The sequence below is a fragment of the Pinus tabuliformis genome, chromosome 4_1 (genome assembly GCF_031772625.1).
Source record: "Pinus tabuliformis cultivar Carrire ecotype Pingquan chromosome 4_1, CPIR1, whole genome shotgun sequence".
Taxonomy (NCBI): Eukaryota; Viridiplantae; Streptophyta; class Pinopsida; order Pinales; family Pinaceae; genus Pinus; species Pinus tabuliformis.
In genome coordinates this window covers 301,515,536-301,659,714 of record NC_142303.1, presented here as the reverse complement: position 1 = coordinate 301,659,714, position 144,179 = coordinate 301,515,536, and the positions used below count along the sequence as shown (strand labels likewise).

At 37.3% G+C, this 144,179-nt stretch overlaps 2 protein-coding genes and 1 pseudogene across 3 annotated transcripts; 2 read left to right on the top strand and 1 right to left on the bottom strand.

Moving 5' to 3' along the window:
• The first annotated feature begins 33,466 nt into the window (after positions 1 to 33,466).
• LOC149175486 (uncharacterized) lies at positions 33,467 to 119,223 on the top strand. Of its 2 annotated transcripts, XM_089419689.1 has the most exons (7): positions 33,467 to 33,693; positions 33,842 to 33,903; positions 34,043 to 34,122; positions 81,108 to 81,188; positions 81,381 to 81,491; positions 84,379 to 84,556; positions 119,098 to 119,223. In XM_089419689.1, exons 1-7 carry the CDS (start codon positions 33,479 to 33,481, stop codon positions 119,163 to 119,165), a joined length of 795 nt encoding a protein of 264 aa, XP_089275815.1. In that variant the 5' UTR covers positions 33,467 to 33,478; the 3' UTR covers positions 119,166 to 119,223. The 2 variants fall into 2 exon arrangements, with proteins under 2 accessions (XP_089275815.1, XP_089275814.1); XM_089419688.1 differs by lacking the exon at positions 119,098 to 119,223 and having other exon boundaries at positions 84,379 to 84,724.
• On the bottom strand, positions 118,316 to 122,349 carry LOC149175485 (uncharacterized protein At1g01500-like). The gene is made up of 2 exons (XM_089419687.1): positions 121,310 to 122,349; positions 118,316 to 118,910 (listed from the first exon to the last, which is right to left on the bottom strand). The coding sequence occupies exons 1-2, from the start codon at positions 121,928 to 121,930 to the stop codon at positions 118,653 to 118,655; spliced, it is 879 nt and encodes a 292-aa protein (XP_089275813.1). The 5' UTR covers positions 121,931 to 122,349; the 3' UTR covers positions 118,316 to 118,652.
• A 295-nt stretch (positions 122,350 to 122,644) lies between these two features.
• On the top strand, positions 122,645 to 128,114 carry LOC149175484 (RNA polymerase II C-terminal domain phosphatase-like 1; annotated as a pseudogene).
• The last annotated feature ends 16,065 nt before the right edge of the window (positions 128,115 to 144,179 follow it).

Here is a 144,179-nt window from a genome sequence, read left to right as displayed (position 1 = left end):
AATTTTGCAATAGGTGAGGAATGTTATTTCGAGTTTTTGGAAAAAAAAATGCAGTAGAATGCGTACCTGTACCAGTAATCTTTTGTATTCAAGTGTTTCTCTAAGATAATCTCATGAAATGCTGTGAATCTATGGTGCATATATAGTGATGTTAAATGTGGGTTAGAGATAATGTTATCATTTCTCCACTTTTGTTGTTTTGCAATATCAGAAGGAAGACATCCGGGCATGATTGCATGAAGATCAGGCCATTTTGTATTAGCTGCACTTAATGTGAAGAAGAACGTCGGCAACCGAGTTGAGATATCATGTCCGTTAGTTCATTTTTAGCTTTGTGCCAAAATGATCTTGTTCCACGTAAAGAGCTACCGAATCGCATGACTTGCTCTGCCAATTGCTCATCTGGAAATTGTTCTAATCGGATGTTCAGATCTTGAATAGATATTGGGAAGTTATCTGTGATGTTCTTTTTCACAAAAATCGATGTTGTTGCTTGACTGCGACGTCGCATCATGAGATTATATATGTAATAACGAAAGCGTGGGTGCTTTCCAAATCTATTATCGTAGTAACGTATGAGATGAAGTGCATATTCATGTAACTGCACTGCTTTCATTCTTGGCTGATTTGGCATTGCAGCTCCTGTCGGGAAAAGGGTGGGGAAAGCCATAGAGAGTAGACCTTATGTGTTGTATTCATTGACTAGCGACAAACTAATTGTTGGCCACTCAATTGTAGTATCAGATTGGTGGTTGTAAGCATGTAAATAATGGCGGATTTCTTGGATTTCTGTATTTGTATTAGGTATGATGGGTACAAATGATGATGTTTGGTTTACAGATGGGTCTGTGGAATCTTCGGTGAGCTCATGTGGTGGTTCAAGTGAAAGGTGGACAGTGGTTTCTGTAGCATTGGAACGGTGAAGGGAGGAGGAGACATCGGCGGGGATTGCTGGTAAGGATGCCAGTGCGTTGGTATCAATACGAACATTCTTATAGTATGGGTCATTTTCCAATTTGTATTCTAATGCAGCGAGAATGCGATGTCTACTGACAATGAAATCATAAGCCTTATGGTCATTACTATGACGTGTGACAATTAGGATGTCCAAGTGTTCAACACGTCGTGGCAACATGTTTGCGATTTTTGTAATGTCTTGAGGAAAACAAATTGTGTGGCCACTGTATTTATATTGGCCACCATGTGCATGTGTTACTTGCAGTATAGGGTTAACCCTAGCAATGAGCATTTCTTCTATTTACGAAAGAGATGTAAGGATAGCTGGTTGAGGACCAGGGTCCATGTTGTTTGATAATGAGAAGCGATGACCCTTTGTTTCAGAGACGCATCTGGAGCAACAATACATGTGGTTGGAATTGCGGATATGTATTCCAGGATATGATTCAAGACAAATGGAGCATGGGAATTTAGGTGGAAGTTTATCAATCTTTGCATGGAAATCTCGATGTGCTTGATTAGTATAAACATTGTTGAAAGCATGTGCGAAGGAGGGGTTAGGGCAACGAGGCATGGATGTATTTGTTTGAGAGGTTTGCTGAGAAGATAAAGAGTTTGATAATTGCAAGGGAGGATTGTTTTCCGAGTGGGCCATTTCAGACGAGGAATGTTGGTTTTCCTTCTGTTTTTTGTGTTTTTGACATTCTCTGATGTCTTTGTTTGCGTGATAAAGCTCACGGCGACGTGCATTTATTCGTTCTTTATTTGTTGCATAGTATCTTCGAGCACGTTCATTATTAGAAGAAGAAGCCATTCGCAAAATTTATGGTACCTATAAGCAAGAGAGGGGAAAAGAAGAATGTTATTTGGAGACAACAACCATGTTATTGTATGAAAGCGAAAGAAGGGTAAAAAATTCAAGCGAAAGTGAAAGAAGGGAAAAAAATCTAAGTTTTGAATAGTTTTATGTGAATTTTTTTATTTGAATAATCTGTTTGAAAGAACATAGTAGTATTTTTTCTTTATACATGTAGATAGTTTCATGTGTAATGTAGCAAGTCACGTCATTTTTTAAAAGAAGATGATAAAAGAAAAAAAGAATGTGAATTTGTTTACTCACATAATGCTAGATACAATGGAGGACGAATACTTATTTCAATGCCATATAAGAAAATTTGATAAGAAGGCATGCAACAGTATATCTTGTAAAGTTGTATTTATAAAATTGGACAATAGGAATTGTCAAAAAGCAAGGAATACATTTTACAATATTTATCTACAATGTCGAGATGTTCTGAATTTCTCGAAGGATGTTGTTGCATTCTGTCGTGAAATGCAACTTTTCTTCTTTTATGATAACGCATTTCAATCGTGGCACTTCTTTAAAAGTTTCTGTCTTCACTGATAGCGTGAAGATATGATCTGTCCATAGAGCTTTAGAGACAATTTCCTTGATCAGTTCTAGATCTGAAGACAATAAATAGAAGTCTTTGGCATTATTTCCAAGAATTGTGGATCCTGCGTCTTCGAAAGCAACAATTGAAGCTAATTCACCAGTGTGATCTTGTATGTCGATTTTCAATAAGTATCTGTAATCACAGTCACTTACTTCAGCGTTGCATTTTGGGCAGAACCACATCCCTGTATTTTGTGGAATAAGTTTTTTCATGCATTTTTTCCCACCAACGATCGACGGGCAAGAAATGTAGTAAAAACTATCCATCCCAATTTTTGTTATTGTGCCCTTTAATTGAAAAAATGTTGGTTTCTCTAAGGAATCCATACTGTAAATGTCAGCAATTGTTATTTTTTTTTGTTGATGGCCAAAAGGAGATCTTGTTGTCAAAGATGTAGAAGCTGCAGTCGAACCTTCTTTTTTAAACCACGACTTTAGCGTATGGGCCTCTTCAATGTCAGGATCTACAAGAACAATGGATCTCGTTGTAGTGCTGATATTTTTTCCATTAAATTCTCCAACACGCGCAGATTTGATTGCAATGATGGGGTTATTTCCTGTAGCACATAGGGAGGAGATTTCCTGTGACACGGCATTAAAATTATCTCCCCAAAAGATTGCATCTATGTTATACCCTGACATGTCTTGAAGTTGTACTGTTTGTTTATTAACTTCAGAGCCGTCTTTTCTACGTATAGTGCATACACTGGAAATGGTTGTGACAACACCAAGAATATCAACAATGGAGTTGACGTTTGTTGTTCTGATATCATTAATTGATTTTATATTGAATTGCACTGTTGGATTATGTTTTTTTTCGTTGGCAACATGTTCTATGGTAGATGTTGCATTCAACAAAATTTCCCAGTCATTGTTCAAGTGGTTGTATTGCTTATTAGCCATTTTTACATTCCCTTTAGAGACAATGTAGACATTTTCATTTTGGATTTTGTCGAAAAAATAATCTGCGACATTATTGAAACATGTAATATGTATTTCTCCACCCTCTGTATCGAACAGGTCAAAACCAAACACTTTACCGGGTCCATATTGATTCTGAAACTGTCGAAGAGCTGTTTTCCTTTGGACGTATCCTTTTATGCACCAATTTGAGTGGTAAGGGTTTAACGATTTGATGGGAATTTGAACTGGCAGAACGGATGGAGTTGGAGTAGTTGGAAGAGGGCAGTGTCTTTTTGATAAAGGATTTGGGTCCGATGAGGATGGAGTGTTTTCATCAGATGTGATCGGGATACTCATAGTTTTTGGATTGCCAATTAAGGGTGCAGATGAAGTAGATATTTCAAAGTCCATTAGCTTTATAGACCTACACGACAATGAGAGTCATAGGAATAACTGTTAGAAGCGGTTGTGTTATAAATAAAAAATGTTAAATTTGAAATAAGAAATTTATAACAAACTTACGTTGATGGACCGATAGCTGAGGTAGCCCAACTTTTAACATTTATAACAGAACCCTTTTGTAGCAAGCCTGTTGCTATGAGATCATTGAAATCTTTTGGAAGCATGATGTGTTTCTTATGTGTTCCATCTGAAATTGCAGTACGATATCGTGGAGTTGAATTTCGCATTGATTGTATTGGTTCAAGTTCAACAATTTGTAGGTATGGTTGAATATGAGTTGATCCAGATAACATCGAGGAAATTACATTCTGAGTAAGGTTTGTTGCCATTTTCTGGTACAAAACAAAACACAAATGTTGTTTTCTTCGCGTAAGATGTTTAATATTCATTACATTCCTACAGCATTACTTGAAAATATATGAATTATAGGGCAAAGGGCAAGAAGCATGTTCAATTTGTTTCTAAATGAGTGGATATCTAAGCTTGGAAACATAATGAAGAAAGATATTAATAACAACAACTTTTATACGCTCATTTTTTTTGAAACATAGTTTCACCAAGCGAAGAGGAAGAAGGAGAGGGAGAAACAGACGAAGTAGAAGGTTGGAGGGTAACTCTAGTATCATCTGGTTGCTGATTTGATTGCTCAAGAATCATGGTGTTTTGAACGACAGAGGTCAAGAATCCGGCAGGCCAATTGCAAGCCTTGGAAGGGACAATGTAGCCATATGAGGTGCACCAACATCTCCCCTAGAGGAAAAGGGAGTAGGATTCCCCAAGGGGAAATCCTTGATTGGTGGAGTCCATTTTTTCTAGGTGAGACCAATGAGGGAACAATGATGTTATTCCGATTTAAATAAATTTTACGACGCTTTGACACAACTTGCTGTTTGAATTTTTAAGAGTCGAGAAAAAGCTAAAGATGACTCTAGTCGCCTTCGATTTGGGTAACTCGAGTATCATCTAGTTGCTGATTTGATTGCTCAAGAATCACGGTGATTTGAACGAGAGAGGCGAGAAAAGCCATATTGGTGGGCCAACTGCAAGCCCTGGAAGGGATAATGTAGCCATATGAGGTGCACCAACATCTCCCCTAGAGGAAAAGGGAGTAGGATTCCCCCAAGGGGAAATCCTTGATTGGTGGACTCCATTTTCTCACCCTAAGACCAACGAGGGAACAACGATGTTATTCCGATTGAAATAAATTTTATGACGCTTTGACACAATTTGCTTTTTCAATTTTTAAGAGTCGAGAAAAAGCTAAAGATGACTCTAGTCGCCTTCAATTTTTAATGAGCCTGAAGTGACAAGTGCTCAGATGGACCTTTTCTTTTAAGGAGTCTGAAAAGGAACGAAAGTGACTACTCTGGATATCTAGACAGGGGGATTACCAAACCAATCGCAAAACTGCAGAATACTTTTTATGGTACGGCAGTCAATCTTCCCGAATGCTGTGTTCAGTGCATTGCGATCGATAGGGCGACAGACACGGCTTCCTAAGGATAAAGGGTATAGCCTACTGTGGTCTCCCAATATATACTCGACGGTACGTGGGAGCACAAGTCCGTACTGGCACTTGTCGTTTCAAAGAGGAGGAATCACCCAACCTACGATGAAAGCGATAGTTACCAGGCTTTACGACGCCGGAACATGTCTCTAGCCTAGACTTCTAAATGTTGTGCGTTAGGTTCCAAAGCGTTTTTATGTTTATTGAAATTTATTTTACAGTTGATCTTTCTTAAGAAGTTTGCCTTTAAGGTTGATCGCGTGATGTACATATACAATTCCTAAATATGCAATCTAAGATGATAAACAGTCGTTTACTTTCTTTTTGCAGTGAAAATCCTAGCTACTAAGGAAAGAGAAGTGAAATTGTTTCAACATAGAGTAGAGAGCACACACTAAGTCATAAATCAATTTCCGCATGCATTCTAAATGCAAATGCACATGCATGTATTTGTTTTCCGCTTTCTTAATGTGTGGATGACAAAAAAAATGCCAAGTGGAATATAATATCAATACAGGGATATGACTATTCCAGAATTCTGATAGACATGAGCAAAGCTATTAAAGTTGGTATCTAAGATTTCTAGAGTCTATTCACTAGAAACAAGACAGTCACGATGGCACCACTTTGCATTAGTTTAACACAAAGGAATAAAGTTTAAATTATCAAGAAAGCATATATATAATTGAATCAATTCAATTGGGAAATAATTTTGAATCAAATTTATAAGACTCTGTATCTGCTCTGTGGCTAATGTACAATTGATGGCAGAGGATTTTCTATCATGGTCCATGGATGAAATAGAAATTAAACAAAAATTCAGAAAGGAGATTGAGGTTGTTACCAAAGATGAAGTAATACAGAAACGTCCAGAAATGTCCTTGAAAGCTGAACCTGAAAAAGACGAGGGTTATGATCCTTGATCTCAAACATAGACTTATCACATTGAACCTTAACAAGACTAAGGTTACAATCTTCAATACCAAAAATAGATTATGACAATGAACCCTAACAAGACTAAGGTTATGATCTTCAATACCAAACATAGACTTATCATTGTAAACATTAACAAGACTAAGGTTATGATCTTCAGTACTTCTAAGAACAACCATACTTCCATTCCATATCTACAGGGGATGAAGTAGAGAATCGAGATCGCTACAGCACATACCTATGTGGGGTTCCAATTCACTGGCAAGGAAGAGGCCTCAAAAAGATACAAGCCTTGACCTAAGTGATAGAAACTCAAGGGACAGAAAAGTTAAAAGTAAAGGGGCCAAGTCTTGTTCAAGACAAGCATTCCATGAAAATGGTATATGGATTCCTTGAAACCCTACTAAATGCCAATGAAGATGAACATGGTGATCATAAATTCACAATAGAACAAATATATGCAAAAACAATACATTCTTTCATAAAGGCTTACAGGTACCTACATTAACAATGGGCAAGAGAAATTTTGATGCAGTAGTAGACACAAGCAGAGATGAGCATCATCTCTAATCTTTGTTGGGAAGAGGTATTCAGAAAACCACCTCTAAAACCAAGAAAGATGATAAGATCCCTACAAGAGTGACTGAGCTTGGGAGTTTAGTGAAGCTGAAGAATGTTCCCTTATGGGCAATTTTTCTGGCAGTCATTCCTGGATCATTGCTTGCATCCATGATTTTTGTAGACCACAATGCTGCTTCCATTTTGATACAAGTAATCCTTCTGGCATCCCCAATTTACTTTTTAGTTTCATCGAGCAGAGGTTACTATTATTGCTTTTAACTTTCTAGAATTTATTAGGGTGCCATTTATTGTCATCTCTTTCTCTACTCTTAGTCCATATTGACTAGAATACAGGACAGGGTCACTATTAGACTGAATCAGACCCAAGTTTAGCCTAAATGAAATCAATAATTCCCTTTCGCTGCAGAATAAAGTTGGCCCCAATGCAAGAAGGACCATGTCAAGAAACTGGGATATATCAATTATAGCCATCCTTGTATTTATGTGTGGCATATTTGGGTTTCCTTTCTGCTACGGTCTTTTCTTTCAGGTAAAAGTGTGTTGAACATATCAGAGATGAAACCTGCTTCTACTGCAATCAACAACTTGACAGTCAAAATTATTGGTAGACTTCAATTATTTCAAATATAATTCAAGTATCTCAAATATTCCTCTTGTCATGTACACTTAACAGAGCCTGAAGCATGTCCAAGCTCTTACACATGAGAAACATTCGGATCTGGAGAGCCAGGAGTCCCAGAATGATATTAGAGTCCAGCGCATTTCAGGCCTGATTGCTTCCTTGCTGTCAGGCCTAAGCAATCAGGCCTTCCGCTTGCTCCAGGATTAAGTTGGGTCACTGCAAAAATTCCTCTTGCTGTGGTTGTTGGCTTATTCATAGAGGTAAGTTGAGATCATGACCTAAAAACCTGTTTGCAGAGTTCCATTTAAATCATTTTCACTAACTACAGGAAATTGCAATACCATGTTGGCTCATCTACAGAACTTGGACAACTACAGAATTTGCTCTCACTGTAAGTTCCTTGGAGTGATCCCTAAATTACAATTTATTAATACCCTCACAATTATTCTGAAAATAACTCTGTAAGTGGATAATATACAGGATACTGAATAACAACAGTTTATCAGAGGAGATGCCATGGCAGTTGACCAACTGCTTTAGCCTTACTACTCTGTAAGAATTTGCCTGAATTGGTGCTATTTTTTGTTCATTTCATCGTGAAATTACAGAGGAAATAATCCTCGTATATCAACACGTAGTTATTCATACTGGAAACGATCAATTTGTTTTACAGAAACCTCTGCCACAACAATTTGTCTGGGATATCATTGGTATATGTCTAGAATGATATAAATCATCGCTAGAATTCAGTCAATATCTGGTGTTCTGAAAAAAATGCGTTTATAATAATCTTCTAAGACGTAACAGAGATATATACTGGTTTGGAATACAGTTTTGCGGCATCTCCTTAGGTCAACGTTGTTGGGCAGTGGGTAAAGAACGGGTTATACAAACATAGCTGGTTCATCAACAATGGATGAAATGGAATAAGAAAATTCAGTGACACAGAAGTTCTTGGTTGGTTCACGATCAAAGAAGGATATGGGTTACAAAAATTTGATGCCATAAAATTTCCTTTGCACTTTGACAATGGCAGAAATCTCCTTTCCATTTATGTGCAAATTCATGTTACTGGATATATATATATATATATTAAAAAACATTATTGCATCAAAATGCCTTCAAATCTAGAGTACAATGATGTTCTTATTATTTGGGGGATTTGGGTTTCTTTTGGGGAAATTAGAGGAGTAGAAAGTAAAAAAAACTACACATTTTGGTTAATCAGTACAAAACATAAGAAAAACCATATATGCCAGTAGATTTGTAGACTATTAAGAGTTAAAGGAAATTTTCACTCAAATGGGGAGAGAAAAATATCAAAGTCACATTGAAGATGACCTTCTACATCGGCTAGAATGGGAAGGCACAGAAGTATCAAAGTCACATTCTCTACATGGGTTAGCCTTGTATCCATCCTATGCATGAAAATATGTTGATTCTTCAACATTCCTTTAATATTCTCCAACAAAGCAAAAACATTGTATCTCTCCACTTGTTTATCATTCATCATCATACCAAGCTGGGTCTTTATCTTCTAGTGTAATGAAATTGAGTTGGGGTCTTTGTCTTCGAGTGTAGTGAAATTGAGTTGAGGTATTTGTTTCTCCATCCACTAATATGGCTATGATCGGGAGCCCAACAAGAAATCTCCTCCATTATCTTAGAGTCAGAATAAGATTGCCTCTCATCATCCACCATGGTTTCCAAATTTCTAATTTCTCAAGGGACAACAATGGAATAAGTTTTGACTGAGTCTTGGACCAATGTCTAGGCCTTGCCTTGACCCTGTGAGTTGCTTCCGCTGCCACCCCTCCTACTGGGTTTCAAATTACATATTATAGATCTGATCAAACAAAACATGTACCTACAACAAGAAACAAAATAGGCTCTAAGTTCAACATCATGTAGACCTGTTAGGAAATAATGTTCAGTTTTCTTCTTGATATTGTCAAGTCTGTACATTTTATCTGATGGGAATGATTTTTGCCTCAGTTTTTTTGGAAATCCATGTCTCTGTGGTTATTGGATTGGATGACTTTGTGGGATATCTGCCAGACAACCAAAAGGTGAAAACAGAACTAGATATTACAAATCAGATTCCATAGATTTGTATTAAATATCCTTTAGATTATATTGATAGTGTTATCTATTGATTGTGTAAATGGACAGCTTCTGTGTGAAGAACAGCTATTGTTTGCATCTCATTGGGTTCAGTGATATTAGTGTGTGTAATCACCATCGCTCTCTACCTTTCAAATCAACATAAACCATTCACTAAAGGGTCATCAAGCAAAACGGGTCAAGGTGTTATGCCTCATTTCAAATTTGTTATTTCTCAGAGTAAAGCTATCATCTTACCATCAATATCTATGCCTCTTGTTAAAAGATTCTTGCATGTCCTGACCAGGTTCTCCAAGGCTTGTAATATTGCACATGGATATGGCCCTATACATGTATGATGATATAATGAGAATGATCGAAAATTTGAATGAGAAATTCATAATTGGCAATGGTGCTACAAGCACAGCTTACAGATGTGATCGTAAGAACTATAAGTCAGTTGCTATTAAAATACTATACACACCCTATCCACAAAGCTTGCGGGAATTCGAAACTGAGTTAGAGACTGTTGGAAGTATCAAACATCGATCTGTCCTCCAACAATACCACGAGAACAATTCCTGTAGCGCTGGGGCATATTATAAATTTAGACAGATTGTGAGTTTTAGTTATTCTAATGTCTTGGTTAAAGCTTCTAAGGTTCCCTTTTAGAACTATATCTAAAAAACATAATAGCTGCAAGGGTAGTCCTTACATTTATATTGCCCTGTGATGTGATGTGAATTTTTAGGGACATTTCTAACAATAATATATCTGGATCTATCCCGAGATCTATTGGGAGCGCTCTTATTTAACAAAGGAGAACTTTCAAACAAATGGCAATCCTGGTGTTGAGACAATGCCTAGTCAACCCAATGGCAAACTGATTAGGTTCTGATGGATGTGCAGCAATAACAAGCGGATAGACATTGCCACTGCACATATAAATCAACATGAATTTCTCTACAACAATATAAAATAAACAATAGGACCAGCTGGGATCCCTGCTATTTAGATGAGGATAATTTACCAACATTGATTTACACAGCAGATCTTAGAATGACGACAATTTAAAATAAAATTGTTTCTCAACATCCTCACAACTTTCTGAGAATAAACCATGATAGCATGAACCTGAAAAAGACGAGGGTTATGATCCTTGATCTCAAACATAGACTTATCACATTGAACCTTAACAAGACTAAGGTTACAATATTCAATACCAAAAACAGATTATGACAGTGAACCCTAACAAGACTAAGGTTATAATCTTCAATACCAAACATAGACTTATCATTCTAAACATTAACAAGACTAAGGTTATGATCTTCAGTACTTCTAAGAACAATCATACTTCCATTTCATATCTACAGGTGATCTTCAGTACTTCTAAGAACAATCATACTTCCATTTCATATCTACAGGGGATGAAGTAGAGAATCGAGATCGCTTCAGCATATACCTATGTGGGGTTCCAATTCACTGGCAAGGAAGAGGCCTCAAAAAGATACAAGCCTTGACCTAAGTGATAGAAACTCAAGGGACAGAAAAGTTAAAAGTAAAGGGGCCAAGTCTTGCTCAAGACAAGCATCCCGTGAAAATGGTATATGGATTCCTTGAACCCCTACTAAATGCCAATGAAGATGAACATGGTGATCATAAATTCACAATAGAACAAATATATGCAAAAACAATACATTCTTTCATAAAGGCTTACAGGTACCTACATTAACAATGGGCAAGAGAAATTTTGATGCAGTAGTAGACACAAGCAGAGATGAGCATCATCTCTAATCTCTGTTGGGAAGAGTTATTCAGAAAACCACCTCTAAAACCAAGAAAGATGATAAGATCCCTATAAGGGTGGCCAATCACATTATTTGCAAGACCATAGGTAAATTGATGGCAGTAAGAACACAGTGTTATGAGATCACTCCTCATAAAACATTTGAAGTCACGATGGCACCACTTTGCATTAGTTTAACACAAAGGAATAAAGTTTAAATTATCAAGAAAGCATATATATAACTGAATCAATTCAATTGGGAAATAATTTTGAATCAAATTTATAAGACTCTGTATCTGCTCTGTGGCTAATGTACAATGGATGGCAGAGGATTTTCTATCATGGTCCATGGATGAAATAGAAATTAAACAAAAACTCAGAAAGGAGATTAAGGTTGTTACCGGAGATGAAGCAATACAGAAATGTCCAGAAATGTCCTTGAACGCTGAACCTGAAAAAGACGAGGGTTATGATCCTCGATCTCAAACATAGACTTATCACATTGAACCTTAACAAGACTAAGGTTACAATCTTCAATACCAAAAATAGATTATGACAGTGAACCCTAACAAGACTAAGGTTATGATCTTCAATACCAAACATAGACTTATCATTGTAAACATTAACAAGACTAAGGTTATGATCTTCAGTACTTCTAAGAACAACCATACTTCCATTCCATATCTACAGGGAATGAAGTAGAGAATCGAGATCGCTACAGCACATACCTATGTGGGGTTCCAATTCACTGGCAAGGAAGAGGCCTAAAAAAGATACAAGCCTTGACCTAAGTGATAGAAACTCAAGGGACAGAAAAGTTAAAAGTAAAGGGGCCAAGTCTCGTTCAAGACAAGCATTCCATGAAAATGGTATATGGATTCCTTGAAACCCAACTAAATGCCAATGAAGATGAACATGGTGATCATAAATTCACAATAGAACAAATATATGCAAAAACAATACATTCTTTCATAAAGGCTTACAGGTACCTACATTAACAATGGGCAAGAGAAATTTTGATGCAGTAGTAGACACAAGCAGAGATGAGCATCATCTCTAATCTCTGTTGGGAAGAGGTATTTAGAAACCCACTTCTAAAACCAAGGAAGATGATAAGATCCCTATAAGAGTGACTGAGCTTGGGAGTTTAGTGAAGCTGAAGAATGTTCCCTTATGGGCATGTGAACTTGAAAAAGACGAGGGTTATGATCCTCGATCTCAAACATAGGCTTATCACATTGAACCTTAACAAGACTAAGGTTACAATATTCAATACCAAAAATAGATTATGACAGTGAACCCTAACAAGACTAAGGTTATGATCTTCAATACCAAACATAGACTTATCATTCTAAACATTAACAAGACCAAGGTTATGATCTTCAGTACTTCTAAGAACAATCATACTTCCATTTCATATCTACAGGTGATCTTCAGTACTTCTAAGAACAATCATACTTCCATTTCATATCTACAGGGGATGAAGTAGAGAATCAAGATCGCTATAGCATATACCTATGTGGGGTTCCAATTCACTGGCAAGGAAGAGGCCTCAAAAAGATACAAGCCTTGACCTAAGTGATAGAAACTCAAGGGACAGAAAAGTTAAAAGTAAAGGGGCCAAGTCTTGCTCAAGACAAGCATTCCGTGAAAATGGTATATGGATTCCATGGCTCATGTTTTTAATATGTTTAGCCTACCGCCTTATACTTGGAAGTTGGTACCGAATGTATAGTGTTGAATAACTAATTGTTTTAGCTCCATGTTGTACACTTTAGAATTAATGCATGCATTTTACTTGCTTAGTTTCTATCTGACCATTTATCATTTGTTATAAACTATAATGCAATCATGTGACCAAGATGCTTACTTTTTGGAGGGGAATAATCAATAGACATTGTGCAAAGACCCTTTCAAAAGATGAAAGATTCCCCAACTATGTATATATAACTGTTATCCATTCATATTTACTTGTTATGTTTATTTTATTTGTAGCTCACTCCCATGTTTACCAAGAGGAAACTTGCAGGAAAAATGGTTTCCAATAGAGGCTACTTCTTTCTTCTTTCTGTAACTATCTCCATCCTTGCTGAAGAAGCCATCACTCCATTTGAATAGATTCATAGAATGGGTGGCTATAACTTCTTCCTTAACATCCATTTAAGCTCAAATTACTAAACAAATGTTATCAACAGGCTTTCTAGTCCGTTCCACATATTATGATCTATTTGTAGGTGTAAAACTATGTCCGTTGAAAGATAATTGTTAATCAACTAAGAACCACTTTGTAGGAGATGTATTTGTTTAAGACCTGAAATTATTATTATCATATACCCTATGGCATATATATTAAGAAAAAGATGAAGTAAAGAGACATCATTGCAACAGTATTCCTTCCTTCAAAAACATCAACATGAAAACATGCAACTCCATTCTGTCCAAGCCTTGGAGAAGTACATCACTAACAAGATATTTTGATCTGTTCTTGAAGCTCAGTCCATAATTTCCTACGAGTTAACTATATTCTCTGACAAGTATCTTCCCATCCTAAAGCCAGTTTGCTATTTACTTACAGTAGCATCTTGCATTTTAGACTTGGCCCATAATTCATAGGTATTAGGGACACTGAGTTGTGTCATAGGCCTCTAGTTAGAAACAACTCCCATGTCTTCTGCTCTAAGAATGAACTTGGAATCCCTTTAAAATAAAGTTTCTTAATTTAATTTGTTATTTAAAATAATCTGTGAACTTCTATTATCATACTGTTCTCTTGTTTTACAAAAAAACACTATGATGTGGGGGCTGCACAGATGATGTTTGGGAACAAACCCCTTGACAAAGATGGAGATGGAAAAAGACTAGGAAGAATAATATTTGATAGTGGTAGCTCCTACACATACTTCACAAATCAAGCTTATAGTGCTTTCCTTTCAGCTGTAAGTATCACAAATTACCCTTCCCTTGTACTATAAGGATGGTTGATTTCATTTTATTACGCAAAATTTGTTTTTGAATCGAGACATGCCAACTTTGTGTCGTTTAATACAAACATATTTACCGAGAATACATATATATATAAATTATAAATATAAAATACATGGCACAGATAACCCGTGTTACTAGATTCCCAGTGAAAACTATCTACTTATTTAATTTTTTGTTTGTTAGTAAAGTACAATTTCTCAATGAGATTTGAATTTCGGTCTTCCAGCTTCGCCAAGTGACTTGCCGTCAAACCACACATCACTGTACACTGACCAGCTGTGGTGGAAGCTAAAGGGGTGGATTCCCCAATCCCGTCTTGGCGGCACATGAGTCTGCTCTTGCTAAAATCATAGGATCTTAGTATATCCGACTTACAGGTGGTTGGATGTGCTCCTGGTGTTATAGAGGCAGCTACTAGGATTGATCCTGGGTCTCCCATAGATTAGGACTGACAGTTACCAATTCACCATGTGATTAAAAAAAATACAACCTCTCAATTTCTCTTCCCTCTTTGATCTTAGAGTATAAGGTAGTTCTGGAGTGGCTCTGAGTTTCTATGTGCATAATTCTTTATTCACAGACCAAAAATTTACAAACCAGGTTACATTTCTGGAGGTTCTATGTGCATAATTCTTTATTCACAGACCAAAAATTTACAAACCAGGTTACATTTCTGGAGGTTCTGTGTGCAGAATTCTTTATTCACGGACCAAAAAATTACAAACCAGCGATCATATTTGAGCTGCCAGCAGGATCCCTTTCTCGGAAAATGTTCCATTTTATTAAAAGAGAACTCGATTGTTGAATTTTCAATCGATAACAGTAGGGAACCTGTGAAGAAACTCCTCGTAGCTAAGCTGGTCAGATGGTCAGAGGGGTATATTAAATATCCTCTTATCGATAACTTTGACGGAAGCAGGGCAAATTGCTCATGGCAGACGCCTTCTATAAGATACCACAGTTGCCTGAGAGGTCCTGATAATCAAGCCGGCTCCAATGCCGATTCCAAGACACATCCACAGACCTATTCCCATGCCAACCCCATACCTTCCTTGAACCATGATAGCTCCTCCCCTGCTTCTCCGCCTCCTTCAACATAAAAAGCTTTGTCGCAGTAAAGCGATTCAATATCATGGCAGCTGCTGAATCCTTCGATTTCTGAACAGAATCTATTTTCTAATTTTTCCTGTTGAACATACAGATATTATGATTGTACAGTCATTTACTAAAGGGCCACTGCAGTGATTGTACTGTCATTACTGTTAAATACTGTTGGGTGGTCGCCTCAAAGTGTAAAGTGTCCCACATTTTAATAGTGTTTGATAAATGGTAAAGACTCTTTCAGGTTTGATTTTTCTAAAAAGTAGCCTCCATGAACCTATGTAGTGATTGAAGATCATTGAACCATTGCAACTGTTAAATTCTGCTGAGTATAAGTAGGTAGTTGTTTAAAGAGGTAAACTTGACTGTTAGTCCAGCCTGCTAGTTATTGATTTCTGGAGAAAGTGGCCTCAAGTAGTGATTGAACTATCATGACTGTAAATCCAGATAGTTAGCTGTAAAAAAATGTAATCTCAAGTCAAATTTGATATTTTCTAAAATAATTTTCTGTAAAGTGTAAACGGTATCCTAGGTCATGTTGATATATGTCAAAATTCACTTTAAAAACATCTTAATATCTTTACGGGAGGGATGAAAGCAAGGCCGGAAAAAATTGGTGAAAATATTCTAAAGGCATTATCAGGGAGGATATTGCAGAGGTATATTTTATGGTTTATATTTTGTTTTTTTGGAGACATTACTCATATGTCTGTCGTATAAAAGGATACAAGTAATATGAAAGCAAGTCTCATCATCAACTCTGGCTTATGGAGTTTTGGTGTTTGGAATTGATTTGCAGTAGTTTTACCAGTGTTCAAATCTCTGGAGGAGTCACCCATACGCCCCTAGTATAGGAGGATACAAGCAATATGAAAGCAAGTCTCATCACCAACTCTTGCCTCCCATCACCAACTTTGGCCTTTAGAGTTTTTGGTGTTTGGAATCTATTTGCACTAGTCCCACCCGTGTTCTACCCTTGGGATTTTCAAAGCCAATCTCTCAAAATTCCTTTGTGTTTGGAATCGATTTGTAGCAGTCCTACCCGTGTTCTAGTCTTGGGATTTTCAAAGCCAATCTCTCAAAATTCCTTGTAACGATTCCTTGGCAGTAGTCCCACCCGTGTTCTAGCCTTGGGATTTTCAAAGCCAATCTCTCAAAATTCCTTGGTGTTTGGAATCGATTTGCAGTAGTCCCACCCGTGTTCTAGCCTTGGGATTTTCAAAGCCACTCTCTCAAAATTCCTTGTAACAATTAGGAGCCCGCCTCTATGATGGAGCTCAAAGGGCAAGTCCTCATTAATGCGTAGATTATCGGAACTGTTACATAAGCTTGACCCTATGGTGGAGTTGAGGTTGTGTTTGGAATCGATTTGAGTAATCCCACCCTAGCCTTGGGATTTTTCAAAGCCAATCTCTCAAAATTCCTAGTAACAATTAGGAGCTCGCCTCTATGATGGAGCTCAAAGGGCAAGCCTCTTGTAACAATTAGGAGCTCGCCTCTATGATGGAGCTCAAAGGGCAAACCCTCATTAATGCGCAGGTTATCCGAACTGTTACATAAGCTTGACCCTATGTTGGAGTTGAGGTTGTGTCAACAATTATGGTTAACAATTGTGGTTTTGGGCACCTAGTATTGGTGACTCATGGTATCGAGTTCATAGTATTACATGTAGTTAAAGCCATTAAAAGGATTTTGTATTCTCCATTGTATTAGGCCATGGTTGAGTGGTGAAAGCTTAGGTTGTTGGCCCACTTGGTTATGTTTTAGCCAAAGACAATAATAGATCTATTATTGGCTAGTCTTTCACCAGTAGGGGTTTTGGCTAGTCTTTCACCAGTAGGGGTTTTGGCTAGTTTTTCCTCAGTAGGAGTTTTCCAGATAAATCATGGTGTATATAATTTGAATACATTGTTGCTATGTGTATTATTATTATATTTATTTCTCTCATATTCTCTCTAAAAGAATAACAAATAGTATGAAAGCATGCAAAGACTCACTGTTCCGTCTCATAGAATTGTTCCAATAGATTTTTTTTTTTCCCAAAAATGGACTTCGTTGCACAAACTAGAAGTGCTGGTTGAAACAATGGCTCGTTGCACAAACCGGCAGTGCCAGTTGAGCAATGGTTCCATGAGGAGCATGATGTGAGTGCATGGGATTGGTATGATCCCATTCATTGTTTTCTGGTGCCAACAACAATAAGGGATTTTTGATGAAGTCCCCGAAGCCACGATGTTGTTTTAGAGCCAAAGGTTGTTGAAGCCCTAGGACAATGGTTGGGTTGTTATGGCAGTTGAAGAAGAGTACGAAGTGGAACCTTAGTGCTCTGCAACGTTCCAAGAAGCGATGAGGGACCTAGATCTGGATATTAAATATGATCTTTGTGAGTTCGAAGGAGATTGAAGAAATTGGAGATATCATTTATGATAGAAAGTGATATACTTGACAAACTCTGTCAAGATAGATGCAACCATCGTCTGACTCAAGAGAAACAAATTCGTTGCTTGTAGAACGGTCTTTGCAAGATTTGATCCCAAGAACTTGTCGCCACAATGTCTTCTGTTAAAAACGTTGGTATTTCAAATGATGTAGGGCTTCATACCAAAATCTCAAGGCTACATGCACTACTACACCAAGGGCACTTTTTATTTTAGTTATTTTACATTAAAATTTATTATCAATTGAATTGTCTTAAATATAAACTTTAAGACAAAAACAGTTTCAAACAAAAATATTTTAAGACAAAAATAGTTTAAGACAAGAATATTTTAAGACAAAAGCAGTGTGAGACAAAAATATTTTAAGACAAAACTTTATATTTAAGACAAAAATAATTTAAGACGAAAATATTTTGAGACAAAACTTTATATTTAAGACAAAATTAGTTTGAGACAAACATTTAAAGACAAAACTTTATATTTAAGACAAAAACAATTTAAGACAAAATTATTTTGAGGCAAAAACAATTTAAGACAAAATTATTTTAAGACAAAACTTTATATTTAAGACAAAAATAGTTTGAGACAAAAATATTTTAAGACAAAACTTTATATTTAAGACAATGGCCACTTTAGATGAAACCTATTTAATACAATTAACAATTAAGACACAAACATATCAATTTAAGACAATATTATCTAACAACTATAAAATTGACTTTGATAGTGCACCCTAAGTCCGCCAACTTGCAGGCAACTACTGTCTTGCGCCTATACCAAGGTTGTTATTTTACTTACCATTCATGTTATCTTATATAAAGACAACGATTTGTTGGGCTCTTTGTTTTGTGGGGGTAGTCGACTAAGAAGAATGTGACAACTTTTACTGACAAGATTTCTCGGACATCAATTCCTCTTCTGTCCCTTTCATATCTACTAATGCGATTAGAGATAACTTGTTTATCGTTGCATTTGGCACTGCTACACGGAGGGGGATTTTAAGACAATTTTTTAAGAGAAAAGAAATATTTTGTCTTCAAATTTTCAATACGAGGCGCTAGTAAAAAAGGTAAAGGTAAAGGATTAGGGGTCCGTCTACTAACATTCACCAAGTGGTTGGTTTACCATGGTTGTGAAGTGATATTCAACAAAGGAAAAGCGTTCCTGAGACACATAGCCACGAGATAGGTGAATCAAAACGGGGTTCATGTGAAGAACCTGTATAAGCTAGATGTGGAAGACTGTGCTGCATTAAGCACTAAGGCGAAGAAAGTGCAGGTCGTGATGTCGATGAACTTTGGCACAAAATAATTGGTCATTTGCATCATGGTACCTCGAATATTATGTTGAAAATGCAACAAGATGATGGAGTTTAGTGAAAAGAAGTCGCCTTCACTAAGTGAGCCCGCAGGCTATTTTTGGCGCAAAGTCTATTTTTAGACATATGGATCATGGTCTATGAGTTGCAGGATGCTATTTATGGATGATTGGTCATGTTGGTAAAAATAGATGGACCTCTATTTTTAGACATATGGGCAGAGTCTATTTTTAGACTGCTAGTCTAAAAATAGAATAGTCGAATATTATTAGCTCTTAATAATATTTGGATTATAAACATTATCTTTTCCTCTTGCAGCACTTCAGTTCGAGCTACGGATGTGGCACATGCAACTGCCAGAAGGAAATACGCTTTTCCTATGGGTTAGTTGAGCTATTGCATGATGGACTTCAGTTAGAACTCAAGTGTTTGAGTTTGGTGGAGTTGATTGAGGAGTTGATGGAGTTGTGTTCAGTTTGACTTAGTTGAACTAGTTGTATTTAGTCTAACTGCCAAATACACTAGTGATGAGTGATGTGAATTAATTATTAATTAATTCACTAATTATTAACTCATAAATCAACTAAAGAATACATCAGTTAACTCAGTGCATGGACAGTTCAGTGGAGACAAGTGTTAGAGGTGGGTGAAAGGGTGAGACTACTATCAGTTATGACTATAGTTGTGCATGAGATTTGCACAATCATTGATTGAGATTGCCAATGAGGATTGCGCAGTACAAGCCAAGGGAAAACGAGCTTGGATCAGATTTATTCTCAACTTGGATTGTGCAGTAGAGGTAGGCAAACAGCGGAGGAGATTTGAACCTGTGACTTGATTCAGATCTGAGCTAGTTTGTGTGTAGCAGGTGGAGATAGTACTGAGTACTTGTGAGGAGTATTGTACTATGTATTGATACATGTTCTCTATCATTATAATATACAGATAGTTGGGGGTTTTCAGCTGTATGCTTTCCCCAGTACATACTGTGTTGATATGTGTGATTGATGTTTCAATGTGCGCATGCGATTGTTTTAATTCCGCAAATTGATGATCAACGTAGAGGAGGTTATGTATTATGCATGCATTCCGCAAATAGTGTATAATCAGGATAATCTCTGTGAATAAGTGTTATATTATTCAAAGTTTCTACATGGTATTAGAGCTAGATAATTTGTAGAAAAATTTTCTACATGGTATCGGAACAAAGTTGATCATCAGATCTATTATTCAGAAAGTGATTACATTTTATTTCTTCAGGTAGAGTCTGTAATCGGGCTAGGTAGCCTCTGGATTCATCCTTCTTTTGGAAGGTGAGATATCCGGTAAATTCCCATACAGTCAATCTCTGTACGAGAAATACTTTGTTCTCACAAATTTTAGATCAGAAGCGGTTGAGTTTTGAGGTGGTGGAATTCAAATTTGCAGTAGTGTTTTCTTGGTGTCGAAGTTGAAATGTCTTTCAACGGATTGCGATTGGAGTATGCCCTTGAAGGCAGCTCGAATTATATTGCATGGAAAGATTGGATGGAGGCTGTGTTAGATGACAATGGGTTGAAGGAGTTCATAGAGGCTGAGGTCCCAAAGCCTACTGATACTGCTCATGTTGAGGTTTGGCAAAAGAAGACAACAAAGTGTCGAAGGATTCTGTTGGAGGGCATGAAGGATCACATTGTATCCAGCCTGCATGGAGAGGCTTCTCCATACTTGATGTGGAAAGCGTTGACAGATTTATTCCAAAGCAAGAGCGACCAGAGGAAGTTGGCGCTCAAGGATAAACTCAGAAACATTAAGTGTGAGAAAGGAGAAAGTATGCCCAAGTATCTCACGAAGTTCACCCAATGCCTGGATGAGCTGGGAAGTGTGGGGGTGACTGTCGATGATGAGGACTTGGTGAGCTTGGCTCTCCTTGGTCTTCCGAAGAGTTGGCATTCCTATCAAGACTCTGTCAATGGTCGGGAGAAATTGCCAGGATGGGAGAGACTTTGGTTTGATCTTGTGCAAGAGGAGATCAGGAGGAATACCAGGGACGGATCTTCGTCAAAGGCATCTGATGAAGAAAATTGCACTTTAGCTGCCAAAGAAAAGAAGGGGAAGAACAAGAAAGCTTCTCATTCCGGTGCGAAAGGCAAGAAGCAGGACATGTCCAAGGTGAAGTGCTTTCACTGTCACCAGCACAGACATTATGCCACAAATTGTCCGCAGAAGAAGAAAAATAAGCAAGCTGCTAGATCTGCAGTGGGAGAGGCCTTAGCCTCGCAGTTTGAGCTGGATTTTTCACTAATCACATGCTTGGTATCAAGTGTGATGGGATTGGTATGGTTCTTGGATAGTGGTGCGTCTTTTCACATGACAGGAGATCGAGATTTGTTTTCTGATCTGGATGAGAAAGATCTTGGAGTGCACATCGAGATGGGCGATGATGGTAGATACAGTGCGACCGGTATCGATACCATTTCCTTTGAGAGGGAGTCTGGTAAACCCTTTGTATTGAAGGAAGTGATGCATGTTCCAGGATTGAAGAAGAATCTTATCTCTGTGGCGATGTTAGAAGACAAGGGATATGATGTTGTCTTCAGCGAGGGAAAGGCTTTCCTGCGTAGTAAGACAATTGGAGAAACCCGGAAGATAGGGGTTCGAGTCAAGAACCTTTATCAATTGCATGTAGATGGTTGCGCAGCAATGGCATGCAAGGCAGAAAGATTGGTGAGCCGAGATGATGGTGAGCTGTGGCACCGGAGATTGGGCCACCTTCACCATGGAGCCTTGAAGATACTGCAGTAGATTTCTATTGGGCTTCCTAAAGGCACTCTTGCGCAGTCAGATCAGTGCAAGGGGTGTACTTTGGGAAAATTTGTGAAAGCCACCTTTCACGAGAAGGATAGTCACGCCACGACGATCCTTGAGAGAATTCACACAGACGTGTGTGGACCTTTCTTAGTATCTTCGACAGCAAAGCACAAGTACTATGTGATCTTTGTTGATGATTTCTCTCGAAAGTGCTGGATCTTCTTCATGCAGAAGAAGAGCGAGACATACTCAAAGTTCTGTGAGTTCAAAGCACTGGTCGAGAAGGAATCGGGGAAGAAGGTGAAGGCTCTTAGGAGCGACAATGGTGGTGAATTCATCTCTGGCGAGTTCAAGGATTTCTGTAGCACATAAGGGATTCGAAGAGAGCTCATAGATCCCCATAACCCACAGCAGAACGGGGTTGCTGAGCGGAAGAACAGAACGTTCGTGGGTGTTGCACGGGCGATGTTGCATGATCAGGGCCTACCCCTTCACTTGTGGGCGGAGGCATGCAATACTGTAGCATATGTGCAGAACCGTTGTCCTCACAAGATACTTGGCATGAGTACACCCGAGGAGGCTTATTCTGGTAAGAGGCCTGATATTTCCCATTTGAGGATTTTTGGTTCTCCTATTTACATGCATGTGACGAAGGATGCCAAGAAGAAGTTGGAGCCGACCGCAGAGGTTGGGATATTTGTGGGGTACACTTATACGCCCCACAACTATCGTGTGTATTTTCCAGACAGTCGCAAGACTGTTGTGCGACGGGATATCAAATTTCAGGAGGAGAAAGCCATGAAGTGTTTGCTTGAGAGGGAGCCACACTTGCATGCAGATGAGGAGCTATTAGTTCCTAAGGATGAGCTTCAGGATGTGGATCAGCCACAAGATGAAGTTCATGGAGTGGAAGAGACCACTCATGCAGCGCCAACCATTAGAGGGCGAAAGCGCACTACAGAAGCTGAGCGACTGGCTCAAGATGCAGAGAAGGTTGTAGGACCACCTACAGCACAGCGCAAATAGAGACAGTCACCTGATCGGTACACTGGATACATGGCTCTTGTGAGCAAATGTGTCGTGACTGAGCCATCCTCTTTCGAGGAAGCTGTGGAGGATCCCGCATGGGTAGATGCCATGGTGGAAGAGTATGATTTGATTGTCAGAAACAATGCATGGGAGATTGTACCAAGACCAGAGGGGAAATCAATGGTGGGTTCGAGATGGATCTACAAAGTGAAGCAGGTAGCTGACGGGAGTGTGGAGAAGTACAAGGCAAGATTTGTTGCCCGAGGCTTCTCACATATAGAGGGGATTGATTATGAGGAGACCTTTGCACATGTCGCAAGGTATTCTTCCATATGGATGATTCTTTCTCTCTCAGCGCAGATGGGGTGGCACATTCATCAGATGGATGTGAAGACTGCATTCCTCAACGGAGTCATTGAGGAGGAGGTGTACATAGAGCAGCCCGAAGGTTTCGAGATCTTCAGCAGCGAGTCGCATGTGTGCAGGCTCAAGAGAGCGTTGTATGGGTTGAAACAAGCACCTCGTGCTTGGTACACACGGATAGACAGTTATTTCACCGGACTTGGATTCTCCAAGAGTGAGGCGGATCCTAACCTATACCAGATTGTGGTGGAGGGTAAGTTGTTGATCATTGTACTTTATGTAGATGATTTGATTTTGACGGGAGATGAGCTGTTGATACTTTCATGCAAGGAGGATCTTGCTAGAGAGTTTGAGATGAAGGACTTGGGCCTCCTTCATTATTTCCTGGGATTGGAAATTTGGCAGTGCAGTGATGGACTATTTGTTTCTCAGGGTAAGTATGCCCGGGAGATACTGGAGAAGTTCAACATGCATGGATGCAAGCCTATTGATACTCCTCTTCCTAGAGGTTGGAGGAAGGAGGATGCTACTTTAGTGGAGGTAGTGGATGCCACTGTTTATCGACAGTTGGTGGGGTCGCTTATGTATCTGGTCAATACACGACCTGATATATGCTATGTTGTTAACCAGCTTTCACAAGCTATGGTTAAGCCAACCAAGCTCTTCTGGAAGGCAGGCAAGCATGTATTGCGTTATCTCAGAGGCACATCAGGATATGGATTGTGGTACAGACAGGAGGATGAGGTGAAGCTATGTGGCTTCACGGATGTAGATTGGGCAGGGAGCCCAACAGACAGAAAGAGCACATCTGGAGGGATCTTCAGTATCGGGTTGACAACAGTTTCTTGGTACAGCAGGAAGCAGAGATCCGTGGCACTCAGTTCAGCAGAGGCCGAGTATATGGCAGCAAGTTTGGCTGCATGCGAGGCTATATGGATGAGGAAGATCCTGGTCAGGTTGTTCGGGTCACACTTGGAGCCTATTGTGATTTATTGTGATAACCATAGTTGCATTAAACTCTCGGCTAATCCAGTATTTCATGATAGATCCAAGCACATCGACATCAGGTACCATCATATCAGAGATTGTGTGCAGCGGAGAATCATGTTACTTTCATACATTCCCACAGAGGATCAGGATGTTGATATCTTGACGAAGGCGCTCACCAAGAGCAAATTTGAATACCACAGAGGCAGGATAGGGGTTGCAGATAATCCATATCTTGTTGAGAGGGAGTGTTGAAAATGCAACAAGATGATGGAGCTTAGTGAAAAGAAGTCGCCTTCACTAAGTGGGCCCGCAGGCTATTTTTGGCGCAAAGCCTATTTTTAGACTGTCTATTTTTAGACATATGGATCATGGTCTATGAGTTGCAGGATGCTATTTATGGATGCTTGGTCATGTTGGTAAAAATAGATGGACCTCTATTTTTAGACATATGGGCGGAGTCTATTTTTAGACTGCCAGTCTAAAAATAGAACAGTCGAATATTATTATCTCTTAATAATATTTGGACTATAAACATTATCTTATCCTCTTGCAGCACTTCAGTTCGAGCTACGGATGTGGCACATGCAACTGCCAGAAGGAAATACGCTTTTCCTATGCGTTAGTTGAGCTATTTCATGATGGAATTCAGTTAGAACTCAAGTGTTTGAGTTTGGTGGAGTTGATTGAGGAGTTGATGGAGTTGTGTTTAGTTTGACTTAGTTGAACTAGTTGTATTTAGTCTAACTTCCAAATACACTAGTGATGAGTGATGTGAATTAATTATTAATTAATTCACTAATTATTAACTCATAAATCAACTAAAGAATACATCAGTTAACTCAGTGCATGGACAGTTCAGTGGAGACAAGTGTTAGAGGTGGGTGAAAGGGTAAGACTACTATCAGTTGTGACTATAGCTGTGCATGAGATTTGCACAATCATTGATTGAGATTTCCAATGAGGATTGCGCAGTACAAGCTAAGGGAAAATGAGCTTGGATAAGATCTATTCTCAACTTGGATTACGCAGTAGAGGCAGGCAAACAACGAAGGAGATTTGAACCTGTGACTTGATTCAGATCTGAGCTAGTTTGTGTGTAGTAGGTGGAGATAGTACGGAGTACTTGTGAGGAGTATTGTACTATGTATTGTTACATGTTCTCTATCATTATAATATACAGATAGTTGGGGGTTTTCAGCTGTATGATTTCCCCAGTACATACTGTGTTGATATGTGTGATTGATGTTTCAATGTGCGCATGCGATTGTTTTAATTCCGAAAATTGATGATCAATGTAGAGGAGGTTATGTATCATGCATGCATTCTGCAAATAGTGTATAATCAGGATAATCTCTGTGAATAAGTGTTATATTATTCAAAATTTCTACATATTATACAACAAATAACCACTGGCCTCCTTAAAGGAGCACTTAAGCAGTAGGATGTATGCAAAGGATGTACGTTGCGGAAGTACATAAAATCCACATTCCATGATCGGGACAACAAAGCACATGCAGTCCTAGAAAGGATCCACTATGATGTTTATGGACCTTTCTCAACAACCTACACTGTCAGACACAAATATTTTGTCATTTTTATTGATGACTTCTCACGGAAGTGTTGGATCTTCTTCATGTGGAAGAAAGATGAGACATTCTCCAAGTTCATAGAATTCAAGACACTAGTTGAAAAAGAAGCTAGTAAGAAGGTGAAGGCTCTGTTGTAGCGGTTGCAAAACCCTCCAAAATTTTGGCTTGCACTTAAATTTCAGAGCCTACTATGGATATTGTGATCGATCATTCTTTACTCACTTATTGGAAAGTTGATGATCTCAAGCTCTTCTTTTCGATCTTAAGAGTCGTTCATGCTTTTATCTTTACATAGAATGTGTCATATTTGGGCATGGGGGTTATCGCTTGTCATGAAAAGGGAGGTTTGTTTTTCTTCAAGGGGAAATCTTTATGAGAATGGGTTGTCCTCACCACATAGACATGTTTCACACTCATTTCACACACTCTTACACAAGTGTCGCCTTTATCCTCCCAAAGTCTATCATCGGAGCCACACTTTCCGTAAGATGCCACAAAGGTTGTTTCATTAAGCGAAGTATGTGTTATATGTTCTGGATGGTCTATGTTGTATCGCTAAGTTTTCAAGTGTGTGATCGTAGTCAAGTTTTATCATTATTCACATCAGTTCCACTGATCCCACACTTAGCCAAATTTCAGAGTTTCCTTAGCAACCTAGCCTCATCCAACTTTCCTGAACTGCGCACTTCACATATGTAACCCTCAAGATTTTCCCTTACCTGTCGGAATTGTGCAATGCACATAAATCTCAACCTGCCTTAATATTCAAAACTACGCAATGGTTTCCTCCAATGTCCTTCCCTTAGCTAAAACCCACTGTCTCCAGAAACTGTGCAGTTTTGTCCCTTGACTATCCAGTCTTCCTTGCATCGTGAAATTGCGTAGATGTGTCCTCCCAGGGCCTCATCCCATAGCAATGCCTTGCATCCTAAAACTATGTAAATGTGTCCTCCTAGGGCCTCATCCCACAACAGTCACTGCCCGCTAAAACTACACAATTATGTCTCTCAGGGGCCACGAAGAAAGATGACATGATAGATGACTCTCAATGAGTCGAGGAGAAAAATAAGCAGACCAAGGAACCCAAGGTATGATAGAATATCGGGACCGCATGAAGACTCCATCTGATGCATAACTCTTTGAAGGCTAGGTATGGAAAACAAAGCACATCTTTTGAAATACGCCTCTTATTGTAGCTTAAAAGTTTGCTTATCATTGTCGTATCATTCTGTCTTTAATGACATACATGGTTGCAAGAACTGAAAGTCATTCCATGTGTTTCCTCTAAGTCTCTTGCTCCCTTTCACTTTTTGATTACATTGCTTAGAAGATGAAGAGTATTGCCACTTTTTTATTTAAGCTATGGAGGTTGTGACCAACATGATCTTATGACTAACTAGGCATGATGCAAGGCATCCTAAGTGGGATGAAAGATGTTTGATGATATGTATATAGTCAGTACACTCCTTTGCATTAATCCTTGCTTTGTATCTTGCATGTACCCTCATTGCTTGTCAGATTTGGCTACCTGCTGCCAATAGTCTCTTAGCTCTTTCCTAACAAAGCAGGGGAAGGAATTTCCTTCAACCTGATTTCTTCAAGGCTCTTCATAGAAAGTATAGAGCTAAGAGAAGGAGATGTGGAATCTCACTATCAAACTCTTGAAAATACTTTGCATGTTCAAATCTATCCAAACAATTAAGCTGCCACTCAACAACATTGTCAATCTTGGAAGACTCAAGAAAGATCACATCTCTAGATATTATAAACTTCTTATTCACTTCATCATAGAGATGGTATGCTTTGGAGGTATGAGTACCCAAAGAAGATACATTTGTGACTCCTTGCACTGAGTTTTTTTATCTGTTCCTTAGGTATGAAGGCATAACAGGAGGAACCAAAAACCCTGAGATGCCTCACCAAAGGAATGTGGCCATACCACATTTCATAGCGAGTCTTGTTTCTAATAGAAAGAGATGGACACCTATTCTTTATATACACAACACATAGAACCACATTAGCGCAAAACCTTATGAACTTAACATGTGAACTATGCCAAGTTCATAGTGAAAGTAATACATTCCAGTGAACTATGTGTTGAAAATGCAACAAGAAATTCTAAATTTAATTTTTCCTTGATTAAATTGAAAAATTTTGAATTTCCACATCAACAGACAACTTGGATGAAGTTAACTTGTGTGACATGGCTTGTGTCACCTAGTTTACTCAAAAAATTTGAGTTGGATGAGTTAGAGTTCAGTTATGCATATGCGATTGCTAATTTGTAGCAATAAAGGTCAATTATCTCAGGTTGTTGTTAGTTAAACTAGTTATAACTTTTGGAGGAACTAGCGGAAGGTCATTTAAGCAGTGGGACTTTAGTCAAACTCAGTGATCATCCAGTTAACTACTCAATCAACCCAAAATAGTTGGGGCATGCAGAGAAGTCCAGTTCCCTAAGATTGGTGGAGATTCCAAGCAAGTTTTAATTTCTTGTAGCTCACACAGTTGCAAGAACTTACTATAACCATAGTGGAGGTGGTAGCTTGAGTAGGAGCTTCTTGTGAAAATGGAGAGCAAATGATTGTTGGTAGCATTAATAGCCTACCAACAATTTGTTTTTCACCACACTTCAATGTTTTGGGCAGGGTTTTTTAGGGTGGATAATTTTTTTTGATGCTTTTTGGTCATGCATGTCCTCAATAAGTATCTTGGGAGGTTTGTAATAGTTCCTTGCATGCACGTCCTCGCTAAATATGTTTTGAGATGTCTATACTAGTTCCTTGCAAATCTTTGTTTTTCAAGGCTTAACTACTTATGACCTTAGGTGCTCACAACAGTCTGATAGTTTATGGCATTCTCCAAATCACCATTCCTAAAAGGATCCAACAAAACGACTTGAGAGGAAGATGAGAAGGGCACACTCTGATTAGAACTAGCCTAGAACTAGTGGAATTGGTTAGTCCCAATGGTTTTAGAGTTGTACTAATCTATTTTGGTGGTTCGTATTAGCTAAGGTTGGTCTTGTATTGACCTGACCTTAAAACACCAAAGTGACTAGTTCTCTACTAAACTGACCAATTCTGAAGAATGTAGTGCAACATAGCTAATGACCACCAAATATTATTTTTTTAATAAAAATACTTAAAGGAAAAAAAATATCTTAACCCTAGGGCCCTACAAAACATAACCCTAGTAATTAAGGGTAATATTTAATTTTCAAAGTAAAAGTAAAAGTTGACATTCTCCTTATCTTTCCTTTTTGAAAAGGAAAGATAAGGATAATGTCAAATTTTACTTAAAATTTTAATATTAACATTAATTGTTTCAAAGTGGTTCCAACTTCATTCAATTTTGAGAAAGTCAAATTTTAGATCCCATTCAAAACTTAGTGGTGATTGTTTGAACCGCTTCTTTGTAATGAGTCCTAGACTTTGACTTCCAATTTTTCATGTGCATTTATTGCATAATCATATTCCTCATGAGACTTTGCAGCAAAAGTTGATCTTTAATCCATTGCAAGCACTTGACCTAGCTTAGGGAACCATCAGCTACCCCTCCCAAGTTGCTCCTCAACATTGAAATTTTCTTTGGAAGCAGGCATTCATTTTATCCATTAGATCATTTTTTCCACTGTGACAGTCCAACAACACCCTGCTAGCATATGCTTGACAATCCATCTCATCTTTATTGTTACCTTATAAACACTCTTAAATCTCATGTCTCCAATCTAAAAGAGGAAGAACTAGAAAGGGCATTCCTAGCCCTCTTCTTAACCCACAATATGTTTAGCTTCTCTCTTGTGCTTACACTCTAGTCTTATCGCAGCTTCAAAATGGTGAATCTTAAACAAAGTCTCATGATGTGCATTTAGGGATGCATAATTCACCCTTGATTTGCATCAAATTACCCCCCTATCATTCCCTTTACCTTTACATGAAAGCATATATTTTCCTTGTGGAGGACTGTTAAGCTTCCCATCCCTATTTCGCCTCCCTCTCCTACCCTCATGAACTTGATAAGCTAAATTTAACCAATCTCACTGTATTTGAGATAAACAACCCATCCAACTGGGTAGATTGAGTTGAGACCCTTTTAGAAACTAAATCCATCCCTCCACAATGATATGTCCCTCTCCAACAACATCATCATGTTGTCTTTGAGATCTATCATTCCCATGATCACCATAAATTTCCCAGTCCTTAACTTACATCTTTGGTAATGTCATCATTCAGATCACTTATACTTTGTGGTATTGTTGCTTGTGTTATGATTTCCTTTAATGGAAATATCTCCCTAGTAGGCACAAGTAACCAAATTCAAGTTCTTATTGAACTCTTGTGTTAACATGCTTAATTTTCATTTTGACCTATTCAGTTTCAAATTCTAGTGTGGTTGGTTTATTGGTTGACTACTAGCATTCACCAAGTGGTTATTGATGATCATAGTTAGTTTAGAGTGAATGTTGGACTTTGCCTTGAAAACCAAGCCCCAAGAATATGAAATTATCATGGAACATTTCAGAGCTCATACTTTTCTACAAAGGAATACACTATTTTCATTCATCAAGAAAAGTTATATGAGAAAGAACCAAGTGGTTATGCTTTTCAACATTTTCACCTACATTTCCTATCTATCGTTTTCTTATTGAATGGGAAAGTTGGGTTTTTGGGATTTTCAAATTAAAGTTCTACGCTGGTGGTGTTCATCTCGCATTTTGGTCTCCTTCTAAAATCTTGTTTGGTATGTGCAAAACGAGCATTGGTGCAGCTTTTAGTGGTGCAATTTTTAAAGATATGCAAATTCTATATTGATTTAAGACATGCAATGTTCAATATCTACATGATACCTTTTCTTGACATTCCATTCATAAATTTGAAATTTGTAACAAGTATAAATTTTACTAATTAATTATTATATTGATTATTACAAAATTGAAGACAAAGGAAGAATAATATATAATGTAGGTTTATGTGAATGGAAAATGTTAAGACAAAGGAATAATTATATAATGATAGGTGGACCATAGGGGTTGGGTTCCTTACCATCAATGTATTCTATATAAGGAGGGAGAAGAAGGAGAAGATGGCATCACTTTTGCTTGTGTAATTGAGGACAAGGCTAAGAAGAGACAACATAGTAATGGATTGTGCGTGACTTGTTTTTGAAATATCGAGAGCAATAAGGTCTATGGCTAGGTGAAGAGTAGAACTCCATTTTTATTTTTTCAATAATCAATCTTGAGTGAATAGAATGTCATATCTACATAGACCTTTGCGAGAGTACTCTATTCTAGGTGACGATAGAGTACATCATTTCCTTATTGGAAGTAATTAAACTTTTATCATGGTATAATTTAATTATAAATATTTAAAATACTAGATGTTTACAATCAATTTTATAAAGGGTTATGGGATTCTTAATTTTTTTGCTCGAATTTTAAATATTGAGATAGAAATTTGTAACGAGAATATAATGACCTCAATTCCTTGTGAATGCTATAAGTATCTACTATGTGTATTTTTTTCAAATCGAATAGAAATATGATCAACTTTGTTTTTGCTAACGAAAAAACACACAAACATATTCTATTATATAAGATTTTTTGTTATTGTTAACAAAATTATTATCAACCATGGTTTATTTAGAAAATAACATATATTAAACTATATAATGAATTATTAAATTGATAACTATTTAATATGGGTTGACTTTTAGTGATGTTTCTATGGATCATCTTATGATGTTGTGGACTATTTAGAAGTCACGTCACTAGTAAGTCAAGTTTTCATGTATCCTTCTCATGTTTATACAAAATAAAGTAGAGAATGGATGGGAATATTTAATTCATGATACTAAAAATGGGATCACAAATTATCTTAAGTTTACACACAATATATTGACAATGTATCCATGTGAGAAGTACTAGAGTAGAGGGATTGGATCAACCAAGCCTTTTCAATATATGAAAATATTAGGCTTCAAGAGTTCATGTGTTGTAGTGATGGATGCATTAAAGAGGGACAATCAAATTAACTCAAACTACTAGAATGGGATATTGATGGGTGGAGGTTAAGTTGTACCTATTATGGGAGCCTCATCTTTAGTATCTCCTTCGTCTATATGTTCTCCTTAGGTGATGGAACTTTTTCACAAAACTATTTTGAGTGTTAACATTTGTTGATTACATAGTCATCTTGTTTCATTAATAGAATTATATTTCTTGATAAAACAAGTAGCAAAAATCCTATTGGTGTGTTAGGATTCAAAGTAATTTTTCCTTCCCCTAATATTATTTTTTAACTTGAGGAGGTGGAGGATTTTGAGGATGGCATATTATGTTCTTCTAAGCAATGTGAGCAGGCCTCGACGAAATTTAGGGCCTCAATCGAGAAACCTAGTGAAAGAGATAGTTGTTCGGTAAAATCTGTTGATATTGCTGTCAGGATCTCATATGGCACCTCCTACCCACCTCCTACCTAACCTAGTCACACCTAACCTAGTCATAGTAAAACAAATTAAACTTTGAAGTTCCACTTTAATTCTTCCCGCTAATTTTTTACCACAATCTTAAGGGACCTTGGTAAAATAAGTCCGCTGATGATTAGTCGTGACATTCTAGTGTAATAATACTTGTACATACCATAGAGTACATAACTCCATATCAATAACTAACCTTTTGTATCTATGTGGATGATATTTTGGTTATGGATGACATAGTATCTTGGTGGAAAGATATTTGGATCCATATGACATGGTGATAATTTTTAACAAAATCCTCATGTCTATTCATAAATTTCATTGTGATTAGTCAGGACCCAACATGCACACTTGTACCTAGGATATAAGATTATGTAATCCTTTCTTGGGTGACTTCATTGTCAACATTGAAGGAAACATTTATACTTGATAGTTGGATTTTTGGATGCATTGCTTGGATGACTTCATTCTTAGTGTGGAGTGTAGTACTTGTACATGGGACCTTGGTTTATGGATGATCCCTTTATGGACACACTTCTTGGACTACTTCATTCTTAGGGTTGGGGGCAATGGCCATACACAGGAAGTTGGCTTATGGAGATACAATGTGTTTCAAAGGAGATGAAATGGTGGGATCCCCCTAGTGATGTAATGGGGTCCATAATGGTTAATAATATTATAAGTATGGTGGTCATTTAATGTAATGTATACAAAGTCTGTTATGTTAGTTATTATTAAATAATTCATACTAGGTAGTTTTCATGCGATAAATGTAATATGGCCTATTCATTAGCATAGGCACCAATAGTGGTTAAAATTTAGGTTTTATAAATGAATAATATTTGAGTCCTCCTTATTGGATTTGTTAAGTATAGTGATTGTATTTGAGCATTAGTTCATTGGGAGGTTGCCCTTGAAGAGGAAAATGAACAAGAGTTTATCTTTCCATAAAATGATTACCATACCCTGTTAACTTACCTTGATGGTTTTGGATTCAATGAAGTAAAATGAATTTTTATCATATTCTTAGAGACATTACCTAACAGTGACATTACCCCATAGTGAATTCACGCACTGGAAACTTATGGAGACCTTTTCTAATCCTTACACCTGTCTTTATCTCGGGAGTTGGATCTCATCAACGGTCCAGGACATAGATGCCCATCCGACGGTGAAGGTTTTCTTGAGCTTGGTCATGGTAACTACCCGCCTGATCCATGCTGGCCGAGGTTCATTCACACTGTTTTCTGTAGGGTTTCCAGACAGCTTCTCCCTCGCAGGTTCCAGATGTTTGGCAAGGTAACCTTTGCACCCTTCCCTGCGAAATTTTACAGTCGGTTTCCATAATGGCGATGTAAGGTTTGCTAACGAACCTAATATTGTTTCTGTGCTAAGTTTCCAGTTTTCATTTTTTTTTACTTGGGTTCTGATACTGATATGCAACCAGACAAAGTGGCTTGGTTTCGGTTCCCATGGGCGATGGCTCTAGCAGAAAGAGGTCGAAATCAAGTATTCACTGTTAACCCTCACTGGGTTACCCAAGACTTCGTTATGGCTCGGTATTATCTACGAAATTGATGGAATGTTTATGATATGTTGCCTACAGTTCAACAACCCTCCTGTTTTAAATGATTTTTGGTCTACGCAGGTATTCCACTTCTCGTTTCACTTATGGCTGATGAATTTCTAGCAGTCATGCTCAAGATTATATTACTTTGCATTTTCCAGGTATTTCATAGACTTATGGTGACATGAAGAGTCAGGGTTTGCTTGTCCTGTTTCCTTAAAAGTGTAAATGGTCATAATGGCCACTTGAGCCTGAGAGGCTATTCCAGTTTTTGGTCTCCATTGATGCATCTGTTAGACTTGGTTATTAATTTTGGGTCTGTAATGTAATTTCCTTAAGTTTCACTCCTTCTCAGCTAGTTAGGGTTTTAGAAGGAAAATTAACTCGAGTCAAAACTTTTTTTTAATATACTTGTGCTGGACTCTAGCGTTATGGCTTCAACACAATTAGAGTGACTCTATATGGTTAATAGTACTACAATCCTAATTGTTTAATGGTTACAATAGTTTCTATATTGTGAATGGTGCTACCACGTCAATCGTTAGAGGGGTTGAAACTGAGAATTCAATTGACTGTCTTTTGCTAAGATTATGAATGTGGTTCTTATTAATATTTGTTACTTCCTACAATTGTCTTATTATTTACAGTATTGTAGACTTGTTCCTCTTGAATTTCTAGGTTTGACAAAATGTGAATTATATTTGTAACATGTTATGATATTATGTATTTTCTTCTCGATTATACTACATGTTGCCTACATTATTTATTTTTCTGAGGTTTATACCAAACCACACCTTCCATTTAACATTTAAGACTTCAGGACTGTCTTTTGGCTAGGTCGCTATCAGGCTAGGCCAGAAGACTAACCAAGTTTCCCTACTTGTCTTCCTTGTTAAGTTTTCCTGCAATTCTACTGTCCTTTTTGTTTTCTATTTCTTTATCAGCCAAGATAGATTAATTCCTACATGATTCATTATCATGATCCTTTATTTGGTTTGTCATCATACAAAATGTGAGTTTAATGAAGAAGAATCACACAGCCATAAAACCATATGCACAACAAATTAACACACAAAAATTAGATTGGCGAAAAAGGCAGAGAGCCATCATGTGGTCTCTCATGCTCATGTAATTCTCTCTTATTCAAATAATTTAATAATACATTTAAATACATGAGCAAGTGGTCTTAAGATAGTGCGTCTATCTTAGACTCACTTGGTTGAGACAATTTCTCAACTTACACACTAATTTAGGAGAGCTAGTTGGAGAGAATCTCTCATCCAAACTAGAATCCTTGGTTTGAGGAATTCTCATGATTTTATTTATTTAATTTAATAATTGGATTTATTATTGATTTTTAAGAGAGTGAGGTTAACATTTAATTTATTTCATAGAGCATTAATAACAATCATAAAAGAAGACTCAGTTTCTGCAAATTTATATACTAAATATCTACACTTACAATTTCCTTTGAGTTATCCTCACATAACACTAATTCAATTTGTATCTGGTTATCAGTTATACATCTGAGCCATAGAATACTTATCTGAAGCCTTGCGAGTTCGCATAAACATTTTCTCCACCTTCTAGAAAGCAATGTGGTTTCCTCCCTACCACGATATTAGTCACAAATCAAATCTTCCCCCGTGCTCTTCTAATAGGCATGATGTTCTAGGACAACCTAATGTCCTTGTCAACTCCCTCTCATCTTCCTTGTCATGTTTTCTAGGACTTGTGTATCCAACAAGAAATTTGGGAGATGAATGCCATCAAGGTAGAAAATCAAGGGGTTTTCAAGTCATTTATTTAGGGTTCCCACTAGCATAGTCCCACCATATGATCCACCCAATCCCTAAATTGGGGTCTAGTGCTATTTCAATTAATTATTAGATGATCATGGTGGGCCATAATTCCAAGTTAAATGTTATGACTCTTCATAGGATATTATTGGAGATACTTGAGGAGACACCTCTTTGGCTAAAGGGTTAAGGAAGGATTTTGACTTCAATATCAAACCATCAACCATATCCTCAACATTTGTCCCATCAACCATATCCTCAACATATCGAACCAACAATCAAGAAGACAACTAAGGTGAAGCATGGGAATCCTCTCTCGCCCACGTTGTTCAGGATATATATCAATCTATGAATGCCTCTACACTCCACCAACTATGCATCAATAAAATTTTGGGTTGCCCCACTGTCCACCAAGATGGATACACGTTGTCCCTGCATTGTGCCTCTAATTGCCAAAATTGCAAAATTGGGATTTTCCATGTCAAAATTTTAATTCAAGACTGACCATGCATTGGAAGGCCATTAACACAATATTAAGACATAAAAAATGAATAATTGACATGATACCAAATACAATACATACATTTAGTTTTATCTCACAAGGTATCCAGATGCTAATTGAGCAAGTTCACACGAAGAGAGAAAGGCAATGTCATGATACATTGTTCAATTTGTAATCAAGAGCATTATATTGGATAAGGGAGAAGTACATTACAAGTTTGGTTTGCCCAATCCAAAACTTGCACACTTTGTTACTACTGTTAAAGGCATGTCATGATGGTTTACTGGTTTAACATCATGTACATTTAGTTGTGTCTATTAAAGGCATGTCAGTTCAATGACAAAACCAATGGTTTGTCAACTTGGTCAGCTTAGTGAGTTATGTGTTAATCATCTCAGTGAAAAACATATCAGGTCAATTAGCTTAGTCATTGACATGCACATTCCATTGTCACTATTAGTGACATGTTAGGTTGGATATTAACATGTATTTTTGATTAACATTATCTAGGAGATTAACCAAATCAACATGCATGTTTGACTACAATTATGGGAGATATGTTAGATAGGTCAACCCCATCAACAAAATTTATGTTCAATTGCACATGTTAGAGGCATGACACAATGGTCACTTGATTAGTAACATGTACATTTTGGTTATCACTATTAAAGGTGTGTTAGGTTGGTTAACTTGATCAACGACTTGTATGTTTGGTTACAATTATTAAAGCCTCACTTGATTGTTTAATGCAATAAATGGAGTGTAAGTCTAGTTACCATTTTCTAAGTCATGTTTTGTTGGTTAATTAGTTAACATCATATACATTCAACTATGATTGTTAGAGCCATCCAAGGCTACTAAACCCATTTAAAGTAGTGCATAACATCAATGGGGGCTTGCTTATTGCATTGTGTGTGAGTATAGTGTGTTATTTTTTTTGTAAGTTGAAGATTTTTCATTAATCAAAAAGTATGTACAAGGGCATCAAAATGCATGTGGCCTCACCCCGACTAGGTTTTTTGACCAATGCTATTACCATGGTACTGACAAAAAGAAAAATACCCAACTAGGAGACCCACAACCTTATAGGCCTTACATGCCAAAAAAAAAAAAGAACTAACAAGACACCAGTTACCATAATTAGTCATAAGAAGTGATAGAGGAAAGATTATTTGGCCCCATCCCTGGAGGAGGAGGTGGGTGGTAAAGATAGTGGACATGACTATAGTGTGGTATTATTCCCCCACATGTGCCACGTGACATGTTCACCCTTCATGGACTGAATTGCCTTCTTAAGGGGGTTGCTTATTGAAGATGGGGCTATGTCTAAGTCTCAAGTGACTTTAATAGAATAAATTCCATTTAGTTGTGATTGTTGAGCCAAAGGGGTTCTTTCATAACTTTTGAGATGCTTCTACCACATTGCAATGTCTCAAATCAAATAATCGCCACTTGCTTGTGTTCATCGAAAACATTTCAATCCAAAAGACAAATGTATGTCAAAGCAAGTTAAATAGCCCAATGCTCATTGACCCACACCACCAAACTTCCTAAATTTATCTCCTTGCTTGTGTTTTTTGGGGTTCAACCTCATCCCCCCACCATAAGTCATTTACTCCACCATTACGTACACATGCATATCTCTAAAAAGCATGCCAAACTTAACCATTTTCATGCCTTACAAAAGAATTTCAAAACATTGTTACATTTGCACCATAAAATATACATATTTGTAATCAAGATTTTCTAAAGTAATATGCGGTACTCTTAATTACAATCTAATACTACTTTGACTACCCATACCCTACCGCTCAACCCCATGGAGATCCTTGTATTGATGTCATGACCCTCTCCATTTTGTAGATATTCTCTTAAATTGATCTTATAACACCCTCCATTAAAATCATTACATGCAGGTACATGAGAACCCTTTCCTTGACCAACAAGGACTCAAGAGACTCTACTCGCCCCAACCCAAGTGCGAGGAAGTCCTAGCAACAAAAGGCAGGAACTTGTAAACCTTGGCAGGAACCATTCCCACTCTCTCAAATTCTGCGAGAAAGTGAAAAAAAAAATTGCAATAGGAAGGAAAAATTACCAATCCACAGTGAGAAGGCTAGAAAAATTAAAAGAAATTAAATATGACCACGCTGGTCAAAACATTGTCGCTGCATAGAGTTTCTTTTAACCCAAGTTAAAACTGGGATATTTGAGTAGAAGATCACGCAGGAAAAACAGGGACTCCAGAGTGCACATCGTGCCGAGATTGAAGAAAGAGGTGCGAGGTCTATCACGACTTTCACGCAGTAGATTCGAACTCTGAACATCTCAACAATTCCCCAAGCTGATCATTTAGTTTTTCGATTTGATGTAACATCACCTTCTAAGTTTTGTGGGAGAGCTAGAAACTCAAGTGAGTACATATGCGATTTTAAAAAACTTATCTTTCTTTCTATGTATTGCAGTTATATTATCGATTATCAGTGCAAAAACATTTTTCCCCTTTTCCATGTTGTATGAATATGCACCCTGGGGTCCTTATTATTTGCTAGTATATTTGATAAATCCGTGATGAGTGTATCTTGTAACTCCCTTATATGTTGGTCTAAGCCATGAATTTCATGTTTTATAGTTTCAACATCCATTTATGAGAAGGTTTGTGGGAAAAAAAGTTTGTTGGGTTTGTGCGACTGATGTCAAGGGTTTTATTTGGCTGTCTTATTAATTTCTTGCTTAAATGCATACCATGCCCTTTGGATGTCTTGAGTTGTTCTTCATCCTCTGTATAGCATGAGCTGATTGGGCTTTGGCTATTGTATGAAACATGATATCAAGTATTTTGTATTCGATCTATCTTTTCGTAGCTCTGGTTCAATAAAAAGGGCGGCGACAACATTTCACTCTTTTACTCAAATCTACTCCTCCACGACTCACTCTAATGACAACAAAAGCTACCAAAGCATAGTTTTATTTGTTCGTAAAATTTTAAAACCCTCGCTGGTTCAAGGGTTTCCAATTTGCACTCCGGATTTCCATACAGATCCTGAGATCTATACTCCGCAGCTGAGCTGCGTCGAGCAATGGGAAAGTGTGGTAGGAGTTCATCAGATGACTTGGCTTCCTCTAAGGAAGAACAACCACAGAATGAAGAATCGAGCCCATGGCATGTGAGACTAATGTTGCGAGGCCACTATTATGATATTCTGTAACATTCATTCCTTGAAATTTATTTTTCATGTAGGATGGGCTAAGAAAAGCCTAGCTCTGCAAGAGGTGTGAGACAATGAATGCCAAATTAAGGTTAGTTTTTTTTTTTCCATTCCAATTGTTGGCCATCTGAAATAATTGTTATTTTTTTTTTTTTCTGTTCTCCACGGAAAATTTCAAAGAGAAACCTTGGGCACTTCTATGCATTTCATGGATGGTACCCAACATAAACCTGTTAGCGCTGATTACAATGCTGGACCTGGGATAAATATCAATTAAGTCACAAAATAGGGGCAACTAGTCTGGGAGATAGAATCCAAGACCTCTGCATGAAGCTCAAAGCATTAAACCACTGGAGATAGCCCACTAGGCTATAGTGATTGTTATTTGGTTATGTATTATGGCACTGCAAATGGTTTTAATAGAATCTGATTTAGAAATCAAATTTATATACCATACATTGCTTCTATAAATCTAGCCATTTTTCTTATGGTCCCGCTCTTTAGCTACATTAATAGGTGCCAACTCCCAACAGTTTTGTCCCATGGATAGAAGAAATTGTTGAATGTTAGATGTTCAGTTTTTCAACACCTGAAACATGTCACGATAGAAAAATAGTTAGAGGGATAATGTACAATGCGTATGTACTGAATTGACTACAAAGAATGTGATGATCAAACCATGATATTATCTATGTAGTAGACAGTCCTGCATCATTGGGGAAAGTTATTGATGCCTTATTCCAAAGCTCATTTTTATGCCTTCGACAGTACCCAATCAAACACATTAGATAAGTCCACACCTCATCATATAACCACTAGTAGTAAAAGCTTTTGCACAGAAGTTAGGCATTGATTATGACGTAAAATGAAGACAAGCAAGTTGGTTTTAGTGGTGACATCTTAGTTCAAATGAACGATTTATCAGGGGAATGCCAACAGTTCCTTTCTAGTCTTCATGCTACAACCCCAAGGGTCCATGCTAAAAGAAGAAAATGCACCTTATATGTAAGCTGTAAAAGGCACGATAGGGACTCAAGTAGGAACCCAGAGCTTGGCTCGTGATGACTGATGAGCACTTCAGGGCAAATGGGTACAGGAGTCTGTCAAATCCAAATAAGTTTCAGGATAGCTCTGAGTTAGCCCAAGAAATACTCGAATTCCTCCCAATTACACCTCCAAATCAGCCCAAGAAGCACTCTGAATCTTCCCTAGAACTGTTCTAAATCAATACTCTTGAGTATCCACTACAACTCCAAAGATTTCATAAGCTTGCAAAATCTCAATGAGAAAGGTGTGAGGCAAATAGAGGGGGCCATCTATACATAGGTTAGGATTAGGGTTTAGGGCAGGTTAGGCACTTTGTTTTTTTTTTTGGGGGGGGGGGGGGGGGGTGTTATCCCTCAGATTTGCGTCAGGGTGGCCACATTTTCTTCACCAGATTGCCCCAACATTTTTGTTGATCTTGTACACATTTTTGAGCTGATGTTCGAGCCTAGTGTTACATGATTAGTTGTTCCTTCATGAAGACCTTTGTGATGTATCATGATGAGTCAAAAGTTTGTGATGATGTAACATTTTGTATTGTCGCTAGACCATGCTTAGTGATCTATGTAAAGTGTTTCTTACTTAGGTAGTTTCTCAAGACCCTTGTAGTTGGTTATGGCCTTGTTATCCACCAAAAAGTGGGTAACCCATAGGAGAAAATCTTTCTCCTCCTTTGACAGCCAGCCAACCAGCTAGCAGCCCTATATGATCAGCACATAACTTGATGCTAGGATTGTCCATTTCTTGCTCTGGTCAAAATTCTCTCTCCCATCCGACATTCCTTCTTGACGTGTAGGTCATCCATCAAAAACTACTTTAACCATTTTGCAATCATGTGCTTTCACTTAATGTTATGAGCATACTAATATTGATCAAGGGGGAAACTAGATGATTGATCGATCTCAACTGTATTCTTATTCCCTCACTTGGGAGGTTAGTCTTTGACTTTTATCTAATGGGACCTCCTCTGAGGCCTTAGGCTTTTAGGAAGGGCACTATTGGCGAAGCATTGATTGAAGTAGCATGTCCAATATATTCCATACTTAGATCTCTTCATTTTGCGTGTTGAAACATTATTTGCGAATGAAAGTTCTGTCATTACTGAAAACAAGAGGTTGGAAGTTAGAAACCAAGGGCATGATGGGGATGGGGTCTCCGGTTGCACCACATGATGTGCTTTCATCTCTGATGAACGATGGCACCTTCGATGCTTTCAATATAAAATCATCAACCAATTGAAGACCAATGTATGTATCTAATTCTTCTTTCATTGTATTTTCACGTTTCGATCACAACCTGTTATTGTTCTGGGAATCCATAGTGTGCGCTTTTCGTGGATTTTGAGGTCTTAATATAGAAATCAAGCATTATAGCAAACCCTCTTCATTTACGCTGTAATCCAATACTCACAATAAGCATTAGATCATGTTGTGTTATACAGATTTGTGAGGGACCATATAATGAATGGCTCTCGTGGACTTGCTTAACCTCTACTAAGGAAAATAAATTATTTTCTGCTCGTGAGCTAAGAGAAATTAGCACTTTTTCTTATTATTTTGCTCCACACTTATAGATTGAGGAATTGGGAATAACAAATACAGTAGCAACATGTTATTGTTTTTTTTTTTTTTTTTTTATTTTTTCAAAACTGGTGAAGTTCATGGCTCAAATGTAACTCCATGCTTCTTAAAGATCCCCATTCTCATAGTGAGGTTTGCATTGTCTTCATAAATATCGTTGGCCATCACATTCTATGGGGTTAGAATTTTGCGCTTTACGGTCATGGTGACCCGGGGAACTCTTCAAATCATCCTCCCGGAAAAAATTCCAACAAATTTTCTCAAATGAGGGTGTATGAATGATAAAAGTATTTTTCCTTCACAGTTTATCTGAACACCTGTGTGAAATTTCTGTGCACGACTTACATTTTGGACTACAGATATGAGTCCATCGTCAGGAGAACTAAAGAGAAACCGGGACGATGCGAAAAGATATAAATATGTAATCAATTTAGTTAATCCAGGTACAAGGTCACTCAAAGCTAATGTGCTTTCAGAATCTTAATTAATTATTTTAAATTGGGTTATTATGTGTCCCCTTACTATCAAGGATGTGAATTGCTAGTGCCCAAAAATGATGAAGATTTGTTTTATTTTTTTTTTTTTTTTTTTTAAACTTGATGGTTTCCCAATTACAAAATTTTTCGAGTCCAAATTGATTCCTTAGTCTGGATCTTCTTTTGTGAAATTTGAGTGGAGAAGCACCTCTGAGTCTGATTAGGCTCCGAATTGTCGCCATTTGTTCTGCAAGTATGATTGAGACTCTCAGGTCATTTGTTTATAGTAGACAAAAAGAAAATGAGTACTCGGACTCTCAGGTAATTTATAGAAGACAAAAAGAGGCCAAGTTTAGGTTGGGCCAGTCTTTATATTAGTAGATTAGATGTAGATATATTAATAGATTAGATGTAGATTAGATTCTTCTTTTGTGAAATTTGTGTGGAGCAGCACCTCTGAGTCTGATTAGGCTCCGAATTGTCACCATTTGTTCTGCAAGTATGACTGAGACTCTCAGGTCATTTGTTTATAGTAGACAAAAATAAAATGAGTACTCAGACTCTCAGGTCATTTATAGAAGACAAAAAGAGGCCAAGTTTAGGTTGGGCTAGTCTTTATATTAGTAGATTAGATGTAGATATATTAATAGATTAGATGTAGATTAGATGGAAGAAGTATCGATCATTCACAATGGGATTCTTATCATTGGGATTGTGAGATGGGTTCGCCAAAGTGGCTTCTAGCTTCAACCCCTTCCCATGAGGTTTGAACTTGTAACTTGACAGGGACTAAACCCCATGCAAACCAACTGGTCTACACCTCATGGGTTAAAAAGAACATCCATAAACCTAATAGGCATGCCACTAACATAATTATTGAATAGTTACTGTTATCACCCCAAGAAACTCTCCTAGGTTGTATATCAGAGATGCTCGGGAACATTACAAACTCAACAAAAATGTTGGAAAATGGTGGATGAATGGAAGGAATGATGCATATTCAAGCTAGATAACCACTTCTACTATGCTTAACCCCAGACATGGGTGAACACCCCCAGACTACAAGGCTTTAGACCACCAATTACTCACAGTTTAAGGAACAGGTGAACATGGAGAATACTGATCACACCAGCAGATGCACAAGACCATGTGATGGCCAGCTGCAACCAGTAAAGAGGTATGCAAATCTATTTCTTAATGCACAGACAGGATGACAACTCTCTAGCACCAAGAAAACAGAAAACTGCATACACCTTCAATAATATATACTAGATTCTAACACAGAGGTGGGATGACAACCCCTCTAATGCTAAACATCAAGAGCACATGAAACAATGCATAATAGGCACAACCCGGGACAAAGAAGAAGTGGAAAGTGAGCAATTAACAATAAAAGAAGCTTGCATTAGTTGAAAATGAAGACCAGACGCTGCAGGTATCACAGTAGTTACAGTCTCCAGAAGTTGAACTTTACATCAAAATAACATTCATCAACCTCATTACATCTTGTTTCTGGATATATATAGAAGATGGTTACAAAAACATATGCTTTCCTATGTGTGGAGGGGTCATAACTGACCACCAACCACATTAACTGCCTGATATGGGTCTTTGATACAATATGCTGCTTTATTAAAGTAATTTGACATTCTCTGGTACTTAGGTGTACTTCTCAAACAGGTGGGATACCGTATGAACAGGCTCCATAACTAGTAAATATGTTTATCTGCTCAAGGCTATCCTTCTCGTCCTTTGGCCATACTGCTATTTGAATGCGGTGGTTGAAGACTAACTGCGCCAGGTACAGGTAGCTGGCCACCTTCGTCTTTCGGGAACACAGCACAGGTTATGAACAGGGATAATATGGCGGAGGCGAGAGCAGGTCAGGGAACAAACAACAACTGTTGGATCCAACAAACGAACGGTGGAGATTGAATCAGAGGGAGCCATCGGGAGGAAGCGGGTGGAGACAAGTGTGAGCGGTCGGATCACAGTTGGGCAGATCTGACGGCGATCGGGCACGAAAGGTGCACAAAAATTAACGGGCGGGAGGACAGGCGGATGACGGTAAGCGGTTTCCCCGCACCGATTATCGAAGGCGGGCGGTATTCGTATGCGAGGGCGCGATCCAGTCTTTGTGTGACACGTGGCAGAGGAAAACCACTTTCCCCACGAATTAATGAACGCGCAGGTTGCGGTGTCGGGAAGAGCGACTACTATCAGATCTCATAGGAAATGATCGGACGGCCAAGGTTTAAAGCACGTGATTTGATTGATGTGACAGGGGAGGGCCTCGGCGGTAACGTTTTTTGTATGCGCACGGTTATATGACCATGGTTTTATAGGTTTAGCTTTGCGCCCGGGACCCGAGGGAAAAAGGGTTTATACGGGGTTTATAAAGGATTATAGAGGAAAACATAAATAACAGGGTTAAGGGAGAATAAGGAGAAAGAAGGGGAAGGAGAAAACAGAGGTAGCGGGAACTATAGAGTTATAAAGAAAACGAAGGAGGGAAGGAAAACCAACTGCTGCGACCACCTTGAAGGCACAACCGGCACTGCCAAACCTATTTTTTACCCATCAAAAGCTTAGTCTTATAGTAGAGCTAATAGCAGAGACAACACTGGCTCCTTCTGGGGATGAGATCCTCCCTGTGATGTGTCAAGAATCTGCAGATCAATGCCTTTCCAGTTGAAAACCAATTAGCCAAAATTCCTAGTGTTCCATTGGGCATGGAGTCTACTTGGCCTACACAAAACTGATAAAATGAAATATTTACAACTTTAAGGCCAAAAGACCTTAAAACACATAAATTTTCAGAAAACACCCATTAACCGGGCCATCAAAAACTGCTTCTCCCCCCATACTTTTCAGTATGAAGGTGTTGTTCCCTTGAATCTGAGAAATGATGAAAGGCCCTGTCCAGAAAGCATCAAATTTCCCATGGTTGCCTTTCTTTTCCTTTAGTGCATCCCATTTCAAAACCAAGTCTCCAACCTGAAAATTATCTGTCTTTGTCTTCCTGTCAAAAGCATCCTTGATCTTTTTCTGATGTGCTGCAGCCTTTTCAACCAGCTGTTCTCTAATCTGATGTATCTCTGCTAAATCAATGATCCTCTTTGCCATGTCTTCTTCTTCATTCTATTCTGTTTGAAGGAATTTTGCCATAGGGAGAGTCAACTGAATAGGGAATACAACTTTAGTGCCATATACTAGCCTGAATGGAGAATTGCCTGTGGATTTCTTAATGGTCACTCTGTTAGCCCATAGTGCATACTTGAGCTTAGAATCCCAATTCTTTTTATTGTCCTTTAACAACTTCTTAATTATCCTTATCAGGCTTTTATTAGAGGATTCTGCCAGACCATTTCCTTGAGGATAATATGAGGTGGAATGAACCAGTTTAATACCGATTGAATCACACATTTCCACCAATTCTTTTGCCCTGAAGGCTGCTGCATTATCTGTGACTAATTTATGTGGACAACCAAACCTAGTAAAAATATTTTCAATTAAAAACTTCATGACCACCTTATGATCAACCTTTCTGGTAGGGACTGCTTCAATCCACTTGGTAAAATAATCAGTGGCTACTAATATCCATCTGTGCTAGCCACTGGAATGAGGATGGATCTCTCCAATGAAATCCAAGCCCCACTGCTGAAAAGGTCCTTTTGCATGTATTGGTTTTAGGGGCAGGGACTTCAACTGCTGTTTTCCTTCAAATATTTGGCACCTATCACAAGATTTAACAAATGAAAACACATCAGAAAATAAAGAGGGCCAGTAATATCCAGCTCTGAGAATTTTATGGGCTGTAGTCTTCCAATAATGGTGCCCTCCACACATGCTGGAATGCAACTGCTGCATAACTTCTGTTGATTGTTCTTTGTCCAGACACCTCAAAAGCACTCCAGATGGATCCCTCCAGTAGAGCAGATTTTCATTAATGCAATATTTAGTTGCCCTAAGCTTTATAGTTCTAGCTTGACTCTGAGTAAATCCTGAAGGGATTTCTAGCTTCAGCAAGAAATTAATTATTGTAGAATACCAATCACATGAAGCTAGATTTTCGGCCACTGACTACTTCCTCTCTGGTTCAGTTGTTTCCTCTTCTTCTGCCTGACCATTTTCTGCAACTGTGTAAAGGAAATCAATAGCCAATGATCTGTAATTTTCTTCAGCTAACAATCTGGAAAGACCCTGACCTCTGACCAGCTTGGTGGGCTTCAGTTCTATATTAAATTCAATCAATTTTGCAATCCATTTAGCCCTTCTTCCATCAGCATCAGGTTGTGTTAAGACATCTTTTATTGCACCGGAGGGTACATATGCAATTATCTTGGAATGTAGAATATAAACTCTGAAAGCTTTCAAGGATTTGATAAGGGCATATGCTTGTTTTTCAATAATGTCATACCTCAGCTCAACATCCCTCAAGTTCTTGTTGAAAAATGCTACTGGATGTTCTGAACCTTCTTCATCTGCCTACAATAGAACTGTTGCAATGGTGTCTTCAGGGGTAAATGAGAAAACCTGTAACTCTTTGATGTAGTCCGGACTTACTAAAGTGGGAGCCTCCATAATAGCTTTTTTAATGGACTCAAACAATTTTCTTGCTATATCAGTCCATTTGATTTTTGTACCTTTCTTCAACATGGAGGTAATGTGCATCACATATTCAAAAAAATTCGGGATAAACCTCCTTACAAAGTTAATCTTGCCCAGAAAAGACTGTATGTCCTTTTTTGATCTCGGGATAGACAATGTCTGTATTGCTTTTACTCTTTCTGGGTCAATTCGGACACCTATAGCAGAAACAATATGTCCCAACAACTTCGCTTCTTCTAAAGCAAATTGTGACTTTCTAGGATTGACTGAAATCCCAAACCTTCTGTACTTCAGAAACACTTTTTTCAAATGTTGCAAATGGTTTTGATGGCTGCTGGAGTAAACTGTTATGTCATCTAGGTAGATGAGGACAAATTTACCCTTCTCCCCTACAAATGCTATATCCATAGCTCTCTGAAAGGTTTCTCCAGCATTCATCAATCCAAAAGGCATCTTGGCATACATAAAAGTACCCCAAGGAGTGGTAAATGCAGTCTTCTATTGGTCATCTGGATGCACAACACTCTGATTAAACCCTGAAAATCCGTCCAGGAAAGACATCACTCTGGCTCCTGAGACCTTCTGTAGCAAATGCTCCATCTTGGGTAGAGGATAGTTGTCTTTCTTGGAGAATTTGTTTAAATTTATGAAATCAACACACAGTGTGATTTCTCCACTTTTCTTCCTCACCACTACTAGATTGGCTACCCATTTAGAATATCTAAGAGGAACTATAATCTTGGCAGCCAACAATTTTTTAATTTATTTTTCAATTAGAGGAAGAAGCATAGGATTTGTTGGTCTCAGATTTTGTTTGAAAGGAATGGTGTCTTTTTCCAAATGGATTTTATGTTGGATTATCTTCTTATCATATGTTTTCAGATCACTATACTCCCAAGCAAACACATCAGCAAATTTCTTTATTAGTTTGCAGTATTCAGAACTCTGATCAGCAGACAGATGGGTGGACAAGTTTATGTATCTAGGCTGAACTGGACTCCCTATGTCATGCTTACAGACTGCAGATTGATCTTCTTTTTGGGTAGCCTTGTAAGGCACATCATTTTGGTCAAACAGTCTTTCTAAAGGAATTAAATGCTTAGGAATACGATTGCTGGGAAGCTGGACAATGCTATTTTTACCAATTTTATTTCTAAGCTAGGATTTGGGGGTTTCTTGCAAGGCTTCATTTTCTTGATCAATTTGCATTTCAGCAAACTCATCAATGACTTGTAGAAACCTATTTATCTCATCATCATCATCAAAAACTTTCCAATGCTGGACATTATCAGGCAAGGATGGTCTATATTTCATTTGGACTTCATACACCAGTCTGGTAGGCATTGGAGGGATAAATAGACTAGCAGAAATGGCAAGGGAATCAGCAAGCTGATTTTTGGCTCTAGCGATATATGAAATACAAAAATAATCAAAAGAATCTCTGATTCTCCATACCTCATCTCTGTATGCTTTCAGCCTCGGGTGCTTTGCTTGAAATATTTTATTTACCTGCTGAATGATCAGATCGGCATCTCCAAACACCTTTATGTTCCCGATTCCTCTGTCTTTTGCTGTGTTAAGGCCTAATAGCAGAGCCTCATACTCTGCTATATTGTTTGTGACTTGAAAAGCCAGCTTAAAAGACAGCCGTGTGCTCTTCTGTTCTGGAGATATGAGCACCACCCCTGCTCCTGTAGTCTCCCTGGAACATGCTCCATCAAAGAACATCTCCCAAACCCGATTTCCTTGCTCTTTCTCGGCCTGAATAATTGGTTTCGTGAGCTACAATGAGGCCTTCTGGGATTCTTCTATTTGGAGAATACATGCTCCAAAATCAGTGTCCACAACATATATGGGATGATTGGTAGGATTCTTCTCATCACTGATGATGTATGCCAACTGTGCTTCTCTGTACAATCTCCTGCTTTCTCCTCCAAAAACTGGGACAGTAACATAAGATAGATCATTCTGTAATGTCCCACCTAGTCTCTTAATCCATCCCCTAGACAACAGCATGCCAAACTTGGGAGGCACATCTGATACCACAATATCCACCATCATACTCTTCATGGGCAGCTGAGTTAAGGTAATAGCCAGATCTTTGATTAATCCTAGGCACTTCACTTTCCTTGAATCAAAAGAGAATAAATCATGATAGGGTCGGGTGATATCAAGGCCTAACTCTTCCATGACAGCTTTAGGCATTAAATTGTGGCTGGCCCCTGTGTCTAGCAAGAAATTGTGGAGGATTTTGTCATGAATGGTCAAGGAGACATAAAAAGATGGAGAGTTATTATCAGCAGGTTCAATCAAGGGGCTAAGCACAATTGCAGGTTTGTCATCTTGCAAATTGATAGAGTCAGTGGAGGTTTGTGTGATTTCCAGCTCAAGGGCTTCAAGGATAGGCTTTCTAAACACCTCACTCTTTACCAAATCTACCAGAGGCACAGATATTTTCAACTTTTGAACCTATTACTCAAAACTGAAAGAGGAATGTAACTTGTCAGAACCTCTTACCTCTTGAATTGGTGCTTTTAGGATGACTGGGTCAGCTGCTGGTCTTCTCTGTCTGATATTCTATGACTCTGTTTGGACAACAGCTCTTTGGGCAGGATTCTCCTTGACAATTTTTGCATTTGACCTCAGATTATATCTTCGCTGCTCCTCAGTCTGTAAAACAGCTTCTGTGTCCCACCTCTGACTGTCTTGTTCCTGCAGCAAAGATTCTTCATAAGCAGCCAATGTCAAAAATGCAGCGTTGCCTTTATCTTCGATGCAGTGAATTTCATCCTCATCTTCAAATTGTTCCTCCTCCATGACTACATTTTGGAAAGGAGCTTTAACTTTCTGTTCTTCTTTTGATTCTTCACCCCTTTGAATAATTTGCAATTGTTCATTTGCTCTTCTAAATGGATTTGGATTTCTTGGAACAAATGTGTTCTGCTGCCTTGTCTTTCCTAAATTCTGCTCAACCTTCAGCTTAGAAATTTCAGCAGCCAATGACTCTATCATCTTAGTCATTTTGTCTAATTTGGGTTCTGAAGATGATGTAGAGGAGGTAGAAGCTTGAACTCTCTGCCTCCTTTTTTTAGCTTTACTTTTTAGCTTTTCTGCAGCCATAATATTGGATTCCAACTCTAGTGCTGCATCCTGCATATCAACTAGAGTGGCACATCTTCTTTCTCTCAACAACAAGCAGAAATCAGAGTCAAAAGCATTGCCATAAGTGAGTTTGGTAGAGGTAGGGGTAGGCTTTACCTCAGATGGTATCTTACTATACATACAATTGAATCTTTTATTGAACTCAGGCAATGATTCCCCATTTTCCCTCTTTAGGTTACCAAACTCAGTATGATAATACAGCAAGTCCTTTTATCTCCCCAGTGCTTCAAAAATGCATCATCTAAGGCTTCAATATCTGTTATAGATCTCTGGGGTAATTCTCTGAACCACTTCCTGGCCTCTCCATCAAGGCTCTGGACAAAAACTCTCATCCACACATCATTTTCACTTATATCTAAGTTATCAGCATAACTGTAAAAGGCCTCAAGGTGTTCTTCAGCTGTTACTCCCTTTGTGCCAGTGAACTTAGGCATATATTTTTGATATTCTCCCACAGGCATAGGATTCAAAGGAACAGGCAAGACCAAGGGTCCATACCTGGCAGCTACAATTCTTTCTATCTTCATGAGTGCTTGCTGGCCTGCCATGATTGGGATATGTGGAAGAATACTAGTAGATTGAGCAACTTGAAACAATGAAACAGATGACAGAGACAAAGGGATGTTCTGGACTGTATGGGAAACTTTCTTTGGAATGAGATTCAAAGGGGAACTAGATGGACACGGGGCTGTATTAATCTATGAAGGAATTTCCTTATTAACAGTGCTGGGCTCTAAATTTTCAAACTGTATATCTTCAGCAATAACTTTATCTTTCAGAGAAGAATAAGATTTCTTAGGCTTACCTAATCTTGATGCCCCTTTCTGTGATGCTTTCTTCAATTTAACAGTCCTCTCAGGGTCAGGCACTGGTTCAGTTGATAATTTCTGAGGATTTCTTCGAGTATGTCTCACAAACTGAGCTAGAACTTCAATGTGGATTTGCCAAATGTTGTTCTTCCTCCAGTGGAGTCGCCAGATAGATGATTACAACTAGAAATGTGCCTAGACCTTGTCTATCATTAAAATCTGGAACTGAGTCGTTCTCCCAGGGAAGCTGAGCTTCAATCTCCTCTCCCCGGCAATGGCGCCAATTAATGTTATCACCCCAAGAAACTCTCCTAGTTTGTATATCAGAGATGCTCGGGAACATTACAAACTCAAAAAAAATGTTGGAAAATGGTGGATGAATGGAAGGAATGATGCATATTCAAGCCAGATAACCACTTCTACTATGCTTAACCCCAGACATGGGTGAACACCCCCAGACTACAAGGCTTTAGACCACCAATTACTCACAGTTTAAGGAACAGGTGAACATGGAGAATACTGATCACACCAGCACATGCATAAGACCGTGTGATGGTCAGCTGCAACCAGTAAAGAGTTCTGCAAATCTATTTCTTAATGCACAGACAGGATGATAGCTCTCTAGCACCAAGAAAACATAAACCTGCATGCATCTTCAATAATACATACTAGATTCTAACACAGAGGTGGGATGACAGCCCCTCTAATGCTAAACATCAAGAGCACATGAAAAAATGCATAACAGGCACAGCCTGGAACAAAGAAGAAGTGGAAAGTGAGCAATTAACAACAAAAGAAGCTTGCATTAGTTGAAATGAAGACCAGACGCTGTAGGTATCACAGTATTTACAGTCTCCAGAAGTTGAACTTTACATCAAAATAACATTCATCAACCTCATTACATCTTGTTTCTGGATATATATAGAAGATGGTTACAAAAACATCTGCTATCCTATGCGTGGAGGGGTCATAACTGACCACCAACCACATTAACTGCCTGATATGGGTTTCTGATACAATCTGTTGCTTTATTAAAGTAATTTGACATTCTCTGGTACTTAGCTGTACTTCTCAAACAGGTGGGATACCGTATGAACAGGCTCCATAACTAGTAAATATGTTTATCTGCTCAAGGCTGTCCTTCTCTTCCTTTGGCCATATTGCTCTTTGAATGTGGTGGTTGAAGACTAACTATGCCGGGTATAGGTAGTTGGCCACCTTCGTCTTTCGGGAGCACAGGACAGGCTATGAATAGGGATAATATGGCGAAGGCGAGAGCAGGTCAGGGAACAAACAACAACCATTGGATCCAACAGACGAACGATGGAGATTGAATCGGAGGGAGCCATCAGGAGGAAGCGGGTGGAGACAATTGTGAGCGGTCGAATCGCGGTTGGGCAGATCCGACGGCGATCGGGCACAAAAGGTGCGCGGAAATTAACGGGCGGGAGGACAGGCGGACGACGGTAAGCGGTTTCCCCGCACCGCTTATCGGAGGCGGGCGGTATTCGTACGCGAGGGCGCGATCCAGTCTTTGTGCGACACGTGGCGGAGGAAAACCACTTTCCCCGTGGATTAACGAACGCGCAGGTTGCGGTGTTGGGAAGAGCGACTACCGTCAGATCTCACAGGAAATGATCGGACGGCCAAGGTTTAAAGCACGTGATTTGATTGATGTGACAGGGGAGGGCCTCGGCGGTAACATTTTTTGTATGCGCGCAGTTATATGACCATGGTTTTATAGGTTTAGCTTTGCGCCCGGGACCCAAGGGAAAAAGGGTTTATACGGGGTTTATAAAGGATTATAGAGGAAAACAGAAATAACAGGGTTAAGGGAGAATAAAGAGAAAGAAGGGAAAGGAGAAAACGGAGGTAGCGGGAACTATAGAGTTATAAAGAAAACGAAGGAGGGAAGGAAAACCAACTGCTGCGACCCCTTGAAGGCACAATCGGCACTGCCAAACCTGTTTTTTACCCATCAAAAGCTTAGTCTTATAGCAGAGCTAATAGTTACAACGATGATATGCTTGTTGACTTCGTAGTCAATAGTTAATTATACTTAGTTGAGACAATTATTTTCTTCTCCTCACATTTAAGACTAATTGTGAAGTTTTGTTTATGAGAACATTAATGTTCTTTCATGAAGACAGTCCTTATCCCACAAAGAGAGACTTTGATATACCAATTTGGTGTTTGTCTGGGCCATAACCTTAAAAATAGATTATTATTATTATATAAAGATTCTTTGGTAGGGTATGTATATTTAGGTATACTTTAGTAGCAAAAAATTATTACTAAGAGGCTCAAACCCACATAACATCTTGGTTTGTCTTGGCCATAACCTTAAAAATAAATTATTATTATATAAAGATTCTTTGGTAGAGTATGTAAACCTCCATATACTTTGAACCCTCAACCTTTGGGCTCATGCTAAATCATAAGTTGTTGGTACATTTGGATTGTAGGTTGTTGGATATACTCATGGTGTTATAATATTAACCGAAAGATTTGATCACAACCTTACTTAAATTGCTCCAAAATGTTAATAATTCACTATAATTAATAATAATAATAATTTATTTTTGAAATCACAATCAAATGAGTTACCAAATTAGTATATAAGAAACTTGCTTGTAAGACAAAGGAGAATTTAGCTATTAAAATTTAAGAAAATCTAAATACTCTCCCCTCTAAATTAAACTATAACCCCTTATTAAACCATTAAACACATCATTCTCAAATGTTATTAACCATTAAACACATTTTTCTCCTATAACGAGACGATGCTCAACCCACACCTTTATAGACACAAATCCCCAATACATATCGCACCATTTGTCAATTCACCGATGAAATTTTCAACAGAAGTGATCGGTGAAGGCACTTTAAATTTCTTAGAAGTGTCGTGTCTCGAATATTATTTATGAATGAAAGTTTCGTCATCCCTGAAAACAAGAGGTCGGAAGTCAGAAACCAACCAGGTGATTGGGATGGGGTCTCTGGTTCCACCACAGGATGTGCTTTCATCTCTGATGAACGATGGCACCTTCGATGCTCTGAGATCCAAAATCATCAACCAACTCAAGACCAATGTATGTCTCTAATTCTTCTTCCGTTGTGTTTTCCCCTTTCGATAACAACCTGTTATTGTTGTGGGAATCCACAATGTGTGTGCTTCGTGGATATGTCTTGATGTAGCCATCAAGAATTATAGCAACCCCTCTTCGTTTATGCTATAATTTAATACCAACACTAAGCATTAGACCATACCATGTTATAAAGGGTTGTGAGGGACCATATGATGAATGGATTTCATGGACTTGCTTAACCTTTTCTAGGGCAGATAAATTATTTTTTGCCCATGCGTTGTTTAGGTCATAGTCTTGTCATGCTATGACTAAGATTGAGATTGAGGAACATTTCATTTTTCGCTGCCCCTTTTATTATGAGATCTAAGGATGGTTCCACCCTCTGTTTAGGGAGTCATGAACCCTTTCCAATTTCTATTGGTATTCAAACCAATGCTACATATCTTTATATGTGCAAGAGGCTCTCAGAGTATGGTCCCAAATTTTCTAGCCACCCCCTAGACTATTGTCCACTCAGTTGATCACTTCTCTCTGGTGCTCCTCTCTGCTAGGGGACCTAAGAGACAGAATGTTAGCAACATGGCTCTTGATTCTAGATTAGTATGGGCTTATGAGCTATTCCTACTTTCTAGAAACCCTAGTGTTATTGCCGTTCTGGATCCCATTGTAGCAATTAGATAATGCCATCTAGGCCTTAGTGGTGGTAGTCCTTGTCCAGGTAGCAACATAGTGCAAAGTACAGATTATATTCTAGCTCCTTTTCTGCAAAGTATGATGTTGGGAGTTTCCTATATTCAACCTAAGATGTTAGGGAGAAAGTGCTAGTGGATCTTAACATTCTTTCTTTATTTGTATTCTAGATTCTAGGTGCATTTCTGTTAATTGATTTTCCTTTATCTGTGCTCAACGAAATCTTAGATTAAAGCTTGTGTTTGGTTTGTCGTATTAGAGCGGTACTTTAGTTTAGTTTAGTTTTAGCATTCTGCTTTTTTTCTTACGAGCCATATTCTGTGCTCCCACAAAAAATCAACACTAGCACTCAGTAGTGCTATTGATATTCTTTTGTTGTAATTTGTTGGATATAAATAAAATTACATTATCCTATTTGTATGTTTTGGAACCTATTCTGAGCATACTCAAGCACTTTGCTTGAGGGTATTGTGATTAATTTTTTCATGGAGATATTGCACAATATCTCCATGAAAAAAATCAAAGCTTGTGCTGTTTTGGATCTATGACAAAGGTATTATGGCCATGATTAGGTTGCTTCATTTGAGCCTAACAAACGTACGCTTTTATCAAGGGGGGTTATGCATGAGTAGAAAAGTGTTAAACCTCCTATTCAAGGTAGAGGATTTCTACTTGATTGAGGATATGATCATCAAGGCTAGGCTTACCTAGGACCTATATTTTGCTTGCTTTGTGTGAGGACGGAAGAATGGTAGTTCAAGTTATCAGTGCCCTTCACAGTTCTTCCATCTTTGTCCATATTCAATTTTTCTTGTCTATAGCTGTGTAAGTCAATGAGGTTTTAAGTTATGACAATGCTTCAAACCTTCAAGCCCCCTTTGTTTCCTTGGAACAGTTCTTAGCTCAATTATTTTAGAATTATATATGACTACATATTTGATTATATTAAAATCAGATTTGTTGGATTTATTTACTTATTTATTGTTGAGATTTTAATCGTGGCTCTGTGTCTTATTATCTCAATGTTTCAGGTTTTATTTAGCAAATTTAAATCTTTGATTACTTTGATGAATTTCTTATATTTTTATATTCTTCCATTGCCCATTAGTTTTGGCACTAGTCACTCTTAAATATGAGTTGAAGCATATGATTTTTTTTAGGAAACTCCTTTAGAGCTAGCGTGTACTAGTTTTGGAGAGAGGGATTGTGCTGTTAGCAAAGGTACCTTCTCTAAATGATAATTTGATACCCTTTAGACTGATTTGGGATCAATTCAAGTGACAAGAATCCCCCAAATCTCCACATGCACAAACTCCAAAACTCTACTTGCTTTCTTATCTTGGCTTGTGTTAACAATCTCCTTGTTCTGCTCCCTGTCCAAACATGCCGAACATCTCCAACCTTCCCCTGAATAGTAGGTAGACTAACAACCATCTCTAACCTACTTAGAAGAGAAAAATGTTGCAAACACAAATGCTAACCATTGCCAAAGTGAGCCAATGTAAGTATCTCTACTGTTCACCATTTCATGTGCATCTACCACATCCTTTGGATTCTTCATTGCCACATCTTCGAACCTATACAATGAATGCTTTTCCACCCCCAAAGCTATGATATTTTTGCCCCTTTTCTTCACCAAGTATCTACCTGTTGTGAACACAACCTCTACATGCAGATTTTTCTCTGTAATTTGGCTAACAAAAAGAAATTTTCTACTTAGACCAGGAATATAAAGAACCGTTTTTGAACATAAACTTCTCATTGCTTGTTACTTGTAACTGTACATTCTCATGCTCTTCAACAACATGGGCCTTACCTTTTCCTTTAGTGTATGTTTGTGCTGTGGATTTAACTTCCACAAAGGACACATACCATTCCCTTCTCTTCATCATACGCTGTGACATTCTCATGACAAAATACCACTTTACTATTTCACACTTCAAAACATCTACAAAATTGAAATCTGAAAACAAGAACTTTATCTCCTTCACTTCACTTCTTTTCTAGCAAACAACAACTTGCATTGTTGCTGCCTCATGGAGCTTTCTCTCACGTCTTGTTATGATTTTTCTCACTTGGGGCAACTTCTTGCTAACCAAACCTTTTTTTCCAGCCGTATGGCTATGCTGACGACTTTCATTGCCTGGGTACAACAAGATTCTCTTTGTTGTCCTTTCTCCTCGTCTTTTGGTTCCCCGATCCAATGGTTACCTCCAAGAACCAACACATGATTTGCAAATTTACCTCAAGTGGTCCATAACCATGTTTCCAACATAATTCGATACTATGAAATTTTACACATGATCCCTTCCTCTGAAATCTTCGAGCAGTGACAATTTCATTTTTGATTAACTTATGAAAATCTCAAATATCTAAATAAAAATTTATCTCTGAGATTGCAAAGTTTTATTATTATTTTTTTTGGTAATTATTGACAGAATTTATGTGCATCCTCTGTCTGCTGTCACAACCAAGCACTATTTGCTATTATGGTCGAACACAACATTATCCTGCATTAGGTGGCATCAATTCAGTACCCAGAATCAAGTACTGGATTTCCGCAGAACCACTATACCTTCTGATCACATGCCATAAACATAATCTACTCGGTAAACAAATTCTCCACGAAAAATTAGTCTCCCGGGAAATGAACCTAGTCCAGCTGTACATTCAGCCTAATTTCTTTGGGAGCACAAGTTGCGTTGTTGTTTGCATACATCCTTTTGTTTCAAGTCTACAAACTCATAAACTCAAGATTTTTTCCCACATCAATGTACACTCTTGCAGATATGTATGTGCTTTACTTGTACACTGTTGTTTTGTTGTTGCTTAATCACACTCCTGTGTGTCAGGATTTTCATGTGACTTACTATGCAACAATTCCTGCGTGTATACTTCAAATTTTTTTTGCATGTTTCTGTGTATGCATCTCCTTCACGAAGACCCTATCTAGGTGTATTTGTTTGAATCCATGATTAATCCTGTGCATGTGTTGTTCTGCACTTTTTGCCCAAAATAGATTGGGCTTCCATAACCTCTGCTTGTTACCTGTGTAGTATCTTCACTGTCAGGTTTTTATTGTGTAGCTCCTGTGTTGTTTTGCTATCATGATATCCTGTTGGAAGTCATGGCTCTGCTGGACATTGACCTTCCAAGCTTTCTATTGAATTTTTTTCCTTTAATTTCTTATATTTCATATTTAATGTCTGAAACCATTTTAATTATATTATTTAAAGGCAAATACTCATCTCCTTTAAGTTCTGAATATGTAACACCTTACCACATTTTCATGTTGTTTCTGAGCATGGTGGGCCTTTGTTGCTTTGTTATTATGTGCTTTGGACTCTGCCTCAATGTGGGCCAATTAGAGTGAGTTAATAAGTGGACAAATTTAACCTTTCTAGTGAGTTTATTTTTTTTGGTGTGGTAAAGTTGGGTCATGTTCTATTTATTTGTTCAAAATGTCAGTGATCTTGGTCACTAGTCATCTTGACATAGGCCAAATCCCTTGGGAGAAAAGTTCCATGGTCAAAATTCCCATCAATTTGGTGAAACTATGACTTTCAACAAAATTTCTCATGGATTTAGAGGAGAATTATGGTAAAAAAGGAAGTAGGTTTGTCCACTTAACTTACTGGTCCAATCTCCTTTGGCCTTGTAATGAGTTATGTGTTCACTTAGTGCATCAATCTATTCTTTAACCTTCACTTTCTAGCATAAATGTCAATCAATCTTGTGGCCCCAATGCCATGTCAAAGGATGCACATGCCACGTACACAATAGCAGAACACTAACAGAGAGAAAGAATGAAAAGGATTATACTTGATTGTTATTAACCATGATGGATGTTGATACATAGAGGAAGACATTGTGTGGAGAATTACAATTGGAAAGGAAGTGGGTTTGTCCACTTATTAACTTATTCCATGTCAATATCCTTTGGCTTCATACTGTATTATGCACTAATATATTGCATCAATTTAGTTTTTAACCTTGACTGTATAGTGTGGATGCCAATCCTCACTGTGGCCTTTGATGCCATGTTAGAGGATGCACATGCCACACACAAAATAGTAAGCAGAAGACTAATAGAGAGAAAATGAGAAAGATCATACTTGATTGTTATTCACTGTTATGAATGTCAATACATAAAGGGAGACGTCGTCTCGTATCCCTGGTACAACCACCTTATTTTTTTCCCCTTGGAAAAATCGTAATTTTATTCGTAAGACAAATTTACATGTTGTAGATGCTAAATAGCATATGAAAATGAACTGATTTTGTTAACACAGAAAACATAGAAACTAGAAATTACATCTAGCCTATTCTCTTCTACCTTTCTTCTTTTCCACTTTTCTCCATCCTTCAGTGTTGGGAGTGGAGATTACAATGGACATTTGATTTTCATTTGTATTTATAGGATATTCTTTGTCAGAATCGGATCCCTATGAGCCATGAGTTTGTTTGTTGTTGTTTGGGGCTCCTGATGCTGCAAGGGGTTGTTGGACCTCAAAATGCAGGCAGTGGTGTGGTTGATCTCCTCCTTTTGAGTGTTGTTTTGGTCCTTCTGTGAATCCTTTTCTGCATTATTTTCTGTTGCTGCTGCTTTCCCTGTTACTTCTTCCAGAGTGTTTATGCATTTCCAACCTTTTATTTTTTTGGGTTGTTTTTTGTTCCTTTTGGGGTCTTTTTTAGCTTGTGGACAGGCACTGTGTAGGTGGCCTATTTGCGGGCATCCATGGCACCAAAAAGCTATATTTTCATAGTCTAAAGTTTGTGTCCAGTGTGCATCATTGAAGATCAATGTAATAATGTCTGGTAGTCCTTGACTAAGGTCTACTTCGATGCATATCCGGAAAAAGTGAATATGCCCCTTGTGTATTTGTCCACATCAATCTTTAAGAACTTTCCCAGGGAGTTCCCTATACTTTATAAAACTAGATGATCCCAGAAGTGTAATGGGAGATTGTGTAATTTGATCCAAACATGCATTTTTGATACCACCATTGTGTTGGCGTCAAATTATGGGAACTAAGGGGTCATGAAGAGCCCTGCATTGCCCCAGAACCATGGTCCTTTATTGAGTATATATACTTTTTCTTGAACTGTGGTGAATCTGACAATAAAAAACCCCTTGGGACATAAGTGGATTTCACAAGTGGATGTCCATGCAGCGAATATCCATTGATGCAAAAGATCAAATCTAGGCCAAAAACTGTTAAATTTGCATATGACTTCTCTGGCAAGAAAATATGTATACAACCCATTTACCTCAGGTGTTGTGACTGTGAAAGTAGGATTCTGAGGTTTTTGTTCCACTATGTAGGGCCCTGGTAGTTCAGGGGGTAATGCTAGTTTTGTTTGGGATTTTTCTTTTCCCTTAACTACGTCTTTAAACATGCCTGCACCCTTTGAATTGGCTCCAGAGCATACACCTTGTAGTCGCAGATTGACTATGATATTTGAGTTTGTTACAATACCATAATCCTGTAGTGTGTGGTTATCTTGAAGGCTGTGTCCTGAGTAAATTAGGTTTTGCATGCTTGCTGGTATGCCTAAGTGTGTCTGGATTTCATGCCTTAAGTCTTGGATCTGACTCCCTCTCCTAATTCGCCTGCAGATATTCCTACCTTCTAGCGTTTTAATGAAGATTTGGATCAGATCTAGGTCAGTATTGTCTGAATTTGTCTGAAATAGAGCTCGATCTACTGCCAATGATTCTGGATCTGATGGATCTGAGTAGATCGGTGCCCCATATGTTCCTTTCTTCTCCGGATCTGTGTTGTAGTAGCATTCCCGTGGGACATACCTCTGATTAGCAGCAGAGGAAAGGTGATCGCGTGAGGTCATGTTAGAAGCGGGGTTGGATCCACTGACTTTGAGCGCCACAATTACGAGTTGTCTAATCGTTGGTCCTTTTTGCCTCAGCTTGAAGCAATGGTAAGACTCACCAGTCTCTTCAGCCTGTCTAGACCGGTGTTGCATGATTCACCCTCGGCATCTTGCTGGGCTTTCTGGGTTTCGGGGGCCGTGAGAACTGAATGCCTCCATCCAACCTAAAAAATTCTGAGGGATTTTAACGAGGTTCAAGCTAATCCCTCGTTGCAGAAGGTCATGCTGAGTCTGGATCGTTTCAGTTTGCAGGCACACAGGAACGTCCGGTACAACCACCTTATTATATTAAGGGATAAATTTATTCTAACTATGAATTAACATTATTTATAACATGTGAATTAATTGGCCTATGTCACTTTATTGCATCGAGAGGTGCTCTATAGCTTGAAATGGGAGAGATCTCATGTTATGTTAGATAACATTATATTAAACAATAACAAAATGATACCTGTATTAAAAATAAAAATAAAAATTTACTTAAAATAAAAAATACAAATAAGTTTTAGAGTGAATTTATATTTATATTAATTGACCGTGTTGGACTTAGTGTATCTGTAGACAATTGCGTAGTTTTGGTAAGGTTAAAAGGAAGGAAGCCCTCAAGATGATCTAAATTTGAATATAAACCTAGTTTGTAGGGTTAATTAAATATAATATATATTAACCCTGCAAACTAGGTATATATATATATATATATATATATACACACACCTTGCAAAACTAGGTTTATCTTGTACATAGTTACAACTTAGGTTAACAACATTCAACGAATAACTGTGTACACTGGGTAAGAAAAGCAGCAAAGTTTCAGAGCTGAACTGTTTTTTCTGGAGTATTATACTTAATCTTGAAGTCAGCCCAAAGTTCCAGAGCTAGACTGTTTTCTCTGGAGTACTATACTTAATCTTGAATTCTTCTAATTTTCCAGTTCTAGTTACTTATTATTATTCCTTTGTCATTCTTTGTTGGCACTTTTACATTATTTCTAGAGAGGCGTCTACACAGTGCATTCTTACCTGTGAGAGCAAGACATTTTCTTGGACCTTGAAAAGTATGTTCAAAATCGTTGGCAGAGGATAGCTGCACAAAGTTCCCTCTCCATTCCCCTCTTTCCACTGGCACTGCACTAGTACATTACTAATTAGTTCTTTCGCCAAAGAAATGCACATCATGGGGAAAACCACTGGGCACTTTCCCTCTTCAAGAATGGTACCCAGTGTACACTAGTTGGTTGCAGTTTTGGTAACCTAACCGGGTAGGAACATCAAGGGAGGTCCACAATATTGACAAATACAACTTGGTGGGTCTTGACTCCGCAATCTCACGTTTGTAATTTGTAGCACTGAATGGCTTGAGCCAGCAAATTTGTAAATTTCTAATAGATGCTATTTGATGTATTTCTGATGTTGCATGTAGTTTGTATCTGTATATTGTCACTTTTATGTCCACTATTTTGTGATCTATTCTGATATATGTTAAAAGTTTCTAGATGAAATTGGTATATGCATGTTTACACATATATGCCCTATTTTGTTAATTATTCTGATTAATGCTAAAGTGTGATTTTTTTCTCTGGTAAGGGGAATTATAATGTAAATTTTATCATTGAAAGTGAGCGAGATGAAAGTTTGGTGCAATTTTGTTTGATTGTTATCTCATTATTAATAATGAGAATGTGCAACCACGTGGGTTCAAAAGCATTTGTAAAGGAATCTCTTGCTTTTCTCCTAACATGTACTTGCTTACTTGACAGAACGGAAAGAAAAGTTATCAGAGGTGGAACAACAATTGAAGAAAGCAGAGGCAGCTCAAAGACGCAAGATGCAAGTAGAGAAGGTTGCAAGTGAGATTTAGGTATGCATGGCTGGGTGGGATTACAATCATGGGAGTTTCTAGTGGGCGTATTTCTCATAGAAAATTTATATAAAAAATTTAATGTAACTAAGTGCAAGTAGAGAAGGCTGCCAATGAGATTCAGGTATGCATGGCTATGTGTGGGTGGGTGGGGTTACAATCGTGGGAGTTTCTAGTGGGTGTATTTCTCATAGAAAATTTATATAAAAAATTTAATGTAACTAAGTGCTTATGTGGTTTTATATTATGGGCTGAGGCCATCAAGAAGATTTTAGGTTAGGACTCATTAAGGAAGAAGCGGGAAGATAAGCTACGGAAGAAAAGATATGAGATGGCACAAGTGATTTGATGTCCTGTGGCTTTGTGTAGAATAGTTGTTTCTTTCTCTTGAATCTTTCAGTTTTAGTATTAACACGTGTTTATGAACAGGAGAAGGCTGTGTTGAAAATGCAACAAGATGATAGAGCTTAGTGGAAAGGAGTCACCTTCACTAAGTGGGCCCGTAGGCTATTTTTGGCGCAAAATCTATTTTTAGACATATGGATCATGGTCTATGAGATGCAGGATGTTGTTTATGGATGATTGGTCATGTTGGGAAAAATAGATGGACTTCTATTTTTGGTTCACAGCGGAGTGATCAGAGTCTATTTTTAGACTGCCAGGCTAAAAATAGAAATAGTCAAATATTATTAGCCCTTAGTAATATTTGGACTCTAAACATTATCTTATTCTCTTGGAGCACTTCAGTTCGAGCTACGGATGTGGCACATGCAGCTGACAGAAGGAATCACGTGGTTTCTTATGTGTTAGTTGAGCTATTGCATGGAGGACTTCAGTTAGAACTCATGCATGTCAGTTCTGTGGAGTTGGGTGTGGAGTTGATGGAGTTGTGTTTAGTTTGACTTAGTTGAACTAGTTGTATTTAGTCTAACTAAAGAATACACTAGTGATGAGTTGTGTGAATTAAATATTAATTAATTCACTAATTATTAACTCATAAAGAAACTAAAGAATACATCAGTTAACTCAGTGCATGGACAGTTCAATAGAGACAGGTGTTAGAGGTAAGTGAAAGGGTGAGTTGTGACTATCAGTTGTGCATGAGATTTTGCACATGCATGGATTGAGTTATGCCAATGAGGACTGCGCAGTGTGGGCCAATACCAAGGAAATTGTAGTTTGTGCTCACGTGATTTTGGATCATCCAAGGTAAATAGGAGTTTGGATCAGCCATTCTCATTCATTCTCTTGTAGGATTGTGCAGTGGAGGCAGGCAAAGCAGCGGAGGAGATTTGAACCTGTGACTTGTTCAGATCTGAGCTAGTTTTGTGTGTAACAGGTGGAGATAGTACTGAGTACTTGAGAGGAGTATTGTACTATGTATTGTTACATGTTATCAATCATTAATATACAAATAGTGTGGGGTTTTCAGCTGTATGCTTTCCTCGGGTTACATACTATGTTAATGTGCGCATGCGATTGATGTTTCATTGTTTTTAATGCTGCTAAATTGATGATCAACGTAGAGGAGGTTATGTATTATGCATGTATTTGGCAATAGTGTATAATCGGGATAATCTTTGTGAATAAGTGTTTATTATTCAAAATTTCTACATGGTATCTTAGCTCTTTGATTTGTAGAAAAAGTTCTACAGGATATCAAAGCGAGGATTGATCATTAGATCTACTATTAAGAAAGTGTTTACATTTTATTTCTTCAGGCAGAGTCTGTAATTGGGCCAAGTAGCCTCTGGATTCGACCTTCCTTTGGAAGGTGAGATATCTGGTAAAAGCCCATACAGTCAATCTCTGTACGAGAAATACCTTGTTCTCAGGAATTCTAGATCAAAGGCGGTTGAGTTTTGAGCTGGTGGAATTCGAATTTGCAGCAGTGTTTTCTTGGTGTCAACGTCGCAATGTCTTTCAATGGATTGCAATTGGAGTATGCTCTTGAGGGCAGCTCGAATTATATTGCATGGAAAGACAGGATGGAGCAGTGTTAGATGATAATGGGCCGAAGGATTTCATAGATGCTGAAGTCCCAAAACCTACTGATGCTGCTGAAGCTGTGGTTTAGCAAAAGAAGATAGCAAAGTGTCGAAGGATTCTGTTGGAGGGCATGAAGGATCACATTGTGTCCAGCCTGCATGGAAAGGCTTCTCCATACTTGATGTGGAAAGCGTTGACAGATTTATTCCAAAGCAAGAGCGACCAGAGGAAGTTGGCGCTCAAGGATAAACTCAGAAACATCAAGTGTGAGAATGGAGACAGTATGCCCAAGTATCTCACGAAGTTCACCCAGTGCAGGGATGAGCTGGGAAGTGTGGGGGTGATTGTAGATGATGAGGACTTGGTGAGCTTGGCTCTCCTTGGTCTTCCGAAGAGTTGGCATTCCTATCAAGACTTTGTCAATGGTTGGGAGAAATTGCCAGGATGGGAGAGACTTTGGTCGAATCTTGTGCAAGAGGAGATCAGACGGAGCACCAAAGACAACTCTTCATCCATGCATGATGAGGAGAATTGTGCCTTAGCGAGGAAGGTAAAGAAGGGGAAGTAGAAGGGTTCTCTTTCTGAATCCAGTTCTTCCAATGATGGGAAGAAGATTGACAAGTCGAAGGTGAGATGCTTTCGTTGTCATGAGGTGGGCCATTTTGCTACAAATTGTCCACAGAGGAAATCCAAGAAGGGATCCGGGGAAGGATCTAAAGGTGAGGCACTTGCTTCACAGTTTGAGTTGGATTTCACACTCTTCACATGCATGGTTTCATCCATGGTGGGCAGTGGTTAGTTTCTTGACATTGGAGCTTCTTTCCACATGACCGGTGACAAGAGTTTGTTCAGTACTTTGGAGGAGAAAGATCTCCAGATACTCATAGCGATGGGTAATGATGAGAAGTATAGTGTCTTAGGTGTAGGCATGGTTATTTTTTAGAGGGAGCATGGAGCTCGCCTTACCTTGACCGATTTCAAGTGTGTACCAGGATTGGAGAGAAACTTGGTGTCGATCGCGATGCTGGAAGACAGAGGCTATGATGTAGTCTTCAGTAAGGGAAAGGTTTTCCTTAGACACATCATCACTAGATAGGTGAAGCAGATTGGTTCACGGGTCAAGAACCTGTATGCTCTTGAGGTTCAAGATGCATGTAAAGCCTTGAGCAGCGAGGCAACTGATGGAGACTTGGTGGTTGAGAGGGAGCGTACATTACCTCTCAACATGTAGAGCCAGAAGAAGTCTCAGACGATTGTGGAGGAGCCACGATTGGTGCAGCAGTTTCAGGAGGTTGAGGAGCAGCCACAACAAGGGAAGCTGAGAGGATATCGAGTAGAGACATCTACTCATGCAAAGACCTCCAGTAGGGGAAAACTTCAAGCTAGGTGGGCAGAGGGATCGCATGCAGCCATACCTCTAGGTAGGAGGTGGGGTGATGTGGATTGATTATCCCAAGGAGGAGGGGTAGGATCCTTGAGGTACCCAACCTCTTGGATGAGACCTTGCTACGGGAGCCCCGATGTGGAGTAGCAGGAACTGATTGATTGGGTAGAGACAGATGCGGATGGAGCGGCACAGAGAATGACAGTGCAGGGAATCCCAGGACAGCGCATAGCTAGCACGCTGCAGCAATGCGAGAGGCACAAGTGTTTTGCACAGTGCTAGGTGGCACAGAGAAGTGTGCAATGGTGCAAGATGCATGGAGATGGTGCAGTAGCGCAGATGTCAGAGAGGGAGCACTTGTCAGTAGTAGGTAGAGCTTCAGCATCAGAGTATGTTCCTAGCCCAACAGAGTGGTCAGTTGGGAGTGTTTTTGTTCCGAGTGTTGTTGGAGCAAGTGGATCGGGCAAATGTGTTGCATGCAGAACATTCCAGAGTTGCAGGATAGGGATTGCAGATAATCCATATCTTGTTGAGAGGGAGTGTTGAAAATGCAACAAGATGATGGAGCTTAGTGGAAAGGAGTTGCCTTCACTAAGTGGGCCCGCAGGCTATTTTTGGCGAAAAGTCTATTTTTAGACATATGGATCATGGTCTATGAGTTGCAGGATGTTGTTTATGGATGATTGGCCATGTTGGGAAAAATAGATGGACTTCTATTTTTGGTTCACAGCGGAGTGATCAGAGTCTATTTTTAGACTGCCAGGCTAAAAATAGAAATAGTCAAATATTATTAGCCCTTAGTAATATTTGGACTCTAAACATTATCTTATTCTCTTGGAGCTATGGATGTGGCACATGCAGCTGACAGAAGGAATCACGTGGTTTCTTATGTGTTAGTTGAGCTATTGCATGGAGGACTTCAGTTAGAACTCATTCATGTGAGTTCTGTGGAGTTGGGTGTGGAGTTGATGGAGTTGTGTTCAGTTTGACTTAGTTGAACTAGTTGTATTTAGTCTAACTAAAGAATACACTAGTGATGAGTTGTGTGAATTAAATATTAATTAATTCACTAATTATTAACTCATAAAGAAACTAAAGAATACATCAGTTAACTCAGTGCATGGACAGTTCAACAAAGACAGGTGTTAGAGGTAAGTGAAAGGGTGAGTTGTGACTATCAGTTGTGCATGAGATTTTGCACATGCATGGATTGAGTTATGCCAATGAGGACTGTGCAGTGTGGGCCAATACCAAGGCAATTGTAGCTTGTGCTCACGTGATTTTGGATCAGCCAAGGTAAATAGGAGTTTGGATCAGCCATTCTCATTCATTCTCTTGCAGGATTGTGCAGTGGAGGCAAGCAAAGCAGTGGAGGAGATTTGAACCTGTGACTTGTTCAGATCTGAGCTAGTTTTGTGTGTAACAGGTGGAGATAGTACTGAGTACTTGAGAGGAGTATTGTACTATGTATTGTTACATGTTCTCAATCATTAATATACAGATAGTGTGGGGTTTTCAGCTGTATGCTTTCCTCGGGTTACATACTGTGTTAATGTGCGCATGCGATTGATGTTTCATTGTTTTTAATGCTGCTAAATTGATGATCAACGTAGAGGAGGTTATGTATTATGCATGTATTTGGCAATAGTGTATAATCGGGATAATCTCTGTGAATAAGTGTTTATTATTCAAAATTTCTACAGGGTGCTAGTGCTATGATGCTTGCATCAAATAATGTGAGATGGGTAATGGGGCCTTCTGGCACAATTATTTCATTTTCTAAAAATACAGGGCTTCCGAGTATATTCAATTCTGGCCCATGCAGGTTTGATTTTAATTTTTAATTCCTTTGTATCACAAGTATTTCTAGTCTCCCATCAGTTTTGAATTATTATTAGTAATTGGCAGCAATCAATTCGCTTTTCATATTCTCCGAAGTAGCATCACATGGCTTTCACTTTGTTTCAAGTTACTTCCACAGTGGCTGATTTTTGTTCTGCTTCATGTACCTTTTCCTTCAGAGAATCACACATTGCATCTCTATCATTTTCCAACCTAGTAATTTGAAATTTCTGACCTAGGTTGTGCTTGTACTCGTACTTCTGTAGTCAACTCACTTGATAAAGTGACAACCTTGCTTTGTAAATCTTCTGAGCTTTCAGTTGACCTTGCAGCTCACTACTTAGGTGCTTCACACTTGACTTTTCTTCTTCTAATAAGGATTTCAAGGTGGAAATTTCTTGCTCTAAGCCAGCAAGGATCCCATGGCTTCTTCATATGAAATATTTAATTTTTCTTTCAACTGGTTTGGCTTCCTCTTGCTTGGAAAAAAAATCGCTTGCCTAGCAGATACCAAATATTTAAGTTTCGTTTCATTAAGTTCTTGATGCAGTTTGACCAGCTTCTCCTTTTTATCCTCTCTCTCCACAACAGCTGATGCAAGTCTCTCGATGGATGACTCTTTCAGACGCTGTCCCTTTTGAGCACTTTCAAGCTCCTGCTGAAACTCTTTGATTTGAGCCTCTACCTATAAGAGTGAATTTCTCATTTGCCCAGTCTTGGAAGAAAGCTCTGCAGACTCCTTTTCTCTTCCTTTAAGAGAAAATATCAGGCTCTCAAGCTCCTTTACTTTTTCCCATTCTTCAAACTCTTCCTCCATTTTATTCTGTCTCTTAAGTTTCTTCTGCATGTTCTCTTGCTCCATAAGTTATAGACTGATATTCTGTGTCCATGACAATAGCTAGAAGTGCAATCCTAAGATATGTCTGTGCAACAGCTTCTAAAACTTCACCTTGTCTGATCATGAACTCATCTATCATGCAGCCAATGCTTTGATAGCAAAGATACTGGCTTCATCACTTATTCTTTGAATTAGTTGCATAATATTCTTTCTCAGCATATCTTCATTTGAGGAATATTTCAACTTTCGACCTTCATATGTTTTCTTTTCATGATCTTTTAGACTAGGATCTTGATCCTTTGCAAACTCTGGATCCCATGTGGACTCACCAACATAAGCTTCCCCATCTCCAGCTAATGCAAATGAGTTGTAACTGTTATCAGTAAACCATAGTTCATATGTTGCTTCCAACTCATCGAGATCCAGTTCTATCCAGCCCTTATCTAAGCTAGCTTGTTCTTCCTGAGCCTTTTGTGCTTGTCTCAGATTTCTTTTTTGCTCTAGATTCTCTCAAAGAGAAGACATAGTAACTTCATCATCGATTTCTTCAAGGGGTGATCTCATTGACTCTTCCTCAGCTCAGCTTTGATACCATGTTAATTTTCCATAGGGTTGTATTGTTCTTTTCTTTTGGCAATTGCATTACATCTTTTACACAAAAGTCACCCCACATCATAATAACATTACATCTTTTATAGTTGTATTGTTTGAAAATTTAAATACTTGCAATATATTACAACAATTTTTTGTAAAGAATTCAAAAAAAGGGATATAGGATTTGTAAAAATATTGAAATTATAAATGCATATGGAAATCCTTCTGATATTCATCTTCAACTTTAACCTTTCCAAATTCCAATTACTTCCCTTTTTTTGATTCCATTAGAATTTATAGGACATGACTTGAGGGACATAGTGTTACGCCTTTTAGGTAGGCATCGTAAATGCTTGTGCTTTTAGTATTGAGTAATAAATTTCCTGAGTTTTCATGGACACATCACTTGGAAATCCATTCATTAGGTTAGTTTGCATGGACACATCACTTGGAACTCCATTCATTAGTTTAGATTGGGTTGTAAGCTTCAGAATGATTTGAACAAGGAATCATTGCCATCAAAAGTCATCATGTTAAGAGAATGCATAATGGTCAATCATCAAGGACAAGTGGTGACAAAATCCATGTTGTGTTAAAGGGAGTATCAATGTTTCAAAGAGGAAACAACTCTTCACAAAGAGCAATGCCAGAGTCGAAGAGCTTCATTGGCTCTCTTATCTCACTTGGCTTTCTTTAAGGCATCCAAAGGTGCAATTTCTGTACCCAAAGTGATCCTAAACATTCCCAAACTTCTAAATAGATATTTGACAAGTAATAATCAACACTAATTAGGTGAGCTACATTCATATTATCCATCACGAAGAAAAGAAATCAAATTGCTATAAACACAAAACCTGATTGCACCAATGTAAAGTGCATGAAAAATATGCACTTTCAATAAATGATACTACAAAAAGTGCTTGTATGGCTAAAGACTTGCATTTCAAAAGGTCCAAAAATGAGGATTAGAAGGGGTTTCCTTAGAAAAATGAGTAGTAGCAAGCACCACACAATGAAATTTCCAGAAACTAACTACACCACTGCATAGAGAATGAAAAAACACTCTTTGCAAAAAATTGCACTTGAAGTGGACTTTTCATGTTTGAAATCACCATAAAAAATTGAAAGTTCAATGAAATGGGTTCTTCAAAATGTTGATGTGGTAGATCATAGATGACATAGTAGCACATGGCAATGACTCATAGCAGAGTTATGTGTCTTTGTCAAATCACATGCTTGCAAAAGTGGCACTGCTCTGGTGATGGCATGTGGTAGGTGACATGGCAGTCGTCTTGTAATTGTTGCCATAGAAGGCAATGTTTGTACCATGTGGCAGGTAATGCTATTAGGATGTTGATGTGTTACTTTGCATGGTAGTCAACATGCCCTTGTCGTCTTCTAGTTGTTTGATCCAAGTGGATATTGGTGGCCACCTGCCAAGTCCACCTGGACCCCCACCATTGTCTTTCTCAGCATTTTCAGTTTCCTTAATTGTAGCACAACTTACTATATTTAGCAGTTCTTCAGGTCCTGAACTTCTGGAGCCGTTTTGAGGCCCTAAACGACGTTTTTTGGGGAATCCGGGGGCAACACGAGTCCATGGAATGGACTGGTGTTGCCCGTTCCAACAATGATAGTGCTCGGATAGATCTTTCTAATGAGCTATTGTACGCGTCAAACGGAGATCATATGCCAAAGTTACGACCCCGGGAAGTTGATGTACCAACTTACCCCCAAACGGGGCCCACAGTTTGGCGTTTCATCTCCTAGGGTTAGGTTTTGGAATGTTAAGGGTTTTTCCATTGTTTCTCAATAATAAATAGGCCTTCGAACCTCATTGTAACACAGTTTAGAGGCATGTAGCCATCACATCTCTTCTCAGAGATAAGCTACCATCGCCCTAGCTAGTTTATTTCCATTTCTGTTTGTAAGCATATTTCAGTATTTTCCATTAATGAAATGAAGTATTATTTCCGCTGCATCTTTGTGTATATGGTTATCTCTGTAATTTGTTGCGTTCCTGTTTAAATCCGGATCAGTGGTATCAGAGCGGTCTGCTTTTTCTCTGTTTTTCTTTGCATGTCCCCAACAAGGTCGGGATATAAGGAGTTAGGGCTTGAACTGGTTGAACCTTTGCAAGACCAGCCTCGCAAATCCCAATGGCCTCCCATGGCGGACGAGAAGAAAGACGAGGGGGCAGGAGATCCCATCAAAATCTTGCTCGAAGAAGCGCTCGAGCGACAACGGAACGCGATGATGGACAGCTTTGCGCAGATCCTTCAGCGGCTACCCAGAAGCGGCGCATCGGCTTCCAGCAGCTCCTCTGGAAACGCCACACCCTTTAAGGTACAAGTTAATTTTGAAATCCCCATATTCGAGGGTCAGATAGACGCCGATGCCGTAGATAAATGGTTAAATCTGCTAGAGGGTTATTTTTCTGTTCATGAATTTTCGAGTCGGGAAAAGATTGTTTTTTCTCTTCTCAAAGCAGCCCCCCACGTCAAGGACTGGTGGGAAACCTACTGCGAGCAGAAGGATGAAAGTACTGGCTCACTATTTTCAGCCGCACCCACCTGGGATTCGTTCCGGGATGCCATCAAGGAGCAGTACTACCCTGTCGGAAGCTATGAGGATGAATACATAAAGTGGACCACGCTGCGGCAGGGAAGGGACCAAGATGTGCCGGAGTTCACCAATCTTTTCCATACCCTTCGCACAAAGTTGGGTATCAAGGATTCGGAGCAACATTTGATACTCAAATACCGTGGCTGCCTGCACAAGTACATCCAGGAAGAAATACAGTTCCTAAACATCCCCTCGCTCGGCGCAGCATACCGGTATGCCGTCAAGGTCGAGCAGAAGTTTAAACAAAAGAAGCGAGACTTTGGATCTGCGAATCCAAAGCAGGGGAAAGGTGCCCCTAAACCACAGAACAAAGGACAAAGCCAAGGCGGGACAGCCCAAGACAACCAGCCGAAGCTGCAAGCAAAGAGCAACGCCGCGAAGCCGAGAAAGGACACTGGAAAATGGTGTGAGTTCCATAAGAGCTCCACTCACAACACAAGTGAGTGTCGGGCCAAGCAGTCACTGGTGGCTGAGCTAAAGGTTTCAGAATCAGATGCATGTTCCGACTCTGAGTCAGAACCCGATAAGGGGTATGAAAAAGGGAAGCAGATCATTGATGCGGATCCCAGCGCCACTGTTGCTACCGCAAAGATCCAGAAAAATGAACCCGAAGATCCAGAGGAGGAGGAGCGTCTCTTCCACTCCCAGATGTGGGTAAAGGGCTCCCCGATACAGTTCATTGTTGATAGCGGGAGTCAAAAGAACCTCATTTCGGCAGAGGTCGTGAAGCGGTTGGGCTTACCGACCACAGCACATCCACAACCATACACCATTGGGTGGCTTCACCAAGGGCGAGATCTTCGCGTGAGCCAGCAGTGTCGCCTTCCATACAACATCAAGCCCTTCACGGATGAGGTATTGTGTGACATTGCTCCCCTTGAAGTTTGTGATGTATTACTAGGACAACCATACTTGTGGAAGCGACATGCTGTGTATGAATCAAGGCCCCGTGCTGTTATTATTACATTGGGAAATAAGTTGTTCAGGATACCAGAGGTAGCACCACCTGCCGCCATCTCTTTGATTACTGCAAAACAATGCAGTAAGATCATTTCCAAAACCAGGAAATTTGTTTTCCTGATGATACGCCCTCAAGGGAAGAAGAAGACAGTGGCCGCGGCCTCCAAACGGGGTCCCTCTGCACGGCAGCTACAGATGGACAAGATTGTGGAGGAGTACGAAGACATCTTCACCTCCCCGGCAGGGGTTCCTCTGCACTGTCAAGTCAAGCACTCCATCGATCTGACCCCAGGTGCGCCGCTACCCAATGGACCAATTTATCGGCGCTCCGTTCTGGAGAACAATGAAATCAAGAGGCAGATTCAGGAGCTCCTGCAGAAAGGTCACATCCGTCCGAGTTCTTCGCCTGTGGGAGCCCGATAGTGTTGGTACAGAAGAAGGATGGGACGTGGAGACTCTGTATTGACTATCGGGCGCTGAACAAGATCACTGTCCGTAATAGGTACCCGATCCCGCGGATTGATGACCTCCTAGACCAACTAAAGGGGGCGAAATATTTCAGCAAGATCGATCTGAAGTCAGGATATCACCAGGTACCAATTGAACCCTCAGATGTGTGGAAGACTGCCTTCAAATCCAAGGAGGGCCTCTTCGAATGGTTGGTCATGCCTTTCGGATTGACGAATGCTCCTGCAACCTTTATGAGGCTAATGGATGACATCTTGCGGCCATTCACCAACTCCTTTGTAGTAGTATACTTGGATGACATTCTGATCTTCAGCCAGAGTTGGGAAGAGCACCTCCACCACATCCGACAGGTTCTCCAAACACTGCGGCAACACAAGCTATGTGCCAATTTGGAGAAATGCACTTTTGGCATGACCGAGGTTCAGTATCTGGGATACATCATTGATGAACAGGGGGTGCATGTCGATCCAGCCAAGGTCCAAGTCATTCGGGATTGGCCCTCTCCAACCACTCTAACAGAGCTCCGCAGCTTTCTAGGTCTTGCCAACTTCTACCGCAGGTTTGTGTTGGGATTTTCTCATATTTCTTGGCCCTTGAGTCAAGTCACCAAGGGCGGGGCGAAAGCAAAATTCTTTTGGTCTGAATCTCAACAGAAGGCATTCAGGGAGTTGAAGGATCGCCTCTGCACGGCACCAGTGCTCGCGTTACCAGATTTACAACAACCATTTGAGGTCGAGACAGATGCCTCTGACTATGCTATTGGGGCAGTCCTTACTCAACATGGACATCCAGTGGCATATCACAGTGAAACACTTTCAGACACAGTCCGGAAGTACCCCACTTATGATAAAGAGATGTATTCCATTGTACAGGCCTGCCGACAATGGAAGCATTACATTTTGGGGAAGGAAACGGTCATCCACACAGACCACCGACCTCTGCAGTTCATACAGACCCAAGGGAAATTGCAGAATGATCGCCATCAGAAGTGGTCTACATACCTGCAACAGTTTCACTTGAATATCAAGTATAAAAAGGGCAGCACCAATAATGTTGCAGATTGCCTCAGTCGACCACCGATCATGGCGCTAACCACCGTGCTCAACTCTTGCGGGCACGAGACTTCTGATTGGCCACTTCTCTACAAAAGCGACCCAGAATTCGGCCACACATACCAGACACTCTTGGAGGGTCGGCAGGTTGCAGATTTTCACCTCCAGGATGCCCTATTATGCCACCTCGGTCACCTTTGTGTTCCTTCAAGCGAGCGTGCCAAGATGATTTGGGAAGCACACTACAGTCGGGCTGCTGGGCATTTCGGGGTCGAGAAAACAGTGGCAGTACTGCAAAACTATTTCTATTGGCCGAATCTTCGACAGGATGTTGGGAAGTACATCCGATCATGTACTGCCTGTGCCATTGCCAAACCGACCATTAAGAAGCAAGGCCTCTATACCCCGTTGCCTACCCCTAGTCGACCTTGGGAATCCATCTCCATGGATTACATGTCAGGCCTTCCTTCCACTAAGCATGGAAATGACTGTGTTTTTGTGGTCGTCGACAGGTTCTCAAAGATGGCCATTATGATGGCCTGCAAGAAGAATATCACAGCAGAAGCCACTGCTAAACTCTTCTTTGAACGAGTGTGGGTGCACTTTGGGATCCCACAGTCTATCATCTCAGATCGGGACAGTCGGTTTCTCAGCACCTTTTGGTCCAGTCTCTGGTCAATGCTGGACACCAAACTCACGAAGTCCACAGCCTTCCATCCTCAAACTGATGGCCAGACAGAGGTTGTCAATAGGATGATTGTGCACATTCTGCGCATGTATAACTCAAAGCATCCACGCACATGGGACGAGAGCCTCCCCTACGTTCAACACAGCTACAACCGAGCTCTTCACAGCTCCACTGGCCATAGCCCTTTTCAGGTGGGTTTGGGATTCCAGCCACTATGCCCCATTGATGTGGCCATGCCACTTGCAGCTACTCACATGAATTCAGCTCATGTCCAGTCCGAAACAGATAAGGCCACCAGCTTCATTGAGCGCATCCAACATATTCGCCAGCAGGTCCATGACATTCTTGAGAAATCAAATGCCAAGTACAAGCAGCGACATGATCAACATCGGGTGCCACACAAGTTTCAGGTGGGCGACAAAGTCTGGTTGCATTTGCAAAAGGAACGCCTTACTGGAGCCTATCGGAAATTGAGACCACTCCGATATGGTCCTTACACCATTACTAAGGCTATGGGAGACAATGCATTTGAGCTCAGCATTCCCCCATTCCTTGGCCTGCACCCAGTATTCAATGTGGACCGCCTTCGGCCATACTTTCCACCATTGCTAGACACATCCGACATTGCAGAACAGCTCAAACCCACATAATTAAATCCATATTGCATGGAACAAGCTGCAACTGATCGGATCATGGACACACAGATCAAGAACACTCGCCAACAGAATATCCAACTGTATCGAGTTGTCAAAGCGGGCCAACTCCTTCAGCAGGGCAAGTGGCTCACCAGGGAACAAGTTCAGCAGAAGTTTCCTCATCTCATGGAGGAGCTCAACGCAATGGGGACCATTGCTTCCTAAGGGGGGAGGAATGATCCAGGTGGATATTGGTGGCCACCTGCCAAGTCCACCTGGACCCCCACCATTGTCTTTCTCAGCATTTTCAGTTTCCTTAATTGTAGCACAACTTACTATTTTTAGCAGTTCTTCGGGTCCTGAACTTTCGGAGCCGTTTTGAGGCCCTAAACGACGTTTTTTGGGGAATCCGGGGGCAACACGAGTCCATTGAATGGACTGGTGTTGCCCGTTCCAACAATGATAGTGCTCGGATAGATCTTTCTAATGAGCTATTGTACGCGTCAAACGGAGATCATATGCCAAAGTTACGACCCCGGGAAGTTGATGTACCAACTTACCCCCAAACGGGGCCCACAGTTTGGCGTTTCATCTCCTAGGGTTAGGTTTTGGAATGTTAAGGGTTTTTCCATTGTTTCTTAACAATAAATAGGCCTTCGAGCCTCATTGTAACACAGTTCAGAGGCATGTAGCCATCACATCTCTTCTCAGAGATAAGCTAACATCGCCCTAGCTAGTTTATTTCCATTTCTGTTTGTAAGCATATTTCAGTATTTTCCATTAATGAAATGAAGTATTATTTCCGCTGCATCTTTGTGTATATGGTTATCTCTGTAATTTGTTGCGTTCCTGTTTAAATCCGGATCATTGTTTGCAGGGCAGAGTTTAGTTGGTCCCACTTTGCAAGGCGTTTGACATGCTTATTAACTTGGCAATATAATGTCTCGACTTGGCAAGGTGCTAGATGCTGATGAAAGGAGACATTGTGCTAAGGCAATACCCCTTTCATTTCCAAAATATCGATTGTGGACTTGTGGGTTATGGGCCCATTTTTCTATCGGAAGCATTAATTAGCACTGTTGCCTTAAAAATTGGGACAACAACAGTCAGCACAAGTACACAGAAATACATGGAAACCCGACCATGAACCCTAAGGCCGGATCACAACCCGCCAGCACTTGATTCTTGTGAAAGTGAGAGTTAACCTCCACCGTTTGATCAACCCTTTGATCTGACGGTCCATAGTCCATCGCAACATCACAAATCTCGGCTCATCGCAATATCGTAAATATGGGTTTATCGTAGACCCAAACTCTTTTATCGAATGCAATTTGCGATTAAATCTCCACTGTGGATCTGGTTCTTGATCTGACAGTTGTCACAACATCGCATGAGAAACTTGTGCAATGTTTAGCCACCCTTTCGGAGCCAATAGGACTTTAGATTGCGATTTATAAATTTTCGGGTCCAGTTTCTAGATTAACTTCCGTGCCTATTCCAACCCAATATCTGTTGGATGACGGAGACCTTAGATCCTGCGGCTAGCAGGACTTCTATTAACACACAATTTAACAATAGGCCAACCCCCGTTGTTGACTGTGGTGCAATGCGTTGAAAATGGAATCAACGGTTGGAAATGAGTGCGGGACTTTAGTCCTGGATCAAGAATTCATGCACTTCTACTCCCGTAGTCGAATGATTCGACGGCTCTTCTTCTGCACTTCTTCGCATATGATGGAATCTACATCAACACTTAATTAACTCTGCCATTTCTACTCGACACTTCACACAACAATTGACTTGTTTAACTTTGGATCGCCATCGATCCTCACAGTGATCGATGGTCGATCAATAAACCCGTAAACACAGAAATTAACTCAACAACGCATATATACACAACATAACTTGAAAAGGCATAAGTACACAGATACATGGAATTCACACACGCATGCATATTTATATTATACAGAACTTGATTACATTCTAAGGCATTTCAGCCTTAGTCACACTTTCCCCTCTCAACTACATTGAATCCACACCTTGTTTACACAAATCTCTATCTGTCGCTCCATATCCTCACTTCCTTACACATATTCTATTATATAAGAAGTTACAAAAGGGGGGCATCGCTTACGATCCATGAATTTCTCCCACAATCGCTCAACAAACCCCTAAATCTCTCTATACACATACATGGCAGATTAAATTACATTAAATAAGTCTTCTAGAGACTTTATCCATTCCATCATTTTAGCCCTGTTTTAACAGAATTTGCCTCTTGGTTTACACGTTTGTCCACGTCTCCTCCTTCTCAGCTTTGGATTCCTCTTTTAATGAAGAGTGCTCAGATGCTCCTGCATCAGATGTGCCTGTTAGCTTTAGCCATATATTGTCTCCATGTGGTAGGGGTGTACGGTCGAAGTGTTTGGTTTGGAAAACAAGCAGTGATCTTTAGTTTGTAGGTAAGATTAATGCTTGAAGGGGTGTGATATCTAATAATTACCAACTATGGGCAGTGTGATTGAAGTAACGGTTGACAGAACCACTTGAAATGGGGGGTGATTACTAAGGAAATTGTTGTCTACAGGGAGGGCATTGGTACCAAGGAGGATGCTTCCATTGGCATGGATGGTTGAAAAGGAGGTTGGGGGTGGGGGAGCGATGGGGTGGGGTATTTTGATAGAAAACAATACCCACAAGGAGAAATGTTGCATGACTACTACAAAGAGAACCATGTTGTGGGAGGAGCCTGAAACTAAGAAAAAAAGGTTGCTAGAAAAAGGTGAGGAAATAAAGTCAAGGACTGTCAGGAAGCTAGTGAGGACCTTGGGGTTTGTGAGCAGCAGAGGTCTGAGAGACCTAAAACAACAGTGCATTGCCAAACAATATTAGGGAACACCAAAATAAGGCATTGAGAAAGCCAAAATAATTACGCAATTACAAGAATAATACCAAAAAAAATCTTTATAAAATCAATATTTTGTTATCATTACCACATTTTAAATGGATGGCCATGAGGGAAATCTTTAGATTTTAGGCAAACAAAGACTTTTTGATGAAATGAAAGACATATTTGACTTAAAGGACTACTTTGGATGCAATGGAACAATCAAAATTCCATGATGCACTGATTTTGCAGAAAATGGGGAGTAGGATTGGATCTTTAAGAGAAATTAATAGGAGCTCAAGAGGTTTGATTCTAGAATGGAAATAATGGTTCTAAATCTCACTGAATACTCGAAAACTACCAAGTCTTATCATAAAAATAGAGAACAACACTTCACAAAGAGAAGAAAGCACATTGTAGCTATTGTAAGCTACCTCGATCTTTGAATAGAAAGGAATTAACCTCACAAGCAATTTGATGCCATGATGAAATCAATATTTGGGCAATCACAGGAACTAGCACCACAAAGAAATAGGTCTTTGGTCATCACAGGAAGTTTTACATGGTATAACCCTCTGAGAGGAAAATATCCACAAATCAATTAAGCCATTTATATATAATCTATAAATCTATAATCCATTCTTAACCTATAATTCTGGTTTTTCATCTATAAATCAACAAGCTTCTGTATTAATTAGGTACTTGGTTTGGTTTACCTGAAGAATGCCTAGTGTTAATTAGCCACAAGGGTTTTTGTAATTTCAATGTTCATGTAAGAATTGGATTTTTTGTAATATTTTTGCATGATAACTTGGTTTGATATGCAAGTAAGATTTATTTCAAGTGGTGCGAGGAATGATCATAACCTGCAGAATCAACTCTTAATTTCTTGTACCTTTGGATAACATGTCATTTTTTTTATTTGAATGTTATTATGCTATTTTTTTGCAAATATGCTAATGCAAGTGGAGCATGCAATGATGTGTATGAATATGTAAGTAATAGTTGCAATTTCTGAGGTAACTCATATTATACTTTTCTGAATTGGTGATTTCATCAATCATTATTGGCCTAAAATAATTTTCAAAGCATATTTTCTTCAGATCAAATCAATTGGCAAATTTAAGGAAACAAAACGTACTAAGGGTATCTAAACATCAGATATCATAATGCGCATGCTGAAAGACTACAATGAATATGTAATGCGCAACTTGGCTCGAGGTTACACAAGGAAGGACCTTGGAGTCAGCTATGTGAAGGTCAGTTTATTCGTGCAACTTAAAATTAGTTGGATTTTATAAGGTCTCAGAACTTCACAGATAATATTTCTGATCAGTTGTTCATTGGTAAATTTTATAGCTTCACAACCTCAGTACTAAGTAGCTACTTAAATCTTTACATCTATCACAATTCATCTGTGTTTTGTAACTTTGAACTTTTCAGATTATCTACGTCAATTTCTGTGTTTTGCAACTTTGCACTTTTCAAATTCAAAAAGTTCAAAGTTAAAAAACAAAGAGAAATTGAGATAGATGTAATGATTTAATTACCTACTTAGTACTGAGGTTGTGAAGTTATAAAATTTACCAATTAACAACTGATCAAAAATATCATCTGTGAAGTTCGGAGACCTTATAAAGTGCTCTGAACTTTTGAAATTCAAATTAGCCAAAGACTTCTTGATGAGGTTAATATTATCAATCTTTGCTCAACATGCTAAAGCGTATCTCTTAGGTATCATTGATCATGATTATCCAATAGAAAGAGGTCTAATATGCACTGCTTAATGGGAAAGACAATTAAGAATGCAAGCTAAATTTCCTTTCTGCACCAAATTTCAATTTGCTCTTCAACTTTCTTCATTTATGTCCCACATTGATATGTGTTGTAGTTTTTTTATGCTTGATAGTGTTATACTATAATATATTACCATGCCCTCCTCTTCATTTTTGTTCTTCCTCAAGTTATCTTCATTATCTCTGTCTGTGACTACAGTAAACTATTTATTTGTTCACTTTTTGTATGCTTTGTAACAAGGACATCTATGTTCTGGGCTTCCAATCATTAGCTTTATCATGAATCTCCAAATAATTCCACAACACTTCTTCTGTAGCCATTTTCCTAAATACAAATGGCACCTTCTGTTACTTATAAATGATTTCTGCGGTGTTTATGGCAACATGGCATGGTTTTTGCAGATTATGAGAGATTGCATAATGGGTGATTTTTCTATATGAGTAACAATTAATTGGTCTCTAAAGGCATTTTCCAAGAAATGCAAACTGAATTGTTTCTAATGTTGAGCATGTGCGACATTTTGTGCTTAAAAGTACTTGTGCCTTTGGGAAAGAAAGTATGGGTTTATGTTTGCCATCCTATAGGGTGGCATGTGTTTCCTTACAATGGCCATATAAGCTTTACAGTTATGATAATGTTGTAATCAATATTTTTGTGTTTTTTACAGGAAAATCAATTGAGGGTCAACATGAGCATAACTAAATTGTGTCCAAAGGTGAAGGAGCAACAAGAGCATGTAGGGAAAAATGTATGTTGTTTTATTGGTACTTTTTCACTTGAAGTCTTTCTTTGAGTTGATGCAAATTAAGTCAATTCATTTACATGGTTTTTGATTAGATTCCTTATTTTAGCAGGCAAACCACTGTCATAATCATTCTCTACTTTTGTTGGATTTTTGAAAGTTTTCAGTCTTATTAATGAAAAATATGTACATTTGCAGTTACATATCATTGCCACAAGAGCTGGAATACATCACAGTGAGTGGGTTGAAAATGTAGATAGATGGGTGGCTGGTTTTCTAGATAAGTTTGAGGAGGGGTGTTATTTAATGGTGAGCATTGTTGTTATGATTCTAGAATATAAAAGTTTGCTTGGGTGTTGAGGTCAATTTTTTTAGTATTTCAAGTGTTTATTTAGATGTGGTATTTATCATGTCTTACTTGCATGAACATGCAAATTTCTTTAGTTCATCTGTTGTCAGTCTAGAAGTTAGTGTATCAAAGAACTTGTAAGCCTGTGACCATGTTTCTGGGACACGGGGACACAGGATGGGTAAATGCATCCCAGGGACATGTGGAGAAATCCCCCAAATTTTAGGAAATGTCGTGGGAAAAGTCAGTGTCCTCAGCAAAGGGGATACTGTTCATAATAAATATTGACATTTGCGTGTAAGTTGTAACAATCACACTATTTTGTGTTCTTTTACCTCTTACAAAGGCCATTGGGAAAAGCTAATTGGGGGGAGGCACCCCACTTTTTTGGGGAAGTGCCCATATGTCACCACAAAATGGAAATTATCCCCATTTCTTGGGAAACATCCCATCTCGTGTCTCTCTGAGTTATTAGAACCGAACGAAAACTGGTGGAACTGGTTGGTCTCATTGGTGGCACAAAATCGGAAAAGGCTGGTTTAGTATTGGATCAACCTTTTTTCACTGAATCGGCAGGTTTTGTACGTAACAGGCCAACTCTGTACAATGCAACCAAGGACCCTCTTAATGAAATTTTTTGTTTTTTTTTTTAAACAATAATTTATGAATGGGGCAGCCTAATTCAACTGTAGGGTGTATGAAACCTGTTGGTTCTGTACCAAACTGGTCTTTTTTCACCAAAAGGGCTTGTTCTGTACAAGGCTGGCCAATTCTGTACATTGCAACCAAGGACCCTCGGAACACAATTTAAAAAAAAACAATAATTTATGAATAGGGCAGCCTAATATTCAACCCTAAGGCCCTAATAATGCTATGTGATTAATGGTAATGTTAAATGTTTAAATTTTCATATTTTTATTTAAATTTTTAACATTACCATTAATTGTTTCAGGATGTTTGATAGTGGTTCCAAGTTATCAATTTGATTGAGGTTTAGATTAATAAAGCTTTAACTATTTTTAAGGTTTGAAAATGGAAGCATCAGATGGAAACTGTCATTAAACAGATGAACCAACAAGTATGTATGATTGGGGTGTTTCTAGAATAGCCTAAAATACAACTGTTTTGCAAGTAGAATATTTTGAATGGATTCACATTTTTGTCAAGTTTGCTTGAATGACTGGAAACTGCCTAAATCAAGACATAGTTTCTACTTCATGTTAAAATCATATGACAATAACAAAATTCTAGTAGCATCTACACCCCACAGTAGACTGGGATTGGTTTCATTATTTCAAGGGTTGCATATGCTGGAAAATTTCACACAATCCGTATTTACAAAAATCACAATAGAGGGAAGGTCACTCTTTCTCACATCTATGGAGGAATATCTTTTTCTTCCCACACCTACTTGTTCCACCATATATTAAGAAATTGTTAAACTGTTACAAAATGGCCCAAACAGAGGGAAGGCCCCATAAAGAATTTGTTAATACCTTCTAGGATAATAATGTTTAGCCAACACTGTTATATTTTGTTAAGACTCAAAGAGAAAATGGTGAAGTAATTGGAGAAAATCGTGAAGCAATTGCTGACAGAGAAATTGGGTATGAAGCCATGATGCTGCTAGAACTTTGGTTGTCTCGACTCTCAACTCTCCCCGCTTTTGCCTCTTTGCTTCAAGGTAGCAAGCTAATAAAAAGACCATATTTTGTTGTCATGCAACATTTGGAGTTTTGTGTGGTGACCCTTGCATGGTTATGATGGTGTTCACTCCATGTAAGCAACAATGCTGCCTCACCTATTGGAAATAAAATATTTTAACATGACCCCACATAGTGTCAAATACTAGTCACCAAGGTATTAAAACTCTTATGATTCTTGGGAATACCTCTCATGAAGCCCCATGGACTTGGCTGCCAAGAAGAAACCTTCTCATAGGGACTAGATGCTTGTTTTAACATTGTGTGGTTTGTATTTGGCTGGCCCTTGGAGGGAATATCTTGATTTTTAACCTAATTGTCTTTTTTGTTTGGAGTTTACAGATTTTTTATTTGCAAAATTTATGTTTAAAGGTTTTCCAATCTAATGGCCATTTTATGGTTAATATGTTTGGAATGTGAAGTCTGCAACATAACCTTAGACGGCTGTTGGTCTACAACATGCCTTATTCCACCACAGTTTTCCTAGACTCACATGAACCCACGAAGGCCCACCTTTCCCGAGTTCATTAGTTCTTTTTGTTGAATGTAAATATTTATAATTTATTAATTTACCCTTTTCAAAACTAATTCATTTGACAAAATGAAATGGTTCCAAATGCCATAAAACAATTAGGAAATAAACTGATATTTAATTTCACTAAGATCTTGCCTCAGAACCTGAAAAGCATTCAAATCAGAGAGACTCACAAATAGGACCTACATAGTGTAACGGAATTCCACTTCAATAGAGAGTTTGTATAGGCTGGTGAATCTTACTGATACTTAAAATGGAAACCATAAAATGTTATGCCAACATATTCAAGTTTCTAAGGATTTTATATATAGTTTCTATAACATTTTGGCAATTATTTAAGAAATAGAAATTTATGCTAGAGAGTCTGGGTGAACCATTTTTGTTAAAAATGGACACTTGCAAATCAATTTTTGGGAAGAAAATAAAATTAGCAAGAACCCTAAAATGTTCCATCTGTTGTAGGAATGTGAATCTGTATTTTTTGCTGTTGTTTAGATTGATAAAAAATGTTATTGGGAAATAGCAGATGCAACATTTTCTGTGCAAGATTTTTTTTGGTTGAAAGTGGAAAAATTTACATTATATTTTTAATGGTTTCCTCTCTTGCAGACCCGTGCTAATGAGGACAACACAACAAGACCATTGTTACTAGTGACATCATCAGTTGACAAGATGGTGTTGAAAAAACCAATGCATGTAGATACTGACTTGAAAGTTGTTAGTGTTGTTATTTGGGTTGGCCACTCATCACTTGAGATTCAAATGATGATATCTCAACCACCTGAAGGTATTTATATTAGAATAGCTTACTCTTTTGTGTTCCTATTGACACTAAATCTAAATCAAATATATACCGAATCCATTTTGTAAAATCAGGTAGCATTCATTATGTATCGTGGTGTCTAGGTTGCCTTCCTGACCTAGATATTCACTTCTCTAGGAGTAATGATAGTCACACATAAGTAAAAGCTAATATGATGACGATGTCTCAAAAAGGTGTTATAGCTATGAGCCAAATAAGAGATAATAACACTTTTTAGACCACTAAAAACAAATAGAAAGTGGAGCAGATTGACAACTTTCAAAGCTAAATTGTATCTATGGAGAGGAGACGCTTTGCAAACATCTCATAACTATTAGTAATTTCCAAAGTTGTTTACTTCTCGAGGGATTGTTAATAAATAATGGAGGACAATGAAAGTCGACATCGATGAAAATGGAGCTATAAATTGGATCTAATTGAATTCCTATTCCAACTCAAACAAGGAAATCTAGTGAATGAACCCTTGACAAAGAATTAGAGTTAGATTTGTGCTATAATTGAGTTCATAATTTGTTCTCTGGCTGGATGGTGCAAGTCTGGGCAAGGTAGAGTCAAACAACAACTGTTGCAGAATCAAGCTTGCAGTGTCAGAGTGCTACAACTACAGAAGTTGCACCTACACACAAAGTTAGTGAAAGTTGTGGAACGACTATCAAAACCATTAAAGCATTGTAGGCAAATAGAAAACAAGATAGGAGAATGAAAAAAAATCAAACTTCATCCAAACAACAGGGCTGAATCTGCATGTTACATCTTGGAATAAAGGTCTTAGTCTCCCTCATACATGTACAATGCAACCCATGATTTCTTTGGCTGCAATTTGGTCCTGAACTCCTTGATATCAAACTGGACACAGATCACACATCTTATCTTTCTGCAAGTCTGAGGAGTTGAACTCTCTTTCTGAACAAGGAATTTTTGGGGCTCCATTTTAGACATTAATAGAATTTATATGCTATTTCACTACGAGAGAGGTTTGGTGAGCCTGAGTGCGCTGTAAGATACTCTAAATTTTGCATTATGAATGTCAAATTAGAATAGTTATTTGGACATTTTCTTTTTACATTTGAAGTTTCTATAATCTCTCACAGGAAAACTAAGTTTGCAAAGCCTGCATTTATGGTTTTATATATTCTTTGATATCTGGCAGAATTGCTTTCTATTTTTCAAATATAGATTAAAAGCTTTCTGACTTGTTTTCTTGTATGGCCATTAGTAGAAACCCTCCTATCTTGACATCAACTCTTGCAAGTACCCCTTTATTTACAAATGCTAGTCTTATGAATATAGATTAAAAGGAAGCATGGGCTTGCAACACCCAAACACCAAAAACCCATGCACCTTTCTTGGGACCTACTTGTATGCTAAGTCTTACAGTTTTGTTTTTAATAAATCATTTTACATACTCTTGTTTTTTTGTGTAGTTATAATCCTACTCCTTGTCTTAAAAGTTACCTTGATATTGAGCTCATATTAGCCATGGATTTGCTTCTCCATGCTTCATATCATACTGTTGATTTCTCTATCATGTACCTTATGGTTAGAATTTTGTGTATTGTATTTTGAGAGACAAACTATTTTTCCAATTTGCATACAAGGAATTAACTTTTGTCAACTCTATTTCCAAATTTCCACAGGAGGATGGTTTATCTTTAGATGGTGACAAATGGCATTGGGTGGTTGGAATTATGGTTTCAATTACTTTTGTGAAGTTGTTCCTCGTAATGTATTGTCGAAGTTTTACTAATGAGATTGTGAAGGCATATGCTCAAGATCATTTCTTTGATGTGATCACCAACACAATTGGTCTAATTGCTTCTATTCTTGCAAGTACTCTGTACTAGTGGATACATCCTATTGGAGCAATTGTGGTAATCAATTCTTTCACCTTTTGCTTTATAATTCATAGTTTGCAAAATTTCACATGTTATGCTTATCTATTTTGTTGAGTGCGCGCCATGGTTTCTTGGCACTGGGTAATGAAGAGTAGTTTGTCTTCCATTATGTCATCCTCTCCTTTTTATAATCAACGTCCACTTGTTTAATAAGAAACTTGTTGTTGTTTTTTTCATTATCATGATATATCTTTGCATTTAGTAGCAACATAGATGACATTTTTAGCACATGTTCTCGGTCATCAGTACTCTTCACTGTCATAAACAATCGCTGGTGTGGAACTCCCAAGCCATAGAGGGCCCCGAATAATTGTGGAGCTAGGATGGAGCCATGAATCTATCCAGCTTAAAATTCAAAGGAAAAACATATTCTAGGTCTATTAACTTTTAAGTAGGGAGAACTGATTGCAAAGGTGCAAGAGAATATATCCACTCCCTTTCATTTCTTTTGCTTTGATAACGACTCAATCACAGATTGTGGATTCACAAATCATGATTCTTTTTGTTTTACGTTTGGAAATCAAGACATTTTGTTATAGAATTTTATATGGGTGCATATACACAATAATAGACACATACATGTGTGGAGAAGAAGATGAAGAAAAAGAAGTCTTAACATGGAATGAAATCCCAACATAGGGATATGCCACTGTAGCAAGATACTCTGTATACATGAACATTTAACGGTATACTAATATAAGATTTTGAATTTTTTTTCTAAAGATATAATCCTCCTCTCTTTGCACCTTTTGGGGAAATTGTTAGTTTTAGTATGTTAAAAATATGGCTTGCATGATTATAGTTTTTATAAAGATTATGGATCATGTTTCCGTTTTTTTTTTTTTTTTTGTCAAATCAATGGCTATAAATGTAGTTTTCAGGATTTCCATAACTCTTCATGTAATTCTTTAAAGTGTGCTAGCTTAATGGAAGAGCGCTTGCCTTACAAGCAGGAGGTTGGTGGTTCGATTCCATTGTGCGCTAACATGAATTAATCAACGATTTTGTAGTTTATTTTTAATTAAATGTTTTTTATATCAATTTATTTCAATGGTGAGATATTTCTAAATCCATGGTTTCATATTGTCTCTAGAGAAACAAAAGTGATCTTTAAATAAATTTTTTATTGTTTCTAGAGAGACAATAGTTAGTATTAAAGAGATATTGTCTCTAATTCGAGTGTTCTCTAGAGAGACAAAAATGAAATTGTCTCCTAAAAAACATTTTTTTAAGACAATAATCTTTAAGACAATATTTTTTAAGACGATAATCTTTCATACAATAATTTTTGACACACCCGCTTAAAGACAATATTTAAGACAATATATAAGTTTTTTTGTCTCAAGTTAAAACAATTTACCCAAAAATTATCTTAAACCCCCCTTTATGTAGTAGTGATGGTTTTTTTCGTTGTAATGGGTTCTTTTAATTATCATCATTATGAGTACTGGTGCTCTCACCGTCACGATTTTGTTTAGGGAGGCGATGAGATTAGATGGCCCCACTGCGATGGTGGATTAATTCGTGCAACACAACCTCTGTCAATACAGACTTGACCATTTGGCATCCATTACAGTGAAATGCTTTTGATATGAGGACGATGCTCTTATTCATGGAGGGATCAACGGAAAAATCTCAAAGATTATCAAGAGTATTCATTCAAAGAAATTGAATGAAGCTGTTTAAGGATTTGTCCACAAACCTCCTTGGTTTGGTATTGTCACTAAGATGAAGCAGTTGATTCCCTACCTCCCTCGAGGAGGCTTGAGTGTGCTAAACCAGTTAGAGATAGATGAAGTAAGAGCCGAGGCAGATATCTTGTTTGAGTTCAGTAAATGGAATGTGCGAAAACGAGAATACCTCATGCACAAAGGACGATTCCAGTGCACTGCGAATGGAAGCAACGTTGTGAATGGCATACCACGGTCGTGTTGGAGCAGAATTGTGAATAGGTCCAGATCTTAGTTAAAAAAACTCTTTGCTGTTTTTACACCGAAAGGCTGTCAACGAGGAGGTCATTGATGATCGTACTCAAATTGGTCTTTTCTGAAAGACAGACGGGATTTGTGAAAGATATATACACCCACGTTGAGAATGATGAGCATGAAAGCACACGAATAAGGAACCACGAACAAATCACATGTGGGATGCCTTCAAGGCTAGCAAGGATTGAGGTCAGAATGCGAAAAACCTCAAGGCCTTTGGGAATGAGAGAGGCTTGCTCTATGGTTCAGTGTGTGTGGAGCACAATGATGGGTGTGGATTGTTGCCCATGAACACAGAATCAAGATGTTGGTTATGATGAAAAAGATGCAGGATGACACAAGATCTAGAGTGTGTGAAGAAGAAAGGATGCATATAAATTGTTTGATGGAATAGTTCATTGAAATGATAGTTTTATTGGTGAGATGTAGTGTGTTGGAAGGAGTGGTTTTTGTGTGTAGTGCAAAGGTTTTGGGCACTTAGTATTAGTCATTCATGGTATTGAGCTCATAATATTACATGTAGTTAAAGCGGTTAAAAGGATTTTGTATTTTCCATTGTATTGAGCCATGGTTGAGAGATCTATTATGGACTAGTTTTTGCCAGTTATTTTTTTATAGATAATTCGTAGTGTATATGATTTAAATATATTGTTATTATATGAATTATTATTATTATTATTATATTTATTTCTCTCAAAAAAATGTTAGAAACTGCTATTAGAAACAGCAAAATGCTCATTGCTTTTTAACGTTAAAGCAGTTTCTAATCTTAATGTGACCCGATCTAATCTTAAAGCATTTAGATTTTATCCTAAAGCAGTTTCTAATCTAAAGCATTAGATCTTAAGCGTTGAGTTGGTATATGATGGACGTACCAGATTAGAGTTAAATAATATATAATGGATTGGGTCCTCTCTCTCCCACACACAAGAGTTGCATTCTTCTCCATCAAGAAGCACATAAAGAAAGTTAGGGCAAGAGGAGAGAAACCGAATTCTGAAGAAGAGGAACAGTCAGGAGTCAGATCAAAGTAGATGGCAGCCATTACATCTTCCGCTGTTGATCAAGGTATGTCATCTCATATAAAGTTCTGTTTGTGAAATATTCGGTATTGATGATCTTTGGGCTGTAAGTTAAGACTTTTAAATTTGGTATCAAAGCCACCAATCAATAACTGAATATTTCCTATGACTGTTCTGTGCTTTACTCATGATGTTAATCAAATCCAATCAAGATTCGTTTCGCCCATCGTGGCTTATTGGTACTGCATGTAGGAAATTGAGTTCTTGCTTAAGTCGAAGTCATTGGGATCTGTTCCGTCTCCCTTCTGTACTGTGTATTAATCAAGTGCCAGCCTGGATTTCTCTTTCTGTAAGCGGGAAATCATGAGCAAAGCATCATCGATTGAGTTCGCCGACGCATTTCTCTCGGCTTGAAGTTCAGAAGAAATATCCTCTAATGCCTGGTGCTGGGCACGCAGTGCTGTCGGCATGTTAACGTTGTGCTAGGGACTCTGTTGCGTTTTGATGTAACCTTGTTTCCAGTGTCGTTACGAGGTTGTGCCATTAATCATGATCCCGCCTATTATTGACCTATGTCCATGTTCCATTGCCTCATGTCTCGTTCTTATGTCTCACCTGCAAGCCTACTGGCCATGTCGCATTGGAGGCGGTTTTTTTTTAAAGGACAGCTAGAAGGTATCTCCAAATTACCAGAGTTGGGGATGGGATGAAAAAAAAATATCTCCGCTTATGAAAACGTACTAATCCCTTTAGCATGCATTGCAAAGATAATATGTCAATTACCGTTTTTTTTTTTTTTTTTTTTCCATAGTTTTGAGATTGGGATTTGAGTTTTCGGAGGGGTCTGTTGCTTTTGAGTTCCAGTTGTAAAACAACTATTTCATTGCCCTCATTAACTGCACCCTGGACCGCTGTTAATCAAGGTTATCTATCTTTCGTATGTTTTGAATCAAATTTAGTTGAAGTTCCTATTAATACATGGTGGCTTGATACTGGTGCTACAACTCATGTTTCCAACAATATGCAGGGATTTCTTACGATCCGAACCATAAATCCAAATGAAGATCGTTTTCTCTTTATGGGAAACGGAATGAAATCTTCAATTGAAGGCATTGGGACTTATCGTCTAATTCTAGAAAGTGGATATGTATTAGACTTATACAGTACCCTTTATGTACCTTCATTATCTAGAAACCTTATTTCCGTAAGTAAGTTGGATAATTCTGGTTTTAGATGTATGTTTGGATCTGGCTGTTTTGATTTATATAAGAATACTGATAATGTTGGTTCTGGTATTCTAATTGATGGTTTATATAAATTGAAACTGAATGACACTTATGCGAATTCCTTGTTGAATGTAGTAAATAATGTTGGATGTAAACGTAGCAGGTTGAATGAAAATTCTGCTCTCTTGTGGCATAAACAACTAGGTCATATATCCAAAGAAAGAATGATGAGATTAGTAAGTAATGAAATTTTGTCAAATTTGGACTTTAGTGATCTAGAATTATGCGTGGATTGTATTAAAGGTAAACAAACCAAACATAATAAGAAAGGAGCCACTAGAAGCAGCCAGCTTCTTGAAATAATACACACTGATATTTGCGGACCTATGGACACTCCAACCTTTAATGGAGAAAAGTATTTCATCACTTTCATTGACGATTTTTCCCGTTATGGTTATGTCTATTTGCTTCATGAAAAATCTCAATCTGTGAATGTCCTTGAGACGTTTGTAAAGGAAGTTGAGAGGCAATTAGATAAAAAGGTGAAAATCATAAGGTTTGATAGAGGTGGTGAATATTATGGTAAATATAATGAGTCAGGCCAGTGTCCAGGTCCATTTGCAAAATTCCTCGAAAGTCATGGCATATGTGCGCAATACACAATGCCAGGTACACCACAGCAAAATGGTGTAGCAGAAAGGCGCAATAGGACGTTAATGGATATGATTAGGAGTATGATGTCAGATTCTACACTACCTAAGAATTTGTGGTCGTATGCTCTCAAAACCGCTAATTATTTGTTGAATAGGGTTCCTAGTAAAGCTGTTCAAAAGACTCCTTTTGAGTTATGGACTAACAGGAAACCTAGCTTAAGACACCTGCATGTTTGGGGTTGTCCAGCGGAAGCGAGAATTTATAATCCACATGAAAAGAAATTAGATTCTCGAACGATCAGTGGGTATTTTTTAGGTTACCCTGAGAAATCTAAAGGGTATGTGTTTTACTGTCCTAATCATAGTCCAAGAATTGTAGAAACTGGTAATGCAAGATTCATTGAGAATGGTGAAGTCAGTGGGAGTACTAGAAGAGAAATAGTAGAAATAAAGGAAACAAGGGTAAATGTTACATTGCCTAGAATAGTTCCTCCATCTACTATTACTCCAAATGTTGTTCCAGTTGTTGTAGAACAGCATGATGATAATGAACAACATATAAATGAAGAAGTACTTCCTGAAGGAAATGACTTACATAATGCTGATATGCATGAACCACAACAAGTAGCATTAAGAAGACCTCAAAGAAATCGTAGGTCAGCTATTTCTGATGATTATGTGGTTTATATGCAAGAATCAGATTATGATATTGGAATCAATAAGGATCCAGTTTCGTTTTCACATGCTGTAGAAAGTAAAGAGTCAAAGGAATGGATTAATGCCATGAAAGAAGAAATGAAATCCATGCAACATAATGAAGTTTGGGATCTCGTTGAGTTACCACATGGCTGTAAAAGAGTCGGATGCAAATGGGGTTTTAAAACCAAACACGACTCTAGTGGTAATATCGAACGGTATAAAGCTAGACTTGTTGCTAAGGGTTACACTCAGAAAGATGGTGTTGATTACAAGGAGACATTTTCTCCTGTTTCGAAAAAGGACTCACTAAGAATAATAATGGCATTAGTAGCTCATTATGATTTGGAGTTACATCAGATGGATGTGAAAACAGCCTTTCTGAATGGAGATCTTGATGAGGATGTTTATATGGATCAACCTGAGGGTTTTTCTGTAGAAGGTAAAGAACAATTGGTGTGTAAACTTAAGAAGTCAATATATGGGCTTAAACAAGCATCCCGGCAATGGTATATTAAGTTCAATACCATTATTACATCTTTTGGTTTTAAGGAAAATACGGTTGATCACTGTATATACCAAAAGATCAGTGGGAGCAAGTTTATTTTTCTGGTCCTTTATGTTGATGACATTTTGCTTGCTGCAAATAATTTAAGTATATTGCATGAGACTAAGGAATTTCTCTCAACGAACTTTGAAATGAAAGATATGGGAGAGGCATCCTATGTGATTGGAATAGAAATATTTCGTGATTGATCACAAGGAATATTGGGATTGTCTCAGAAAGGATATGTCGAAAGGATTCTAGAGAGATTTGGAATGAGTAAGTGTTCACCTGGAATAGTTCCTGTACAGAAAGGTGATAAATTCAATCTCATGCAATGTCCTAAGAATGATGTTGAGCGAAAGGAAATGGAATCAATTCCATATGCATCTGTTGTTGGTAGCCTAATGTATGCTCAAACCTGTACTAGACCGGATATCAGCTTTGCGGTCGGTATGTTAGGGAGGTATCAAAGTAATCCAGGAAGGGAACATTGGCAAGCTGCAAAGAAAGTTTTGAGGTACTTACAAGGCACGAAAGATTACATGCTCATGTATAGAAGATCCAATGAATCAGAGGTGATTGGATATAGCGATTCAGATTTTGCTGGATGCATCGATACTAGAAAATCGACTTTTGGTTACCTGTTTATGTTTGCTCAAGGCGCCATATCATGGAAAAGTGCGAAACAGACTATCGTTGCTTCATCCACTATGGAGGCAGAATTTGTGGCATATTTTGAAGCCACAATTCATGCATTATGGTTGCGGAACTTTATTTCAGGACTTGCGGTTGTCGACACCATTAGCAAGCCGCTGAAAATTTATTGTGATAACTCTGCAGCAGTATTTTTCTCAAAGAACGACAAGTACTCTAAAGGTGCCAAACATATGGAACTGAAGTATCTTGTTGTGAAAGATGAGGTTCAGAAACAAAGAATGTCAATCATGCACACCAGGACAGAACTTATGATTACAGACCCTTTGACGAAAGGGTTACAACCAAGACAATTTAAGGAACATGTTCAAAGAATGGGTCTTGGTTGTATTAATGATAATTGATATGTGACATTCTGAGCTCTTTTATGTGTTTCTGATATACAATCATGTGTTTCTTGTTTTAATGTAGTAATACGTATTTTATGTAATTTTAAACAAGAAAGAGTCTTATAAAGATATTATGTTTAATCATTATGATATAAGACATTATGTGGACCATTATGCTGTTCTATATAAATTATGAGTATGAATTGATGGATTGCTGGTATTGTAGTATATGGAAGGGAATGCATTGAATTAATAGTGCACAACCGCCATAACTCTCAGCAATTTATCATAGTATGATGTTCAACACTTAATATTATGAATAGTCGGGTCAAGTGGGAGAATGTTAGAAACTGCTATTAGAAACAGCAAAAGGCTCATTGCTTTTTAACGTTAAAGCAGTTTCTAATCTTAATGTGACCCGATCTAATCTTAAAGCATTTAGATTTTATCCTAAAGCAGTTTCTAATCTAAAGCATTAGATCTTAAGCGTTGAGTTGGTATATGATGGACGTACTAGATTAGAGTTAAATAATATATAATGGATTGGGTCCTCTCTCTCCCACACACAAGAGTTGCATTCTTCTCCATCAAGAAGCACATAAAGAAAGTGAGGGCAAGAGGAGAGAAACCGAATTCTGAAGAAGAGGAACAGTCAGGAGTCAGATCAAAGTAGATGGCAGCCATTACATCTTCCGTTGTTGATCAAGGTATGTCATCTCATATAAAGTTCTGTTTGTGAAATATTCGGTATTGATGATCTTTGGGCTGTAAGTTAAGACTTTTACAAAAAATACCAGGTACTGATATAAGTTGCAGGTGGCAAATTCTGCGCCCACTCTGTCTCTTTGCAGCTTGCGAAAGGTCTGCTCCGAGGGAGGAATTTTGATGCCATTAACGTCAAGAACAGTTGACATGCACATGTTTCTAGCAGGAAACGCAATCGCAAAACAATCTGATGCACTTTTAAGCAAACAGGAGCTCAATCTTACGTAGATCACTCTGATATCGAACCATGTATCTGTTACTGATTTCCTTTGAATCTCCATCGATACAAAATCGAAAAAATTGAGGCTTTGTTACATGGATTTACCGAACATAAACATGTGAAGGGTTTATTCTGATTGCAGAGAGATGATTGAACAAAATATCATATTGCATTAGATGCAATACAAATCTTCTATGTAGAAAAACCCTTGCATCTTCTGCAATGATCAAACTGCCAATCTGCAGAGATTCCGTGTCCATAGCAAAAGCAATATGGCCCGTTTAAAGCTACATAGTCCACACATGGATGGTGGTAGAGAGGCAACCCCTGTTTGTTAGTCATCACAAGAAGTGGGGTGAGGCAACGCGTGTCCCAATACTGGAAATGTGCATGGGCTTAGTTTACTTTGCAGGTCACTGTTGGGTGGGTTACTTCGGAGGGAGTTAGCTTCCTTAGGGGAGTTGAGTTGACTAACTGAGTAAGGTCTTGGCCCCATTTGGTTAAAAAATTAAAATTAAAAATATTATGTGAATATAAAGAGTAAAATTAGTTCGTTAAAAAAATAAAATAAAATTATTATTTAAATATAAATAAAATTTGGCCAACATTTAGAAATGGATAAGTGTAAATTAGATAGCCTAAAATATTATAAGATTTTGGATTAAGTATTATTGAAAATATTTAGTTTAATTAATAGATGAAATGAAAAAATATTTTTTTGGTTAATTTTAATTAAAATTTGGTAAATATTTTTAAAAAACTAGAGTTTAAATTGGTTAATTGGTGAAATTAGAGTGTTGGGGTTTGTCAAAATATCGAATCTATTTATGCATTAAAAAATGCATTTTAAACAATAAAATATCACAATCTTAATTGAAATTATATAGCTAGTATCTCATAATGATAATAAAAAAACAAACAAAACAAAAAACAACAACAAAAACAAAAAACCATTTCATCTATAAATTAGATTTCTCAATAATCCATAATGACAATAAATGGTTACCTTTAATTAGTAGTGAAAAAAAATGTCTACCATTAAAAACAAAACATCATTTTTTGAAATAATATTAAAATGCAATAAAACCAACTATCTTTGGTTGCTGGATTCCCTGTTGGTTCGAAATCAATTTTCTTTTATTAATTCCAGCTAAATTTGAAAAGAAGAGCATAATACACTAAAATATAACCAAAGCATTGAACATAGGCCATAGCCCATGGTATGGATTGTACACGAACAACCTCCTCAAACCACTCATACATAGTGGATAGAGTATCAAAACTCCTCAAACCTCCTCATGGTTTAACTAATCTCTTCAACACTGATAAAAATGGCAATGTTGTATTAAACGAAATAAAATCCACTGGTCAGCTCTACGAGAGAGAGTTTGAACCAGGAGAATCTGGCTCTACAGAATGCTTTACATTGTTCATGTACATCACACATTATATAGTAATTATGGTTTTAGGGAAGTTAGAACAATAACCTAAGAAATAGAAACTAATTCCTATCGTGAGGTCACATGAACCAACTCACACTATTCTAGGATATTTTCCATTATCTTCAACACTCCCCCTTAATAGAGAAAGGGTTCACAAATATGCCTAACATCTCCCTAAACATTTCAAACTTAATCCTGCCAAGAGGTTTAGTGAAAATGTCTGCAACATTATCACATGTATTACAATATACCAAATGGATTTCTTTGGATTGCACTTTCTCCTTGACGAAGTGGAATTGTGTATCAATATGTTTAGTGTTTTTGTGGAACACCGGATTATTAGCAAGTTTGATTGAACTCTGATTGTCGCATCTGATTGTTGTTGCGTCTATCTGTTCTTCCCCGACATCCTGGAGAAGTCTCCGCAACCAAACTGCCTCACACATTGCTGCACACATGGCTTGATACTCTGCTTCCGCTGAGGACAAGGAGACTATGTTCTGCTTCTTGCTGCACCATGTGATCACCCTGGATCCAATGATAAATGCATGTAACCTATTATGGATCTGCGATCATCTACATTTCCAGCCCAATCTGAATCTGCAAATCCTGTCAATCTAACATCAAAAGAGTCAGTGTAAATAATACCATAATCTACAGTACCTTGTAGATACCTCAAAACACTTTTCACTGCATTCCAATGGCTTTCAAGTGGCTTGGACATATATTGGCTTAGCACACTGACTGCATAAGCCAAATCTGGTCTAGTGGTGGTTAGGTAGATTAGACTCCCAACCAACTGTCTGTAAAGTGTCGCATCTGCCTCCTTTGAGCCATCTTCACTCTGTAGTTTGATGTTCTGTTGTAATGGGACTACTGCAGGCTTACATTGATCCATCCTAAATCTCTCTAACAGGCCTTTGACATACTTTCCTTGGGACATAAATGTTTGTCCTGAATCTCTCCAGATCTCAAGACCCAAACAATATCTTAATTCACCAAGGTGTTTCATTTCGAATACCTATGACATCTGTTGCTTGATTTCTTTGATCAGATATGTAGCATCACCTGTAATGATCAAATCGTCTACATACAGAGAAATCATCACTATGTGCCCTTGTTCATCTTGCATGGTGTAAAGATTAGGGTCATTTTTGCTTCTGTTGTAGCCAGCTTGCAGAAAAAATGAGTCAATCTTTTCATACCAAGACCTAGGTTCTTGTTTTAGTCCATAAAATGTTTTCTTCAATCTACAGACTAAATGTTCTTTCTGTTGGAAATAATACTGAGAGGGGAGGTGAATCAGTATTATCTAGCAATTTAATAAATCTTCCTTATTTGATCTTTGAATTATTTTTGCATGTCAGTACCATAAAATAATGAGCATGAACAAAGAAAACAGATAGTCACACCAAAGAACACAAGATGTAAGGTGGAAACCCAATGTGGGTGAAAACCACCTGCTGCAATATGTCTCTATCTTCTTTCAAATTAGAAACTCCTTTTACAATGATTTTGTACTGGTGCAGTCCTTTACCAGTACGCAGGCTGCAACCTGCAGAGAGCTACAACTCTCTCTCTCGTTTTCCAGTCTTCTCCTGGAAGGGAGCTACAACCCCCTACTTCTTTTCATAAAGCATCAAATGATCATCAAGTACATAACAGTTACAGTCCACTACAGTTATCAGATCAGTAATAACAGAACTAACCCAGAACACCTTATCAACAGAGAAATTCAATCAACAGAACATCTTAAGACAGAGACGCAGTTTTCCCTTCTGTGGCCTGCGACCAAACGCAGCTAACCTTCTTCTCCCCTGCGTCCACACGCAGAGATCCTTCTGCTGCGCTGTGTGCCCGCGCACTGTTCCTTCAACTGCACTGCGTCCTGTTGCTGCAGGGACGCACCCAGAAACACTGTCGCGCCGCGTCTTTTTGCTCAGAGACGCACCTGATCCTTATTATGCTTCGCGTCCCCACGCAGTGCGCCTGTTACTGTACTGCGTCCCGAACGCACCTGAATCTTGCTCTGCCCTGCGTCCCCACGCAGGTCTCTTCTTACTGCACTGCGTCCCGGCGCACTTGCCTTTCACTGAACCTGCTTACCTTTGGGTATGAATGATTTCAAGACTTTAAGAGTAACCCAAACAGTCAGATCTACAGATCTGATCATGCGCCAAAGAGATCTCAGTCTTTCAGAAGATTCACCTTTTTAGATCTAGACCAGATCTAACCTCATAAGATATTCAACCAAAGACCTGCCAAACCAAATGATCTCCTTTGCTTTATAAAGGCAAGCTCCTCCTCAAATCATGGAACAATACCACGAGCCGACACCATAATAACACAATACCGTCGGCTAGATACCAAGAGTAAAACACAAGAAACCCCCACGTGACCTTGAAAAGTGTGCACTGGGTGGACGCACCTCCTGAACGGCTGGCCTGTGTCTCTGGACGCGGCTACTGCATGGTGTACCTGCGGGTACGCACCTTCTGAACTGATTTCCTGCGTCCTTCTTAATTTTTCAATAAATTAAGAGCCTTGTCATGGGAGTTGCCATCAAGTACAACATCTGTAACATATAGCCATACCAGAGAACATAATTCCAACACTTTCCCTTTCTGGACAAACCCTTCAGGTTGCTCTAAATAAACCTCCTCTTTTAGTTCTCCATTTAAAAATGCAGACTTTACATCTAGTTGGTGTATCATCCAATGTTTCTTAGTAGCTAAAGCAATTAACATTCTGATAGTGTTTAGTTTAGCTACAGGGGCGAAGGTTTCTTCATAGTCTATACTTTCTTTTTGTGAATACCCCTTCACTACCAATCTAGCTGTTAATTTTTCTATGGTTCCATCTGCATTAATCTTCGGGTTGTATAACCATTTACAAACTATGGTTTATTTTCCTTTAGGAAGTTCAACTAGTTCCTAAGTGTTGTTCCTGATTATTGATTCATATCCCTGTTCCATGGCTGTTTTTCCATTCTCTACATTCATTTGCTTCTTTATAACTAGAATGTTCAACCACATTCATCATACTAGTTATAAAATCATTTTCCCTATATCTTGCAGGGAATTGAGCTTTCCTACCTGATCTCCTGAGAGTTGGAGTAGCCTCAAACCTTATCTGATCATCATTCTCTTTTTCTTCCCGTTGTTACCGCTGTTGTATCTATTGTATCTGTTGCTGTTGCTGTTACTACTGCTGTTGTTCATCTTCTGCCTTTATCTGTTGCCGATCCTGATTGTTTTCTGCTTCTTCTTCCACCAAGTATGGAATATCCCATTCCTCATTGTGCTTATCAGATTCTTCATGATCCTGCTCTTGGAATTTGACATCTACACTAACAAAAATTTTGTGAGTAGAGGGATTAAATAATCTATAAGCTTTATGTTGCAAACAATACCCTATAAAGGTACATTTGATGGCTTTTGAATCTAGTTTTCTTCTGTCTTCCTTTGGAATATGGGCAAATGCTTTAGACCTAAATACTCTTAAATGTTTTACTGTAGGCTTAAATCCATATAATGCTTCATAAGGAGTTTTAAACTCAAGACTCTTTGTAGGACTCCTACTTTTCAAATAAACTGCAGTATTCAATGCTTCAACCCAAAAACCATTCGATAGATTCTTACCTTTAAACATGCTTCTGGCGCATTCCACCAGTGTTCTGTTATTTCTTTTAGTTACTCCATTTTGCTGTGGAGTATGGAGTACTGTGAACTGCTGCAATATTCCATGGTCTTTACAATACTTGATAAGCTCATCTTTCCTGTATTCTCCCCCTTGATCGGACCAGAGAATTTTTATCTGTTTCCCTATTTGCCTTTCAATCATGTTTTTGAACTGCTTAAAGTATTCAAATGTGTGACTCTTCTTACTCAAGAAATATACCCAAGAAAACTTTGTGCAGTCATCAATAAACAATAAAAAATATAGTGCACCTCCTAATGATTTTGTTTGCATGGGTCCACACAGGTTTGTATGCACTAATTCAAGTATATCCCTCTGTTTCTTTTCTACTCGAACAGGGAATTATTCTCTATGCATTTTTCCTAATGTACACGCATCACAATCATTATGTACTTGCTTTAGCATAGGAAGATCTCTTACCATTTCCTTCTTCTGTAGTAACAACAAATCATTGTAGTTGATATGACCAAATCTCTGATGCCATAGCTCTTCTGTAGTCAAACTCGTAGCTGTCAAGGCTTGAACTGGTGTAGGTCTTACATCCAACTTGTACAGACCTCCTGTTTGGATTCTTGTAGCAATTGTCTTCATGCCATCTAGCAGATCTTTAATATAACAGTTAGATTTAAAAAATTCAACTTTAAGATCTTGATCTGTGATCATGGATACAAAAATCAAGTTCTTTGTTACACCGGGCACATACATGACATTATGAATTTGTTTTACATTACCATTAGGTAGAATGACAGAAATCTTCCCACACCTTTTGATATGATGACTTCTATCATCACCTAGGTAAATCTGTGATCCTTTGTTGATTTCTTTAAAATCTTTGAACCAATTCTTGTTCCCTGTCATATGTGTTGATGCTCCTAAATCTACATACCAGATGTCTGCATCAACATTCTCATCAAAATCTGCCATAAACAATCTGAAATTCTGCACATGATTTTCATTCGCGAGATGACCTGCATGTCGTTTCTGCTTCTGTTGTTCTTCATGATATTTCTTCTTCTTGCACTCCCTAGCAATATGACCAAGTTTTCCGCAATAAAAACATTTAATTTCAGAGTTGTTTCTATTCGGATGCATACCTTGGGTCTGATTCGGTCTTTTCTGTGAATGTCCTCTATTTTGTTGTTGCGGATTTCCTTTCCCTTTGAAGAAGTTATTCTTTTCCATCAATGCAAGATCGGCACTTTGGGGCTTCATAGTCGATCTTCTTTCTTCTTCTTGCATTAGTATTCCTGTTAGCTCTTCAAACTTCAGGATTTTCTCTCTTGCATTTATCCCAGTGATGAACATTTGGTAGTCATCGGTCACACCATTCATGGTAATTGTTACAAGATCTGTATCGTCAACTATATGACCAATGTCTGCCAATTTGTTCTTCAGATCTTTGATCCTTGCTATGAAGGCAACAACTGTTTCATTCTCCTCCATCTTCAGGGATAAGATCTTGCTCTTCAGAAACATAAGACGATTTGTATTCCTAATCTCATACAGATCCTTCAGAATTCCCCAGATCTCGTTAGCTGTCTTACACTCTTTGATGTGTGGTATGATGCAGTCTTTCACTAACATCTTCAACAGCGTCTTTGCTCTACCTTCTCGCTTCTCCCAATCTGGGATCGATGCTGATCCAGTCGCTGGCTTTGGCTCATCCCTGTTTACAATCGTCCAAGCACTCTGCACTTCTAACAGAGTCTGCATCTTGAATTTCCAATTTGCATAATTGGAACCATCAAGCTTGTTATGCTCATTCAAGCATGCTTCAAACATATTATTATTCATCTTGGTGATTTAGACAAAAAAAAATTTCGACAGGTAAAAGAAGATGTTAGATTTACCCCAGATCTGTGACAAAGACAGATCACTGATCTTCAATGTTGTTTGATCTCACAGCACACTTGCAGATCATCGTGGCTTCCTTCACAGCCTCCAACCTTCTGTTGTCAGCCTCTGCAGCCTTCTCCAAGATGCAGCCTTCTCTCGGCCTCCACGGAGCCTTTTTGTTGTTTACACGATCGTCGCAGATGTACACCACTTATCTGAGACATCATCGCAGGTGTACACCACTTATCTGCGACATCATCGTAGGTATACACCTAATATCAGAGACGGTGAAGCTAAGTACGATTGAGTGATCATCGTGTTTATTCTCTTGAAACCTGCGACAATTTCGGTTTAGTCGCACCCTCCTCTCCTCTCGACGTACAGGTTCCTCAACCCTGATGCTCTGATACCATGATAAAAATGGCAATGTTGTATTAAAAGAAATAAAACACATTGGTCAGCTCTACGAAAGAGAGTCTAAACCTGGAGAGTTTGGCTCTACAGAACGCTCTACATTGTTCATGTACATCACACATTATATAGTAATCATGGTTTTAGGGAAGTTAGAACAATAACCTAATAAATAGAAACTAATTCCTATCCTGAGGTCACGTGAACCAACTCACACTATTCTAGGATATTCTCCATTATCTTCAACAAACATCCCTCTCACGCCTTCAAATGCTATCCTCTTTCATAGGAATTTGAGTTTTTTTAACATTTTTTCAAATCGTGTACATGCATACACTAACATAACATAATTTTTATTTGAAAAACAATATTTTGGAAGAAGTTGTGGATTACAAATATCTCGGAATTAGCTTTAACAAAAATTTAAGCTGAGATGGATGTAAAAAGAAAAGAATTTTGAGGATTCAAAAACATTTTATGCTTTTCAAAATAGTTGTAAAGAGGCAGAATTATCTAAGCTGAGATGGATGTAGAAAGAAAAGAACTTTGGGGGTTCGAAAGCATTTTATGATTTTCAAAATAGGTGTAGAGAAGCAAAGTTATGGGAAAGGAAAACCAACTTTTTTTTGGGCTTCTAGTGATTCCAGTGATTTTTTATGGTTGTGAACTATAGCCAACAGTATATCCGACACGCATTGGAAACAAATTGAGAAAATTCACAAGTGTTTGATTACAAACAAATTCAAAATTAAAAGTGCAATTCCTTATGCTATCTTGTTAAGTGAAACAGGGGCTCCTCCTATTGAAGCAATTGCTATAGTGTGAGTCATAAAGTATTTTAAAAAAATTGAACAAATGGAAGAGGGCAAATGGCCTAAGGTTGTCTTTAATGACATATTGTGCAAAAAAAAGAAGACTTGGATGCCACAAAATAAAAAATGGTTAAGTAAATGAGGTATTTGCTTGAACAAGTATCCCATAAACAATAAAGAGATAAAAACTTTTGTTATGGATAAGTTCTACAAGCGTAATTGGGATAAACAATTAGAGAGAAAGAAAAAAACATTGTATTGAAGTGTTTAATCCCACCCATAATCATCAACAAAAAACATAAACATACATAGAGAACAATATTTCTTGGAGAGCCAAAATTCTTATTAGTCAGTTAAAAACTAATTCTCATCAACTCCATTGTGAAAGAGGGTGCTAGAAAAAGCCAAAATAAGTGTGGGAGGAAAGAGTATGTATTTTTTGTTCTTCCGAAAAAGTGGAAATATAAAAGCATTTCATTTTAGAATGCAAGGCCTTCAAAGAGAATAGGGAAAATTATGTAGATATTTTGACAGCTAGCTCTTAGGATAATCTATTTAATGAGGGGCATTTTAGAATGCAAGGTCTTCAAAGACAATAGGGAAAGTTATGTCGATATTCTGGCAGCTAGCTCTTGGGATAATCTATTCAACGAGGGGTTTGTCGAGAAGATGAGAGCGTTTATTGTGAGGCTTCAAAAGAAAAGGGCCGAATACATCAACGAGTTGAAGAAGCAATCTGTCCCATAGACTATCTTTAGCCTCGTCGACCACACGACCTATGAGACCAAACCTCCCCACCTAACCATTAAACCACATTCGCCAAACTACATTTATGCTCTTGATTTACTTCAATCCTAACCTCTTTGGGAATTGATTGCTCACTCCAACACCCCCTCTCAAACAACACAACACACTTGATTTGAAACCTCCAACACCCCCTCTCACACAACACACTTGATTTGAGACCTCTAATATTGTGCCTCATGCCCCCTCTCACACAACACACTTGAATTGAGACCTCTAATATTGTGCCTCATGCCCCCTCTCACACAACACACTTGATTTGAGACCTCTAATATTGTGCCTCATGCCACTATGATGGGTGGTACCTCTCACTACTTCCAACCCATTCCCACTCCTAACCACCTAACTTCCAACCAATTCTCACTCCTAACCCCTAACTTAAATCTAAATCAGTTTGTCACTTAATTCCCACTCCTAACCACCTAACTTAAATCTAAATAAGTTTGTCACTTAAATCTAAATCAACTTAAATCTAAATAAGTTTGTCACTTAAATCTAAATCAGTTTGTCAAGGTGTGAATTACTCGATCAAACAACTATCTCAAACCACACACTCCTAACCACCTAACTTAAATCTAAATCAATTTGTCATGGTGTGAATTACTTGATCAAACAACTATCTCAAACCACACACTAAACATATGTTGTGATACCGTACAAAAGAACATAAACCACACACTAAACATATGTTGTGATACCGTACAAAAAACATATTATCAGTTTGTCATGGTGTGAATTACTTGATCAAACAACTATCTCAAACCACACACTAAACATATGTTGTGATGCCGTACAAAAAACATATTATGTTGTGATACCATACAAAAAAACATAGTTACAAAGTTCAAATTCAAATTTGATACTATGAAAATTTGGATAGATAATATACATCTTAAACATACTTCCTTCCCGTAAGGGTAAGGACACGGGAAGGACAATACCTTCTGTTAATTAATTAATTCATTTATAATATACATTTTAAACATACTTCCTTCCCGTAAGGGTAAGGACACGGGAAGGACAATACCTTCTGTTAATTAATTAATTCATTTATTTTTATTTTTTATTTTTTTTCTTTCATTTAGAAATTTAAATAATTCTCAAATAATTAATTACTATAAATGAAAATTTAAATAATTCTCAAATAATTAATTACTATAAATAGTTTTAAGACGGAAAACCAAAATCCCTTCCAAACTAATACATATTTAAAAATTCAAAACCTCAATATAAAACCCCTTCTTAATTTCTTTTTTAATTAATACATTTTTTTATTTAATATGTATTTAAAAACTAGAAATCAAAATCCCTTCCAAACTAATACATATTTAAAAATTCAAAACATCAACATAAAATCCCTTCTTAATTTATTTTTTAATTAATACATATTTTTAATTTCTTTTTTAATTAATACAATTTTTTAATTAATATTTATTTAAAAACGAGAAATCAAAATCCCTTCCAAACTAATACATATTTAAAAATTCAAAACTTCAATATAAAATCCCTTCTTAATTAATACATATTTCTAACGTATTTAGAAACTAAATATTCGAAACTCAATTTTAATATTTATATAGAATCCCTTCTTAATTTCTTTTTTAATTTATAAGTATTTAAAAACTAAATATTCGAAACTCAATTTTAATATTTTTATAGAAGTTGTTAACCTCCACAGTTCATGCTCAAAATCTCTTTTATCGTTTTCTCGGCCTTCTACACCTTTCAATGCAACACTGAAATTGAAAAATAAGTTTTTTCATAGAATTTTCCACCTTCCAATGCAACACTGAAATTGAAAAATATTTTTTTCCATAGAATTTTCCCCACCGACAATTAGTTGTCCTTTCCCACTGTAAAAGGCATTTACAATTAAAAGGCTTCAAAATAATATTTATTTATTCAAGCATTCAAGTCAAAATTAATCGTAAATAATATCGTTGCAGTGGTTGAAGAAAAGAAAAGAAAAACAAAAGTAAACTTGTGAAAAACAAAAACTCAAAAACTATTAACCAGATCAAGAAAGTCAAATTTTTATGTGTTGATTTCATTTATTACGTCAAATTCGTTTTCGTGATGAAAACCTATTTACCGACATTATTACGCCGTAAGGCGTTTCCCTCTGAGATTAACTCCCCAAATTGCTTTCGTGTCAAAATATGTGCCATTGGATTTTGGTGTTAGACGATTAGGTAATCCTTATCCGTTGATTTGAATTGAGCAAGGCCAGCCGCAACTGTTCGTTCGATCCTGCAATAACTGCGACTGTTCGTTCGATCCTGCAATAACTGTCCACTATCTTCCTTACGAACCGTCATTTGAATTGAGCAAACTGTTCGTTCGATCCTGCAATAACTGTCCACTATCTTCCTTACGAACCGTCATTTGAATTGAGCAAGGCCAGCCGCAACTGTTCGTTCGATCCTGCAATAACTGCGACTGTTCGTATAAATCTGCAGTTGCTGGAAGACAACATGCAACAGCTCATTTTTGGCGCCACCAGGCAAACCAGAGGAAACCGCCGCTTTCGCGGCCATCGTTGTCTTCGACACTCTCGTTTTGTTGCCCTTTGTGGAGAGCTAGTAAGTTATGTTACTACAATAACAACAGACCTGAACAGATCACCAGAGCATTACCAAACACCAATACGGACTGTCACAGCGACTGCGAGTGCGCGTCCATCTCAACCACAACTGGTCCAGCGATTTCCTACCAGCTCTACTGTTAAGAATGATTCTCATGGTTAGTTGTACCGTGATTAGATGCTTGGCTTATTTCTCTCATCAAACTTCACACTTTCCACTCTCTCTTTCTTGGTTCAGGAATCCTCCAAAAATTGTTAGGGTTTAACCGTATCTATCTGCTCGCTTTCTTGTTTTACTTTTTAATAGGATTTATATCTCCATTTTACGGTCTTCAGTTTCATTATAGATGCTTCATTAGTGTCCTGCAATATTACTGGGTTAATTGTCATTCCCGTTTTCTTTATGCTGAAAATGGATGTTTTCGTTGTGTTATTTTCAACCTTAAATTCAAAATACTCAGTGGGTTCGTATTTGTTTGGCAATTTCCTTTTAAAATTACCCTTGGCATGATATTTATTTACCGGTCATTTAAGTAGTTTCGTATTTTTTTTGGCAATTTCCTTTAAAATTACCCTTGGCGTGATATTTATTTTATCGGTCATTTAAATATTAGTTTGATGTTCCATGCTGTAAGGAAGCTTTTAACATATTAGTCTGATCATAAAATATGTTTTAATCTAGATGTTTATATGTTAATTACTAATATTAACAGTGGTTAATGATTTAATTTTGCATATAATGTATAGTGATTCTTATATTTAGAGGCTTTTTCTAATTTAATATAAACGAGATGTTATAATATTATATAAATTTGGTAAAATTATATAAAAAAAATATTATAAAATAATAAATTTATCATTAATAATTTTTGACAATTTTCTAATTTTGTTAATGATATATTTCTTTAACCTAACCTGCTTAACCACAAAAGCATTAAAAAAAAAACACGTTACCAGAAATATTTGATTAAATATGCCACTAGATATATTTGATATAATTGCAGAACTCTGATAAATCTAGATGAGTTATATATAAAATTTATTGGATTTTAAATCATTTTAAAAATAATCAAAATTCGAGGAATAAATCACAATAAGCATTATTAATGTATTTATAATTTTTAAATATTTATTTATATATATCTACGGAGCAAAGGTAGTTAACTATGACTCGTCTCCTTGATACAACGGATACTTGTGATTTGAGAATTAAGATGCATGGGAACATCAAGATCCAGCCACTTGACCTTAGAGGCAACGTGAGATCTAAAATATATTAGTGGCAAATTCAGAGAATAATTATCGAATACCAAGAACTGGTTCGTCAGCACGTGCACCACCAACGCAATTAGCAATGATCAACCTAGCAGTAACAGCCCAATGGTTCTGGAAAGAAAAAGACTTGTTACTAGAAAGGCATGGTTATTATTCTGCTGCAAATTTGGTTAGGGTTTGTCGGCAGCTGCAGAGGCACTATGACGTAGCAAGGGTCCAAATGAGACTGAGAACCACCAGATGGTGTGGGGTAGTTACCCGAAAACTACCCTGATGCATGACAACCGTAGATCAAACATCAATTCAACGGTGGATCAGTAGCTAGCTGTAAGATAGTTTAGTTGCCACTTATCCATAGAAGTCTCCAGAACATGTTTCCTGCGTTAGGTTAAAGGCGTGTAATGCCAAGAGAACTTCCCATCACCGGAATGGTAAAGTTGAGCTTAACATTGAAAAAAATAATAATAAAGATTGCAATCAGCGCTCATAAGTTCAATTACACAATTTCCAACGTATGAAATATGCACATGACCAACATCAAATGTATGTTTTTAATATTCATGTTGATAAATTCGAATTGTTAACAATGCCATCCAAACAACCTTGGTAGGATAATTAAGTATTTTTGGGTTATTTATTGTCTGTAAATATTTAAAATTGCTTTGCTAGGGTTCATAATTCCAATAAGCTTACAGAAGTTATTTATTTTTTTGGTTATTTATTGTGTGTTCTGACAATACTTTATTATGGTTTACCATGTACCAATAGCCTTCTTTCTTTTTGAATAAAAAAATATTAGCGATATAAAAAAACAAATAAGATAAATATACAAGTAATTTAATTGTATACATATTTATTCACTGAGCAAGAAGAAGAGAAATAGGGTATTACAAAAATGGAATATGGTGGCATCTTCTTTTGTTCTTATCACAACTATCATCGAGATTCTTGCCATAGGGTTTACCAAAATGTCATGGCACAACATGGCCTCTATGAGAATACGGGAAAAATACTCTACATTATTCTGTCCAACAACCATTTTGTCATCCAAGAGGTGGCCAAATTCTTTATGATGGGTTCTTGAAGCTACCTGTTTCGTTGCATATCATTGTATCACTTGTCGAGCTCAAAATAAGAAGAATGGCGAGGATTGTGGGATTCCCTTCTCTAATAAATATTCATATTCAAGGCCATAGGGCCTTCACTCTTTGCTCCCACGTTCTCATGAAATGATAAAATAAAAGAGAATAAATGCGATTATGCAACCCACTCCCCAAAATAGAAATGGAACATCATAAAATAAAAGAGAATAAATGCCATCATGCAACCCACTCCTCAAAATAGAAATGGAACTGGTGACCTCAATGTTGAAGGTACAATCACATTGGAAGTCATTGCAATATTTCCCATATCTATGTATTCTCCCACAAACCTAATTTATTTTGGTTCAATTTCGTGTCAAGTCGATACTTGCATGTCATTGTTCAACAAGAAAAATGAAACTTTCATGTCATTGTTCGGCAAGAAAAATGAAATTCCTCTATCGATATAATAGGAAATGCCTATACACCCGGATGCGGGTGACACCTGGTCTCATCCGACTACACGTAATGGGGGGCAGCTGCGATCTTAGGATCGTCTGGCAGGACGGTCATTTAACTCGCCCCTGCCAAGCATTAACGCTGCTTAAGATGGAGCGGATGGCTCTGCAGAAGAAGGATGGCCTCGCGCGAGGCGAATTGATGTTCATGTACGCCGTTCTATGGAGTTTTGGCTCCATTGCCGCCGAAATGCTCAGCTCAGGGTCCTATAAAATGCTGCGCAGGGTTAATGGCGCCACGACAGAGGGGAGTCACAAGACGTGGAGGGGTATGGGGAATCCGCGGCAGGCAAGAGGCCCAGGCAATTCAGCCCGTTGCCATGTTGGAGCCTCCGTCGTCTCCCTCTGAAGAGACTGACCAGATGGACAGTCAAGTCCACACTTCACGCTGCACTTTTCGCTGCCGGAGGAACCAGACCCGTCTCTCACTGCTCATAACAGTCATTGCTACAGAGGAAGAGGATGATTCGTCCAGCCAGGAAGAGCCTGATAGGGAGCTGGAGCCATTGAATCATGCTCGGGTACCAGCAGTAGGAGAAGATATTGACAAGGAAATTGCTGTTGATGTTACTCTGATGAAGCCTCTTCCGGGCTTGAGCTCGCCTCAGCAACCAATTCATGGTTTGCCTCAGCATCTGGCTCATGGCTCGCCTCAGAATACTGCCAACATAGACACTCAGCCTACCAACAGTCTGGAGATGAATGAGGAGGCTTACAAGCCAGGCACTGAACAAGGTAAGCCGCCAGAGGCTTAGTTCATGTTTTTCTTTGATGCTTAATGAAAGTGTTTTGCAATTTTGAAGGAACACCTTCGGGTTCAGAAGGGTCCAGCCACCGGTTTCATAGTAGGGAGTCCTCAAGAACTCTCAGATCTTCCAGACTTTTGAAGAATTTGGACTCCCTACCACAGTTTGGTACTTTGTTTTCAGCAGCAAGCTACACTCTACAGGCAATCTCATATCAATCAAATGCCGCTCTTTTGCATAGTCCTCTTTTTGTAAGCCAGAAGGCCATTAGCTACAGCCACTGTTATGCTCTCTGTCATTTTCTCCATATATGTAATCCAGGTTGCCGTGAGCACCTGCAGTCTTCTCTGACAGAGGATGCTCCCTTGCATCTTCAGAGGCCTAGGCCTCTTTGTAAATAATTTTCTTTTTCTTATTTAATACATTAGCCTTTATCCAGAAAAAATAAATAGGAAATGCCTATACTAATGAATTCAAAAAACAAAACATTATTCAAATTTCTAACATGGCGAGGATGGGTGATGGAGGACGTGAGTTGATGGAGATGGAAAACACACAATTATTATGAATTTTGTAACTAAGAAACCTTTTAGAAATCCCTAATTACATTTGTCCAATTATATACAAGACATAAGAATATTCTCAAGAGAGGAAATCTTAGCGATTCATTTAATAGAAAAAATAAAATTCTTCAACCTTAATTCCAATATAGACTACATCTGTCAGCTTAATAAGTCCACATGATTTTTCATTAAAATATTGAAAATTCTCCTTTGAAATAGAGATGATCATACAATTTGTGACTTCAATTGTAAATCACATCATCATCTTCAACATCAAAACAAGACTATTTATCCACTGAACATTTACTTTCTTTTCTATCTATGCATTAGTACAATATTTATGTGTATGGCATTATTTAATTAGGTGTTTTGATTTGGAAATTTATATCGAGCTCTTGTAAAAGAATGAAATGGTTTATCATGAGCCTCAGTCGGCTTCAACATCTCTGTCTTAAAGTCTTACCACTGCTAAGATCTCTCCTACAATAGAATTAGAAGAAAAGGGTTTGAGGGTCCTTCAATTTTCTTTTCTTTTTTTGTAGAGCCAACAAGGAAGACATGGAGCACCTCCTTAACTCTTGCAACTTTTCAGAGAACATATGGGATTGATTTTTGCTGCTATTTAGGCATTTTGATAGAAAATATGCAGGCCTCATAACTATTTTTTATCAATATTATCATGGAATGTTCAATAATTTTATCTTTCACAGAGATTGGGTTATGATGCCAGAATTCCTCCTATGACTCATAAGGGAAGATCATAACCTCAAGCTCACTCTATAAATTTTGTGGTTTGGCAAATCATCCTACATAGCGTTCAGGAAACAATTTTATCCTCTCACTAGAATCAACAAGATTGGGAAGCAAGCCTAAATGAGTAGCTCTTTTACCCAGACTTGAGCTCTCCCCTACTATCTCTCCCCATTTGGACCCTGTTTCCTTACATCTTGGAGTTGGTTCACCTAAAATATTTATCCCTTGAGTAGGGATTATCAAATTAAATTTTGATGGTGCTTCAAAAGGAAATCATGGCGTCAAAGGTATCTATAGCAACTATGATGGTAAAAACTTTTTGTTTACTAGTACTTGTGAAGTAAAAAATAATAATGTAATGGAATTCTTTTCTTTGGAATCATGCATTTTCTTAGCTATTATCAATGGCTTTATAAAGCTTCAAGTCAAAGAAGACTTACAAATGGCTACTAATACTTAGAATACTCTTATTAATAGATCTTCTCCGTCAAATATCTAGCAAATCCAAATGCTTGAAAACTTCATCTCTCACATTAATTCTTTGATTCCCTAATTTCATGTCCTCCTTCCCTCACACTCTTGTCAATATGGAAATAAAGTGGTTGACTATCTTGCAAACCTGGGATGTAAGAACCAAAATATTAATCTTGATTCCCCTCAAAGCAATGAAGTATGCAAAGAGAGGTGTGACCATTCAAACATCTTCATCACCTCTGATCAATAATCCTCGATGTGTATGTTGAATTTCATGCTAAGGGATGGGAGAAGTTGGCAAGCCCATCATCACCTCGTACATTAAATAGGGGGTGTTGTAGCCAAAAAACCCCATGCATTCAAATAATACTAAGAGTAATGACACCCCAAAGCAATAAACTTAGAGCCTTATCTTCCACTTCATCTTCTTGCTTTAGCTAGTGGCTCTTTGTAGTTATATCGAGTCTTTGTTATGTATTCAAACCACTTGTAGGATGTTTCCTCCCCTTGCACTCAAAATTGTTGCAAGTCGATTGAGGAAGGTCTAGGCCCTTTCGGCATGGCCTTCCATTTTCATTCTCTCTTGTTGATTTTACGTTATAACTCTCAATTCTCATTTGTGGAGAAAGTGGATTTTTTTACCTTTGAAGGCATAATGGCATGCCAAGTTTCCCTCATGTCATTTTCTGCATTATCCTCCATTAAGTCATAGACACATTATACATTCACATACAAGTAAAAAACATGCTGGGAGCCATACATAGTTGCTATCATAAAATGTGCATATAACCAGCATAACAGGAACATGAATACAAGGAACATATCAGCCATCAAATCCATAAATACATCAATACCTTTACACATGAAAATAAAGGGAATGAATTTATCATTAATGAAAGCAATTAACGAACCAGAGATGGGACTACCACGTTCCACACGACCGTAGAATGGCTAGGCCAAATCTCTCTTCATCCATTCACCCTCGCTCCATATTCCAAGCATGAATGTGGGATCTCATAGAACACATAAATAAGAACTCATCCATGGCTTCCAGAGGCCGTCCACCTAAAGCCATCAAATAATGGTTCCACCTCACGATCGAACATCACCAAAAAAACCATCATCAGATTGGTTTCCATCCAAGCCTTCCATGGCTTCCATAGCATTTGTCCAACCAAGGCTTCTAGAACTAGTAACTCAACCCACAACTTATACATGGCTTCCAGGGCATTTGTCCAACCAAGGCTTCTAGGACTAGTAACTCAACCCACCAAGGGCTTCCATAGTGTTTTTCGAACCAGGGTTTCTAGGACTAGTAACTCAACCCACACCTTAGGAAACACAGGAACTAGTCAAAACAAAAAAATGAAAGTAGATCCACAATCGCCATGGCTATCCCAGAAATGGCAAGGCTAGGCAATCCATTCTCGATCCAGGCAATCCTCCATGCCAATGACAGATCACAACCAAGAAACCACATGCATATGCCATGCATGCCCAAAACTAGTGAAGAAATAATACATGCAACTCAGTACCTGCAAGTGAATTTGATGTAGATGTTGATGTCTATGCCTTCTTACGCTTTCCCACTCATCCTTTTTCTTCTTGTTCCACGAATCCAAGAATTCCACACCAACCAAGAGTGCTCCAAGAAAACTCGAACTCTCCAAGAGTATGAGAGAGAGAGAGAGAATAAAGAGAGAGCTCCAAAACTGAACTGACAACAAGTTCACTCTGAAATGAAGAAGCTTTCCAACTCATCCTTAGAAGCCTTTTTATTAATGAGGCCTCTATTTTTTTCATTTTCCATTATTTTCCTTCATTTTCCTCCTCACATGCAACCTATGACCTTTCAAATCCTTTTTCTCCTAATTTCCATTATTTTCATAAATACATGTGCCAAAATACCTTTTTGCCTCTTTAATGCCTTAGCCATTTCCTTAACCATAAACAACCAAATGAACACCCACTAGGATGTCCTGCCCACCATTAATCTTGGAATACGTGTCCCATCATCCGTGGTATTTAGATATTTTTACATGGAATTTTCACCAGGGCTATTATAGAACCCTCCCCCTTGGGGGAACAGAGTCCTCGATGTTCAATGGCATCTATAACCAACATGACTACTGAAAACAAAACATACAACCGATGGAGCTTTATAACACAGTTCCTTGCAATATTTACAGTGAATGACCTGCTCAAAAGAAAAACATCATGACAACATGACTAGATAAAAACCATACCACATATTGGATCTTTATAACATAACTCATTACGTATTTACAATGATATACACATTTTATTAACCAAAAAATAAAGGATACGAGGCCCATATCAATCAACAAGGGAATCCATAGGCTCACACCTCCACCATCAATGTAATACCAGGGTTCACCTCCTTCCGAAGAAGTCTAGAATCCACTACAAAGTCAAATATGCATTTGATATCCAGCTCTGCAATCCTGCACCACTTTTCCTCTCAATGAACAGTTACTAGCTCATTGTTCCAAGGTGCACTCCTAATGTGCATATGATTGCATATGGAAATGATAATGACCAAAGAAAATCCATCCGTGACCTTCCCTTCTCTACTACATAGTCCCTCGGGAATCCAGCCACCGCTTCCGTGCAGTCACTCACCTTCCAAGTTTCGCAGGCACCCCCAACCTAGAAAGTCCATCCCTTAGCAAGGCTTCCTCGCATCGGAAGATACAAAAACCAAGGCATATCCCTACCTTGAAACCATCATACCAATCATAGCATGCTCATGGCAATCAAAGGGCGCTATTGGGTAGCACTATCCCACAATGGACCTGCTCCTGAATACTTTACCAGCATGTTGTTGCATGTTCCAATTTCTTTGTTGTTGCTGCTAGTTCTTGTATTTGATTTTAACCACCCAACCAGGGATTTCCGTGCTTCCCGTACTAAGCACATAAATTCCATTAGATTCAAAATAAATTGAAATAACTTCAAATCATATGTCATTGGTTGCTCGTCAATAAGGTACATTTGCAATCAAGTTTACTTCATGTCACAACAAGTCAAACTAACTATTTGATCAAAACATCATGTATAAACATATCACATATGTTTAGCTCAAAACACAACCATCATAGATCAACATCATAAATCACATGTAACCATCATATACTAGAATCAGGCGTTTCCCTCTGAAATGAACTCCCCAAACTGCTTTCGTGTCAAAATATGTGCCATTCGATTTTGTTGTTAGACAATTGGGTAATCATTACTTGTTGATTTGAATTGAGGAATTCCAGCCGTGACGGTTGTTACTGGGTCGTTGGATCCTGCAATAACTATCAACTATCTTCCTTACGAATCGTCAACCGACTTAACTTATTATATCGATAATATTTTGCTCCGTGAACAAGGTTTTTCTTCAGATTTTCAGGTTAGGCAGCTGGTATTTTGAAGGCAGAGGTGCATCTATTGCAGATCATTAATTCCCTTGCAGTGGATCAGTAGTTTTCCGGGCTCAAATTTGTAAGGTAGGTATTGCATTATTGTACTCTTACCCCCTTGCATGTGCATTACTTGCTAATGCCTAAGAGAGGATTTCGATGGTGATTTTCACGTCGGTAATGAGAGTTTTGTTTTCTTGAGCATTTTCCATTTGCTCGAAAGTGCCTCTCTGAGATGGCCGAGGTTTTGTTTTTGGTTTGGTAGATATCACTAGCTTTTTTTTGTTTCTGGGTGTCGTAGTAGTCCAGCTTTTGTTTGGGGTATGACAACTCTTTTTATCATAAATCAACTAGGGTTTATATTCTTGTAGTTGCTTTTATTAATAGTAAATACTACAATAGTTATAGAATGTAATCTCCTTGGGTATTTTTTTGAGAGGGATCTGGCATCGCATGGTAACTATGTTATTACATGACAGCAGTTCTTTGGAGAAGGAAAAATGCCAAGTGGTGGGTTTCGTGTGCTGCATCTTGTGAAACCATTTCTTTCAATCTTACTAGAAGTCCAGACAGCTGAAGGAAAAGTACCCTTTAGGGAGAAGGTTCTTTAAATTGTAATATCCCTTTTAATCTTTCTCGTATGCAGTTAGTTGCCTCTATATGGAATACATTCAACAACCAGTGCGGATCCATTCTATTGGATGCGTGTAATTCTGGCATAAATGTGCGCATCAATCAATTTGATAAAAACAGAAAGAAGAAAAGAGGAGTTGGAGGTTATATTTAAGAGTGGATCAACACTAATAAATTCATTAGCGATTTTGGGATAGTGGCAGACGTAAGGAATAATTTAATGACTTTCGAGATACACGTAGTCTTGTATTACATCACGATTGATGCGGGGAGAGGTCATGCTGTCAGAGAGCAATGGCATTCATGGGAGAAGTTTTAATATCAATACCAGAACTGTGTATGCGATAATCTTATCTTGGCATCTTGTTTGTCAAGTTTCGCAATTGCGTGTGTGGACAATATGTTAAAAATGAACGTAATAAAAGCGAGCACTGGTTAAATATTGTCCAAGCATTCATGGGAGAAGTTTTAATATCAAATACCAGAACTGTGTATGCGATAATCTTATCTTGGCATCTTGTATGCGATAATCTTATCTTGGCATCTTGTTTGTCAAGTTTCGCAATTGCGTGTGTGGACAATATGTTAAAAATGAACGTAATAAAAGCGAACACTGGTTAAGTTGCAACTAAGGTGCATTGAATATGCTTCGATGTACTTTTATGGTCATTATCATTAATAAAACAAAACAATTACATGAGATATCGTTGACATCCATGTGGGATAATTTAAAATATAATTGAAAGTGCTAAATGGTGTTCTTAAAAGTTGTTTATTAATGATGTCAATAAAAAAAATAGTGAACAAGTACATGAGATATCGTTGACATCCATGTGGGATAATTTAAAATATAATTGAAAGTGCTAAATGGTGTTCTTAAAAGTTGTTTATTAATGATGTCAATAAAAAAAATAGTGAACAAGTACATGACATATCGTTGACATCCATGTGGGATAATTTAAAATATAATTGAAAGTGCAAAATGGTGTTTTTAGAAGTTGTTTATTTCGATTTCTATTTAATTAATAATATTTCATCTATATTAAATGTATTATAATTATTAATAATTTAAAAATAAAATAACAATTATTATAATTTCCAAAGTTATGAGAAACACCATTCAATTACTTTTTATTACACTTAATATCTCATAGTACCCACTCATACATAACTTACTCTATATAATTTGGCACATTATTGCATACGTTTTTTTTGTTAGTTTACTACATTTTTTTTAAATAATTATTTTAAATATTAAATTACAACTTATTATAAATTGAAATTTAAGAAAAATGATCTTAGCATGCATTATTTGAACAAAATATTGCAGCTTGAAGACTCTTGTATGTGATATGTCTCAACCCTATTCAAAGTTGTAAAGTGTGTTTTCTGATGATCTCCTTGTTACTAGTGGTAATGCTTCGAAGGACCAGGGCAGTCCTTTGATAGATAAGAAGATGGGGCAAATGAATGGAGAAAAAATGATGGGAATTGAATAAAATCAAGTGGTCAACTGAAGAAGAATGGGGTTCATCTAAGGATGGGAATGCTCTTTTTGATGGCAGGTCACATCCATTGCAACAATTTGGATATAACGAATACCCACTCTAGGATTTCATGTTTCTTGGCTCCGTGATGAAAATAATGAAGACAAAATACATGTTAATCTGTTACTTGTGTTATTTGATGGAAGTTTTGTAATGAATGACTGAAAAATACACGGTGAGAGAAAAATGCATATTACGCTAATTAAGGAATGTTTTTCACTTGTTGAACTTGTAGTATTGAATTTAACACACTGACACTTTACAACAATGAACTAACAATCTTCATGATGAAAATAGTAATGTGGAAAATTTATTTACATAATGAAAAAGGCAATATGGGATATTCCAATCATGTTCCAAGGCATTTTTTGAAATGTGGATTTGAGAAAAGGTTGTTGTGGAAGGTGTTGTTTGTATATGGGAAATATTTATCTACATAATGAAAAAGGTAATATGGGATATTCCAATCATGTTCCAAGCCATTTTTTAAAATGTGGATGTGAGAAAAGGTTGTTGTGGAAGGTGTTGTTTGTATATGGGAAATTTCCTGATCATGGTATGTAATCCTAATGTTGATAGATATGTCTACTTTAAAATGTGGATGTGAGAAAAGGTTGTTGTGGAAGGTGTTGTTTCTATATGAGAAATTTCCTGATCATTGTGTGTAATTCTAATGTTCATAGATATGTCTACTAAGTGGTTCCAGTTAATGGGACATTGATGTGAGCACTCAATATATTTTTATTCTTTATCAAAGTATTTTTTTGTTGTATTTGCATAATTCAATTTATGCCTTACGGCGTTCCCTTTGCAACATTTGGTGCAAATGCTAGTTTATTTGTTATACGCTCAAGTATATATATTTTAAATCTACCATCCATGGCACAGATAACCCGTTTAAAAAATAAAAGAAAAAACCTGTGTAGGTGTATGTATATTGAATGATCATTGCGAGCCAACCGTCAGTCGAATCCGTGTATGGTTACAGGGCTTTATTAGTGTTATGTTTACCTGGGAAGGATATAGACCTCCACGTTACCAGATTCCCCGGCGAAAAGTATCCATCTATTTACAGATTTTTGGCTAGCAAAGAACAACCTCTCAATTTCTCCTCCCTCCGAGTATAAGGCAGTTCTGGAGTGGCTCTGGAGGTATTATGTGCAGAATTCATTATTCACAGACCAAAAATTTACAAAACAAGCTAGTTCTGGAGGTTCTGTGCAGAATTCTTTATTCACGGACAAAAATTTACAAACCGGTGATCATATTTGAGCTGCCAGCCGGATTCCTTTCTCGGAAAATGTGCCGTTTTGTCAGTAGGAAGACTGAAGAAATTCCTTGCAGACGGGCATATTAAATCTCCTTTTATCGACAACTTGTGAGTGAAGCAGTACAAATTGCTCAGGGCAGGCGCCTTCTAAAAGGCCCCACAGTTGCCTGATAGGTCCTGATCATCAAGCCGGCTCCAATGCCGATTCCAAGACACATCCCCAGACCTAATCCCATACCGACCCTAACACCTTCCTTGAACCATGATAGCTCTCCCCCTGCTTCTCCGCCTCCTTCAACATAAAAGATTTTGTCGCAGTAAAACGATTCAATATCATGGCAGCTGTTGAATCCTTCGATTTCTGAACATAATCTTTTTTCTAAATTTTCCTGTTGAACATACAGATATTATAAACAGTTAAGACAAAGAGAAAATGGCATTGCAGTAGAAAATGTTATGAGTTTATTGCTGATCACCTTTAGTAATCCTACTCAATAATTGCAAACAATTTGATGGACATTGTCTTTGATGTCAAACTACACCTACAATTAGTAAATCTTTGGTTTCTGCCTGTAGGTAGCATTGGAATCGGAGGTGGAGGTAAACAAAAAATAACAGGGGTAGGCGTGGAGATTTCAAAATAATCTACTTTCAAATTTTATGATTCAGTTCTCAATTTTCATTAATTTCAAATTTAATACAAAGCTTTCAATTTTTAATGGTTTCAATCTTTAATGGTTCCAAAATTTTAGTTTCCAATTTAATTTTTCATTCTCCATTTCTGTTTGTGTCCAATTTAATGGACAGAAACACTTTTTTGTTATGGAAATTAAAAAAGGGCACACACAAAATGCCCGAATTGAAGTAGAAACAAAAGTTCTTTTATCTCCCGTTAAAACACTTTCTTTGTTCACATGGAGCAGTCTATATATACACAGTATTATATCAAACAGTGGACAAAGAAACGTACTGGATTAGATTTTGGGGAACAATATGCAACCAGCAGCGGCATTAAATGCACTGCCGCTGACTGCATATTGATAACCTTGGATTTTCCCAAGGCTCTATGATGCATTAAATACGTTGGGCAGACATACAGCCCAGTTGACTTGTGTAGGGTTTCGTCCCAACAGGTCACAGGGTCTATTTCCAGAGGACCCTTGATCTCTCCTCACCCAAGCTAAGCTGTTGGGATCATGGAGCCATGCCCATCCCTAAAGCGTGGAGAAGTGAAGAGGGACAAACCCATCCCAAGTGTGGAGAATATGCAATCGAACAAGTTTTTGTTTTTTCAGTCACCCTCTTTAATTTTTTAAGAATTCCAGCAACATGGTTTCCTAACCAGAAACATAAAATTAAAAAAATTCTATTTTTTCAGATTCTTTCATCACAACTGTATAGATTTGTGGTATTACATCAAAATTTCATTAGAGAAGGAATCTTGGTTGGATATTTCCAATGATTGGAGTAACAGTTTTCACTCTAATTGGCAGTTTTCAAAAATCAAACAGGGAACTTATATATAAGTTATGTTAATTACAGTGATTAATAACTGGAGTTGTCAGTAAAGGCTAAAGGCTTCAGAGTTGAAGAGTTTAATTCCTCAAAAAAAAGTGGACATAACACTTAGCATTGTAATGATGAAGTGATTATGGCTGTTAAGTATGGTTGGGGTTTGGACGATCGTCCAATGTGTCGAGGTATAATTCTGAAAAAAAAAATCTGCAAAAGAACCATTGTAGTGATTGTACAGTCATGACTAAAGAGCCATTGCAGTGCTTGTACAGTCATGACTGTTAAATACTGTTGGGTGATCGCCTCAAAGCGTAAACAGGGTCCCACTTTTAATAGTGTTTGATAAATGGTAAAGACTCTCCTCAGGTTTATTTTTTCTAGAAAGTGGCCTCCAAGAACCTATTGCAGTGATCGTACAGTCCTGACTGTTAAATACTGTTGGGTGGTCGCCTCAAAGTCTAAACAGGGTCCCATTTTTCAATAGTGTTTTATAAATGGTAAAGACTCTCCTCAGGTTTAATTTTTCTAGAAAGTGGCCTCCAAGTACCTATTTAGTGATTGAAATCATTGAACCATCATAACTGTTAAATAGGTACTTGTTCAAAAAGGTTAACTTCTTTGAATGTTAGTAGAGCTTTGATAGTTCTTGATTTCTCCAGAAAGTGGCCTCAGGAAGTGATTGAACCATCAGGAAGTGATTGAACCATCATGACTGAAGTCCTGATAGTTAGTTGTAAAAAAATGTAATAAAAATTTTCTATGAGTTTAAACAGTATCCTAGGTCCTGTTGATATAAGTCAAAAGTGAATATGGAAAGGTAGCCGTACTGAAACTATGGTTGAAGAAGACCTGGATTGATAATGGAAGTTTGGTGGTGAAAAATTGAAAGAAGCATCAGATGAAAAAAATATCTGAAGCATCAGATGAAAAAAATATCTTGATATCTTTACAGGAGGGATTAAAGCAAGGCGGGAAAAAATTGGTGAAACTATTCTAAGGGCATTGTCAGGGAGGAGAAGTAGGCCTACTGACTTGTGGTTGATCAAGAATAGTGGTTTACTGACTTGTGGTTGATCAAGAATAGTGGTTTATTAAGAATAATGGAAGCAATGATGCAAAGCTGCATCACATGATCCAGAAATTTCCCTGAAAATAAATACTCAATAAAGAATATAAAGAATAACAATATTCAAACTCAATAAAGAATATAAAGAATATAAAGAATAACAATATTCAAACAATGTAGTGCAGAAAGCACATATGATTTGTTCACCTGAGACTTCAAATTTGATCTACCGATTCCTGGCCCATCATTATCATCATTTTCAGGTATTGCATCCAAAGAAATGCATCGAATCCATTTCCTACGAGGTAGCAAGTGCACCATCTTGGTCAAAACAATGGGCCGACCCAAGCCTCTCCCAGCCACATAAACTTCGAGGAACGGTGCACTCAGACCTGAAAGCACTTCAGCCTTGCTCGATAGAATATAGGAAGATCCGGCAGATATTGCAGAGGTACATTCCATGGTCCAGACCTTTTTCCTAGCCTTGGGATTTTCCAAAGCCAGTCTCTCAAAATTCCCTGTAACAAGGAGCTCGCCTCTATGATGGAGCTCAAAGGGCAAGCCCTCATTAGTGCGCAGATTATCGGTACTAATATAAGTTGCCTCGGCAAATTCTGTATCTACTCTGTCTCTTCGCAGCTTGCGAGAGGTCTGCTCTGCGGAAGGAATTCTGATGCCATTAACCTCAAGAATGGTTGACATGCTTCTAGCGGGAAACAAAATCGTAAAACAATCTGGTGCACTTTTAAGCAAACAGGAGTTCAATCTTAAGTATATCACTCTGACATCGAACCATGTATCTGTTACTGATTTCCCCTGAATCTCCATGGATACAAAATTGAAACAATTGAGGCTCTGTTAGATGGATTTACAGTACATAAACATCTGAAGTGTGTATTCCGATTGCAGAGAGATGATTGAACAAAATATGATCATATTGCATGAGATGTAATACATCTCTTTTATATAGAAAACCCCTTACATCTTCTGCAATGACCAAACTGCAAATCTGCAGAGATTCTGGCTCCATAGCAAAGGCAATATGGCATTGAAATATGGAATACAGCAATGCATCACCCAACATTAAAAAGATTCCACTGTTCGTGGTCTACAAACACCTAGTGAGATCAGCCAAAGTAGCCTTGCATGGGGTTGAGATAGGGAAGCGGTGACACGTTAGAAAGTGTGATGAGATACCTGGATCAAATAGATATAAGCCAAGTTTCCAACTTTGCAGAGTCATAGCGGTTTGGCCACCCTCATAAGGTTCATTATGAAAGTTTGTTTTAGAGAGTGACGCACACACACCAAGGGGTTTTGGTTGTGTGTATTTACTTATCTAACACGAGGCCATATTTTGCAGTGATGCCTTTGTATTTAATGAATTTTAGTTTAGTTTTGTTTGCAATGAAAGGGCATTGTCACAGTGTCGGATTTAAAGCTGCATAGTCCACACATGTATGGCGGTAGAGAGGCAGCCCTTGTTTGTTCGTTAGTCATCGCAAGAAGTGGGGTGAGGCAACGCGTGTTACTTTGCCAGTGATGGGTCCCGATCGAATCGAATATGTCATTGTTGGCTGGGTTACTTCCGATTCCCGAGGGAGTTTCCGAGGGAATTCAGTGGCATGTCACTGTTAGTTGCGTTGTTTCCGAGGGAGTTGGCCTCCTAGTTGTCTAACGAGGTAGAGGAATTGCCTGGATTGTCAAAAGTGACTGGAATCCGTGCAAATTAAATTCAAAAAATCTTGTAGAGACAGTGTTTGAATTGTGTTTTTGATGGTGGAAATAGATTCAGTATCATCAAAAACATTTAAGACAGCTAAACTTTTGAAGTTTAACAATTATAACTTGGATTTACAAAAATCCTTGCCGGACAATTCCTCCGACTAGTTCTCTAAATATGACCAAAATTTTCATAACTTTCTGGGCAATTCCTCCAGCTAGTTAAACTACGGCATTTAGAAAGGAGTTGAATGGCTAACGAAGGCCTTGGCCCCAGTTTGTTAAAAAGGAAAAAAAAAATATGTTAATTTAGATATACAAAGCTTGAACATTTAGATAGGGATAAAATTAAATTGGATGGGAAAAATAGTATAGAATTTTGGATTATCATTGAAATTTTGAAAGCAAAATTTGGATTAAATCTTTTAAATATTTTTAAAGTTAAATTGGTCATAGTAAAAATATTATGGGGAGATTTGAAAATTTTATAGTGTTTATATTGTGCAATTTTAATTAACAATTCAGTTTTAGTTGTCAATTCAGTTTTAAATATACAATTAGTTAAAGTTAAAAAAATATTAGAAAATAATAAAAACTTTGGTATTATATTTTAATTTGTATCTAAACTGATTATAAAGAATAATTGGATTATACAACATTTTTATAATAAATACAATTGGATTACACAATATTTTTTGAAAGTATTTTTGGTTAAGAAGTGGTCAGTGAGATATTTACTGTGTCTAAGGTATTTAAGAACCATATATAGAATAACCACGTGCACTAGCTTGTTTGCATAATTTAAATGACCTGAGTGAGTTGAAATATGTATGGGCTAGATTTGTTATCTAAATGATGGTTTGAAATTAGATTCAACAAAGGTCCAAATTTGTGGTTTCAACTTAAAAAATTGTAAATTATAATTTTTAGGTCTTTTCATGTGGTTTTTGGGATTCAAAAGTGTTTGAACTTATTTGATTAAAAGTTTTTATAAGAAGGATTGGGATTCAAAAGTGTTTAAATTTATTTGATTAAAAGTTTTTATAATCATTTCTTTCTTATGATGAGAGGCCACATTATTTTGATGATAGGGGATCTTGTAAAGTTAGTCAAATGCTACAACTATTCAACTCAAAAAAAATTCCAAATTTGACCTTTACAATAAAATAAATCTCTCTTGAAAAAAAATCATATGCTCAAGGGTTAGCCTCATCCTACAACACCATTTATAAAAAACTACTATATTTCACATTTTTCTTATAAAATTACTTTAATTTTTAAATTCATTATACATGTAGATTCATTGACCCTTCCTTTTTAGGGAAGACTTGATGAGAGATTGTGTTGGTTGGATTGATGGATTCAAAATCAATAATAAATTGAACTTGAATCCAAATACACATCAAGCTACCACAACACATAATTGCTTAAGAAAATGTTTATACCAAGGGGTCATTATTTTTGCAAATAAATGAAGATGACACACCTACTACAATCATGGAAATATGATCACACTAAAATTTGATTTGTAAATTGCATACACTATGGAAAAAAGGAAATTTCATATATCAATTAATATTTTTTCCAAGGAAAACTTCACAAGGAAAACCCTAAAAAAAATTTGATTTGCAAATTGCATACACTATGGAAAAAAGGAAATTTCATATATCAATTAATATTTTTTCCAAGGAAAACTTCACAAGGAAAACCATAAAAGCTCCCCCACATTTTGCAAATGGTAACCAATGTAAAATGTTGGTGTTGATTAGTGTGACACCCAACGCATAGGGGTAATGAGTGAGATTTGTAATAGAACTAGCCAATCTAGGGGATTCGCCCCAATATCTCCTTCATAAAGATCAATGTACTCAACCACTGAAGCTAGCCCACCAAGATATGTTGGTATATAGATGATTTTGAACAATATTGGTATACAAGATTATTTTAATTATATTTGTTGATCCTTATTCTCTTATTTGATGGATATTGATGTTTATATTGATCTCATGGGGATAGTGTTCGATATCTTGGGAGCACCCAAAAAGAAGGGCTTGAGTCACATTTATTCTAGGTGTGTATTCAACTTCTTTTAATGGGGCTTGCATTTGGCTCCCTTCAAGTGAATATATTACCACATAATTGGAGGAGAAAACCAAACTATCCAGGAAAATATTTACTTTTGACTTCTAAAAACATTCACTTTCTAAACTTGTATAAAAACTGAACCATTTTCTCATATGTTGGATATTTTGAGGAGGCTAGATAAGGGCTCAATAGAAATTCCATCAAGCATAAAAAAAATATTAGGTAGTGGAGGGGCTCTTGTGACAAGTTTATTAAATGGCACAAACCTTGAAGTTATTCAAACAACTTTTCTTAAGGAGGATGAGAGTTGTAAGTCCCTCATGAAGTATCTCAAGGCATTGGAAAATCATTTGAATAAATATGTACAAACTTTAGTGAAAAAAAAAGTGGGTTGTAGCACAACCTCCACAACAAACCAAAAAGTAAAGATTTGAGGATTTCAAATGCGAAAACACCTTGTCTTGATGTCAAAGTCACAAGGAAATAAGAAATTAAATATTATTAACTTAAGCCAAAACAACCTACCAAAACAAAGTCACATACATAAGGGAATGTGTTGAAGCAAACATCAACATCCCCATTGTATGCAAGATATAGAAGAAGGCTAGCCATGATCATCTAAGGCTGACACCCACCCAAAAAATGGAGGATCGTCAATAGGTTCTTTGTTACGAATAAAAATAGAATAAATATAAATGAAAGAATAGTAAATCATAATTGTAGTTAATTAATGATTAATTAATGAAGAGGCATGCCCCTAAGGACATGACCATTCATGAATGGGCACCTTCCTAGGTATAAGTGGGTCCTCATTGTAACATTCATTCATCTTGTACATTTCATATTATTAATAAAATATTATTTACAAATACATTTTGTGTATTTTACATTTAAATCACAAATACTCTTAAGTTTTGTCGCTTCAGTTGTATCAGAGCCATGCAAGCCTTTGGACGTTATTCGCCACACAACTTGCCCTTAAGTTTAGCTCCTTAAATCATGGAATTAAGTGAATATCATAAATATCCAATTGAGATGTTAAGTGAAATTTGAGAATCATTACAACAAGTAAAAAAATAATTTGAAGAATCAACAAAATATCTTGAAGCATATGCAACATGTCTGACAAAAGAGAACATTGACATGAAAGAGACTAACGATAGAGAATCCAAGAAACCAATGTATGAAATAAAGAAGAAGAGACATGGTCCAATTGTTATTGATGTTCTGGCAGCTGAGCTAGTTGTAATGACTACAGATCATGATGCCCCAAATGACAAACACCTACTAGAAGAGGCTGATGCAATGGAGGTTGAGCCTGTCAAGATTCAACCAGATGTGGAAATGGAAGAAGAGAAATTAGAAATATAATAGGAGGAAGAGGAGGAAGTTCATTGGGATGCAAAAAGTTGGGATGGAAAGGATGTCACATTTTCTGTTAAGAGTGCTTTTGTTGAAGAATAAGAATGTCTTGTAGCTAACAAAGATCAACCTCTTGTCCATGTTGTTCCGACACTTGCACCATATTATGCTCCACAAGAAAAGACCAGTTGCCCTGTTCCAGTATTTTGTGTTGCAAGGAACGTTGCTTGTAATGTACGAGGTGGTTTTTTCAAGGATTTTGATGAGGGTCTTTTGCAAAAAGATGGCTGACGTATTTTATGAAGTTGATGTAAAAAGTCTTCCTTCCACACCTGATGTTAGCAATTATTTGATTTCAGATGATGATCTCAATGTGAATAGAGATCTACCTTTTCTAGAGAGAATGGTTTATTCAGATGTGGAAAGGAGGCTTAACCCACTAGAATCGAATGCAGTTGTACAACCTAACACTACCTCTAATGTTGTAAACAATCAGGATATAAAAATGGTGACACATCTGGTTGATCAGATGTAACCAATTGTTGTACCTTCAACTAAAAATCACGCACAACCATCTCATAAGAATCTTGAAATTTAGCATAATCAAGAATATTCTCAGGGGATTGCATTAGTTAAACCTTTGTCCCTCAAACCCATAATGTTATAGAATTTGGTGTGCAAGGTTCACCAAGTAGAGAAGAAGGTGAAGTCCATGATTTTGAATTGGATCTAGATACAAGAAGGTGACTTCTGATATTACAACACGACCATGACACTAGGAAACATAATTCTGTTGATCTTCCTTTCCTAGTTAGGCCATTGAAAATTACATTGGCCCCAAATCAAGCTCTTGGTGGATGACTTGGACTAGAGGAGGAGGTGAGTTGTAGGAAAATTACAAAGCCATCTCAAGGACCTCCTCTTCAACCTGATTCTCGCTCTTTTTATAAGCAACGACTCCCACAACCTTCTTATTATCATGGTCTCGAGAATTCTCTTACCAATGATAGGTGTTTTGATGAATCTAAAAGACAAAACTGAAGATGGATATTTTGGAGATGACAAACTCAAAAACAATCACATGATTCCAGATTCATTTTCCCATTCAAAAGATGAAGATTCCTTTATGAACAAAACTTCATCTAACCTCAAACCTGGATGAGTGAATGCACTAGTTTCTTCCAATACTATAAGTGTTATACAAGAAATTGCTGCGGAGTGTGGTTCAAAGGTGGAATTTATTTCAATGTTGAATATAACAATGTATCTTGAATTTTTGGTTGAGGTCCTGTTTAGTGGTGAAAAAGTGGGCGTAGACATAGGTAGAACCAAGAAGGAAGCACAACATCAAGCATATGAAGATGCTCTTAAATACATGGCAAGTCAATATATGTAACAACCTGGATCAGGAGTGGCACTTGGGTGCAGGAACACAAATTCAAGTTTTCATGCATGGGGTGATGATGATGGTTTAAGAGAAACTTTGAGCTCTATAGTTTTTGTTGGTGCACCTAAGGAAGATGACACGCCCATTGCAAGTACTTCAAGGCAGTCAGAAAATGGTGAACAGAGGTTGCTTGAAGACTCTAAAAATTCATATAATTCCATTGAAACCCTCAAATAAATGTGCATTGTGGAAGGTCTTAGTCTTTTTTTCCAAGATATCCATTCTGAGTCCTTTCAAGTAGCAATTATTTTCAAATACAGTCAGCTTCCCATCCCATTTCTCATACAATCTACAAATATTCTGTGTGTCTGGACAAAGCCCCATTTACACTATAAATTATATGGAGAAGGTTACTTAGTGCAACGAAATGTGTATTATATGGTAATTGCAATATAGGCTTTCAGATATTATGCAGGCTCTCCAAGGCCAGTGTCAGTTCAACCAAATAAAAGGATTAAGCCTGCATATTTTTCATGAGGGTCACCTCAGATACTACCTTCTTCGAGAAGATATCCTAAGAATGGACTGATATCATGTGGAGAAAATCCCAACATAATTATTGGTAACATACAAGAAAGTTCCATTGAACGAGACAGTCAGATTAGAGTATTAGTCATGATTGTAGTTCATGTTTATAAGAAAATGAAGGAATGGATCTCACATTATGATCTCTGGAGCCCCACCTTAACTTTGATGAAGAAAATTTCGTCCATTCTGTAATGAACGAATGCAAGGTGGTACTAGACATGATGGACATGATTATATTCGATGACCCCTGGGTTATATTCAACATGTAGCTGGAGTTTATTGCAAAGGGCTTAAGTAGTGATACACTTTCAAAGCATTGCAGTAAATATAATTCTGAGATTTCGATCGTGTCAACAAACCCTTCACACCCTCAACTGGTTGCGATGGTACAAATCCATACGGTGACTGTCTATACACACACACACACACACACGAGCTTGACAAATCATTCAAGTATCAACTTATTAAAAAGTAACATTTAGTAAAAAAAAATACAAAAAAACCTAATTAATTAATTATTAATTTTTTATTATTATAGAAAATTAAAATTTAAAAAAATCAATATAAAATAAATAAATAAAAATAATATTAGGAAAAAAATGATGTGAGCAAAATGAAGAAAAATGGTACGAGTGACCAATTACACTTATAAAAAATGACGTGAGTAAAGTGAATTGTTAGTGATTAAGGTGAAGAAAATTGTTAAAGATAAAGCTTTGAGGACAAAGCTTTTGAAGAAAGGGGCAATGTTATGAATAAAAATAGAATAAATATAAATGAAATAAAAGTAAATCATAATTGTAGTTAATTAACGATTAATTAATGAAGAGGCACGCCCCTAAGGACATGATCATTCATGAATGGGCACCTCCCTAGGTATATAATGGGGTCCTCATTGTAACATTCATTCATCCTTGTACATTTCATATTATTAATAAAATATTAGATTCCTTTTTGTATTTTACATTTAAAGCACAAATACTCTTAAGTTTTTTTCGCTTCATTCCTACCACTTAGTTGTCGTTGCTACAACACCCTCCAAAATTTCACTACAATTGAATTTTGGAGCCTACCTAATTTTTGTATCGAGTGTTGCCTTGGTCGTCAAGTGTCGTTTTGTGTTGATTCATATGTTTCAAGTGTTCTTGAGTGTTATTAAGTGTCATCGCATTGATCTGAATATCCTTATATGCATTTCATGGTCACAAACACCTTTCTTGTTGTGAAACAACACTTTTGGGTTGCATTCACACACACTTCACTATTTGTACTTGGGGAATGCGTATAACGTGGCGTTTTGATGTATATTAATTATTGGTCATGTTTGTCTAATTTTTCTCAATGATTTAGTATGTGTCACACTTGGTTTTATATCCAAAAATCATCTTGTCCATTCCTTGACCAATCGTCCACAATTAGAAAAATTTAGGTTGAAAAGTGAGCCCATTAAGGCCAAGAGCGCATGAGTGCACAACGAAGCCTTGATGGGAGACTCTTTTTTGTTCAGAAGTGTGCCTTGCACCCTCCTTGAGAGTTGGGCACACTCTGAAAGCACGAATCCACTTCGTTGTTCCGAACTGTGCCCTCTAAGATTGACTAAGTCTTCCTCAAGCGCACTCCTTTGACTCAAAGAAGTGTGTACTCCTTGAGCGAACTTGTGCATCCTAAAGACTCAAAGCTCAACCCTTCAGCCTTACCCTATGCAACATGCACCCTCCTGAACTGATTGAGCGCACTGTTGCACCCTGAAGGAATAAAGCCTCAACCTTCAGCCTTCAGGAGTGCGTCTGCACCCTCCTTGAGCTCTCTTAAGCGTACCCTAAAGGCACGAAGCCCCAACCTTCAACCTTCAGGAGTGCACCTTGTGCCCTCCTTGAGCTCTCTTTAGAACATGAGCACACTCCAAAGGCATGAAGCTTCAACCTTCAGCCTTCAAGAGTGTGCCCTGTGCCCTCCCTCTCTTCCTTGAGTGCATAACGCACTTAGGCAGCCTGAAGCTTTTCCCTTCATCCTTCAGACTTGCGACATGTGCCCTTCATGTACTGCCTTGCTTTGTAGGGCACATGAGCATATACTGAAGCCTTGAAGCTCCTCCTTCTCATCCCTCTAGTATCTCGAAGTGTGCCCTTGCGCCTTGTAGCACCCTTGACTGTTTTAAGCACAACGAAAAGTCATAAAGAGTAAAATTTGCTTAAATCATTGTAGATTATGAGATTTTCAGACTGATGGTTGCTCGTCATGAGTGATTGCAGAAACATGTATTCCAGGGACCTCATGGAAATCACACACAAAGAAGATTAGACAAAGAGGATAAACAAAGGAAGCACGAGAAGAACCAAGAATGCACCTGAAACTTGATGATCAAAGTACCATGAAGACTCCAATATTGAAGACCCTTCGAAGGGTGGAAGCACCGTGAGAAGATGATGATAAAGAACAGACATAGTGAAAACCATGTCACCACTAAAGAAAGTCCATGTCATCAGTCATTGTCAGTCCCAGTCATCCCAGATAGTGACGTGTCAAGTTTCATCATATGATGATATGGAAGAAAAAATATATTATTGTAATTATTGTAAAAGACAAGCAAGTAGAAGTCTAAGAGTCATATGTAAACTGAAGAGTCACGGAAGTCCAAAGGACATGTAATACCAAAAGCCATATGTAATTCCAAAATTCATTTGGAACTTCGAAGGTTGTAGAAGTCCAAAGGTCATTAGAAGTTAGAAAGTCAAGAGTCATGAGGATATGAAAGGTCACTCCTCAAGTTATAAATGTATCCTCATTTCTCATGTAAAATACTTTTAGCCTTGTGTTCTCCCATAAGTCATAAGAGAGATAAGTTAATACTTCTGGGGAGCAAGTAGTGGGTCAAACACTCCATTATTGGAGTAAGTGATGTTCGCTGTATTCATGCATCCTGGGAATTTACTTAATATTTTAAGCCTTGATGGCCAACACGTTTTCATACATGGATTATAGATGTTTGTAAGACTATTCTGTGAATGTTCATGGTTCATGTTTTCTTTCACCAATACTAAGGTAGTTGAACTATTTTGGTTATTTTAGTGCTTGTTCTAATGAGAATGTGTTGTAATGGTTATAACGTTCGTCACATTCATGTGGACTATTCTGCTAGATGTTAGACGAAAAATTCTTATTTGTGTGTGTCTTTATTAGGGTGGTACTATTACCTCTCTCCTAGAGGCTCACTTTCTCCCCTCTCCATGGTAGAAGAACCTTGATGCACTTGTAACTGAACATTCACCACGCATACTTGCTTGCTTTTCAAAGGAACATGTGTGATTCTCTCTTGTGCTGATAGCTAAAGCAAAGGCACATCATTAAGAGAATGACAATCGGGTCTTATTTCAGATGGGACTCCTATACCAAATGGTGTGAGGTCTAGTTGGGACCTTACATTGGGGAGATCCCTTGAACCTTGGTAGGTCCAACACTATCAACACACTGGTAAGAGGCTTTGGGGGTTTGATCTGCTCAAATATTGCAAGCATTAACACAAGGAATTATTTATTCATGTATGGGGGACCGGACATCTAGTTGTAATCCCTCTTCTACATCTCCTTAACCTATTGGGTTACACAATACTAAGATCTATTGTAGGTAGACTAGGTCAAGGCACAAGATCTAGAATCCATCAAGCTAAGGCGAGAGGGAGGTAGTCTCTGCCAAAAAAATCCATGTCCTAGTAGAGGTAGTCTCCTAACAAAAGTAGCTAGCTAGAAGAGGGAGGTTGGTAGCAATTGTTGGCACACAGGTTTAGCACAATCTAATACCTACTTTGAAAATGAATGAAATCAGAAAAGGTGCCTTACATTTTAAACTAATAAACAATGGCAGCATTGGGGATGGTAGACCCTAAATAAATTCAATCTTTATGTAATTAAGAGATCCCCAATCACCATGATCTAAGAAAAAAATGTCTTTTTAGGTTCTAGCATAGGTTTCCATATGATTTCGAGCTAAAATAACTATGTCTTTTACTATGGCTTCATGTGCTATATTTTATTTTGTTGGCCTTCATGGTGAGGATTGTAACAAAACCACTTGTACCCCATGGCTAGCTTACATCACATAAATGGAGGAGCCTTGCTTTCATTTCTAGTCTTTTCACTAAGCACAAGGGATTGGGATCCAAGATTAAGTTAGAGGTGGTAAAGGATGAGATCCTATATGTTATTCACAATAATTCTATCAACATTACTAAGCTAGAATCATGTTTTACCTTAGACCAAAGGGACCATGATTTGGTAAAGCTTTCAAATGGGTTATGGAAAAGTGAATGCAATGCCTAAAGAGCCACCTAGAAAAGAACCAGGAGGCTGGCTTCAATGGCTACTCTTTTAACAAAGCTTTGATACGATGTTGAAATTCTAAGGCTAGTGTAGTAGAATACAATTTTCTGCTAGATAATTACTTCCTAATGGTTTTCAACAATTATTTTATGCCATTGTTATCATTGAATAATTACACTTCAGAAAATTTCAATAGTAAATGCAACATAAACAATAAATATCACAGAAAGACACCCATACAGAAAAGAGGCAATATTTTTACCCTAAGAAACCCAATCTTGGGAGAAAACCCAACAACTTTTCTTAGGAGAAATTATTCCTCAGCAAGGTTCACAAATCAACAATTTGTATAGAAATATATGTCAAAAATTCAATTCAAATACCAATCAAACCTAGTCAAAACATCTTCTAGCCAATGTTGGTCAAACCAACAAAAAATTAGAAATTCAACATTGGTCAACTTGGCCTGGTCAAACTAGCCTATGATCAAACTTAAGCCCTACGATCAAACTTGCGGTCTACGGACAAATCACTGTGGTCAATAGTTCACACATGCAACCTTCTTGCGGTCAAACAACTTCGATTAATGTCGAGTCAAACTCGGTCAAACATAGATCAAATAAGCTTGGTCAAAACAATCAAACTAGTCCTTATTTTTCACATGTGTGGCTATCCAAGAATGACGAAGAGAGAGATAAATAATTTCTCTTGCTCGATGGAGAAATGATACATCACTTCTTATTTATACAAGTTGAATGAGGTGTGACAACCCAAGAGTCATGTCTCTTCATTGGCTGGTCAACTTGACTTTTCTTGGTTGACTTGAAGACCTTTTAGCCATGTGTGAATACCTCCAAATGCTACACAAAAATGAACATATCCTTCATTGGTAGCGTGAGTTAGCTCTCTTGAGAATGATGACTTATCTTTGATGATATACACACTGCCTTCCTCACATGGTTAAACAAAACAACAATTTTTTCTCTTTTAATACACAGGTAATGTACATGCGACTCTTGTCTTTAGTGCTTTTAGGATAAGAAAAACACAACTCCTTAGAGAACAAAAATACTTCTTAGAAATCATAAACAATCCACTCTTAGACTCCTATGTTAAGCTAAGCTAATCCTACAATGTATATAGGATTAAAATTTAGGGATCTCTCATTTCCATTGTCCCTCTCATATTGGAGTTAAACTGATATTAGCTCTGATACCAATTTAGATAATTGGAGAGTAGTCATATTTCAGACACAAAATATTCACACTTTTATTATTATTGCATATACAAACTCAGGTACAATACATTTATATAGGTGTCGCGAGATCCAACTTATTTCAAACTTGGAGATTAAGGCCGAGAGAATATCTCAACAATCTCCAACAAACTCCAACCAACTCTAAAGAAAACATCAATTGTAACTCCATAGTAAGCATCTTAACTCAAGATCTACCAAGCCTCAAGAGGGATCAAATCTCTCAAGATACAAACCTCTTTTTGAGTGAAAAACTTGAGGAAATGTTTGCACATCGAGAAATTTGATTCCTCTCAGTGCCAGAGTTAAGATAGATCCATGTTGGTTTTTAATAATATTATTTGTATTTGTATAAATTTCACATCTCTCTATATATAAATTTTCTTATTTTTAATTTTATTAAAATCCTAATAATACATATAGTTACGTTTGAATAATAATAATAATAATGATAAATATATATATATATATATATAATTTAGAAAAAAAAGTGTATTGTAAATATTGAATCATTATTTTGAAATATGAAGTTCCGAAATATAATAGTAACATATATGAATCAATATTTTAATTTATGTGGTCAATATATCATATTTTTAATTATGTGTTTATTAATTAAATTTATTAAATTTTTATATATTTATTAATTATATACTCTGAAATATGATGGTTATGAATATGAATAATTATCATTTAAATTTATGTTAATGTGATATGCATATTATGATTTTTTTCTAAAATTGTTTGTAATTGTATTAATAAAAATAGAATTACAATATAAAAAAATTGAATTGAATTGATTTATTAGTTTTTGTAATTATTTTTTTAATTGAGTTGACATTATGTCTTATTATTATTATTTTTTAATTTAATGTTTCATTTTATAGAGTTTACAACTATAACATCTTTCCTATATTGAGCCAAATTTAAATGTTTACACTCATTTACAATCCATCAACATCTCCTTCATACAAATTTCTCAAAACAATCAAAACAAGTGTTGTAGGGTAGCATAGTCCTTGCCACTTAGTGGATATGCTTTGAGAAAAAATGCAAATTGATATATGAAGCGGAAAAGTTAATTGCCTAAGGGATAAGGATATGTATAAATTTTTGGTGGGTAGTAACCACTACTAAGCTTGCACATTTACACTTTTACTCCTACATTTTAAAGCTTTGAAGAAAACATAAATAATCGTAGGCAGTAACTCTTTATATGTATTTTTATTTCCATTTTGTTCTTATTCATTTTGTTCCTGAGTATGAGTTATTTTCAAGGATTTTAATTTTAGGTGGTTATCCTATGAAGCTTAATAATGAAAAATCATTGCACAAATATTTAAAAATCATGGCAACAGAAGGATGATATCAATTAGGAATAACCATGAGGGCTTGGCGATGGGAGTGTAAACATAAATATGAGAAAGTGTAATCTGGTTAACTTGGTCTTAGGAGGAGCAAGCTAGGATCATTGTGACCAATAGTGTCAACCATCTCCATGCCACAATTTGACAGAAGATGTGAACCACTATCTGCCCTACTATTTTCCATGATTGGATAAGAAGGTCGTGAGATAGAAGTTAATGTCTTTGTGGGCACTAAAACAAGAAAACATATATTTAGGGTAAAATTCTACCCTTTCTCTATTGTAGCTTTTTCAAAATGCCAACACAAAAATGAATGGTAGTCGTGGTTTTTACTAAGTTATGTTTTATTTTGATTCAGGAATCTTTTTGTAGATCATGATTTTTTAACTGGATGGTTATTGTCCTTAAATCCAATCACCCTATTTATTTCAGGAATATATATCTCCCAAGGATTCTTAGATTTATTTCATGGTTGTGCATATGGATCTTTCATGCAAAATAAATTTCTTTCATGTTCTAATTTTATTTGCCTTGTAGTTCTCTATTTTAAAAGAAAAAGTTGTTTCAACTAGGGCTTTCAATTTGGCCTTGTATTATTCTGTAAAAAACATATTGCATGGGGTTTCAACCAATACTAAGGTAGGTGAAGTGTAATAACAATGTATATGAAAAAAAGTTAGTAGCCATACTCATATGTATTCGACTCTACACCGCCTAAATAGAAAGATTTGAATTTTAATATGCATCACCTAAATATAAGGATTCAAACCCATTGTAATAATAGTATAACAATATTTACTCTTGTAAAAGTTCAAGTATCTATGACATCAATTAATTTGGAATGGAAAATATTCATATGGAGAAAATTATTATAAATAACCATGGCATCAAATAATTTGGAACCTAATATTTAATAGTTGTGTCGAATGTTTGTCAAAAAAGTTAAGAAATTTATTTTTAAATCTATCAGAGACGTCACATATGTAACATATGAAAAAGTGTGGGTATCAATCAAGAAAATGAAATTTATTTGCCTTATAATAAAATTTATCTTCATATTATACATAGGAGCACGTTATGATATATGCATTCAAGAAAATATCAAACCCTAAATTTTTCTATCTTTTGCCAAGCTAGCTAAAACATCTATTCAACAACCTAAGTGACTTCAACATCTTAAGTGACTATCGAAATTATTTTGTAGAGTATGATAGAATTACAATATTTATAGTTGTTTCAATATTCCGTAACGAACACCATAAGACTATAATTCACAAAGTACACATATGCTTATAAAAAAAAAAATATGTAATGAAATGTTGTTTGCTGTTGAAAATATCAAACATATTACATAAACAAAACAACCCTAAACCATATATGAAGGAATAGAAATAGAAAATCCGAAAACTTGTTGTGATACATAGAAAGATTGACAAATTAAAACAACACAAGAAACACTATAAAACATTATAAACATATATTTCATGATGAATGAAAGAACCCAAGATGTTTATAATACTTTTGAATAAAACTCAAAAACACATAATGGCACACTCATATCAATACGTACTAATAATGAAGAATCCAATGTTTTGCACTGATAATGACATTAAATGCAATTTAAGAGTCGAAATTAGAAGGACAAAACCAAAGCAAAATCTACACCCAAATGGTTAGGGCAATCGTTTGGATTCTAAGATTATAAGCCGATGGATGTTGGATGTAACTACTCAACAAGCCACGCAGTATACACGATGAATTTATTTGTTTAGGGTAAGCTTGTTTTGTTTGTTATGTTGTTTTAAATATATGAACACAATAATATTATTTTTTATATCCTTAAAAATATTATATAAAACAAACATAATTGTTTATGTTCAAACATGAAAAACCTTCATCCTTTAATTGTTTACTAAGGGATAAAAACTTGCATAAATGTTTTGTGGGTAGTAACCACCACTAAGTTTACACATTTACACTTTTACTCCTACATGTTAAAGTGTTGAAGGAAAAAAAAATAATGGTAGGAAACAAATCTCGATAGCTATATTTATTTCCATCTTCATAAAATATGGTGGGAAGTTATTGATGGTAAATAGTTTTTTTTTACGTGACTATGAGCTATTTTCAAGGATTTTAATTTTAGGTGGTTTTCCTGTGCCACAAATATTTAAAAATTATAACATAATATTGCAACTACATCCATATATTATGGAAAAAAATTGAGGTAATTATCCACATGGCACAAAGGCTGCAATAAGATATTCAAAGTTATGGCCCAATCAAATATTTGAAAACTATTTTTTTTCAATAATATTGAAAAATAAATATTTGTTTTTAAAAGTTAAACATTATAAATTCCATTGGTGAATGATAAACTAATAGCGGTCAAAAAACAAATCGATTGTTAAGATATTTCCTTGACAAGGACTAATAACTGCATCTACCAAATAAAATCATGGCACTAAAATTGCAAAATATATTATTAAAAGGAGTATTCTAACTATTCAATGATTCACCCTTAGTTTTTCGTGCCCTCCTCATGCCATTGACCATCCTCCAACAACCTCTAATTTTTGTATCATCCTGGCTATCTATCTTTGCTTTGTCATTGTCTGCCCCCATTTTCTTATTCCCATCTACCATATCCCATCTACCATATTTCATCCATGTAGATACATGGATCCATCAAATTCAATTTCAAATTTGAAATAGTGGTGGGCTATTATTTGAATTTGAAATTTGAATCTAGACATTGTTTACTTAATTCAAGAGCTAATAACAGGAGTGGTTTCGTGGAGTTCGTGAATAATTGTAACCTATTGAGTTACTTTTTTGTTGTAAATGCATAGAGAAGAGGATCATGTGGCTTAAGGGTTTCATCTATTGGGTAGTTTCCAAGATTGGCAAGATTGGAAAATTTGTGAGAATTGATGTCCCAGCCAAGCTTAAGCAATACATGGCAAATCCAAAGAAACTACGACATGCCTTGTGGTCTTGTGTAGGTGATTTATCAAAAGAAATTGTATTGAAAACAATCCTAGGTTGGTTTAATTAATCATTTATCAAATTAATTTCTTCCTCGTCTTCATTTCATTACTTTTCATGATAATGTATGTATTATGTATAACAAGTAGTTGGTTGTGGAGATCGTTGAAGGGATCCATGTACAAGATCCAAAGTATTGGCTTCTCCTCAGTCAAATTCAAAGAATCAAGGGAAATGATTTCCCTGCCTAAACGCTAAAATATGAGTTTAAGGAAGTAGAAAATGAATGGGAAACATAGTTGCATAATCTTGATGGCCACAATGTTCACATTGACTACACATCAAAGGTGAAGTCATGGAAAACCAGAGCTAGAAAGAGTTTTTTGAGTGCAAATATAACCCATGACCAACTGCATATGCACGTCAAACATCTCAAATTTAGAGTTGATGTATCAATAAAGCATGGTTTATTTTGTGTGGTTGCAGACTACAAAGTTGTTTTGGTTATCAATGCTAAAGCACAATATGTGAGTTATAACCTATCTTCTAAGCCAAAGTTATAGCCATCAATCCCCATGGGCCAAAATTTCTCAAATTTCTATGTATTTCATTCTTTTTGTATACGCCTCCTTGGCTCCATATGCGTCACTCAACTATAAAATCCCGCATACACTCTTTGTACAAGGATTTGTATTCCCATTGCAACAAATTTTTGTTATTACACTTGATAGGGCCCAAAGGGTAGAAAAAAGATACTGCACAGATCCCACCAAATAATTATCTTCATACATATAAGGCATTGAATACTACCTTGCAATATGATTTTGAATATCAATGGTGGCTACGACATTAGCCTTTAACAAAGACTGAGCAGTCATAATATTGAGAAAACCTAATGTGAGAAACTGAAAACTTGAGATGAGAATAAAATATGAAATATTTTGAAACCGGATACATGAAACTTCAAGCTTAAATGCTCACAGGAGACAAACCTAATTGCATTGTGCGTATCAAATCCAGATCTAAATATGCATGTAGTTTTACAGTACTACAAAGAAACCATAATATGCATGTAGTACAATAATCTAAATATGCATGTAGTATACTAAGCTTTTACTTTTAGTAGTCTTGGCGGGAATGTGAGGATTATTATGATTTATTTAAAAAAATTGTAATTACATCAATTTTTTTTTCATTGATAATTTGAATTGATTAAAAAAAAGGCTAGATTATTAATAGTGTTCTTATTAAACATTTAAAATACCCAAGTCACCAAAAAAAATATATTGCAATGTTTTAGTAGGGACATTTGGACAGTGTTGTAATTGGTAGTTGCGGAAACTACATGTTACAGTGTGGCAACTCTATGTTGTAGCAACACCCTGTTATAGTGGCAGCATACTCCATGTTATAGTGTGGAAACTCTATGTTGCAAAAACACCCTCTTTTAGTGGCAACAACTCCCCTGTGCCACACTGGAGGCAACTACAATAAAAAAAGAAGAAAAGACAATCAAAGAAATAACTATGATAGAATATATGAAAGAAGAAGAAGAGACTCCTCAAGCAACCATGAAGAATATTATCCCCCTCAAAGTGAGTCAAGGGCTCCAAGGTATGAAAGTAATGTTGTAAATCTGAATACATTCTTATTTATGCTCTTACTAGTTCTTCTCCATCAGATTCGTGGGATAGTTGGTTGGTTGATAATGGGTCCACTCATCATTTCCATGGATACAAGGAAGTCCTATCTAATCTAGTAGAGAGGGAGACTAAGCCCAAGATCATTCTTGGAGACAAATCCACTCATCCCGTGAAAGGCCTTGGGTTCGTCAAATTTTATCTGAATTATGGGGAATCAGTTCTGCTGCATGATGTTATGTATGTGCTAGGATTAATGAAGAATTTTGTATCTATATCCACATTGAAAGATAAAGAGATGAGAGTTGCCTTCATCAAAGGAATTGTTTTGACCTGGCCTGCTGATTCACCATTAAGAGATGCATTCACATTACGATCGAGATTTGAAGGACTTTATAGAGTCACTTGAAGACCTCTTCTAGCATTGGTTCATAATACCAATCATCTGGGCAAGTTATGGCAACGTAGGGTGGCTCATCTACACTACGATGCACTTCTGAAGTTGAAGAAATTGGTCTAAGATATTCCCGATGTTCAAGCTCATCATGATGGAGTTTTTCCAGGTTATGCAAGTGGAAAAAAACAAGGGGACCATTTCCCTCTAGTAATAACAATAAAAATGACATCCTCCATCTCATTCATTTCGTATATGTGGTCTGATGCATGTACATTCAGTTGGTGGTCATCTCTACTACATCGCCTTTATTGACGACTTCTCAAGAAAGACATGGATATACTACCTTAAGCACAAGGATGAAGCCTTTGAAATATTCAAGGAATTCAAAGCCTTGATCAAAAATCAACCAGGAAAGAGAATCAAAGTCTTCAGGTTCGACAATAGAGGGGAATACATGTCAAATGAATTCATAGCATTTTGCAAGAAAGAAGGGATAAAGAAGGAAACGATTGTGCCATATACTCCTGAACATAATGGTTTGGCTAAAAGGAAGAATAGGTCTATAGTAGAAGCTGCCCGTGCCATGCTCCATGATCAAAAGGTTCCAAAGTTCCTTTGGGCTGAAGCCACATCTACTACTATATATGTTCAAAACAAGGTCCTAATCAAGTATTAGAAAACAAGACCCCTTTATAAATATTCACAGGTATCAGCCCTAATATTAGCCATCTTCATGTATTTGGATGCCCCATATATTTTCATGTGCCGAAGGACAAAAGGAACAAATTGGAAGCTATAGGAAGAAAAGGTATGTTTGTGAGTTATTGTGAAGATTCTAAAACATACAGAACATATATTCCTGGTCAGAGGAACGTTAAAATTAGCAAGGATGCAACATTCGATGAAGATGCAGCTCTTGGAAAAGCTATATATTCATTTCTTCTTAGTTGACTCCACTGTATATGAAAACAAGATGAAAATGAAAATGAATAAGATGAAAACAATTTCTTCTTATGCTAATGTCAATATTGATGTCAAATTCATTCCCTTCGCTAATGCCAGTGTTGATGTCAAATACATTCCCTTAAAAACATATCTAATCCTTTGTAAACTTGTCAGCTTGTGATGGTGATATTTAAATACAATAGTTTTTTAATGACATAACAAGATTGTAAAGTTTGTGACAATTTTTTAAAAACTAAAATTCCCCAAATGAAAAAAAAAGATATAAACATCATATCAAACACAATGCCAAACATACTTGTGTAAAAAGGAAAATGTTGTCAATCAAGAGCAACACATCCTGCCCTTCAACATTTTGAAAATGATCTGTAATAGTCAATCCTATAGGCCCAACACATACACGAGCACTAGGTGGTTCATTCATTTGACCATATATAAGAGCATGCTTGCTTTCACCCTGTATAATAAGAAAACCATTAATTAGTTGCCCATGCTCTGACTATGTATGTAATGAGCAACTCTTCAACAAACAAATGGGTGAATTAAGAGCCTGCGTTGAAGGGATTTGAAGCTAGAAATTCATTCACGACAAATGTCATGCAAGAATATATGACAACAAACATCACACATACAACCTCATCTCCATTTGCAACACAACATGGTAGAACATGTAAGGAATCATATGACCACTAGGATTTCAGGGTAAGAAAGTAGGAGTTGTACCCATCATACATTAATCCACCTATCGCCAAACTAACTTCGAGCTCGTTCAAATCTTACCCCCTCAACACCAATAGAACAAGCATAGAGTGTCCTATGTCATGGTAGGGTCAGTAAAAGACATATTATCCTCCTCCTCCTCCTCCTCATCTTACTCTTGCTCCCTCGGGGCTTGATAATTCTGTCATTCTTTTATTCGGCCATGGGACTCTTCTATTGCTAGTAGCTCCCATATTCTAGTGCCTTGCAGCGCGAGTACAAAGCATGCAAAATGGGCACACTTTTTTGCTGCTACTGTTATGAAGAAAAGCTCGTTGCTTAAAAAAATAGATCCTTTGCAAGTGCATTTACGAGCCAAAAAGGGGGGAATTCGTACTCAGAGAGTTGTTTCTAGAGATATTTCCAATGACAGTTTTTGTCATATAGTGGCTTTGAGGAGGCCGGTTGTAGCCTTGCTGCAACATTCGAGTTGCATGTATCTTGCATTGAAACATAGGAATAACAAACTGATGAATTCTCCTATCATCATGCTCATGGGTTAATTATCCACGTGTCAAATTGTTATTGAGGGAGGATGATGAAAATAAGTGTCTAGCCCAACCCAACCCAACATAGGAACGCCTATCAACATAATTATAGAATTAGGGTCAGGCATTTTTTTCCCTCTAAGGAATCTTGGAAAATATAATCCCTTGCGACTCGTATTTTCATCCTTTAGATTCACAAATGCACTTAGGAGATTTTTGAACATGTTTTTATTGGTTAATTGTTTTTTATTTTTATTTTTTTATAACATTTTATACATAATTTTTTTAAATTTAAATTTAAATTTTTAACTATTTTTTTAATTTTTATTTGTTATAGATATTTTCTTTGAATTTTATTTTAATTTATGATTTATTTATTTTTAATTTTTGTTTTTATTTATTTTGTTTTATCTATTTGTTTTTATTTTTATTTTTATTTTTTTAAGTGTTAGCTTTTAATTTTTTTCTTAAATTATGTTTTTTATTTTCCTTAAATTATGTTTTTTGGGGAAATATTATTTTTTATTTTTTTGAATTAATTTTATGTTTTTATTTTATTTTTTTAATATATATATATATATATATATATATATATATATATATATATCTTGATGATGAGCCATAGTAAATGGTTTGAAACACGTCGAAACTGAAAACTACTTTGTGTTTCCAAAAGATAGTTTGTATATATATATTTTTGTTATTTTTTATATTTTAGTTTTTATGTTTTAATATATTTTTTTATTTATTAGATATTATTTTTTTGAACTTTTTTTTTTTTTTTTGTTTTTTTTTTTTTTTTTTCAATTTTGTTTTGTATTTTTCATTTTTATTTATTTATCTATTATTATTAATTTTTTTTTGTAGGGTCTGTGTCAATCCTCTACTAGCAACCCGACCCCATTATGTGTCAATTTGATAGTTGATTTTCAAGTTTTCCTTATAATGGATCAAATCTGCTCCCACAGTGTGTCCATTTCATAGTTGATTTTTAAGATTTGATTGATGGTTGATTTTTAAATTTTCTTTGCAATTTGTCAAGTTGTCTTAGGCTAAGGTTTTAAAATAGCTATATTTTTAGCATTTAGAAAAGAAATTACTCTTGGTATAATGACTTTTTCATTTGGGTGTTCATTTTTGAAGCTTTTTTTAGTTAGTCTGCTCCCATTGTGTGTCAATTTCATGGTTGATTTTTAAGATTTCATTGCAATAGGTAGAGTTCGCTTACACTGCATGCCAATTTGATGGTTGATTTTTAAATTTTCTTCGCAATGTGTTAAGTTGTCTTAGTTTAAGATTTTAAAGTAACGATATTTTTAGCATTTAAAAAAGAAATTACTCTTGATATAATGACTCTTTCATTCAAGTATTCATTTTTGAAGCTTTTTTTAGTCATATAATTTTTCCATAATGTCATGGTTGAAATATATTGAAAACTTGAGGTTTTTTGTAGTCATGATATTTGGTTTTGATTCCATGGTTGAAAAATTATCAAATTTTAAGGTTTTTTTAAGTCATGATATTTTGTCTTTATTGCTATGGTTGAAAACATTTATAAGTATTTGATTTTGAAATTGTTGGAATTTTAAGGCTTTTCAGAGACCCGATATTTTATCTTTAATGCCATGCTTGCAAATTTTTGGAATTTTAAGGTTTTTCAGACCCATTATATTTTATTTTAACGCCATTGTTAAAAAATGTTGAAAATTTATCCAAAAAAAAGACGTTATTTCAACATCAACACTTTTCGTTTTCAAGGT

Excerpts from the sequence above, each read along its gene's own strand:
- LOC149175486 (XM_089419688.1), top strand. The coding sequence starts at position 33,479 with ATGGAGACCTTTTCTAATCCTTACACCTGTCTTTATCTCGGGAGTTGG. Across the intron at positions 81,189-81,380 it reads AAGAGCATGTAGGGAAAAAT|TTACATATCATTGCCACAAG; the intron begins GTATGTTGTTTT and ends GTACATTTGCAG. Across the intron at positions 81,492-84,378 it reads AGGAGGGGTGTTATTTAATG|ACCCGTGCTAATGAGGACAA; the intron begins GTGAGCATTGTT and ends CCTCTCTTGCAG.
- LOC149175485 (XM_089419687.1), bottom strand. The coding sequence starts at position 121,930 with ATGGAGATTCAGGGGAAATCAGTAACAGATACATGGTTCGATGTCAGA. Across the intron at positions 118,911-121,309 it reads GATCAAATTTGAAGTCTCAG|GAAAATTTAGAAAAAAGATT; the intron begins GTGAACAAATCA and ends TATGTTCAACAG.